The following is a 140,623-nucleotide window of genomic DNA, read 5'->3' as shown; positions in this document are numbered from 1 at the left end:
TTAAGTTCTATTTGTGCATATTAGCAATGGGCAATGAACAGCAATATTAAATACAATTTATAAGCACTCAAAAACAATAACAACACCACCAACAACCCAGCAAATACTTAGGTGTAAATCTAACAAAGCCTGTATAGGATGAGTATACTGAACACTACAAAATATCGAGGAAAGAAATCAAAGATCTGAATAAATGGAGAGACTTACCATGTTCATGGATTGGAAGACTCCACATAGTAAAGGTGTCAATTCTCCCCAAGTTGATATATAAGTTTCACATTCAAAGTTCCTTTCAAAATCCTGGAGAGATTTCTATAGAGATAGACAAGATTGTTCTACAATTTCTATGGAAGGCAAAGGAGCCAGAAGAGCTAAAACATTTTTGAAAAAGAATAACAAAATGGGAGGAATCACTCTACCCTACTTCAGGACTTATTATACAGGTATAATACTCAAGATTGTGTGGTTCTGGCAGAAGGAGAGACACATAGGATAACATAAGAGAATAGAGAACCCAGAAAGAACCCACCCAAATATAGCAAACTGATTTTGACAAATATGTCAAAGAAATCATTAAAGGATTGTCTTTTCAACAAACTGTGGTTGAGTAATTGTACATCTACGGGCAAAAATAAATAAATAAATACCCCAACCTAACCTCGCATTTATTTAAAAAGTAACTCAAAATGGATCTTAGATTTAATGTAAAACATAAAACTATGACACTTTTAGAAAATAACACGAAAGAAAATCTTTCAAACCTATGACTTGTGAAGAGTTCCCAGACATGACACCAAAGCATAATCCATAAAATGAAATATTGAAAGGCTGGGCTTCGTCCAAGGGGGGGAAAAAAAAACTTTGACACTGTAAAAAACTCTCTTATGAGGATGAAAAATCAAGCTACAGACTGGGAGAAAATTTGCAAACCACATATCTGATAAAACTCGTATCTCCAGTATATAAAGTTCTCTCGAAACTCACCATTGAAGAAATCCAGTTAGAAAATGGGCAAAGACAGGAGGAAACAGTTCACTGAAGAAGATATACAGATAGCAAACAAGCACATGAGAAGATATCCAACCTCACTAGCCATTAGGGAAATACAAATTAAGACCACGAGGAAATATCCCCATTCCTCCTGCAAGCCAGGATTCAGAGAGGCTGGATCACTCACATACTGCCGGTGAGAACGGAAATGTTGCGGCCATCCTGGAAAAGAGTGTGCTCATTTCTTTAAAAACTAAACATGCAACTACCATATGATAAAGCAATGGAAATACTTGGCATTTATCCCAGAGATATAAGAACTTAGGTCCACACAAAAACCTGTACGCGATTGTTAACAGCGGTCTTATTGGTAGTAGCCCCAAGGTGGAAAACAACCAAAATGGCGGGCTTAATGGGTGAACCGGTTAAACTGTGGTACATCCGCCCCCTGGGGTGCTACTTACCAATTACAATTGTGTGTATCCACAACAGCTTGGATATGGATCTCAAGGGCGCTATGCTGAAGGGGAACTAAGGTCAAAACACGGTATGTTCTATGATGGTATTTGTATAACATTTTTGAAATGAAAAACTTGTAGAGACAGAAAAGGAATTCGTGGTTGCCAGGGGTTAGGTTAAGGGGAAAGGGGGGAACGGAGGGGGCTCCGTGTGATTATCAAGGAGTAGCCTTTTTGTAGTTTGTGGGGATGGAACAATTCTGTATCTTGACTGTGATGGTGATCGCATGTATCCACACATACAGTGAAAATGACATAAAAACGTTACATAATCCAAAAATGACCGTGGCGTTGCCCCAGAATCGGATCCTTGTTATTTATATTATACTACGTGTATGGACGACGTAAACATTGGAGAAACTGAGTGAAGGGTCTTTGGGACTTCTCGGTACTTACTATTCACAACCTGGGAATCTATCATTATCTTGAAATAAGGCTTTTTAACCTTTGAGAAAGAATAAGAGCTTTGGAATTGGGTAGACCTCACTGTGTCTTTAATCACCTTCCTTTTCCCCCTAAGTTGTGGCCCAAACTTGGCCGCCTTCTTCCCATTCGATGCGCCGGAAAGAGTTGCCCGCATTCTGCCTCCACGTCCCACCCCGCTCACTCTTCTCCCCTCCCCCGCCCCGCCACTCTACACTTCACTGGCAACTTCCTCGTTGCAAAATGGGACTGAAACTTCTCGGTACTTGCTGCACCCCAAAGGTGCAGGAAGAGAAAAGAAGAAGCAAGCCAGAGAGAGCCGTCTATACTGCAAATCTGACTGTTTCTCTCCAAATGAAAATCTCTTTGGTGGCTCCACACCATCTTTGACAAAAGTCATCCTTCTGTCCTCCGAAGGTCTCTGATACACCTGCTATGCATCAGACAGCGTTCTAGGCCCAGGGGCTAGCCTATTCAGTAGCTTTTACTTGGCGAGGAAAAAGCACAGTCCGCATCTTCACGGGGCTCCCGTTCTACTCGATGCTGGCGTGGGAGACAGAGAAGAAACAGAAGAAAAATGAAGCAGGGTAGGTGGCCAGAGGTTAGGACTGAAGCGCGCTTGCAGAACAGCGAAGACTCTAATGGGGCTGGAGCAGGGCGGGGCGGTGGGGTGGAGGGTGTGGAGGAGGGATGGGCTCAGAAAGGTGGTGGGGCCAGATGGTAGGACCTCGTAAAGGCTATAGGGCCAGCCCTAGGAAGCTTCTCATGACCCGCCCCTTCTGCCACACTCTCCACCCTCCTCCCTGTAGTCACCTCGAACACCTGTTCCCCTCTCAGCCTGGCCAAGCCCTACTTATTCAAAGACCCGTCTGGACGCGCACTCTTCTGGAAGGCTGTCCCTGACCCCCCAGGCTACATGGGGCACTCCTTCCCCTGCTTTCTTGGTTTCTGCAGCTGGGCCTTAGCTCTTATCTCTACGACTGGGAATTTTCTCTCTAGGCTGGTCACTCTTGGGTGCCCAGGCTCTGGTGCAGCGATGGCTAAGACCAGACACAGAGATGTTTGAACGAGTGACCGCCTGGGCCCTCTGGCCTCTCCCCGAGCAGAGAGGCAGAAGCCCCCGCGTGCTCCTCTTTGGCTCTGAGCAACGGCCCAGTCGGAACCCATCCTGTGTCCCTGGCTCCTGGTTCAGGCTTCGGGGAGCAGGGTGTGGCCCAAGGCAGGAGAGGCCTCTGGGTACTGGTGCGATGATATTTTTTGTCGAATAAATTTAAGAGGAGGAACTGAAGGTACTGAGTTAATAGATTAGGTGCTTCTTCCCAGTTTTCTGTTCTCACCAGCGTGCGACCTTGTTCTGACTCGGTGAATCATCCGAGATTGGATTCTTCATTTACTTCAGCGAGAACATTCGGATGAAGCGTGGGGTTGGATGGCTCTCCTCCTGCAGAGCTGGGGGAGGGGGTGGGGACCCACGCTCTCTCTGTAGAGAGTGTCTTTCTCGAACTGCACTTTGGATCTGAAAATTGTTTTCTTTTTTTCATTTAAACTTTATTTTTTTTTAAATTTACATCCAGATTAGTTAGCATCTAGTGCAACAATGATTTCGGGAGTAGATTCCTTAGGGCCCCTTCCCCATGTAGCCCATCCCCCCTCCCACAACCCCTCCAGTAACCCTGTTTGTTCGCCATATTTAAGAGTCTCTTCTGTTTCGTCCCCCTCCCTGTTTTTATATTATTTTTGCTTCCCTTTCCCTTATGTTCATCTGTTTGGTCTCTTTTTTTAAAATTTTTTTTTTTTCAACTTTTATTTATTTTTGGGACAGAGAGAGCCAGAGCATGAACGGGGGAGGGGCAGAGAGAGAGGGAGACACAGAATCGGAAACAGGCTCCAGGCTCTGAGCCATCAGCCCAGAGCCCGACGCGGGGCTCGAACTCACGGACCGCGAGATCGTGACCTGGCTGAAGTCGGACGCTTAACTGACTGCGCCACCCAGGCGCCCCATGTTTGGTCTCTTAAAGTCTTCAAATGAGTTATGTCATAGGATATTTGTCTTTCTCATCCCTTTTGTCCCCACAACTTCATTTCTAGACATGATCCTGAAGAGCTGGTCAGAAATATTTGCACAAGAATATTCAGCACAGAGGGCGCCCCGGGGTGGGGGGTGGGGGGCTCGCTCGGTTGAGCATCTGGCTCTTGATTTCGGCTCAGGTCATGGTCTCAGACCGTGGGATCAAGTCCCGTCACGGGCTCTGCATTGACAGCGAGGAGCCTGCTTGGGATTCAGTCTCTCTCCCTCGCTCTCTGCCTCTCGCCCACTTGTGCGTATGCACGTACTCTCTCTCTCTGCTCCTCCCTGACTCACACACATGCACATGTGCTCTCTCTCTCTCTCTCAAAATAAATAAACTTTAAAAAAAAAAAAAACCTCTTAAGGGGCGCCTGGGTGGCGCAGTCGGTTAAGCGTCCGACTTCAGCCAGGTCACGATCTTGCGGTCCGTGAGTTCGAGCCCCACGTCGGGCTCTGGGCTGATGGCTCAGAGCCCGGAGCCTGTTTCCGATTCTGTGTCTCCCTCTCTCTCTGCCCCTCGCCCATTCATGCTCTGACTCTCTCTGTCCCAAAAATAAATAAACGTTGAAAAAAAAAAAAAAAAAAAAAAAGCAAGACTATCCAGTGTTGTACTAGCATTCGTATAGAAAAATGGGAGGTGGCCCATGCCTCACGCGCGTGCCTGGTGAAGTAAATATGGCATAGCCCTGTGACAAACTACATGCGATCCTTCGAGATTATCTTGGATAATTTGGCTACAGGGAAATAAATGCGATGCTAAGTGAGAAAAATGGAAAACTGTTTGATACAAACTGTACCCCTCCCCCTTCACAATGTCGTAAGTGGCTACAGCTGAGTTGTGAAATCTTGTTTTTATTTTTGTTGTAAATCTTTTTAAAGTCTTTTTTAAAAATTTGTTTCATGTTTATGTATTTTTGAGAGAGAGAGAGAGAGAGAGAGAGAGGGGCGGGGAGAGAGAGTGCGAGCGGGGGAGGGGCAGAGACAGAGGGAAACAGAATCCGAAGCAGGCTCCAGGCTCTGAGCTGTCGGCACAGAGCCCGATGCGGGGCTTGAACTCATAGGACGGGAGATCATGACCTGAGCCACCCAGGCACCCCTACAGTCATTTTTAAAAAGAAAATATGTATTGCTTCTCGGCCTTTTGGCTAAGATCAAGTGTGAAAGGAAATATATAGTTGCTAAAAAAGATTTACAACGGGGCGCCTGGGTGGCTCAGTCGGTTAATCGTCTGACTTCGGCTCAGGTCACGATCTCATGGTTCGAGGGTTCAAGCCCCACATCAGGCTCTGCTGACAGCTCAGAGACAGGAGCCTGCTTCGGATTCTGTGTCTCCCTCTCTGCCCCTCCCCTGCTCTCGCTCTCTCTCTCTCTCTCTCCCTCTCCCTCAAAAAATAAACATTAAAAATTATTTTTAAAAATAAACAAATAAAAATGACTACAGCACTCGTTATGAAATATTTCAAATATGAAAAAATACAGAAAAAAATTGAATGAGCAGAAATGCCTTAGGTCTCTACCTCCCACAAGAAACACTTAATTGCAGATCGATTATGGCACATAAATATGGAAAACAAAATAGAGAAACCTTGAGAACACAGAAAGATAGATGCTTTAGGGCTTCAAGATAGCGAGGGCTCTCTAATAAGACCTGTACTATTTAAATATTGCTGCCTAACAAACCAGCCCAACATTTAGGGCTGGGATTCTCTCAAAGTAACGGCTAATTTTTCATTGTTGGTGATTCTACAGGTCAGCAGTTTAGGCTAGGCTGAGCTGGGCAGTTCTTACGGTCTTTGCTGGGCTCGCTCAGGCAACCATGGCCAGCTGCCAGGTTAGCTGAGCCGGCTGTGGGCTGGGGCCACTGGGGTGACGGGGCCACATCCTTCATCATCCAGTAGGCTAGCGTGGGTTCATTTACACGGCAGCAGGCAGAGCTCCCGAAGTCCTCTGCGCTCAGAATAGCCACAGCATCGCTTCTGCCGTCTTCCCTTGGCCGAAGCAAGTACAGAGACTCCAGAAGGATAGAGATAGAACAGCACCTCCTAACAGGACGAGGTGCTACAAAGACACGTTGCAGAGGCATGAACACCTATGGCGAAGATATTGCAGCCGTTTATGCATTTAAGGAGAAAATAAAATACACACACCATAAAGGGAAAGGTTGATACAGTCGAAAACATTAACATTTAAAACTCCTGGGGCGCCTGTGTGGCTCCGTCAGTTAAGCGTCTGACTCTTGATTTTGGCTCAGGTGGTGACCTCATGGTTCATAGGACTGAGCCCTTAGTAGGCAGCTCAGAGCCTGCTTGGGATCCTCTCTCTGCCCCTGCCCTGCTCTCTCTCTCTCTCTCTCTCTCTCTCTCTCAAAATAAATAAAATAAACTTAAAAATAAAATAAAATCGGGGCACCTGGGTGGCTCAGTCATTTCAGCGGCCAACTTCAGCTCAGGTCATGATCTCACGGTTCGTGAGTTCGAGCCCCGCATCCGGCTCTGTGCTGATGCCTCAGAGCCTGGAGCCTGCTTCGGATTCTGTGTCTCCCTCTCTCTGCCCCACCCCTTGCTTGCTCTCTGTCTGTCTCTCTCTCAAAAATAAACATACATTTAAAAACTTAAAAAAATAAAATAAATTTAAAGCCCTTGAATAAAAACTGATATCTTGACTATGTATTCCTTTTATCATCTTAAAGTTAAAACAAAGATTTCAGGGGCGCCTGGGTGGCGCAGTCGGTTAGGCGTCCGACTTCAGCCAGGTCACGATCTCGCGGTCCGTGAGTTCAAGCCCCGCGTCAGGCTCTGGGCTGATGGCTCAGAGCCTGGAGCCTGTTTCCGATTCTGTGTCTCCCTCTCTCTCTGCCCCTCCCCCGTTCATGCTCTGTCTCTCTCTGTCCCAAAAATAAATAAAAACGTTAAAAAAAAAATTTAAAAAAAAAAACAAAAAAAACAAAAAAAAACAAAGATTTCAGGATGCTGTACCAGACCACATTTTTTTTTTTAAGGCATTGAAGAAACCATCTATGTAAAAAATCTGAACTTCAAATTGAGGACATGATTGGATACACATTCTCATTATGCCTGGACGCTTTCTCCTCAAAGGGCGTATTATAAGACTGAGTTGAATAGTGAAGTCCACTTTCCACATTTGAAAAAGAATTCCTTCCACGGAAAATTATCATTCTAGGGCACACCTACTATGCCGAATAAGGCATTGCCTATTTGAAATTGTGTGTCTTTACCTTAATTCTTCTCATTTCAGAACGATTATTGAACCAATCACCGGAATCCTGGGAGGAGGTTCTCTTCTGAGAGAAGCAGGACAATTGAGGGAGTTGATCTTTTGTGTCCCCGGGAGAGACAGAAGAGAAAGGAACGGAGTCCAGGAACAGACAGAGGGAGCCACGATATTTTTTCCAGAACCAGCGTTCAGAAGTCTGCCCTCGCCCTTTGGTATGACTCGGGATTCGCCCCCAGCGCCAGCCCGCTGTGGCCACTCTGAGGCCAAGTACGAACATTTTGGGGTCAGACCACGCAATGACTCATCCTCGCGGCGTGTGCCCGTCAACGGCGCAAGGAGAGGGGGAGGGGGCTTCTCAAGGACGCCAACCCACCTCTGCGGGCAGCAAGGAGCTGCTGGGTGTGTCCAAACGACTAGAAGCCAAGCTTCCAGCTAAGAAAAGCGGACCTGGTTCCTATCCCCACAGGAGAAAAAGAGAAAGGAAAAAACAAAAAAACAAAAAACAGACTAAGAGGAGCGGGCACAGAATCTTCCAGATGCCTGTTTCCTCCATCCTCCCTTCGTAATTACCCACAGCAGCAGCCGGCATCCTGGAAAGAGCCAGGTTTGGGCTCCGAGACCTACGTAAAGGGCCCTTGGGGTCGTGAGTCACCTCTGACTCTGACAGCTCGACAAAGGTGACAGCTGAGAGCAATGTGGTCTCTTTTACCCAGCCGTGCACGGCCCCTTCCCGCCAAAGTGGGGTGTGACACATATCTCCCCCCCCCCACCCTGCTCCCCGTGGCTACCTGCAAGCCCAGCTCTCCTTGAGTGGGGGAAGGGGGTGGGCAGGATGGTTCCTCGTTTGCATACATCAGGGCCCTGTTTGCATGGATCCCCGGCAGCACCGGGGCTCCAGGACAGCCGGCCCAGACCCGAGGGACCTCGAAGCCCCGTGGGGAAGACCCGGTCCCTCACCCGGACACAGAGAGCCGCTCCCAGCCCTGTCTAGGCACGGGCCACACGGTCTGGTCACTGAGGGCCAGGAAGCGGGGACCCAAGGCTGACCCGGTGGGGGGCAGGGGAGTGGGCAGAGAAGGCAGGCGGGGAGACTGGCGTGCCGGACAACCGTCCTCAGATGGGCACTGTGCGTACCAGGCCAAGGACGGCCTCCGCACCCAGTGAAGAAGCTGGTGGCCGTGGGTGTTGGGGGCAAGGAACATCCTTCCGTCCCAGTTTGCTCCACAACGGTGAGAAGAGGAAGAAAACAGTTTTATTATCGAATAAGCGTGGAAGCCGATTGCAGCGCGCCCCCACGCGAGGCTCCGTGGAGATGACACAGCCGGAAAGACGGTGTACCGTTTTTTGTGCCACCGAACAGCCACAATCCATTGTGAACACGTGCCCAAGACTAAGGGTAGCCCGTCGTCCCACAGGAGGGCCTGGCCGCGCCGTCTGCGTTCTCCACACGGTTACCCGAGTTCACCCACCGGCTCCGGGAGCCGGTTGTGCCGGTGAATTTGCCTTTGCCTCTAGGACAAGCCGGCTGTCACAGCCTGGAGCGTGGTGACAGGCACAGGCACCGTGGGACCGCAGACGTTGACGTTGACGTTTGCATTTCAAAGAGATAATGAGGACCGTTAAGCTGTTACTGAACACGCCTGGGCTTTAAAGCTGGTGAGAAGTGTACAAATAATTCACACTTGGATCCCTACCTATTCCTACGCGTGTTGTACACACGAATTCCGGCGTGTCGAAGGGACAGAGGACGAATTCACAAGCACTGGGTTTCTCCTGGGAATGCTCTACAAAAGAGAAGCCTCTCTTCCCCTTTCCGGCCACTAGACAAGTTCAGCTTTAAATTTACCTTACATGGGGGAGGGCAGGGCGCTAAGACATGGGTGGGGCCTGGGCCTCCTTCCCCAAGTTCTGGGACATTCCAAAGCCGGCTTCCTTACACATTTCCAGGAGGACATGACTGGGAAGCATGTGATGGCCTACAGCCGACACGAGGGAAATTTTTCCAGGACCTGGGAGGTGGGAACTTCCTTCCTGCCGGAGAGACACATGCCTCTGGCTTGGTTAGAGGTGACGTTTTGTTCGAGGGGCTTGCCAGATACAGTCGGTGTCATCTCTGCGAACGATGCCTGAGGTCCTCTGTGGGGTCCGGAGTCGCTGAGATGCTCTCGTGGGAACTTTGTGCACCGGACGTGCTTGGCCAGGTGTGAAACCGACTCTCATCACAGGGCCAGCCTCAGAAGGACCAGTCCATGGGCCCCTGGGGGGGGGGGAGTCTCTTTCTGCGGGCTGAGTCCCGGGGGCGGGGGGGTGCTTTCTGACATTTAAGCCATCCCACCTCTGCGTGGAGTGCAGTCATTTCCAGGAACAGAAAATGGCAGACGTTTCTAGAGCGGCTTCTGCAAACCACAGGTGTTGTCTCCCGTAGCCCAAGCCACTACCTCGAACCACGGGTGTCACGGAGACCACTGTGACCTGAGCAGGAGGAAACATTCTCTCTCGAGGACCAGGGTAGCCGCCACCCCCCCCCCCCCCGCTCCCCTGCCAGGTAATTGTGGAAATCACTCTATTGCATCCTGGAAGCCCCTTCCCCAAGAGAAATAATGCAGATTTGGCCACACAGACACGCAAAGATTCCAGGGGGGGGAGAATATGGTGCTAGGACTCCAGAAGAAAGGGGATGTGTTCAGAAGCAGCACAAAACCACCATGATGTCGTTTTCTTCCGTGTTAATTTCAGACCATGGCAAGGCCCGATTCAAACACCCCCTCCTCCCTGCAGTCTTCCTGCTTTCCCCCATCTCCCCATCCCCCCCAGCCCAGAGCCCGCGTTTGCCTTCACCCACAGCACCCTCCTATCCACCGAATGAATAAAAGACTCTGATAACCCTGAAGTTTTCTGACTTCAAGAGATGGTCATTGTAGAACATCTGGAAAAGCACAAAGAAAATTAAAATCACAAATAATCCCCCCCCCCATTCTGGATGGATATTTTCCCATTCTTCGTCCTGTGAATTTTATGTATCCTACAACGAAAAACAAATAAGAACCAGACTGAAGGTGTTGCTTTGTAAGCTGGTTTTTGTCCTCTTAACCTTACCACGTGTTCTTCTACAGTATCATCTTGTCGCTTACGGACCACAGTTTATTTGAGCAAAGCAAGTAAAAGCGTGCGCTCTGGGGGCACCTGGGTGGCCGAGCTGGTTAAGAATCCGACTTCATAGGGGCGCGTGGGTGGCGCAGTCGGTTAAGCGTCCGACTTCAGCCAGGTCACCATCTCGCGGTCCGGGAGTTCCAGCCCCGCGTCGGGCTCTGGGCTGATGGCTCGGAGCCTGGAGCCTGTTTCCGATGCTGTGTCTCCCTCTCTCTCTGCCCCTCGCCCGTTCATGCTCTGTCTCTCTCTGTCCCAAAAATAAACGTTGAAAAAAAATTTTTTTTTTAAATAAAAAAATGTGCATTTTACCAGCTTATTAACCTCTACTTTCGTAACAACATGAGAGCCTTCTCTATCAAAATCTACAAGGGCAGGCTAAGAGAGAGGTATATCTCTGGAAAACCACAGGTAGGAGACAAAGTGGTTTATTGCTGAGTTATTTATAATATTGAAAAACTGGGGAAAACATCCAGCAAGAAGGACATAAGTAAATTACGGTATAGTCAGCCAATACTACATAGTTCTCCAAAATGATGTTTGTGGATAAGTTCTGATGACATGGGACAATTTTTATGATGGGACACACAGTGAAAAAAAAAAAGGTTACAAAATCGTACGTCGCGCATGATTTGGGTGATGGAAAACAACACATGATAACATGTTAGTGTTATCAGTGAGGGAAGAGAGTGTAGGCGATGGCTGATTCTGCGCATTTGCTGGGAGCTTATTTTTATCCTTGCTATGCTGGCAGGAAGGGTTTCTGCTCTAGAACCTGCCCTTCCCCATCTGCTGCCTCGCAACCAGGGATTTCAGTAATCCTTTTCAGAATCTGTGCACTCAGCTTCCAGTCCGCAGCCTGCTGCTCGCCCCACCCCCCACTTCCATCCACACCATTTCTGGGGAAAGCCGCTTGATGAGGACAAGGGTTTTCCAGCTTTGCTTTTGACAGCTCCTTGCAAAGCAGCACATATCGTGGTGTGTGTGCTCCTTCATTGGCTTGAGAGCTGCAAGAGTACTTCTGCCTGTTCATAAAACGAAATTGAAAAACTTTGGGGTTTGGTAGGTTTGTAGGAGAGGGAGAATTTCAGATCGGTTTCAATTCCCCCCCCTCATATAATTAACATCGGGAAGCCCAGACAATCTCGTTTCTGTCTCTTAGTGAAAAGAAGCCCTTTTTATTTGGGCTTTATTCTGTTTGGTCCTCTTTGTGTGTGATAGCTGCTCACACACACGTGTACTAGCCGGAATGGGGTCTCGATCTGACCTAGAGGAGTGAAAAACTGGTATATGGGCAGGACACACACCAGCTTTCTCTTGATTATGACAGGACATGGTAGGGCAGCCTAGAGGGTCAAGCCTTTGCTCTGGGTTGGAAAGATGACCCAGTCCAGGGCAGGAGTAGCATCAATGGTTGATGCTGGTTGAAGTGGTCGCCTGGAGACCTGAGTTCTAGTTCCGTGTCACCTACTTATCAAGCGTGCAATGGGAGGAAGGGGGGGGGGGTCATAGCCTCAGTTTCTTCATCTGTAAAATAAGTCGGTTGGCTCCGATGATCCCTTGGATCTCTTTCAGGTTCTGAAACCTCACGATTCTTTCTCAAGCAAGGAAGTAAGGGAGCAGGTATGGGGTGGGAGAGGGTGTGAAGGGAAAGCATGTGAAGGCCTTATTTTGTTTAGGATGGTCTCTTAATAATGGAAATAACAATTGCCATTGGTGAGACCCGTTGGTTTCTGGGTCAGAAACAATCCCTACTCTGGGAGTTACTGTACCAAAGGAATAGTTTTTCCTGGAAAATGGACAGGGAGCTCAAACCAGAAGCGTAGACAAGGGGATCCCAGATTACGGGACACCATTGTGGTATTTTTCTATAAATATAAACTATGATTAAATATGTTAATAAGGCGTGTTCTGATTAGCTATGGCTCATGTGTAACAAACCACCCCAAATGGTGCTTTAAGCAAAACCAAACTGGAGTTGACTGGGCTAAGCAAGGTGGGTCTTGCTTTGTCTGTCATGTGGTTGCAGAAAGACAGAGGCTGGACCAAGGTCATCCTGAAGGGTTCTTCACTCAGATGTCTAGAGCCTAGGAAGACTGAAATCGCCGGGTATTCAATCTATTCATCAAGCCACGGATGGATCTATCCAGCCACCCATGGATCTATCTATCCATTTCTGGGTCTAACTATCTACCCACCTACCTACCTTCCTGCCTGAATATCTACCTATCTGTTGGTCTCTCTGTGTGGTACGTCCCCAAAAAGGCTTCAGCATAGCTAGACCTCTTATGTGGCAGCTGGAGCCCTGGAGTCAGTGTCCCAAAGAAACACTGGTAGAAGCTGCATGACCTTTTCTGATCTGGCTTCAAAGTCGCACAGCACCATTTCTGCCACATTCTGTTCACTGAAGCGGCCATAAGAGCTTGCCCAGGTTCAAGAGGAGAGGTCACAGACTCTACTCCTTACTGTGAGGAGTGTCAACGAATTACAAGCATGTTTCAAAACCACCACCAGGAGCAAGGATGAATTAATCAGTATCAACTAATATGATATCGACATTATATATTTACAAAATGAAACCTACAAATTCTGACCAGCATGTAGCGATTGTGCCAAAGGTGAGGCTGGAAAAACAATTTTTTAAAAATAAACAAAAGCTGGCCTGAAGGGCTAGGGCTTACAGCATGGTGGGGGCTGGGAGGAGGCATGGTGGGAATGGATCCTGGAGTAGGGTGGGGAGGGCCGGAGGCTGCAAGCTTCTTCCCATTCTCCAGCTTACTCTGAAGCCTGAAGGTGAATACCCCTTCCACAGCTGGAGAGCTTACAATCAACCTTTTCACTCAGAGAAGAGGAAACGCTCCCCAGTTACCCAAATTACACCACCCAGCCTGGTATACATAAATAGTAATGGGCTGCCCCAAATCACCATTCACACAGGAAAATAGAAGACCAAGACGAGTAAACAGAATAAATAAACCTAGAGGAAGAAGAACTAAGTAAAAACAAACCCCAAATTCTAATTATCCTCATGCAGAGTCGAGGTGATGCACCCACAACACAAAAAGTCTATGTATTTAAAAAAAAAAATTTTTAATGGTTATTTATTTTTGAGAGAGAGAGGGAGAGAGAGAGAGACAGCAAGCAGGGGAGGGGCAGAGACAGGGAAACACAGAATCTGAAGCAGGCTCCAGGCTCTGAACTGTCAGCACAGAACTCGAAGCGGGGCTCGAACCCACAAACTGTGAGATCATGACCCGAGCCGAAGTCAGATGCTCAACCAACTGAGCCACCCAGATGCCCCCAAAACAGTTCATTTAAAAGGAGCCCTTGGAAACAAAAAGCCTGTTTTAAATCCCTTTTGAAATGTACTTTTAAATTATTATAATAAATAATGTTTATGTTTCGTTAAATAACTTATTATAATTTGTTTTAAGCCTTTTAAATAAATTTAAATAATTTTGATTAGATACAATAATGTATTAATTATTATAACAGATATACGACATACAATTTAAAAAAACTCAAAGAGGGGCGCCTGGGTGGCGCAGTCGGTTAAGCGTCCGACTTCAGCCAGGTCACGATCTCGCGCTCCGTGAGTTCGAGCCCCGCGTCAGGCTCTGGGCTGATGGCTCAGAGCCTGGAGCCTGTTTCCGATTCTGTGTCTCCCTCTCTCTCTGCCCCTCCCCCGTTCATGCTCTGTCTCTCCCTGTCCCAAAAATAAATAAACGTTGAAAAAAAAAATTTTTTTAAAACTCAAAGAAAGACGACACCAAAAAGTCCAGAAGACCTTGCAGATTAGACAGCAAAATGACAAAAGGCAGATAATTTGAGAAAAAGAGACAGGAAGTGTCCAATGAGGTGAGCCAAAATTTATGCAATAGGGACTTCAGAGAAGGAGAAAAGTCAAAATGGAGAGGTGGAAATTATTGAGGAAATAATTGAAGAAAATCTCCCAGAGTGGAAAGAAGGCAAAGCTGTATTGTAGCTCAGAAGACCCCAGGGACTCAGCACAGCGAACAGACCGTGATCCACAGAAACAACCTCATGGAATTTCAGAGCACTGATACTAAAGAAGATCCGGACAACCAATGAAAGAGAAAGACCAAGGTTGGCATTATTCTCATCAGCACCACTCAATGCTGGAAGACAGTGGAGGAATTGCCTTCGAAGTCCAAAGAAATAATTTTGTACCTAGAATTTGATATCTTGCCAAACTATCCACCCAGAGTGGAGGAGAAGTAAAGGCTTATTAGACATGCAAGAATTCAGAGAATGAACTCCCATAAGTTCTTTGTGGAAATAAAATTACTTGATGATGTGCTACCTGAGAAAGAGGAAGACAAGAGAACTTAAAAAAAAAAAAAGGAAATTAAACCAGCCTAGAAATACAATGAAAAGAAACTCACACTTCAGTTCAGATGTGCAGTTGGCTTAGCCAAAAGTCGACATATTTTGGAGCACAGAATAAATGATACAATTAAAGAAGTGGAAGGTATTTGTGTTATTATGAAGAAGGAATATGTTTCTGTTGTCAATCAACCAAAAATCAGAAAACAGTAAGTTGTGGAAATATACATAGTATATATTTTTTATTTATAATATATAAATACACTTATACATAGTATATTATATATACATATATATTATAATAAAATATGTACACGTATATCGTGGCCCAAATACAAAAGCAACCAAATAAAAAATGATTTTGTGTAGCTGGGAGTCTAGGAAAAGAAGACCCACTTGACCTTGACATCGGTCATCCAATTGGACCTTGACCAATCCATCGTATAGATCTCAACCTAACACCCAATTCTTAGAGAATAATAGTTACAGCATCTTGGTACCTTATATACGGTTTGTTCCCTGGCTTTCCATGATCAGAATTCAATTAGTGACAAAGCACGGAAGACAAATTCACCAGAGAGAATGCCCGTGCTATAAATTTGACAAGGGGAAAGAAGTGGTATAGTCGAGAGAAGGTGGGCAGCAGAAAAGAGAGAAGTGGAAGGAAGGAAGGGGTATTAGTTTCCTGTCTTACACGGTGGGGAACCGAGAAGTACTACCTACAGTTGGCGTGTCAGTAAACAGAGACGGAGGGATATATAAAATCATAAGGTTAACCATCAGAAGCTATGAAAATACACCCCCCTCCAATGATTTGGAGGTGGGAGAAGGGAGTGATAAGTGAGTAAGTCGCTCACCTGTCACAGCTGAAAGTCTGTAGATAGTGCCTAACACTGCTAACCAAAGACCTAGACGGAGTATGTTATCTAGCAGTATCAGTCAAGGTCAATACCTGAGAAAAACCGAAACAATCGAAAGAAGGTACCAATCAGGAGGAAAGCGAGCAAAGGAGTGGGAAAGGCTTACTATTTATGGCTTTCTAGGCTGTTGGCATTTTTATTTCCAGGCACCTATATGTTAATAATTAAAAAGCAAAATAAGAAAAATACCAAAGGACTTGAAAGTAATAGATAGGCGTCGGGTCAAAAAGAGATTGTGCGGGTGATTTATTTACTTCTGTTTTCCAATTAGGTTGTAACATAGTTGTTGTTATTTCCATAATGGAAAAACTCATAAAGAAATGGTTAACACATTATTTTTTTTTTTTATCAAAAAAAAAAAAAATGGAGGAAATGGAGTTGACTAAGGGAAGAAATCCACCTGAAATATTTGCGGGGTGATTCTAAATGACCACGAAGGCCAGGCCAGCTGTGTGATCTCGCGGAAGTCACTTAACCCCTACGGACTTCGGTTTCCACCTCCGAAACATAGAGAAATTGGCTTTAGGAGTCCTCAGGTCCTGCTCAGCTCCCATAGCTTATGAGTCTCTGAATTCCTAGCAACTCTGAGGATAGCCACTGAAATTATGCGACCCAGACAACCTCGACTACAGAAAGGACTGGGTTCTACTTTCCGTCGCCGTTGAGGGGCTGAGCGACATTTCCACTTGAAATCTGCAGCTGTGAGGTGCTGCTAAGCTCAAGTTCCTCTAGCAGTATTGCGATCCTTTGCTCCAATAGAAAGTAAAGTCCGTGCGAATCTTAACTCTGCTGTTCAAATAGAAAAAAGCCAAAGGCTTCACACACTGAGGACCACAGATGTGCCTCCCCACCCAGGCCCTGCTCAAGCTCTTGAGGAAACCTGTAATCATCTGGGCTTTGGCCTCCAAGCGAGGGGTAAAGCAGCCTTTGTTTTGCGAGAAGAGCAGGAAGTGTGTTGAAAGGCATAACCACGGCAAAGTTGCCACATCAAACTGAGAGGTCTCTGAAACATGAGGAAATCACTCACCACAAGAAACCCGGAGGGAACCAAATCCCGCTGTCGCCTCTACCTGTCTCGCCAGGATGTAGACACTTTATCCCAGATGAAGTTCTACCTTTAGTAGGTTATGAACCCCAGAACAGAAATCTTGTGACAGGGTCATGTAACAAGTGATCGCCCTTTGCTTTTTGGAATGATGGTGTCTTTGAACATCTGAGGAGCCAAGACTAAAGAGCATCCACAAGTTGCCAGTAGAGAGTCCCCAATCCTGCCATACGTGCCTTACGTGGTGGGGTTGCCAGCACCACTGGGAAGCTTAGGCCCCACACCAGACCGCCAAATCAAGCTGCCTTCTACCAAAATCTCCGGGTGGTGCGTTGGGGCATTACCATTTGACAGGCGCAGGTGAACAAGGTGAGCTCGCACACCTGCCCATATCAAGGACGCACACCTGCCCATGTCAAGGACTGAGGATTTAATGACGCACACGGTCAAGCACCTGAACCTGCAGAAGCCCCTCCAAAGAAGGGGCTGTTGTGTTATACTGGTTATTACTCCGTATACAGATGAGGACACCCAGGCCCAGGTTGGCAGGACTGGAGAGAAGGCTTAGGGAAATCAGAGACCTGTCCAAGGTCAGACAGTAGTTGCAACCGGGGCTTCAAACCAGATCTCCTTGAATCAGAGACTCGTGCTTTCAACCATTACTTCCAGCTGCCCCCACTCCAGTTGGATGTTTTCAAGTGATTCATTTGAACGGCTGCATCCAGTTGGGAGCGTGTCAAGAACCATTTTCCGGAACGTCATCCTCAGGAGCTCCCTTTCCACCCCCACCCCCACCCCCCACCCCCCCCGGGAGGGACCCTTCAGAGCTCCGTACCAGAGGGTGTGGCCCTCCTCGGCAATCAAGCCTGAGTCACAGAGGAGCTAAGTGTGACAGCAGCCCCAGAAACACAGCCTAGAAACGCCTGTGTTTAGAAACAGTAGGCCGAGGCTTCCGGGAAAGATGATCTATTTTGCGATGCCTTAAGGTTTCAGAATGACTGTGGGCCCCTTCACCTACCTCCTCTGAGCTAATGCCATCATCTGTCCTCTGAAACCCTTGGGTCTGGAGACAGAGGAGGTTGGGGTGCAGGTATTTGCAGCTGACGAGAACCTTGCTTTTCAAGAATTTGAGCCCCAGGACAATGCTGGTCAGGGCTCCCCAAACCCCTCGTGGTACGATGTGGGGAAATGGGGGTTTTCTAGAAAGTCATGCATGCTCTTCCTGGAAGCAGGGAAGGGAGATGTGGGAGAACACACTGGTGAGCTTCCCAGAAGCCTCATTTTCTTGGTGACCCTGCACCAGAATCATCTTCTCTATCCGCAAGGACGAGATTCAGCTACAAACAACAGGATAAACGATAATAATAGTGGCTTCAACCAGTGCTTCCCAAACCACCGTGTGCACAACATGACACCTGTGGACCTCGTTAAGAGACAGATTCTAATTCGAAAGGTCCGGGGCGGGCCCTGAGGTTCAGTGTTCCTAGCAAGCTCCTGAAGGATGCCCACGCGGCTGGTCCACAAAGCACACTGAGTAGTGAGGGCTTCCACAGGGCAGAAGTTCATTCCTCCCTTAGGTACCAAAAACCTGGAGGTTGATTCCCCAGCTATGTGGGACCCATAGTGGCATCAGAGAGTCTGACTCTGACCTCTCTGTTCCTCCCTCTTCAGGGGTGGCTTCTATCCATAAGATCGCCTTGTGATCCAAGATGGCTGCCGGCGATGAAGGATCCGCGCTCCAAGAAGCAGGAGAGAGAAAAAGAGTGGTTCTTCCAGCCAAGCCAGCTTCTCCAAAATATTTTTCTTGCAGGCCATTGCTGCTTGGCCACCCCCGAGCTGCAGAGAGGCTAAAATTGGGTTTCTTTTCCTAAGAAAGGAGACAACGGGTGGCTGGTGGGCAATTAGAATGTCGGCTCCATCTCTCCAGCCACTCATCACCATTGTGAAACCCTAATGCAGAGAAGCATGACCTTGATAGCCTCTTTTTTTCCAGCGGTTATTCTGAGGAGGAAGAGGTCGGGCTCCACTGTGCATCGTCTGGGTGGCTGGTGAGCCATGGCGAGAATACATTTTAAAAAGTTCTGACTGCAGGGAAAGAAGGAGGAAGACTCGGGCAGAGTCGATGGGATTCTTATACAGTGCTGGAATCTGGAATCTGGTCTATGGTCTGGAATCTGACTACAGTCATGCGTCTGAGGCATGAGATCTATCTTGTTCCCCAAAAAGTGGGCCTCCTCCCGGGGCCCTGACAGCCTCCTCAGGTGCCCGGAACGGATTTCCTCGCCGCGATGTTTTAGCTACAATATTTCATCCTCTCTCGCTGCTCACCGCAGTGCATGCTCCAGCCCCAGCTTCACCCCTGGCTCACGCCCCTGGCACCTGGCCTCACCCGTTCCTGGGTCCCTTCTCTTGCTCTGAAGAGAACCTGCCCGGTGCCTTAATCTGCCAGAATCACCAGATGTGGCCGCTGACAATTCCTTGATGCTTTGGGTATTTTTCTTCACGCCCGATGTCCCCTCTAACTGAAATTACGTGGCCTATAGCCCCACCCACCCACCGAGGGAAAGCAGTTCTGGGGTGATGCTTACTTAGACAGGGGTGCCCACCGAGGGGACCGGGAGTGGACACCCCACCATAAACTGCTTAGTGGCTCGTGACGCGACCTGACGCAAGGGGAACCGACCAAACCAAGGTGAGAGCATTTGCTATGCCAATCAGAGTCTCTCACCAGGGGATCCGACGTGGAGTCACGGGACAGAAAGAGGCGCACCCGTGGCCTCTTATTAACGACGCCACCGACTCCTGTTGCCGACGTCCCCAGCTGCCAGCGCCACGGGGCCGGCGTTTTGGGATGTCCAACCTGATGGTGTCCCATCCCGCTGGCCATCTGGGAACTCCGGCTTGAAGGCGATACCACTTTTCTAAACGTAACCGTGGCTCAGCTGCCGAAACCAAATCCCAACGACACGGCTGAAATAAAGGCAGGTCTAAGGGGCGCCTGGGTGGCGCAGTCGGTTGAGCGTCCGACTTCAGCTCAGGTCACGATCTCGCGGCCCGTGAGTTCGAGCCCCGCGTCAGGCTCTGGGCTGATGGCTCAGAGCCTGGAGCCTGTTTCCGATTCTGTGTCTCCCTCTCTCTCTGCCCCTCCCCCGTTCATGCTCTGTCTCTCTCTGTCCCAAAATAAATAAACGCTGAAAAAAAAAAAACCTTTAAAAAAAAATAAATGCAGGTCTAAGCTGGCGTGGCGGCTCCAGTCCGCAAAGGTGTCCGGGGCCCAGGCTCTTTCTGTCTTGTCGCTCTGCCCACTGTGGCCCCGTCCCCACCTGCACTGCGCTGGGGGGCTCACAGCGTTTCCACCTTCTGCCAGGCGGGAAAAGGGCAAAGGACCCGGATGACGCGCCCCTTCCTTTTAGAAGCACAGCCCGGAAGCCACACGGAGAACTTGCACTCGTATGAATCGCTGGCCCGAACGCGGTCACGTGGCCACCTGCAGGTGCAAGGAAGGCTGGGACATGTTGACCCTAGTCTAGGCAGGGAGGTGTCGGGCGAAACACCCAGGACTGTGTCCCCCGAGAGATAATGAAGAGTAGGGGGCGTCTCCAGTTTCTGCCGGTCAGACCAGCTCCCTCTGGAACACGGGGCTGGAGGGACCACAGATAATTTTCTTCCCGGGAGTGAGAGGAGAGGGAGGGTGACATGTGGAAAGATCGCAGCCGTGAGGCCACGAGAGAAGTCAAGAGCCCACGTGGGCCCCAACGTGCCTGTCACGCCAGACATCACTGTCCTCTCAGGAAACCCCCTTCTCTCAAGGGCCCTGAGGCTCTCAGGAGTCTCTCCTCTGCACGTCCAGGGTACCCAGTCCCGGTGGAGGTGAGGTGCAAAGCAATGTTTGACTAGTGGCTCCGGTCTACAGATGAGCAGACTAAAGTCTACACCCTTCACCCGCTGTCCTGGGACCCCTGGCCCTGATCGATCAAAGGGAAGATACAGCAGAATCTCTTGCTTTTAGGCTCTCGATCAGCGAGATGGAAACAAACCACCAACACGTGATGCTATCTGGCTTCCTCCGCGTGGAAAGTGCAGCCAGAGATCGAGAGGGCCCTGCCCGCCAAGCCCACAGCTCGGGGTGAGTCACCCGTGACGCGAGGCCGGGGTGTTCGCATGGGCACGGGGCACCGGACACATGGGCCTCGCTGAGCGTCCACAGTATGAGGCCTCCCTTGGAGATCCCAGTTGACTGAGCCACGGTGCACACGCTGGGGCCTGGGGACACATAGGAAAGGAGAGTAGGCCGGCGCTGAGGGGACAGGATGAGCCTCAGGTCCTGGAGGAGGACATCGTTCCCAGGAGGCAGAAATGGTGCCCGAAGAGGATGACAGTGTGATACTTTGCCTGGCCGCATAACTTTCGAAAACACGAAAGCAAAATCCCTAATCGGGACTTCCCGGATCTACCCTGTGCGTGAATTAGCCGCGGGCAAGCCCAGAGGCGAGCACCCCTTGCCAACCCCAAGAACGGACGTCTACCGGACGTGCCGGCCACGAGCCAACCGTGCTGCAGTGCTGGGGTCTCTGTTTGGGCCCAGGTGGCCCTCAGGTTAGGATGGGGACATGCGGAGCCGCCTCGGGAGGACAGGGTGGGGGACTGGTCCGTAGCGACAAGCGCCGGAAGGCCAGCAGCACGGGGCTCCCGGGAGGAGTGAAAGCAGCTGTCAAGCAGCTACTGGCTGCTGATGGAGGAAAAATTCATTAGAAACTTCAGCTCAAACCAGCGTGAGCGAAAAAGGGAATCTGTGGGCTGCACAGCCAAACCGCACGCGCACAGAGGTACAGCTGGACCCAGGGAGGACTGGATTTAGAGACTCAACGGTCGTGAGGACTTCCTCTCTCCATGCACAAAACCCCACAGACGGGGCAGTCTGGACAGCGGGCATTTGTGCCCTGCAGGTGGGCAAGCCCAAGGCCAAGGCACCTGCACACTCACTCTCGAGGAGGGTCTGCCTCCGGGCTCGCAGGCGGCCGCCTCCTCGCCCGCCCTCCCATGGGCTCTGCTCTGCCTGAGCGCTCGTGGGCGCAGAGAAGGGCAGGCCCCCGAAGGGCACTCATCCCGTCCTGGGGGGCCCCACCCTCAGGACGTCATCCAAACCTCCTTACCTCCTAATACCGTCCCCTTGGGGATCAGGACTTCAACATGTGAATTTGGTGGGGAGGACACGTTCAGGCCGTCGTGACCCAGGCCTCTGATTCGCCCCGACCGTCGGATTCATGCTCACAACGGAGCTGTCCCCGCAAGGCCGAGGTCACCGGAGCAAGGAGAAGTGCGCCAGAATCCCAGCCTCCCCTCCCAGCTCTGGGCTGAGAGAACCAGGAGGCCTCCTGCTTGGCTTTGCCAGGCCACGTGCACTTTCCTGGCCAGCCGCTTTGGCCAAAAGGACGAGGCCACTACGATTGGCCCGGGCAGATCACATGCTCATGCGGTCACATGGCCGCCAGGAAGCTGGCGTGGGGAGGAAGCCTCCTGAGCGCCATCGTAGGCACCTCGCGCGACGCATGCCTGCTGCAAAGCGACCCGGAAGCGGAAGCGGATGCCGTGGGGCTGTGCGGAGCCCTCGCTGGCAGGAGACTCCTTGGTGGCGGGGCTGGAGATAATTCAGGGCACTTACTTTGCAAGGGGTTGAAAGCTGTGCGATGGCATTTTGTCAACCAGAAATGCTGTTTGTTACTATTAGGACAGAGGCGGGATGCCCCGGTGCTGTGGTTTCGCTGCCATTTACTTTAAAATGCTTCAGCGCCAAAAGAGCGATCTGAATGTGAGTCTGTAGCCTCAGGGAGGCCAGGTGCCCCCAGGAGGGCAACTCCAGGGGGTGGTAATTAGAGTTTAACCAGAAGGCCATAGTCCAGAGGGGCTCCCACAGTGCTTCCGCTGTCTCTCTGATGGATACCAGAGGTGGCGTTAGCTGGCGTCATGAATGGAGGGATGGGTCCTCGTTGGTGAAGCACCGAGAAACCCCACGGACACGTGGGCGGGGTGTTAGAATCTACTGAGTCTTTCCTCCCTCCCACTTAGGAGTGTTGACCACCCACCGCCTGCCTATCCAGCTGCTGATTCCGGAGGATGGGGGCCAACCCGAGTCTCACCAGCTGGGTCTCCAATCCCGCTGCGAGAGGACTGTCACATTGGCTTCAGGTGAGACCTTCTAGGGTGCGCCATGTTGGTGGAGCGCCCTGAGGAACGGAGAGTTTAGACTTCATCAAGCCCGCAGGAGACGGTGGGACTGATAGGTGCCCACTCGATAGGCAGTGTATGGGGGAGGAATTCGGTCAGAGACATGTAGCGGGAGTCACCCAACATGTAGCTGGGTGAGAACGGGAGTTACTCTTGTGACGAATGGCAGCTGCTCATATTAACCAAAGGAACGTCGTGGTTGTACGTGACCAAACTGGGAGGCGGGGGTGCGCCTGGGTGGTTCAGTTGGCTTAAGGTCCGGCTCTTGATTTTGGCTCAGGTCATGATCTCACGGTTCGTGAGTTTGAGCCCTGCGTGGGGCTCCACGCCGACAGCGGGGAGCCTGCTTGGGATCTCCTCCCTCCCTCTCTCTGTCTCTGTCTCTGTCTCTCTCTTTCAAAAAAAAAAAAATAAACAACAAAACAACGGGAGGTGGGAGGTGCCCTTGCGAGCTCAGGGGCCCTTCAGTTTTCATCAGAAATATCTGGCATCCATCAAGTCTCAGGGTCCCAGCTGGGCTGGAGGCTGGGACAGGAATCCAACCCCCAAAGACACGGGAAAGGGTGTTGGGTGAAAGGCAGGGCCCATTCACACTGAGACTGGGGGATGAACAAGCTTCATGAGGGAGAGAGAAGTCCCAAGGGATGAGGCAAAGACCCTGCAGCCAGAACTGGAGCCCAGCTGGAACCAGAGCTCATAAGAGGCTCCACGGATTCAAGCCTCAGAGTCTGGACTGCAGCCTCCTGAGAGACCTGGCAGAAGGGGACACGGGGGTGATGCCACCTGTGTCACCTGCAGAAAGGAGGCGGCCTCAGAGCCTGGAAACCAAGCCTGCCAGCCTTCCGTCCATAGCTGACACCCCGGAACCACTACCAGGAAATTCGGAGAGATTAGAACTCATGACGCCTTCGTCTTTATCAAGAACATTGACTCATCACCCTCTGTTTTCACCGATCAGCACTCTCAAGGTCATTGCAAAGACTACGAAGCTGGCGTGAAAGTTGCCTCGAGAAGTTCACTACTCAAAGTGGCAGCTCAATTTTTCTGCAGAGGGAAGGAGTTTTTCCAGAACGTGAAAGAGGAAGAAGGCGGAGTGGGGCTGGGTGCTGTGGGCAAAAGGGCAGGGAAGAGGAGGGGACATGCCACGGTAGCCCAGAGGAAGATTTCCAGGGACTTGCTGGACACATACATGTGAGGTGGTGTCCCCGGTCCCTCCTCCACCTGGCAGAAATCCTCAGCAAGTTCCCCACTGCTCACAAATGCAGTTAGAACTGACCTAGGCCAGTTAAGTCGCGGGTAACCATGCGGTTCCTTTGGTTAATACCAACAGCGGTCATTATTTAAAGGAGTTGAAAGTCCCCTACTCCCCTGTAACCTTGCTCCGAGGTTACCATAAAAGCAAGTCTCAGAATGAGTTCTGCCCTGAAAGTCGACCTCTTTTTAGCAAGCAGGCAAGACTTTCAAGTGCAAGGGGATCATCTGGGGCCACAAAGGATGTAAACAGAGACCTCAAACAAAACATATCTTAGCGAGAACTGATATAAATGGATTTTCTTGTTTTGCTTTCCAAATTCCCCCATGTGACCTGACTCCCCAAGCAGAAGGGAACAAGACGGTATGATAAAACATGAGCCTCGTGCACTGTGAAAGATCTGCAGGCGCAAATACGAGACGTTGTACGGCCCCAAAGAAGCATTTCCCCCTCAGAAGCGTCTACCGCGAAGATCTACGAGGAGACTGCCTCATGAAGGCACAAAGGGAATTGTGGGAGGGACAGGCTTTATCTGCTGCAGGTGCAGGGAGGAAGTCCAGTCCAGGAGGGTAGGACTGGGTGTCTAGAATCTGCACGGGGCAACAGTCCTAAACCGGGTGAGCATCCGATACTGGGGTCCAGTCAGTCCTGTGCCATTGGGGGCAGAACTCAGCATTCAGCACAGAGGTCCCAACAGTGGTGATCCTCCAAAATCCAGGCAGATGGGTGGCAGGTAGGAAGGCAACTGGGGGTTATAGCACCGTAGCCAGTGGGGTGACATTTTGGAAGACCAGAGGACCCCGGCCCTGAGCAGGCACTGAAAATGACAGAGGCTCAAGAGTGGGTTCTGGAGGGACTGAGTCACTTCCAGGTCGAGACTGGGTTCAGAGAGTGAGAGAAAAATCCCAGTTATCGGAGACCGTCTGAACCAAGTTCAGGGCCACATACGCTGGCCATAACGGAAGCTTAAGCCCAGAGTGTTGAGCTACATCTCCTTACCTGCCCCTTCTAAGGTCGGGACTAATCCCCCCCAGCAGAAGGGTTTTACCTCGGAGGCGTTCAGCTGCAAGTAACCAGGAACCGAACTGTCAGTGGCTTTAACAATAAGGAGATTGTTGACTCACAAAATGGAAAGATGAAGACAGCAGGCTGGCGGCCGACCTCATCCGGCAACAGCAGCAACGGTTCCACTTTCCAGGAACTTTCTAGACTCTGCTTCTAGACTCTGCCTTTCTCGGGATGGTGGCTTCATTTGCGGGCTGGTAGCAAAATGGCTGCCTTGGGTGTGAACGGCACACCACCACAAGGGTGAGCTCCCTTTGAGGCTCATAAGCCTTGTGGGCAGGACAGATTCCCTGAGCAAAACCCTCCTCCCCTTAGGAAGAAAGACGAGGAACGATACCAGCCACAACCCGAGTTTGCCAAGGGCAGGATGGGGCGCAGGGGGATAGGAGACTGGGATTCCCAGTGCTGTCGCCCCTCTGCTCAGCTGCTGGATCCGGGGCGAGCCACTTCAGCTCTTCGGTCCCCAATGTTTTTCATCTGAAGATAAAGTGATTTTAAACTAGAGAATCTTTAAGACTCTCCTCAGCTCTAAATAGTCTTTGACTCCATGAAATGGGTTGTTCGTGGATTACTCTCTACAAAGCCTCCGAGTATGGGAAACGATTGTCATCCTTTGCGGAAGGTTACACTTTCTAAAGATGGCCACGGCGACTCGTCCCATCCCACAGGCCCATGGCCACTCTGCCATCGGGAAGTGGAGTCTGATTCTCATCCCCTTAAGTCTGTGCTGACCTGATGACTCGCTTGCTATCCCAGGGGACCACGGGAGCGTGTAACTACCGAACCGTGGGAGAAATTACTCTGACGGCCTTCCCAAAAGGCTATGCAGATTCCAGGTCTCTCAGAACACTAGCTGCCGAAGAATCTAGCACCGTAGAAGAAACCCCACTAGGCTGAGCCCGCCATGCTGGAGGGGCTCTGTATAGGCATTCATGCGGACCACCCGGCTGAACTTCCAGCCCGCGGCCAGCCTCACCTGCCGGCTCTGTGCATGTGCCATCTCGGCCATCCAGCCCCAGCAGACCTTCAGATGACTGAGGCCTCAGGTGACATCATACCGTGAGCTGCATGAGAGATCCCACAGGTGAAGAGTCCAGCTGAGCCTTTCGGAATTCCTAACCCCCCCCCCCCAAACCATGAGCAAAATAAAATGGTTGCTGTTCTACACCCCTGTGTTTTGAAGCAATTTATCATACAGCAGGAGTAACCAGAATATCCACGCGGAAAAGTGGGCGTCAATGAGCCGGGAAAGATGTAGGGTCGACTTTGAGCAGTGGTTCCCGATCCGTGGAGAGAACACCAATGGATGAGCCAAGCCTCCCTGTGGCGAGCGCCCATATGCGTTGGGTACATTGCCACTCAGTCCCGATTGTCTCCACGTGGCGCCCTCATACGGGACAACAAGGGGGGCTGGAGTCCTCTGAGCTACCCAGTTTCCCAGCCGGGTCCCCCTCCTGCTCCTCGTGGCGCTTCCTCTGATGGCCTCGGTCCCGCCCCCTTTTACAGCTGTTTTTAGCAGCCGCTGCCTTGACTCTTAGCAGATACATCCTCTGGTTATTGGTTTTCCTCGCAGCGGGTGTGCAAACAAAACCTCACGACGACGGCCCCGCGAGATGGGCAGGGCAGATACAACCACCGCTATTGTAGCAGCCGGCCTTCAAGGTGACCCCCGGGGGGGTCCGCACCTTCTGACCTTCACATCCTCGAACAGGGTTGCCTTGGGTAAAAAATAGGATAGTGCAGAGGTGACAGGGCTTGACTTCGGAGGCCAGAACATCCAAGATAGTGTGGCTTCGGTCCTTCTGTCTCCGATTTGCTCACTCTGGGCGGAGCCAGCTCTCCCACTCAAAACTCAAGTGGCAAGAAACCAAGGGCTCCTGCCAGCAGCCGCGTGAAAGAGCCGTCTGGAAAGCAGGTCCCCCAGGCCCAGTCAAGCCTTCAGATGACGAGAGCCCCAGTGGACATCTGGCCCACCTGCCATGAAAGGTCGGGAGCCCGGACGCCCCAGCCGAGTTGCTCCCAAATTCCTGAGCCTCAGAAACAACGTGAGATGATCAGTGCTTAAGACACTACGTTTTGAAGGAGGTTTTTTTTTTTTTTTAAGTGATAGATAATGAATAGAAACATCCGCTGAAACACAGAGCCTCAGAGATGGACAGTGACTAGCCCAGAGATGCACAGCTAGAGCTGTGGCGGAACAGGGAAGAGAGCCTTCACCGTGTGACCTACTGATCTGTGACCGGCCTCATGATTCAGCTATTCCCCACTTTGGCCCCAGAGAAGGGAGAGATGAGGTTGTAGGCATGACACAGCAAGCTGACTGAGCGGGCCTGGCCGGGCTCGGAGCCTAGACCCGCAAGGCAACTCGACTGGGAATCCAGGCGAGGGAGACTGGCTGGGACCCACTGTTCCCCCTCACGCAGGGCCCCCGTGATGAGAAACAAGCCAGCGACGGGGACATCTTCTCACCCGGGCGGACACACACACACACACACACACACACGCACACACCCACTTCACACATGCGTCCTGGACGCCAGCCCCTACCACAAATGAGACTACCATGACCTGCGATGCTGTGATTCTGCTGGGCTGTGGTGAAGAAGGTTTGCGGTGCTGGGGCTGAGCGCGGAAGGTCCCGGACTACGACTCAGGGTCAGCCTTGCCTCCCAGTGTCCCTGCTGCTGATTCATGTGTCCACTGTAGAGAAGTCACCCCAGCAAGGGGTGCTTTCGGTTCCCACGTGAATCACTGGCCGTGTGATCGCTGGTCACCCGTCCGCAGGCTGGGCTGTGGGCTCCATGAGCCTCCCGTAGTGACCAGCGTGGTGGTCATGGGTCAGCAGGTAGCCAACCTACGTGGCTGTTTTCTCATCCTTCCAGCTGGATCGGACTTATTCCAGCAAGAGCTGCGGTGGCCCCTGGGTAGGAGTAGGATCGGGCAAGTCAAGAGGGTAGGCAAGATAAAAAGATGGGGAGGGCTATGCAGTCCTGGCTCGTGTTCCTGGTCCCCAGTCAGGCTGTCAGCAGTGTGGAGGGAGCTGCCGGGTAGAGCCATAGAGCACGGACTGCGGTTCCCAGCGGGAAGCAGAAAAATGCCCAAGCCGCAGAGGGCAGCCCCTTGGCATCCCACAGAAGGGAGCTAGGGAGAGAACCTGAGGTGGTGACATATCACGATAAAGGACCTCAGCGACCCGGCAGAGGGCCCTGTGCCTGCTTCCCCATGCGGCATCCGAGGACATCCACACCGGAAAGGAAAAAATCATAGAGTCGGGATGCCTGGGTTCGACTCTAAACCCCAGATCCCATCACTTGGAGAATCTGGGAAAAGTTGTTAGTCAATCTGGGCCTCAGTTTCCTCAAGAGTAAAGTCAAGCGAATGGTTTTCAAACTGGGCTCCTTAGAGCCCTAGGGTTTCGCAGACCCACCTAGAGTCTGCCATCGGGAGGGAGCCTCTAAGCCAAGACTGTCCAGTCAAAGTGTAAAGTGGGTCACATATGCCATTTAAAATGTTTTAGCAGCCACGTTTTTAAAAATCTAAAACTCGGGGCGCCTGGGTGGCGCAGTCGGTTAAGCGTCCGACTTCAGCCAGGTCACGATCTCGCGGTCCGGGAGTTCGAGCCCCGCATCGGGCTCTGGGCTGATGGCTCAGAGCCTGGAGCCTGTTTCCGATTCTGTGTCTCCCTCTCTCTCTGCCCCTCCCCCGTTCATGCTCTGTCTCTCTCTGTCCCAAAAATAAATAAACGTTGAAAAAAAAAAAATTTAAAAAAAAAAAAAAATCTAAAACTCAGTGGGTGGTGTTAATTTTCACTCAATATATCTAAGAGATTATTTCATGTGGTCAGTTTATTACATTTGCTAATAGGATATTTTACGTTCTCTTTCTTGTACTAGATCGTCAGCGTCTAGCGTGCAATGTGCACTTAAGCACATCTCAGTTCACTCATATCCACATACCCAGCGCTCGATAGCCACGGTTGTGTACTTGGCTGGTGACGAGGGAGGCAGGGGGGCCTGTAAAGGGAGAAGGCTGCCTCCTGGTGGACAAAACAGGGGAGTGGTGTGGGGAAAACCCCCGAGAAGCCATGTGTGTTTGGGGCTTCATCCAGCCAAGGGCGTGAAGGTAGGGGATCGTGACAGCAGAGGTCGTGAATTCATCCGGCCTTTCCCGCACCACGAGATGTTCGTGACAGCTAGCCAAGGTCTCAGTTGCTCTGAAAATGCCTTTGCATTGTGAACTGTCACGCGCCTTACCTCGGTTTGAGGCTGGCCTTGTATAGGATTATGATCCAAGGGAATGGGTGGCCATTTGGGGAGAGCACACGCAAATTAGAGAAGCAGGGAGATGCGGGACTCCTGAGGAATTTGGGCGTGAGAACGAATGGCAACCCCAACACTGGGGAGAGTGGATGTGGGCTCTTCCCTCAAGGAATTTTGCTGTGAAGGAGCGGGGCATAGCAGGGGGTGGAGCACAGACCCGAGGGTGTTTTGAGTGGGGGGAGAAAATACTGGGACAACAATACAGCTGCCGAACGATTGTCATGAGAAGATCAAAGGAGTCAGAGTCATTCATTCGAGAGGCAGGAGAGCAGAGCTGGTTAGGAATCGACCCCGGAACCAGCTTTGCTGGCTCCCGGAGGGGGTGTGACTTTCAGCAGGTTACCCCGTCTCTCTGTGCCTCAGTTCCCCCGTCTATACAACGTAGATGATAACAGTCCCTGCCTCTGCGTGTGCAGCGTGATGAGTTGTGTTTGACGTGAGGATTAACATATGCCGAATGCTTAGAACAGACGTAAGGAGGGGTCATGTATTAGCTGCTATGATTATAGGAATTCCTTTAAGGGGCAGTATTTTCTGTGAGTGCTCACACAGGGGTCAGCCCCTTCCTCAGTGAGTTGAAGTTCAAGGGGAATTATGTGGCAAGTCTGAGTATCCTCTATTCAGAAGTGACAGTGTTATTTCAATAGAGGGCAGTGGCCCACAGTAAGTTCTCTAACATCTTCAACTTGTGACTGCCAAGAAAGCCAGCTTCCTGACCCGGTTGGGGACACTTGGCACCGGGGAGGTCCAGCCCCCTGTTTTACCAATATAGAAGCTTCCCTCAGGGCGCCGGGATGGCTCAGTTAGTCAAGCGTCCGACTCTTCCTCTCGGCCCAGGTCACGATCTCGCGGTTGGTGAGTTCAAGTCCCGCATGCATCGGGCTCTGCGCTCACGGCGTGGAGCCTGCTTGAGATTCTGTCTCTCCTTCTCTCTGCTCCTCCCCTGCTTGCTCGGCTTCTTTCGCTCTCTCTCTCTCTCTCTCAATAAATAAATAAACATTAAAAAAAAATTTTTTTTTTTTTGTAAGAAGCTTCCCTCCTTCCCAGGGAAGTAGCTGAACTTACCAGGATTCACAATTCTACCTTTCAACTTTGATGTTGATGATTTCAATAATCTAATTTTTTTTTTTTTTTCAAAATAATGCCTACCGTTTGTTGGGCCACTGAATGGCCACCAATGACCAACATCACGTCTAGCCCATCAATTCTGCAAGGGGAGTATCTTTTCCGCGTTATAGCTGTGCCTCCCAGTCTTGCCTAAATTACAGGACTCTCCTGAACAGTCGTTTTGCTTACCAAATCTAAGCCCCTGGGCCACCTCGATCTTGGCCACGCTTGGGAGGGAGGGGGGGCGCGACTTAAAAAAAAAAAAAAAAAAGAAAGAAAAATCCTGGTGGTCCAGATCCGCGCTCCAGGCCAATTAACCGGAAATCTCTGGCTGGGAGACCGTCAGCATCTTCAGACTCCCCTGCGGATTCAGTGTAGCCCAGATCAAAACCCACGGGCTCTGAAGACGCGATGTTGGTTCTGGACCCGAGCCGCCCTCAAAATCGTGCCTGGAGCCTTTGTGCAGTCTGCTTGGGCGCAGAGAACCCCAGTGTGCATGCGTGTAGTTGACGTGAATGACACTGTGCCACAAACACGGTCCGGATTACTTCTTTCTACTCGACATCATGTTTTTGGGCTGCAGCCGCGGAGACCCATTTCTGGCTGCTGCTTTGTGTCACTATGTGCGCACGTGTCGACACTGTATATGTGCGTCCCCTAGTGACAGACTATTTTATTTTATTTCATTTTATTTCTTTGCCATCAAACACGATGCTGCAGTGAGGGTCTCCCCAACTCCCTGCTGAGGCCTGTGCAGAGTGTCTCTGGATGAGGACCCTCCCCCCACCCCCCGGAGTGAAGCTGGGGGGTCCGAGGATATCTGCAGGCTCAACTCCACCCAGATGGTCCTCTGAGCGCTACACCCGTTCACACCCCCACCAGCCCTGCCCTGAGGGTCCTCGCCTTCTCCCTTTTCATCAGCCTTTGATACTATGAGTTTCTGATTTTCACTCGGGTAAAAAAAAAAAAAAAAACGATGTCCGTAGCTTACATCTGCGTATACTTGATTGCTGTGCAAGTCCCATATTCCCAGAGCCGTTCGGGACCTGAATTCAAAGGGCTGCACAAAGGGAAGTCTCCATCCAAGAGCCAGTAGAAATTCCTGAGCGATGACCAGGGCTCGGCCAGGTCTGTACCACGAAGTAGACACGGCCCAGGAGGAAACGGGGACTCAGAGGTCATCATGACCGACCCGTGGGTCATCTAGGCAGTTCCTGTGAGAACCGGCATCAGGATCCAGGGGTTCTGACCCCTCACCAAGGCTCCTCCTACTAGATTGGGTGGTACCTGGAGCCCATCAACAAGAGAAGTTTCCCTGCCAAGCCCGGGGTCCAGACTTTTGTGGGACAGCTGGGGGTTCTCTTTGTTTTTCTGTTTTGTTTCTTTTATTTAAAAATTTTTTTATTTGGTTTTATTTTGTTTTACTTTATTTTATTTTAATTTAATTTTATATGTTGAGAGACAGAGAGAGCATACATGTAAGCAGGGGAGAGGGGTAGAGGGAGAGAGAGGGAATCTTAAGCAGGCTCCACGCTCGGCGGGGAGCCAGACACGGGGCTCGACCCCCTGGCCCCGGGATCATGACCTGAGCCGAAATCGAGAGTGGGAAGCTCAATCTGACTCTTTGTTTCTTTAATCAGCTTCACGGAGGTGGGTAATTCACATTCGATGAAAAGTACCCCCGTGAAACGGGCACTCCCACAAGTCTACACCAGTGTGACCACCACCAGTCAAGATAGAAAACATTCCTGACACCCCCAAAAGTGCCCTTGCAATCACCCACCTTCCTAGACAAATCACCCGCCCCAGGCAGCCAGCGATTTGCTGTCAGTGTGGTTTAGATTCGTCTCTCCCAGAGTTTCTAATCTGCAGATTAGATTTATCCTTCCCCGAGTTTCCCAAGTTCCATTCAGTGCTGAATGAACTCGTGGGTGTTACTCAGCATGCCGTGTGTGAGAGCCTTCGGCGTTGTTGCACGTAATGGTAGCCCGTTCCTTTCCATCGCTGACTTCTCTCCCGTCGGATGACTATACCACAGTCTGGCGGTCCGTTCACTTGTTGATGGCCCTTCGGTGGTTTCCAGTTTGGGGCTATAGCGAATAAAGCTGCTGCAAACCGTTTTTGTCCAAGGCCTTGTGGGGAGAGCAGGGCCGGGACGGGGCAGAGGCGTCCAAGGTGCAAAACTGAAGGACAGTCCCCCCCAGCTCCAGGAAGGGGCCGGCTCAGCACCCGCCTGGACCTGAGAGTGGGCACCTCCTTAAACACCACCCCCCTGGCGTCTTGCTTGCCTCACCCTGGTCCTGGGACGGGCGAGCAGAGGTTTTCGTTGTGCGGCAGGATATTCACGGTCAACTTAGAGCCCAGGAACAGAGCCAGAGTCTGAGTTTCTCAGCGTGTGAGCTGAAAGACCCCTCGCGCGGCCTGGTTACCTGCTGAGCTCATTGGACTTGGGGATCCCTGCCCCCTCCCCGCCACCTTCCCGCATCAGGATTTCTGGGCCAAGCGCCTGGAGATCGTGTTTGGTACAACATAAGGGACACACCAGTACTCTGCAGTCGTAAACCCACGGCCGTGGGCAGTCAACAGCCGTTGAAGCTTTTAAAGCCGAGCAGTAGGGGCGCCTGGGTGGCGCAGTCGGTTAAGCGTCCGACTTCAGCCAGGTCACCATCTCGCGGTCCGGGAGTTCGAGCCCCGCGTCGGGCTCTGGGCTGATGGCTCAGAGCCTGGAGCCTCTTTCCGATTCTGTGTCTCCCTCTCTCTCTGCCCCTCCCCCGTTCATGCTCTGTCTCTCTCTCTCCCAAAAATAAATAAACGTTGAAAAAAAAAAAATTAAAAAAAATTAAAAAAAAAAAAAAAGCCGAGCAGTAGGAGGACCAAAGCTTGTTTGTTCGTTTAGGTTGGAAGTCACTGACGATTCACAGGAAGCGGTGAAAATGGCATAGAGAGAGAGCGCCTGCCCATCACTCCTTTCCTGCCGAGGGTCGCGTCCTTGGCTGCGGCGCGATATCACCGGGAACTGGACATTGATACAATGTGTGGTTCTGTTCCGTCTTATCGAGTGTGCAGATCCGGGTAACCACCACTCCCGCCGAGACTCTTCCCTGACCGCGCCAACCCCCTATCCCCTGGCAACGACCCATCCGCTTTCCGTCTCCAGGATTTTGTCATTTCAAGAATGCTATGTGAAGAGAATGGCACGGCCTGTGACCTTTTGAGATCGCAGGGCTTTTGTTTTTGTTTTTGTTTTTGTTTTTGTTTTTGTTTTTGTTTTTGTTCTACTCATCATAACCCCCCCCCCCACCGAGATGTACCCGAGGAGTTGCACACCCCAAAAGCGTGCTCCTTTTTATTTAATCAGGGGGTAGCAGCAGCCCACGACATGCCATCGAGCCATTCACCCATTGAGAGACTTTTTGGTTGTCTCTAGTTCGGGGCTCTCGAGCATTAACCTTCTGCAAATATTCACGTGTAGGTTTTTGTGAGGAGGTGAATTCTCGTTTCTCTGGGATCAACGCCCAAGAGTCTTTGCCAGTGTGTGTTCAGGGTGGCCAGACGCTGCCGAGCTCTTTGCCAGGGGGGCTGTGTCTTTTTGCTTTTCCGGCAGCGACGCAGGGGGACATCTAGTTTCTCCACATCCTCGCCGGGATCTGGTGTTGTTACTGTGTTTGATTTTCTCTCGTATAGGTATGTGGCGGTATTTCATCACCATTCATACTTCCCTCATGGCTGGCGACGTGAAATGTCTTTTGGTGCACTTGTCTGCTGTTTGTCTATCCTCTTCGGTGAAATGTCCCTTCAAGTCCTTTGCCAACTTTTAACTGAATTGTTTCTTTGTTTGTTTTACTACTGAAGGTCAAGGATCCTCTGTAATCCCGAATGCGTATATGCAGAATCCTTTGTCTCCTATGTGGTTCGCAAGTATTCTCCCCCAGTCCGTGGCTGGTCTCACAGGGTCACTTGCAGAGCAAACGTGTTTCATTTTGCTGGAGTCTGATCTATCTGTCTTAGGCTTGTGACACTTTGGTGTTATGTCTGAGAGCCCTTCACCAAGCGGTAGGTCCCCCAAATCATCTCTTATGTTTTTCTAATTTTACATATGTGAGTATGTCCATGATGCATTTTGAGTTAAGTTGTGTGAAAAGTCCAACATTCAGATCGAGGTTCTCCCTCCTTCCTTCTTTTCTTCCTATTCCTTGCCTTGCCTTCCTGTGTTAGCCATTTACTTCCTTTACTTTCCACATTGCTTTTAGAATAAGCCTGTGCATGCCTACAAAAAAAAAATCTTAAGAGATTTTGACAGAATTGCATTGTAACTACGTATCGTTTCGGAGAGAAATGACACTTTTACTGTGATGAATCTTCCACCCCGTGAACATGGGATGTCGTTCCATTTACTTAGATCTCCTTTCGATTTCGTCAACATTTTGTAATTTTCAGCATCCATGTTCTAGACACCTTTTGGTGATGCATGCACAAATATTTTCCGAGAGATTGTAAATGGTACTGTACCTTAATTTTGCTTTCCATGTGTTTATGGTTAGCATAAAGACATACAATTGCTTTTTATATGTTGATCTTTTTTTAAATTTTATTTCTTATTTTTTAAAATTTACATCCAAGTTAGTTAGCATCTAGTGCAACAATGATTTCGGGAGTAGATTCCTTAGTGCCCCTTCCCCATTTAGCCCACCCCACCTCCCACAACCCCTCCAGTAACCCTCAGTTTGTTCTCCATATTTATGAGTCTCTTCTGTTTTGTCCCCTCCCTGTTTTCATATTATTTTTGTTTCCCTTCCCTTACGTTCATCTGTTTTGTGTCTTAAAGTCCTCATATGAGTGAAGTCATATGATATTTGTCTTTCTCTGACGAATTTCACTTAGCATAATACCCTCCAGTTCCATCCACGTAGTTGCAAATGGCAAGATTTCATTCTTTTTGATTGCCGAGTAATACTCCATTGTGTGTGTGTGTGTGTGTGTGTGTGTGTGTGTGTGTGTGTATACACCATATCTTCTTTATCCATTCATCCATCGATGGACATTTGGGCTCTTTCCATACTTTGGCTATTGTCGATGGTGCTGCTGTAAACATGGGGGTGCATGTGTCCCTTCGAAACTGCACACCTGTATCCCGTGGATAAATGCCTAGTCGTGCCATTGCTGGGTCGTAGGGTAGTTCTATTTTTAGTCTTTTGAGGAACCTCCATACTGTTTTCCAGAGTGGCTGCACCAGCTTGCATTCCCATATGTGTTGATCTTATATTCAACTTTGCTAAACTCTTTCACTGGCTTAGGAATTGTTACAGTCTTGTTTTGTTTTGGGATATTCATGGTATTTTCTATGCAGATTATTATGCCACCTGCAAACAGGTACAGTTTTATTTCTTGCTTCCCATTTTGTGTGCCTTTTATTTCCTTTTCTTGCCTTACTATACTGAATAAGAGTGTTAAAAGCATGTGTCTTTGTCTTGTTCCCAGTCTTACCAGGAAACATTCAGTCTTTCACCTACTCGTGTGATGTTAGCTGCTGGTCATTGTTACACATGTTCTTTATCAAGTTAAGAAAGCTCCCCCATCCCCGGTTCTTGAGTGTTTGATCATGAATGGGTGTTGAATTTTGTCAAATGCTTTTACTGTATTAGTTGCTATGTATCTTTTGTACTATTTTTTTTGTCTCGTTTGGGTATAGGGTAATACTGACCTCACAACGTGAGTTGAGAAATGTTCTCCTCTATTTTCCTGAAGGGATTATGTAAAATTAGCACTTACTTTTCTTTGCACGTTTGGAAGAATTCCCCATCCAAATTATTTGGACCTGGAGATTTTTTTTTCAGGAGTTTTTGTAAATTGTTTTTAACGTTTTATTTATTTTTGAGAGAGCGCAAGTTGGGGAGGGGCAGAGGATCCGAAGTGGGCTCTGTGCTGACAGCAGAGAGCCCAATGCGGGGCTCGAACCCACGAACCACGAGATCATGACCTGAGCCGAAGTCGGACGCTCAACCGGCGGAGCCACCCAGGCTCCCCTCTCAGGAGTTTTAAAATTATGACTTCAGGGGCACCTGGGTGGCTCCGTCGGTTAAGCGTCCGACTTCGGCTCAGGTCATTCACGCGGTTCCTGAGTTCGAGCCCCACCTCAGGCTCTGTGCTGACAGTTCAGAGCCCGGGCCTGCTTCTGATTCTGTGTCTTTCTCTCTCCGTCCCTCCCCTACTGGTGCGCTCTCTCTCTCTCTTTCTCTCAAAAATAAACATGAAAACATTTTTAGATTAAATGATGACTTCAATTTCCTTAAAAGTCACAAGGCCATTGAGGTTAATTTATTTCATTTGGGGGGAGCTGTGGTAGCCTGTGTAATCGGTTTGCTTCATCCAAGTTGTAGAGTTGTCTATAGGATTTGACTACTCTCCTGTGATGTCTGCAAGGTCTGTAGCGACACGTCTGTTTCATTCCTGATATTAGCAATTCGTGCCTTTCTCTCTCTCGTTTTTTCTGTCAGTCTTTCTAGAGATGTATCACCTTTATCCCATCTTCTCAAAGAACAAACTCTTGTTTCGTTTTTGTGTTGTCTTTGTTTTCAATTTTATCATTCTGCTCTTTATTTTTCTTCCTGCTACTTACTTTGAGTTTATTTTTGCTTTTCTTGTTCCGGGCTCTTAAGATTGGGGCTTAGATTATTTCTGTGAGCGAGTTTCTCTTTTCTGATGCAAGCAATTGGCAATGAATTTCCCTCTCAGTGCTCCCTTTCTGACTCATTTTTATTCCATTCTGTGCGCTTTTTTTATTATTATTATTCCCCTCGAGACTTCTCTGATCTTTGGGTTATTTTAAAGTCTGCTGTTTCTTTTGCAATAACTTCCTCGGTGAAGATTTTCAGGAGCAGGAAGTTGCTTTACTATTTTTACATATTGTATTTTATTATATTCTTCGCAGCTGTTGATTTCACAGTAAGGATGTGCTGGAAGCCAAGTTCGTCTTTGTGATGCAAGGAGCCCAGAGCGTTGTCCGCTAACTTGCCTTGACACGGAAATAGAGGTGAACCCTCCCCAGCCCCCGACCCCCGCACACATGGTACACACACATGCCCGTGATCCACTGACACCCACACCGAATCAGCGGGGCTCATGTTCAAAAACAAGGCTAAGGGGCAGACGCCACGGTAAACAAGAAACAGGAAAAGGAAGGTGTTTAGGAAAAAGGTATCAAGTCAGAACTAGGTCAAACCAGAAACCCCCAGCGGAAGTATCAGAAACATTTCAGGGTCTGGGTTGACGGTAGACAAGGTGCATTTCTGGTACGTTGGTAACACCTGCCTTCAAAATCCTCCCCCCTCCTCCACTCCCCACCATCACTGCCCCTATGGTGGCGGCTCAGTCATTCGCTTTGAAAAGGAAACAAAGACGCTACGTTTGATACAACTCTGGAACAGAAATTCCAGGCACTAACAATGTATCAGAGTGAAAGAAAGCTGTGTCCTGCAAAGCAATTCATCACCGGGGACAGATAATAATGGCCTTCTGGAACGCTATGTGCTGAGGCTCATAGATACACTGTGTTTATGATGATATGCAACACATATATAAACATATAAGTAAGTCTTTACCCATCCGTCCGATAACTATTTCTGTTTCCTGTTTTTTCTGCTGTTACTTCTTACATTTCAATCTATCTGGAACCCCCTATGGTTGTAGCTTGATAACACATTGACAGATCTGGCAGTGTCTAGGGTTCCTCAGCAACCGAGCCACGAAAGAAGATCTTTGGGCTCTACACTTCAAACGCACAGGGAGGGGAGGCAACTTCACCTCCCCTTATAAGCCAAAGGCACCCAGCCAGCTTAGACCAGGGTGTCTCAACCTTGGTGCTGTTGCCACTTGGATAATTTTCTTTCCTGGGAGTCTATTCTGTTGGCCAGCGTCCCTGGCCTCTATCTGCTAGATATCAACGGCTTCCTCCCAGTTGTGATAACCCCAAATGCCCTCCCGGACATTGCAAAATTTCTCCAAATGAGAGTGACTTGTTCACACGTATGCCTCCTTATCCCCTGCTCCGGACTCTGTACCAAGCCATGATGCCTGGTGCCACAGCAGCCATTTTGCGATCATGAGGAATGGTTCTACAGAGGTGCTCAGGCTGGTACGTGAGACAGAAAGAGCCCTAGTTCTTGACGACATTGCTGAGTTACTGCAGCCACCCTAGCATCATCTTCCCCTGGGAAATTAACAGCCTGCCATTACTTAAGCCACTTTAGTTGTCACTCGCAGCCAAGAGCATCCTCTCTGCTTAAAACCTTTCACTTCTCCATTCAGGATGAATTTCCTTAGCTTCGCCTCCGTTTCCTGCCTCATCTCCCATGGCTCCTGCCAGGACACACTTTCTCTTCTTGGGCTGTAATTAGAGTCCTTTGAACCAGTCCCAGGGCTTCCTGTCTCCTGATTTCTACATTTGTGGTCCCCAGATGCCACATTCTCCCTCCTCTTCTCTCTCTGCTCACTCCTACTCACCTTTCCAGACTTAGCCTGTGTCATTACCTCCTGGACATCCTCCCTGAGTCTCCATGTGGTGGTTTTGAAATGAGGACCCCAAATTATTTAACACTCCTCCATTTGAAGGGGGCCACACATTTCCTCAAGGCAGGGATTTGGACCTTTGTGACTTTTCATTCTCTGAGCACCAAAACAGTGTGCTGGTTGACTCACCCAGGTGGAGTGTTATTCGATGACACACAAGGTGACTTTTTTAAAAAAGTTTTTGGGGCGCCTGGGTGGCTCAGTCGGTTGAGCGTCCGACTTCGGCTCAGGTCACGATCTCGCGGTCCGTGAGTTCGAGCCCCGCGTCGGGCTCTGGGCTGACGGCTCAGAGCCTGGAGCCTGCTTCCGATTCTGTGTCTCCCTCGCTCTCTGCCCCTCCCCCGTTCGTGCTCTGTCTCTCTCTGTCAAAAATAAATAAACATTAAACAAAATTTAAAAAAAAATAAAAAAGTTTTTATTTAGGTTCCAGGTAGTTAACATAACAGGGTAATACTAGTTTCCGGTGCACAGTATAGTGATTGGACACTTCCATACACGGCCTGGGGCTCATCACAAGTGCCCTCCTTAATCCCCATCCCCTGCATTCATCTCCCTTCTGGTAACCCTCAGTTTGTTTGAGCAAAGGCGAGAAAGAAAGAGAGAGAGGAGAGAGACAAGGTGACTTTTGTGGTCAGGATGCACAGTGTGTGAGATGAGCTAGCCAGAACTGAAGGCGCTGAGCGAGCCAACTCAACCCGACCAGCAGAACCTGCTCGTCTTTCAAGCCACAAACCCCAACAGCACCTCCTCTTATGCACAACCTCCCCCCACCCCCCTCCGAATCACGGGATGGTCCGGAATATGCACTACGGCATAAGCGTCCCTACACCCGGCATCCAGCCCCCTTTTCCCTGGACAACCTCCCCTCATCCCCCAGATCTCCCTTGGACATCACCTCCTCTAGGAAGCCTTCCTCGCCTCTCCAAGGCTGCTGTGTCTAGAGTCTCTCCCTCACATCACACTGAGCACACCGCCTCCGAAGGTCCTTTTCCGCGTCGGTGAGCCCGCGGGCCTCTCGAGGGCAGGGAACGGTTTGTTCCTTTTTGAACACCCAGCACCTGGAGTAATGCCAGCCGGGGCTGGCTGCGCAAATGAAGGCTCACGGCGCAATTCTGCCCGTGGTGCGGCTGAGTGTTTTTTGCTCTTGTCCTCCATGCAAACGTGTACCCGGATCTGACCGTGTTCTGAAGGTACAGCGTCTTGCCTTGCGTTTCACTTCCCCCATCCAGGTACCCGGAGTTGGCAGCTACGGGGCACTCGCCTGGCATTGTTCTGAGGGCCTCACTCATTTCCTTGATTTTTAAAAAAAAATTTTTTTTTCAATGTTTATTTATTTTTGGGACAGAGAGAGTCAGAGCATGAACGGGGGAGGGGCAGAGAGAGAGGGAGACACAGAATCGGAAACAGGCTCCAGGCTCCGAGCCGTCCGCCCAGAGCCCGACGCGGGGCTCGAACTCACGGACCGCGAGATCGTGACCTGGCTGAAGTCGGACGCTTAACCGACTGCGCCACCCAGGCGCCCCTCATTTCCTTGATTTAATCCCCGTGACAAGTCAGTGAGGCCGATGCTGTGATTACCTGTGGTGTGCATAGGGAAACCGAGGCACCGAAATTACGCGGCCCCTGTGTCCTGCGGTCTGAGTTTGAGCCCTCCAGGCGGACCCCAGAGCCCATGATATGCATCCCCACACCTGCCTTCTTCTGGCCCACCTAGCCACCTGCTACAAATGCAGAGGCCAGACTCCCCCCGAAGAGCTTGTTTCTGTAGGACCGAGGAGGGCCTCGGGGGTTGCATTCATCGTGAGCCCTACGTGGTGCAGGTTCCACACGGATCTCCCGCTCAGAAAGGATGGCCGAGCCCTGGGACCATCAGGGAGCGGCCAAGACGCTGCGGGGTCTGGAACCTGCCGTGCCCTTCTTGCTGCATCACAAACGCTGCCTGGGCTCCCCCTTCTCCAAACTCTTGTGACCTCTGCCAGGCATGCTGTCACCCCCACCCACCCGCCCACCCACGTGTGTTTGAAGAGCCATGAGGGGGTGAGAAGAGGGTAGACGTCCTGTTCAGAATGAGCTGGCAAATGCCGCGAGCACCACCAGGGACGCCCCCACGCGGCCCCTTCCAGAGGCCCTGGAGAGGCCAAGGGCCCTCCAGCTTCTTGAATGTCTGTTGAGTCCAGAAAGCTGCAGAGGCTCCATCCAGAACTATTCATGCTGTCACAGCACACCCACCAGGCTCCAGTCCCCTCGCGGCAGCCTGTGGCCGCCCCCCCCCAAGCGCCGCCCGGACAAATCCCCGGGGACTCCAGCAAGGCTTCGCTCTGCCTGGGACAGGTGTGACCGGGGAGCGAGGCGACAGCAGAACCAGGGGCGGCCCCAGCCCGCTACCTGTGTTTCCCCGACTCTCAGTGTGAAACTGTCTACCAGGTTCATGTGTGGTCGGATGGGCACAGCAGGCTTCAGAGGAAAAGGGCCTCTACCCGGGAGCCGGTGACTTCACCGTCCCCCAAGCTTGGAGGGGGCTGCATGAGGATGCGGCAGGTGGCCCGGGACAACGCGGCCGTTGGAGCTTTGCCAGAGAGCAGGCGGGGCTGCATTTGGGGGATTTCCAGGCAGTGTTGCCAATGGAAGCTAACTAGAAAAAGTACCTCTCAGCGAGCCACATCAAAGGCAAGTTTCTGGAGAGTTTGCAGGACTCCTGGTGGTGACAGTCTTCGAGGGGAACCCAAGAGTGTGGGATGGGAGAGGTGACATGGAAAATCAGGCTGGGGACTTCCCCCTAACCGATACCGTGTCCTCTGACCGTTGCTGTGTGATAAAGCCCCCCATAGAGAGAGGCCCCAAGTAAGAGCCCTTTAATTATAGCTCATAATTTTGTGGCTCAAGAGCCTGAGCAGGGCTTCTTTTCTTTTTCGAATTACTTTTTTTTTGATGTTTATTTATTTATTTCGAGAGAGGCGGGGGAGAGAGAGAATCCCCAGCAGGCTCCACGCTGTCGGCACAGAGCCCGATGCGGGGCTCAAACTCACGAACCGTGAGATCACGACCTGGGCCAAAATCCAGAGTCGGACGCTTCGCCGACTGAGACGCGGGCGCCCGGTGAGCAGGGTTTCTTTTTCACGTGGCCTCAACAGAGACCCCTTCGGTGCTGTTGGGCTGGTAGATGGGCCACTCTGAGGCAGCTTCGCTCCCATGTCTGGTCCTCAGCAGAAAAGGCTTGATCGTTGAGCTCAGTTGGAACCACCAGACGTTACACATGTAGCCTCACCAGCCTGGCGGCCGCGTGCAGTTGAGCTTTGTAAGTAACGGTTCAGGGTTCGCAACGAACGTGTTCCAAGGGACCCAGCTGGAGGCAGCAAGGCTTCTTACAACCTAAAACCCCCAGAATGTCACTTCCGGCACATTCTGTCGGTCAAGCAAGTCACCGAGACCGGCCCACGTTCAAGGAGGTGCATTAGACTTCACCTCCCGATGGAAAGAGCAGTAAAACATTTTCAGCCACATTTAATCTCCCGTCTTGCAAAAGCGTTAGGAAACACTTGCCGGGCTCACAGCGGGGATTTTTACTCCACACGTGTGTGTCGAGCTCCTCGTATGTTCCAGGCACTGTCCTAGGCCTGAGAGATGGGGACACGAACGATAGAGAGCATGGTCCCCGCCCTCATGGAGGCTAGAGCCTAGAATAAAGTCTAACATAGTTACACGGTGCCTGGCATGTGGTTAAGTGCTCAGGAATGTCGGCTCCTAGTATTATGACTAGCAAACAAGTCACCGTTGGATAAAAATGTTGCCATACGTGGGGAAATGCCTTGGGACCAGAGAAAACAATCAACAAAGCGCCTGGCATGTTCAAAAGGGTGACGTCTGAGCCCAGGAGGGGTGGTAATGAACCAGGAGGGGGGGAAGCAAGAGAGCCTTCGTGCAAATGGAAACAGTGTGTGTGGTGAGAGCAAACCTCCCCCAAGGAGGCTGGACTGGGATGGATTGCCCGAGGCTCGGAACGGGGACTCTCATGCTTGTCCCTCCAGGTCTGCCTTCTGCCGTCCACCTGCCTGGGCTTCGTCAACAGCCCCTCTTGCCCCCTTGTTGGCACCAGCGGAAGGCTCCAGCAGGAGTTTGGTGGTGTGGGATGGGAGGAGAAAGAGGCCGGTGTATTTATTCCTCCGGCTCCCTCCCTGCTGGGCAGCCGCAGGCCACATCCGGTGTCAAGCAGCCAGCCCTCTCCTAGGGCTCCGGGTCTCTCCAGGGCCTTCAGTGACACTTCCTCCTGTGCCTTCCCTCCTGCGATCTATCTGCGGCAGCTGCCCCCTATTGCTAGATCAGGAATATTTCACCCCTGCTGTTTGACTTCCTTACACCCTGCCCACACCTTTGGGGAAAGTCCTTTCCTTGAGTTGTCCTCACTCACCCCGTCGAGAGGGCCATCTGTCTCTTACCGGCATCCTGAACGCTAGCCCTATACCAGCTAGGATAGCAACCGGGGGGGACTCTCTCTCGGGAGCAGTCCCAAGACAGGGATAACCTTCCATGCAGCGGTGCGCTGGCAAATTTGAACAACCTGCCCTCCAGAGGAAAGAGCCCTGATTTGTAGCGTTTGTCAAATTCTGAGGCATAAATATATGGCCCGTGAGCTCCTGTTCTCTTGGAATTTCAAAAGCAGACACCAAGTAAGGATTAGACGTCCAAGAGGTTTATGGGAGGGGGGGGGGGACTCCTGAAAGGCTAAAGGGGGAGGGAGCAGGGGTGGGAGAGCCCTGAAGCCATGCTGCACACACTTCCACCAGAGGACACAACAGCGATCCCACTGGCCCGGAAGTTGAGGCGACCACCTGGCCGCTTTGGGATCCTCTTGCCTCTGACTCAGCAGGCAAAGAAGGGAGTCACTGTGCTGGCTGGGTGATTGGTCCTGGCCACCAAGAGGAAACCGATCGGCTACTACACATGAGAAGAAGGAATGACTGTGTCTGGAGTACAGGAGATCCCTTAGGCTGTCTCTTTCCACATATTACCATGTCCTATGATTCAAGTCAGCGGGAAACCACAACAACCCAATTCAAGCAGGAACGCTAATGGTCCAGGTTCCAGGTATGAAGGTGTGGGTCACCCCCCAGGCAAAGACCCGCGACCCCGTGAGGTGCTCACTGAGGGCAAAGGGAATATGAAACAGGGAGTGGAAGAAGGTAGTTGTAAATAACCGGCTATGACCAGGTGACAAGATACAGAAGTGAGAACTATCATTATTATGAGTATTTCTTCCCTATTTTGTTATGAATATGTTTGTATACACACGTATCGAGCACGTATTTGTGTTTTCTTCCTTCTCTTATTCTCTTTCAACCCAAGATGTATTAACGATAATTCACCGTACATCGCATTTTCAAGTGTATCAAGGAAAAGAGTGAATATCACCCAAAGACTTTGCAACCTGCGTGGGGAAAGGGTTAGCATAGACGGTTGTATCATGTCAGGTGGCAATATGACTCTATTATTATAAGTGCATGCACGTCTGCTATTATAAACACATATGTTAGTAAATGTACAATATATCTTACACATACCTCGATATTAAAAGTTGGATCAAAGGAAAAAAAAAACAACCTTGGGCGGGGAGGGGGGGTTGGCGTTGGCCATGGGTATTCAGGCCTCAGCCAAGGGGAAGTGAAAAATGGCCAAGGACCCTTTCTTCTTTTTGGTAGAAATAGGAAATGTGACCTGTAAATTCATGTTCCCTAGAAGTGACAGTGAGAATCCTTACTTCTCTTCCCTGAATCCGGAAGTCAGGGAAGGAAGATTTTCTTTCTGAAATCAACTAGCAAATTTGCCGTGTACCGGATGCGGTCCATGGCCCTGAAATCAGGGGCTATCTATACATAGCAGGACTGGGTGTCTGGGTACCCATTTCTCCTTCCAAGCAAAACGAACAGCCAGGTGCAATGCTCAAAATGCTGCTCACCGAGAGGATTTCGCTTCATCCCTGTCACTCAGGAATGCCCCAGAGAAGGATGCCACCATTTGTAGGTGGTACCTGCATGTCAAAGAACAACCAAAGAAGACCCGGGAGAACTTAGGGTTCTATACCTTCAGCTTCCTTGAGATCTTCCTGTATATCCCTATTCCAGTTTTCGGAATCCCATTCCTTCCCAACCAATGCCCTCCTTTAAGAGAAGACACCTTGTGATACCGTGGACTTGATTTACATTGTAATTCAGCCACTGGCGGGTGGAGAATTGGTTTAGTGTTCAGAAATCTTAGCCCTGTGGCTATAAGAAATAGGGTTTCTTTAAGGGCAGATAATAGATGTTTTCAGGTTATTTACGCAGAACTTGAGCCGGCAACTGGAAACCCCCGGGTTCCTCCTTTTCTTTGTCCCCTTTCTCATTATACACCTTAGTTTGGCTAAAATGTCCTAAGATATCAAATACATGAACACCCAGAACTTTACCTGTATAAGTATTTGATTAAGAGTTAGTGGGGCGCCTGGGTGGCTCAGTCGGTAGGGCGTCCGACTTCAGCTCAGGTCGTGATCTCTCTGCTTGCGAGTTCGAGCCCCGCGTCGGGCTCCGTGCTGACAGCTCGGAGCCTGGAGCCTCCTTCAGATTCTGTGTCTCCCTCTCTCTGCCCTTCCCCTGCTCACGTTCTGTCTCTTTCTCTCAAAAATAAATAAACGTTAGGGGCGCCTGGGTGACGCAGTCGGTTAAGCGTCCGACTTCAGCCAGGTCACGATCTCGCGGTCCGGGAGTTCGAGCCCCGCGTCGGGCTCTGGGCTGATGGCTCGGAGCCTGGAGCCTGTTTCAGATTCTGTGTCTCCCTCTCTCTCTGCCCCTCCCCCGTTCATGCTCTGTCTCTCTCTGTCCCAAAAATAAATAAACGTTGAAAATAAATAAATAAATAAATAAACATTAAAAAGTAAAAAAAAATTTCGTAGGAAAAGAAAAATTGGTGTGGAAAGCTCACAATGCTGGTCTGCACATGTAACAAGGGCTGTGCCTGCGGCAGCGTTTCTGACAGTGGCTGGAGGGTGAGTAGACGGGGACCGTCCACCCCAGCCCGCGGAACCAGGTACTGCATCACGGCCCCAAGCCCGACCTTGGACGGCGGTGTGGCCCACCTTAAACCAAGCCATCCCCCCCCCCCCCCCCACCGCCCTGCAACCTGAGACCTTGGAGCCACACAAGCTGGGATAGAGCCCACTCAGCTACTGTTTTCTTGCTCTTTGGCTGTGGGTGAGTGACTTAACATCTGGGCACCTCTGCTGTGCCCTCCTCGGGGCACCGATATTGTGTCCTCCTCAGGATATCGTGTCTGGAGGCACGTGACGTCCAGCCGCCCCTTATTGGGGATGTTAAACGTGATCATTTGGTCAAGGCTGTCTGATTTCTCTGCTGTGTAATTGTTATCGTTTCCTTTATAACTAATAAGTAGTCTGTGTGGAGACACTTTAGAACTATGCAAATGAGGATGCCTGGGTGGCTCAGTCGGTTGAGCATCTGACCCTTGATTTCGGCTCAGGTCGTGATCTCGCGGTTCATGAGTTCAAGCCCCATATCTGGTTCTGCACTCTCTCTCTCTCTCTCTCTCTCTCTCTCTCAAAATTAAATAAATAAACATTAAAAAAATAACATTATTTTTAAAAAAAGAACCATGCAAATATACTGCCCCTCATCAAAAATCCCCACCCCGAGAGTTAGCACCCGTTGGACGTTCTTGTCTGAACCAGCCTTCTCTGTGATGGTTGCACAGTGATTTTCCAACCCCAGTTCAGCCTCCACATTTACCTACTGGCTTTTCCCCTCAAGCAGAGCCCTACCCGCTCACCGATTTACTTATTATTGATACGGAATTGTGAATTCCTGTTTTCTTCTTTCAATGTGTCCCTTTGATTTTGATCTATGATCTGCCTGGACTCCTGTGACTCCGTTACCCGTTCAATAATAATAATATAATAAAAATAATATTTGAGGACCTATTGTACAGTGACTCCCTGTGACCCCCCATGGAGTCATGCTTTCCTGTAACCGTTGAAGCTAAGATGATTTAATTTCCTCCTGTAGATCTAACTCTGCCCTAGACTCTGGCACAACTAGAGAGACCCCAAGCTCTCCAGCCTAAGTTTCAATAAAAGCATGTTAACCTCGAAGTCCCGATTATGATGGCCCTAGCACACGCTCCCCGCTGACAGAACCTTGGCACTTGTCCATCCCGTCCCCGAAGCCTACGTCAGTTAATGATGAGGTGCCTGCAGCGGTGTCTTGTGTGGTCATCCACAGACTGTGGTGTTCTTCCCTCGTAACCCCTCCGTGAGATCCTTTGTCTCTGGGACTCCTCACTTCCATGACTGAAGATGTCCCCTGGGAATGGGCCACCCAGTGAGGCCAATGTGTATCTCTCCAAGGACTCCCGAAGCTGCAAGACCCTTGATATACACCTGCTCGTGGCTGGTCTCATGTGGATGGGCTCAGACAGAGCCATACGGTCCAATGAGGCTGTGAGACCCAGGAGATCTAGAATCAGCAGTGCCTATTACAGCAATTAGTTCCTGTCCCACTCGATGTTGATGCCTCTGGTGCTAGCTAGTCTCTGCCCTGAATCCCACTTCCCCACGCGTGGGTCCAGACCCGAACTGTGGTTACCAGGCCCCCATCTGCACGGTGCTGTACTTAAGACTGGACTTCCCCTTCTGCATGTCGAATCTGCATGAGGCTGGAACTCAGTTCCACCTTTGTCCAGCCCGACCAGTGTTTCAGTAAGGCATGACCACGGATTCTTTTTCACACCGAAATCAAACATGAGGAAATGCGAAAACCTGAGTTTCAAATTGTGTCTTCATATTTAAGGAATAAACACTTGTTGAACACTTCCGAGCCCTCTCAATCGGTACCTACCTTGGCAAAGAACAATCACACATACACACACATGCACACACACACACACACACACACACACACATTGATGTTCCCTGTATCATTGTGGTCATTTGAAAATTTGGAAGCAAATTGGGTGTCCATTTGGACACCTCTCCTGTTTCTTTGGACAGGGAAATACGTAAAGTATGACACCACAATGCAGCAGCTAAAAGGAGTAAAATAGGCTTGGAAAGATGTTCATGGCATTTTGTTTAAAGGAAAAAGGATAAATGTGATCCCATTTTTGGAGAGAAACTCAACAAAACTAAAGCTGTTTCTTTAAACATTTGATAAAATCAATAAGCTTCTAATCAGACTAAGAAAAAGATAGAGGATTCAAGTTACTAATACCAGAAATGAAAGATGAGACATCACTACAAACCCCATCAACATGAAAAGAAAACTAGGGGAATATTCGGCACAATACTGGGCCCACAAATTTGATAACCTACGGACCAATTCCTTCAAACACACAATCTGTCAAACCTCACACAAGAAGAAACGGACAACGTGAGCAGGTTTATATCTAATAAGAAACTGAATCCATAATTAATAACTTTCCAAAACAGAAATCCCCAGGCCCAGATGGGTCCATGGGTGAATTCTATCACACCTTTAGAGAAGAAATTGTATCAATTCTCTACAATCTCATTCAGAAGGTAGAAGCAGAAGGGATATTCTTAACTCATTCTGTGAAGCCAGTATTAACCTAGTATAATTGATCACGAGAATAAAAAATGTATACGTAAATTTGGTTTCATCAAAATTAAAAACTTTCGCGTGTCAAAGGACACTATCAACACATTTAAAAAGTATTCACAAAATGGGAAAAGTTATTTGCAAATCATATATCTGATAAGACTCTGGTATCCAGAATATTTAAATAATGCTTGCAACTTAATAATTAAAAGCCAAATAACCCAAATTTTAAAACCGTTCTCACATTTCTGGGATAAACGCCACTTGGTCATGATGCATTATCCTTTTAAAATGCAAAGGTTCAAGGGCACCTGGGGGGCTCAGTTGGTTAAGCGTCCGACTCTTGGTTTCGGCTCAGGTCATGATCTCACGGTTCATGAGATCGAGCCCGGAGTCAGGCTCTGTGCTGCCAGCATGGAGCCTGCTTAGGATTCTCTCTCTAAATAAATATTTTTTTAAGGCAAAGGTCCTGTTTTTTAATGTTTATTTATTTATTTTTGAGAGAGATAGAGAGAGAAAAAAAGAGAGTGCACACACAAGCAGGGGAGGGGCAGAGGGAGACGCAGACAGAGAATCCGCAGCAGGCTGCGGGCTCCGAGCTGTCAGCACACAGCCAGACACAGGGCTTAAAGCCACCAACTGCGAGATCATGACCTGAGCCGAAGTCGAATGCTCGACTGACTGAGCCACCCAGGCGCCCCCAAAAAGGCAAAAGTTCTGAATGGGTACTTCTCGACGAGACACCCACCTGACCAATAAGCTCATGAAAAGATACTTAACCTTGTTATCCATTTCGGAAACATAAATCAAAACCATAGTGAGCTGCCACGTCATACCCTATAATTAAAAAATAGAAAACTCGCCCGTGTCGGTGAAGATATGGAGAAACTGTTACCCTCACGCATTACTGGTGGGACAGTAAAGTGGTGCAGCTCTGTGGAAAACAGGCCGGCAGGTCCTCAAAAAGTTAAACATAGGAGCCAGCCTACAACCCAGCAATTCCACTCTTGGGTAGAAACCCGAGAGAGCTGAAAATATATGTCCACGCAAAAAACCTGTGCGTGACTGTTCAGAGCAACATTGTTCATCGTAGCCAAAAAGTGGAAACAACCCAAATGTCCTCCAGCTGATGGATGGGCCACGGAAATGTGGTTTATCCACACAAGGGGATAGTATTCAACCATAACATTGAATGAAGTAGTGATACATGCCACGATGTGGATGAACCTTCAAAACATTATACTAAGTGGAAGAGGTCAGTCACCAAAGGTCACATATTGTATGATTCCACTTAGACAAAACATCCAGAAGAGGCAAAACCATAAAGACAGAAAGTAGATCAGTGGTTTGCCGGGGGATGGAGGGACATGGGGAACCGGACAGACCGCTAACAAGTGTGAGGTTTCTTTTGAGGGCACTGAAAATGTCCCCGAATTGGAGAGCAATGATGGCTCATAAATATTGTGAAATATGCCAGAAACGACCGAATCCTGCCATTTAAAATGGCAAATTTTGGGGCACCTGGGTGGCGCAGTCGGTTAAGCGTCCGACTTCAGCCAGGTCACGATCTCGCGGTCCGTGAGTTCGAGCCCCGCGTCGGGCTCTGGGCTGATGGCTTGGAGCCTGTTTCCGATTCTGTGTCTCCCTCTCTCTCTGCCCCTCCCCCGTTCCTGCTCTGTCTCTCTCTGTCCCAAAAATAAATAAACGTTGAAAAAAAATTAAAAAAATAAAATAAAATAAAATAAAATGGCAAATTTTATGTTACATGAATTTCACCTCGACTTAAAATCATCATCGTCGCCATCATACGTAACTGGTACATTAATAAAATGTAATTTCGGCTAACATACAAATGCAGCTTTTGAAAAACGTACCCTTTAGGATCCCTTCCCACTCCAAAATTGCCTGACTCTATTCTCAGTGGGATCCGGGGGCTCAGGTGACTCCTGCATTGTCGACCCCACCTGCCTTTGGAGACACGCTGGGTGACCAGTGATGGGGCCAGGTTGTGACGTGAGGTCTTGGGTGGGGATAGGGAGGTTGGGGGTGGGTCAAGGGGGAAGCCAGGAGGTGGGAGAGGAGGGATTAGTCAAGGCTCCCTGTCTCCCTCTGACACAGCGTACTACAGTTTTCTCCGACCTTCCTCTAGCTTCTGGCTGTTTCAGTTTCTTGGAGCACAACGTGCAAGAGGGAAGCATCATTTCTGCCTCAAGACACACAGGAGGTGTACATATAGGTGAGTTCCTTTATGTGTGTAACTTGTGTTTGCCTCTAATGTTAATAGCTTGTACCATGGGTTCTTCAACTCCCTGTGGGCATCGGAACCAACTGGAGAGCTGGTAAATATGGAGAGGCCCCAACCCTCATGGGGATTCCCCCAAATCTGCATCGCTAAGGTCAAGCATTGTTATTCTTAGTGGTTGGATAATTTAAATCTGGGTTTCTCGATCCAAGTTATATGGCGGACAGGAAAAGCTACATTTGCTCTCTTGGAGCTGAGGTGGGCAAGCAGAGACAGGGAGGGAGAGCAGTGACAGGCAAAAGGGAACCGGGCTCCTAGAAAGGAACTCGGAGAGTTACTTGGTGCCATTCTCCCTTGTGTCCCCAAGACCTCCCAAGCCCAGCCCAGAAGCTTTTGAGTAAATGAATGAATAACCAACAGAAGAGTGGAATCGCTTTTACAGACGTCCAATACCCCTTTAATTTCTGATTTGGTGAGAGTTGGCATCATGAGTGGGTATTGAGCTTTGTCAAATACTTTTCTGCGTTGATCAAACAGTGTCATGCGGCCTTTGTCTTTATTCTGTGAATGCAAAAAGGATTTAAATTGCTTGATTCTTCAGACATTAAGCGATTCTCATATTTCTGGGGTAAACACCGCTTGATCACGACGTATCCTCCTTTTAAATTATGTTGCCGATTTGATGTGCTAATACTTGGATAAAGATTTTTGTGTCTGCGTTCATGAGGGATATGGGTCTGTGGTTTTCTTTATTGTGCTGGTTTTGTCTGGTTTTGGTATCAGGGTGACGGTGGCCTCATGAAACGATCTGAGCAATATTCCATCCCGTATCTCAGATCGTTTGTCTAAGATTGGCGTTACCTCTTCCTTAAATGTTTGACAGAACGTATGAGAAAAAAATCATGTAGTTCTGGAGTTTTCTTTGTGGGAAGGTTTTTTTTTTTTTTAATAGCTAATTAAATTTGTCTCACAAAGGTAGGACTTTTCGGATTTGCCATGTCACTTCATGCCAGCTTTGGTAGGTTGAATTTTTAAAGAAATGTGTCCATTTTATGTAAGTTGTTGAATCTGGCATAAAATTGATCGTAATGGTTCTTTGTCGTTTATTCTTTTTGGTTTTTTTTTTCTTTGTTAGTCATTTAAAGTTGGTAAGATCTATCTGTACAGCAATAATCTGCAGCCATAACCATTCTTTCAAATCTGCTATTCAGAATTTGTGTCCCCTTTCTTTCTGCTCTCAATGTAGCTAGAATTTTATTATATTTCAAAAAAAAATTTTTCAAGCAACCACTTTTGGTTTTGCACATGTTCTCTCTTCTGATTCTCTATTTCTTCTTTTATCTTTATTTCTTTTCTTCTATTTTCTTTGGGTTTTAATTTGCCCTTTTTTTTCTGCCCAGCTTCTGAATCATTGATTTCGGAGCCTTAATTTTAGACCTCTTTCCTTTCTACCCTAAGCATTGAAAGGTACAAATTTGTCTCTAAGTATGCTTCAGTTGTGTGCCATGAGTTTTAACATGTGCCATTTATTCTTAGTATTCAGTTCCAAATATTTCACAGTTTGCCTGGGAATTCTTCTTTGACTCAGACTCTTTAGAAGCATATTGCTTTAGGGGGCACCTGGGTGGCTCCGTCCTTTAAGCGTCTGACTTCAGCTCAGGTCATGATCTCACGGTTCATGAGTTTGAGCCGCACGTCCGTCAGCCTCTGTGCTGACAGCTCAAAGCCTGGAGCCTGCTTCGGATCCTGTGTCTCCCTCTCTCTCTCTCTTCCCTCCCCCTGCCCCGTCTCCTTATCTCAAAAATAAATAAAAACATTAAAACAGTTAAAAAAAAAAAAAAGAAGTATGTTGTTTTCCTTCCAAATTATTCTGGCTCTTCCAGATATCTTATGGTTATTGGTTTCTACTTCCTTTTGGTTCTTTCATAGATTTTTTTTTTCTCCTTCTCTGCTGGGATTTACCTGTCCGTTCATTAGGGATATATTTCCCTGTAGTCTGGGGCACAGTGAAAAGTGTTGCATTCCCATGCATATCTGTAGATTCTAATATCTGGGGCATCTCAGGGTCAGTTTCTTATCTTTTTTTTATACATCTATTTTCTTTTGGGGAGAGCGCAAGCAGGGGAGGGACACAGAGAGGGGGACAGAGGATCCGAAGCGGGCTCTACACTGACAGCAGCGAGCCCGATGTGGGGCTTGAACCCACGAACCGCGAGATCATGACCTGAGCTGAAGTCAGATGCTTAACCGACTGAGCCACCGAGGCGCCACGTTTTTGAGGAGGGGCCACGTTCTGCTTTTTCTCCCTGTGCTGCACAGGTGGTATTGTAGCCTCATCATCGTGGACGTTACGCTGTGCAGACCGGACTCTGTTTCCTTCTTCTGAAAAGTTTTGATTGTTTTATATGTTGTTGGTTTCCGCACATAATCAACGTGGCCGGCTCACATTCTAAACTCGGCCTCCCCTGACGTGGGCAGTGAGTCCACCTCAGTTCGGCGCCTCCGGTTTTCCCAGGGGACAGTCCTGGTTCAGAGGTCAGCTAGAGAGTGAGGACAGCCTCTCTGTGATGTCCCCTCGCCTCCTCTCCAGTGGCTGTGGTTGTCCTAAACTCAGCCCTCTGGTTTTTCAAGACCAAAAAATGGTGACTTTGCTACTGGAATTTGAACTGCCCCTCATGACCGGGTCCTGCCCCGAGGCCAAAGCCCTAAAAGCGGGACTCCCACCATTCTCCTTTTTCAGATGCCCAGTCCCTTCCAATGTTTGCCATGTTTTGGTAGCTCAGCAGTGCCCACAGGAAGGTTTCTGGGTTCGGGTCTCATTTTTGTTCCAGGGTTTGTAGATAGTTCACTGGAGCTTAGTCAGCCTTTACTGAGAAGTGAAACCCACTCAGTGTTCTCTTCACCATAGTAAATAATTCAGTACTTGGTAACCTGGCAGAACAGGAACTGGAAAGTTCTCTTACCAGCCCACTCAAGCTGCACTACTCAGGACCACAGATCAGGAAAAGACTAGGTGAGGCGGGAGATACCGACGTTGAGCACTTTGGTCACTGGCTTCCTGTCATCCCAGACCAGCCCGAGGACTTCTTTTATTCTGGACAGTGGAGCAGAAAACGTGAACTCCACTACAAGGAGAGACGTGTGACTATTCTGCTTCGGTGATTCCACACAAATCATCAGCGCAGGAAGCCACCCCATCTCTCCGGTGCTTTCTTCGGTGGTCACAAGAGATGTGACAACACCGAGAGTGTGTAAAGCCACTTGGTTTTTTTTTTTTTTTTTTAATATATTTTTTTTCAACGTTTATTTATTTTTGGGACAGAGAGAGACAGAGCATGAACGGGGGAGGGGCAGAGAGAGAGGGAGACACAGAATCGGAAACAGGCTCCAGGCTCTGAGCCATCAGCCCAGAGCCCGACGCGGGGCTCGAACTCACGGACCGCGAGATGGTGACCTGGCTGAAGTCGGACGCTTAACCGACTGTGCCAACCAGGCGCCCTTAAAGCCACTTGTTTTTACTAAATTAAAAGAGGGACAAGGTACCTACCTCCTTTGTCAGGAGAAGCCATTTCATTTTGAGAAATTTCCAACCATGCAGCTGGGGCGCTGATGTTAAGAAGATGGGTCGGCCTCCACTGGGTCTGGGTCAGGGGAAGACAAGAGCCAAGCAGCAGACTTGGGGATCACCTATACGACGTAAGGGGTGCGTACAAGGCTCCTGTCCCAAACTACCTGCACGTCCACTAGTCACACGACAGGAGGTCCCAGACTTTTGTACGATTTCTGATGTCATTCCGAACTACAAGCCTCTTGCAGACAGAGACTATTTATTAGTCGTGTTTCCACCCAAGAGTCCAGCATCTGTCACAGGGCCTGCCCCACGTCACAGGTCATCAGGTACTGTTGTATTGAATCAGATGTAAGCTCCTACTTTCTAAATGTCAAAAAATGAAAAGACCCGGACAGAATGAAAAGCTAAAAAGCACAGTGGGTTGGGGCGCCTGGGTGGCTCTGTGGGTTACGCTTCCAACTCTTGATTTCGGTCCAGGTCATGATCTCACCATTTGTGAGAGTGAGCCCCGCATCGGGCTCTGCACTGACAGGGTGAAGCCTGCTTGGGATTCTCTCTCTCCCTCTCTCTCTCTCAAAATAAATAACCTTTATTTTTCTACTTTTAGTGTTTATTTATTTGTCAGAGAGTGCAAGCTGGGAAGGGGCAGAGAGAAGGGGGGACACAGGATCCGAAGCGGGCTCTGAGCTGTCAGCACGGAGACTGACGTGGGGCTCAAACTCACAACCCACGAGATCGTGACCTGAGCTGACGTCAGACAATCAACCCACTGAGTCACCCAGGCCCCCCTAAATAAATAAACTTTGAAGCAAAGGCGAGAAAGAAAAGGCCCAACTGGTTGACAAGACTAAGGAGTGCTCTTAAAATCCGTAAGAAAACAGTATTAAAAATAGGACACGTTGGAGACCCCCTTTGTTATTCCTCCCGCCCCTAACTAGGTAAGTGAGACACTCGGGCTACCTTTCCAATTCTCCTTCTCCAAATACAAGGCAGGAGAGCCTAGGTCTGGCTCCCGGCTTGGCCCTCCTTCCTGCTCCCTGGCTCTATTAACACTGGGAAGGCCATTTCACCAGTCGGAGCCTCAGTGTCCTCTGACGGCCTTGCAGACAGTCACGGCAGGGAGGGAGCAGACGAGTAGCCTGTGCCAGCGTGGTGCCTGGCACCTAGTAGGTGACGAGGGGGCCCCTACGTGGTGCAGGCAGCCGCTTCGCCCAGTCTCCCGTCTTCCTCCCCAAAGCTTCACTCACGTCTTTCAACGAGAGTTCTGGCTCTTCCGTCACGTTCCCTTTCCTCTCCTCGGCCTTCTAGTCTCCCCGTTTCCAAAACCTCACTAGCGCCGAGGATTGAATCAATGTGACTCCGTGCGGGTTTCTTAGCGACTTCCCTCCTACCGGATACTTAGGTTGCTTCGGCTTGCTTGCCTCTGTAGGAAGTTCTGTAAACCAGACTCCCGCGTGAGGCGGCTTTCTGCTCTGAGAGTTAATCCTCCGCGTCAACCAGCCTGACGCCATCTTGGACAAATCCACCATGGTGACCACTCTGTGACCTGGAGCCTTCTTGAGCACAGTCCCCCCCCAAGCCCCCCCCACACCACCACCACCACCATTCTTTCTTTTTTGTCCAGCCACGGGCATGATAAAGAACCCCGTAAGTATACACTTGGGGCATAGCGGCCTTGACCTGCTCTGGAGACAAGACTATGACACACAGCTATTCTCAAACATTTCCTCCTGAGAGTCTCCCAGGATGTACTCCCCAGCCTCTAGGGCTATAAGATCGGGTCTTACGGGAGGCGGGGTGCAGAGATCTACTCAACTCACAGCCATCCAAGACAGACTTCTGTCCATAAGATCCTTTACTAAACCATTTCTTGGCAAATTGGACCAGTCAGCTTTTTTTTTTTTTTTTTTTTTTTTTTTTTTTTTTTTTTGCCTCATGGCTCCTTTGGTCCTCAGAGGTCACTCTGCATATACTTTCTTCCACAGAACATCTGTGTTAGTGACGATTTGGTCTCCCAGAGTCTCAGTGTTCATCGGAGTCTTGAGATTATTTCCTACCTGAGTTCCCATGGGAGATGTTTGCTCCTTTCTTTTTGGACCTGTTCCAAGAGACAGCAAGCTTCCTGAAACAATCCTGCCGTCAGGATTTATGGAAGGAAGGAGAGGAGGGGGAAGAAAGAAAGAAAGAAGAAAGAAAGAAAGAAAGAAAGAAAGAAAGAAAGAAAGAAAGAAGAAAGAAAGAAAGAAAGAAAGAAAAAGAAAGAAAGAAAAGAAAGAAAGAAAGAAAGAAAGAAAGAAAGAAAGAAAGAAAGAAAGAGGGAGAGAGGGAGAGAGGGAGGGAGGGAGGAAGGGATAGGGGGAGAGACAGAGTGAGGAACGCAGGCAGGCAGAGTCAATGCTCACTTAGACACTTGGTAAATAGACGAAGGAACAATGTGGGGATCCTTAGCCCTGTTTTATAGATGAGGACCTTAGGGTCAGGAAGGTTAGATAGCTGGCCCAGAAATACAGTAATGGGGCCCAAGTTTGACCTCAGTTCTTTGAATCTGGTTCCGCTGCTCTTTCTCATACACCTACTGGGAGACCGGTCTAGCTTAGTGCTACTCCAATGCCAGGCTTCAAGAGAAAGTGGGTTTGTGACAGAGTAAATGAACATGAATGAATGCACCACTTCCCCCATCAAGAGAGCCTGGCTAAAAAAAAAATGCCCACCAAACTATACAGTTTGCTTAGTGGCTTCATGTTTCGGCAAAAGTTCTTAGTCTCATTACAAATAGTTCACGATGGGCGGCTGGACCATGGACCACACTTTTTCTTTTTTATGTTTTATTTATTTTTGAGAGAGAGAGAGAGAGAGACAGAGCATGAGGGGGGGAGGAGCAGAGAGAGAGGGAGATGCAGAATCCGAAGCAGGCTCCAGGCTCTGAGCTGTCAGCACAGAGCCCGACGCGGGGCTCGAACTCATGGACCGTGAGATCATGACCTGAGCTGAAGTCAGATGCTCAACTGACTGAGCCACCCAGGCGCCCCTGGACCACACTTTTTTATAACGTGGGTCCTATCGATCCTCGCCTAACCATGTGGCTTGAAACTCCTCATCTCTTTCATTTCAGATGCTCTCCATGTCTAGATGGAGCCCTCAGGCATCCCAGAGTCCACCACTCCTTTTGACTATGACGATCAGAGCTTTCTGTGTGAGAGCAAGAACTTCGCCTTTGCCACCCTCAGCACCACCATCCTGTACTTCCTGGTGTTTCTCCTCAGCCTGGTGGGCAACAGCCTGGTGTTGTGGGTCCTGGTGAAGTTCGAGAGCCTGGAGTCCCTCACCAACGTCTTTATCCTCAACCTGTGCCTCTCAGACGTGGCCTTCTCCTTCTTGTTGCCGGTGTGGATCCTGGGGTACCACTGGGGCTGGGTGCTGGGGGACTTCCTCTGCAAGCTCCTCAACATGATCTTCTCCATCAGCCTCTACAGCAGCATCTTCTTCTTGACCATCATGACCGTCCACCGCTACGTGTCGGTGGTGAGGCCCCTCTCGTCCATGCGCGTCCACACGCTCCAGTGCCGCGTGCTGGTGACCGCGGCCGTGTGGGCGACCAGCATCCTGTCCTCAATCATCGATGCCATCTTCCACAAGGTGTTTCCTTCGGGCTGCAACTATTCGGAAGTCAGATGGTTCATAGCCTCGGTCTACCAGCACAACATCATCTTCCTGCTCTCCGTCGGGATCATCCTGTTCTGCTACGTGGAGATTCTCAGGACCCTGTTCCGCTCGCGGTCCAAACGGCACCACCGGACGGTCCGGCTCATCTTCACCATCGTGGTGGTGTACTTCCTCAGCTGGGCTCCCTACAACCTGATCCTGTTTCTACAGACACTGCTGAAACTCGGGGTCATCCAGAGCTGCGAGTTCATCCAGCAGCTGGATTACGCCTTGCTCATCTGCCGCAACGTCGCCTTCTCCCACTGCTGCTTCAACCCGGTGCTCTACGTCTTTGTCGGGGTCAAGTTCCGCAGGCATCTCAAAAGTCTGCTCCGGCACTTCTGGCTCTGCCGGCAGCAGGCGTCCAGCATCCCCCCTCACACCCTGGGCCCCTTCAACTATGAGGGCGCCTCCTTCTTTTGAAAGGGAGTTCGGTGGTGCAGGAAGGAGCACCGTGGAGGGCACCGTGGGGAATGCCAAGGCCATGGGGCTGGGGGCCAAAGCAGTACCTTTCCACCAGCAGGTCCCACTTGTCGCCCCTTCTGCAGAAAGTGGCTCCCAGCTGGAAATGTTATACTGCCGTCCACAAAAACAAGCCTTGAATTCTGACTTCATCACTCTTGCCTTTATTAATTCATTCGCTTAGACATCGCTTCGTTCAGAAGGCTCTGAGACTTGAAGGAGTCCCAGAAAGGAGGATCTTCCAAGACTTCCTGAGGGTCCGAGACTCAGTCCTTTCCAGCAGGTGCTACTGGCCTAATTCTTAAAACTGGACCTTCAGTCTTCCCCAGCCAAGTAAAACGCCCCCAAGCCTGGCCACCCAAGTGCAAATACGTCATGGAACCTGTAGCCGGAGGTGAAGAGGAGAAGGCTTCACATGCTCTCTAAGCTCCAGCCGAGGGCGGTTATTGGTAGCTACTTTATTCAACAAGCATATATTCCGTGCTTCCCGTGTGCAAAGTCCCACTCTGGGGACTGTGGAAGACTCTGGAATTCAAGGAGTTACAGCCGAATGTACCTAACTGGGGTGCACGTCAGAATCACCTGGGGAGCTTTTCCAAAGGCCCCGCTCCGGAACTAAATCAGGTTTACAGATCGGGACCAGGTTTGTTGTATGGAAAGGTTAGAAGGTGGCTTTCATGTACGTCCTTGGGATGTGAAGCTATGGGACAGTGTAGGAGGCAGGCATGTGTGCTGCTAACCAAAAAGCAAGGTCAAGTGACAGCCATTGCCACAGAGACGAATAAGCGTGGTGCTCAGAGAGTGTAGACTAGGGAAGAAAGGTTAATATCGGTAAACTAGCCTCCTGGGGCAAGAGGCACGTGCCCCCCAGGCGTGGCCCCCCAAAATACATACGTTGGAAGAATAGTGACACCTGTCATTCTTTGCTCCCACTCATACACAGTGATGGAACACCAGGGCCCATGCCTAGCAGGTCGGAAGAGCAGGTTCCTGCCCGCAGGAAGTTTGGGAAAGTTCCTTGGTGCCAACTTGCAGGGGCCCGGAAAGACTTCCTGAGGTGTTGGGGCTCTATCTGCAAGAGATGAGGAGCCGCTGAGGGTCCCGAAGCACCCCGGTGTCCATTCAGAGCACACTGGGTGGGGAAAGAGATGCTGAGGAAGCGAGGTCATCTGCGGGTGGAACCATGGACACGCAGCCACCGTGGGCAAGAACAACTCTGAGGGAATGGGGGAAAGGCAGAGTCAGCAGGACTGGGCCGTGGGGGTGGAGGAAGGGGAAGCGCAAGACTCAAAGATGACTCAGGTTTGGAATGGGCGTGGCCAGGGAAGGCGGGTGCCACCCACCAGGCAGGTGGAGAACATTCCTGGTGACAGTGATGAATCTGAAGGGTCAGCTCAATATGCACCCTGAGAGCAGGAGGTGTTGCAGGAACCTTCACCCTGGGTGCCTTGGCCAAGGTGGGTGTTTACTTATCTGGACCTTTGGAGCTGGGCTCTTGGCATTCGGAGGGAGGCAGTGGTATCTCGTCATCTTTATATCCTCCAAGTAAATGCTTCATGCAGAAGGTGGCACTTACTCCATTCGTTCCTTCCCCCAAAGAATCACGGGCCAAATATGCAGGGGCCGGCTCATGTGAAAGAAGCTGGAGCTATGATATGCAACACGTCTCCCATCCAGTTGCGGGTTTTCAGCAGCCAGATTGCACTCTGACTATGCTTACTTTAGGATGTGCTCACGTTGGCCCTGCAGACGGTCTCACCCGGCAGTCACCGAGGACTGAGCAGAGCCAACCCCTCCAAAACCAGCCGGCACAGCCGTCCGGTCAGGCAGGGGCCAGCCCGTCTCACCAGCAGCCCGCCTCTGCACAGTTGTCAAACGCATTGAGTCTGGGACCCTCATGAAGGGATAAAGCTCTCATGGACTTGCCAGCCAATAGGTGGGGACATCACTCACCACGGACAGAAGAAACAGCAAAAGGAAAGAGGCAATGAGGTAGTCGTGGCTCAGAGTTAAGCCTTCAGGCTTCTGATCGGGGTAGTCGTCCAGCACCCCCTTCAAACTAGTATTATTAAAGTTTTGTTTGACTTTTTTTTTTTTTAATTTTTTTTTTTAACATTTATTTATTTTTGAGACAGAGAGAGACAGAGCATGAACGGGGGAGGGGCAGAGAGAGAGGGAGACACAGAATCGGAAACAGGCTCCAGGCTCCGAGCCATCAGCCCAGAGCCCGACGCGGAGCTCGAACTCACGGACCGCGAGATCGTGACCTGAGCTGAAGTCGGACGCTTAACCGACGGCGCCACCCAGGCGCCCCGGTTTGACTTTTATTCAGAGGGCAGGCTGAGCCCTGGGAGGAGAGGGGGAGACGATTCCAGCTCGCAACCCCCCAAACCAACGCAGTGCGGTCTTAACGCCACTCTTCCTGGAAGGCAGGTTGGGAGGGGGGTCGTCACTACAGAGGCTCGCCTCGTTTGCTCCTCACCCATCCCATCCCTTCACCTCCAAAGATGTTCATCTAAGCATTTCTTCCGACACATTCAGCCGTACCCCTGAGGGCACTTCACTGAACGCAGTCGTGTCCATGTCCTTACATTTCTCGTGATGTTTCGTCATCTCCAAGGGTAGAGAGTAGAGCATCTTCTCTTAATTTAGTTCCTTGGGAAACTGAGGCAAGAGGCGCAGAGAAACAGAGACGTGATGGGAAGACGCCCTATCAGAAAAGGAGCCTATGGGCAACACTGCTGAAAAAAATCAGCCAGAGCACTGCACACTAGTGGCCACCTTGACCACACACTCTGTTGGCCACAACCTCCTTCTGTCCCCTCCCTCCGCCCACTGAACCACAGCTGCACTCTTGTGGGCCTGTCCCACGAGAGTCAATAAAAATTGCCCTGGACACAGGGCTGCGGACCTTCTGCTGCTCCGGGAACACAAAAAATCCACGGTAGTTCCCAGGGAAGATGTCTTCACAGCATTCCCACCACCCCGCTCTCTTGGACAAAACCCGGAAGGGAGGAGCCTTGCTGGTCTCTGAATAGGAACTCCAAGCCCAGGGCAGCCCCAGACCTCAGATGACCCCAGCCAGAATGGAAGTTCCTCAAGGGCAGAAGCCACGTGTGGCCGATCTAGAACCTCCCTCAACGCCCGGCAATGTTTGTGGTTGGTTGAGTAAGTGAATAGGAGAGCATCTTTCTGGCTTTTTCCTACTTCTGTTTTTTCTTTCCACACTTGCTTACATTATGCCTTCTGGTCAACACCAGGCACTGCCCAATGGCGTCCCATGACTCTTCCCTATGGCCCATCAGCCCACACATCGCCTGGTTTGCTGAACTCCTGACAGCTTTCATTTGTAAAGCCTCCCTGTGACGGGACAAAGAGGCCCATGAGTCTGGAAAAACCAGGAGAACAGATCCCAAAGTAGATTGTCTGAGAAGGCCCTTGGGATGTGAGCCTTGGACCCAAACCCCAAATCTAAGGTCCTTTACTGAATCACTGTGACCACGGGCCTCCCAGACTCTCCGCGTCCTCATCTGTAAAGCTGTATAAATGCCAAAAGCACAAAGACAGACTCTATTCACACAATGAAGATACACATGAGATCATGTGTGTAAAAGTACTTGCTCTGCCAGTGATTCAGCCCCAAATAGGATTTACGACTGTAATCATCTCAGAAAGACAGGAAGCGTCATTGAATCATATGCACAAATAAAAGAGTAGTGTGTATGGACTCATCCCTGGCTGTGTTCCCCTCATCTCGACCTCGGTCTTTATATAAGATTCCTAAAAGTCCTCTGCTTGTGGGGGATCTGGGTTAGGATTCAGGGTGAAGGGAGGGATACAGGAAGAGGATGGGGCATAGAGCGTGGAACAAGCCTTGTGTGGGTCAGGATGGTGGGAAATTTGCTCCATTTAGGCCTTAGGCAAAATTATCCAGGAGGCCAATGTGTCCCGAGTGCTCTGTGGCTCTCGAGTTTTCTGTCCCTGTCTCTCCCCTGGGCTGTCTTCAAGTCCAAGGTTTTTCTCCCCGCCCCCCCCCCCCCCCCCCCCCATTTCATGACCCACTGTGTTGGAACAAGGACTTTTCAGAGATCAGCCCTCCAATCAGAAGGAATGCTATGCTTCCTCCCGGGAGTTTGGGGCATCCTGAAAACTTGGTGGGAGATACTTTGCAGGTTTGGGGGAAGTTTGGGAAGGGGAAGAAGGATTATCCTGAACTATGCTCTCCACTTTGGGGCCGGCCTGGATTTTAGGTGTGGGTGGTTGTAACCGCCCCCGCACCCCACCCCGCCCCCGCCCTGCTACACACACACTCCCAGCTCCTCCACAAGAGAAAGTGTGGCCTGCAGGATGTTCCTGGCCACGTGTGTACAGGCCTGCTCTGTGTGAAGGCAGAGGGAAGCCCATGTTAGGGGGCGTACGATTGCAAAGAAGGATTAGCACCACTCTCAAGTTGGTCAGCCTCTGGCCATTCTTATTTGGAGAAAGATTTCTGTAGGATTACTCTAGTCCCAAGGAATTGGTGGTCCTTTCTCTTTTTTTTTTTTTTCAACGTTTATTTATTTTTTGGGGGACAGAGAGAGACAGAGCATGAACGGGGGAGGGGCAGAGAGAGAGGGAGACACAGAATCGGAAACAGGCTCCAGGCTCCGAGCCGTCAGCCCAGAGCCCGACGCGGGGCTCGAACTCACGGACCGCGAGATCGTGACCTGGCTGAAGTCGGACGCTTAACTGACTATGCCACCCAGGCGCCCCGGTGGTCCTTTTTCCAGATGACTTAACCTTGACTCAGAGAAAAGTATATGACTCGATTGTCCACACAACTGGGAATGCACGCCTTAAACACGTCACCTTAAACGTGTCATTAAAACTATTATTCCAAAGCACCTTGCAATGAACTATGGGAGTTTGGGGAAGGAAGTACCCACTTGTATCTGTCCCCCCACTTTGGTTACAATTGGTGCAACAATCTGCCTCTGGTTTTTTTCCAAAAATAAGGATAATGTGAGTTAAAACAACAACAACAACAACACTGAACATTACTAATTTTTCAAAGCATCTTGTTTATTTAATTTTTTTCAATGTTTATTTATTTTTGAGACATAGACACAGTGTGAGCAGGGGAGGGGCAGAGAGGAGAGGGAGACACAGAATCCGAAGCAGGCTCCAGGCTCTGAGCTGTCAGCACAGAGCCCGACGTGGGGCTCGAACCCGCAAGTCATGAGATCATGACCTGAGCCGAAGTCGGACGCTTAACCAACTGAGCCACCCAGGGGCCCCTCAAAGCATCTTGTGTGTTTAAAAGTTAGAGGAAACCCACAAATATTGGCCTCAATAGGAAATCACATCCCCCGTTCTGACTGGATCCTTAGCAAGCCACTTCCTCTCCTTATCTATTCAACTCAACTGGAGAGGCTTAAACTCTAAGATCCCTCCCTGTGATTAAAAAATGAAGTCTATGAGTCTATAATTTCATGAGTTGCATTTCCATGACGTTCTTTAGGGGATACAAATCTGTAGCTTCGTGCACGTTATCGGTTGAACTGTGTCCTCCTCCTACTCCCCAAGAAACTCTTGTGTTCGTGTCCTAATTCCCGGTACCTCTGAATGTGACCTTGTCTGGAAAGAGGGTCACTGCGTATGTAATTAGTTAAAATGAGGTCACAGGGGTGAGGGCAGGCCTGTAATCCAATATGACCGGCGTCCCTCTAAAAACGGGAAATTTGGACAGAGACCCAGACCAAGGGAGAATGCCAGGTGAAGGCTGGACTTAGGCTATCACAAGTCAAGAACACCAGAGATTGCCAGCAACCACCAGAAGTTAAGAGAAAGGCATGGGATGGGTGTTCCCTCACAGCCACAGAAGGAGCCAACACTGCAGACAGCCTGATCGTAGACTTCTAGCCTGGAGACCTGTTTAAGCCACCTAGCTGGTGGGACTTTGTTATGGCAGCATAAGCAGACCAACACGGGGCGCCATTTCAGTGGGTGTGAAGGGAATCCTAGGGCATCTCAGAGCCCCTCATGGGCTTTTAGTGTCTACCTGGACCACACAGAACACGACTCCTGACTGAAGACACCCACAGGAGACTGGAAACTGACTTTTACTGAGATCTGCTCTGTGCCAGGCCCATATATGTGCACATCTCACAGCCACCCTGTGACATTTCTGTTTCCCACTTAGACCAAGGAGGGCATCAGAGCTCAGAGAGGTCCACTCTAACATTCATAGCCCCGAACACGTGGGATCGCTGCCTGAGGCAAGAGGTCATAGCTCCAAGGAGCGCAGTGGGCCACAGCTCAGAGGACACAGGGTGATGCACCTGAGCACAAGGTGGCACAGCCCTGAGGACGTGAGCTCACAGTCCTGATCAAGTAGGGGCATGGCTGCAAGCCTGTAAGGTCATGACCCCAGGGACATGGGGGCAAGGCTTCTAGCACATGGGGTCATGACCCATTCACTGGGGCCATAGCTCTCAACATGCGGGGTCACAGCCCCAGTCACGTGGGGTCACAGTCCTGAGGACGTGAGCTCACAGTCCTGAGAAAGTGGCACTAAAATCCGACATTAAAATCTCTCCCACCCTCAGTATGTCACAAAACCATTCAGACTGTGGTTGGCACAACGATTTTCCCTTTGCCATCGTCCCCCTGTTCCCTCTTCCTTTCATAGTTTTTAACAGGAAGAATGGAAATCACTTCCCCACACCCCCCACGGATTGACTGTTCCATCCATCTCATCACTGATTTGTCTGTCCCTCATTAATCTATAAAAGATGGCTGATGACATGCCATACCCCAACCTTAAGTAGGAAATCTATTTCCTTTCCCGTATTATCCCACCCAGCCAATGGCTGGGGCCGTGGCGCTTGGCTGGACACCAGTAGCTAAGTCCTGCGAGGTAAAACGGTGTTTCTCGATGAAATGGTGGGAGCTAGGGCAGAGGAACGGATGCTGCAGCCAGAACTAAGGAATGGCAGAGCCCAGGCTTCCGTCACAGGCTAAGTACCCCGGGTGCGGTTGCTCTCCTGCTTTGGATCCATAGTAGACATCATGAATGAATGCACTCTCTTGAGTCCGGCCTCAGAATGCCTTGCAACTTAGAAACAGAGAATAGAACTTACAAATAGAAATCGGGCCGAGAGTGGGGCAGAAGTCAGGAGTGGCAGTTCATTCATTAACACATAGTTTTTGAGCACTGAGTTCAAATAGGTCCCTGGGTTTAGAAGTGAGGGGGATCCGGGAAGCCCAACGACACATGCTTTTTCATTTAGCCCGCCCAACCTACCAAAAGTATTATCTTTTCAACATGCAATCAGTATAAAAGTAGTAAGAAGCTACTTCACGGTATTGTTTTCATACGAAGTCTCTGGAAGTCAGGTGTATTTTGCACTTACAGCCCGTGTACTGTTCAGCTCAAACTAGCCACACTGCAAGTTCTCAAAAGCCACACGGTGACGGCGCTGCTTTCAAGGTGCCACACCGATGACTCGGGGACGTACCGAGCCTGCGGGGACTGAGAGGCTTAGCCCAGGGCGGGTGGCACCGCGGCGCCAGGAGACGCAGACCTGAGCGCGCGCCGCGAGCCGGGAGTCCTAGTCCACGCCCCTCTGCCGTGGGGTCCGACGGGACTTGTAGGCGTTGGCCTGCGGAGCGTGCCGGGAGTTGTAGTCCGCGCCCGCCTGCGGCGGCTCTGCGTATCATGGCGGGCTGCGCCGCGCTACCGCACTCTTCCGCTGGGCCCCAGAAAGTTTCGCTTCTGCCAAACAGTGGACCCACGAGCGCGTAAGTGCCGCGGGGGGCCGGCCGGACCTCGGGGGCGCCTGGGCCGCTGTCGGCCTCGGAGCGGAGAACTTCCCTCCCGACGCGGCTTGTCACCTGTTGCCCTCACCGTCCCCGCCCATCCCGGGTCTCCCCCAGACCCGGTCCGAGCCCTTGCCCTTGGCCAGAGGGCCGGGGAGGCACCTCTCGGTCCGCTGCTGAAACTGACCCTGGAACCCTGGCTGCCTCTGGTGGTCCGTTGGAAAGACAGATCCCCAAACACCGGTTCCAGGACCCCCGAAAAGGAGCCCACCATATAGGAGTCTCAGAACAGCCCTTGGATCATTTAGGCACAGGAGGACAGGTCGTGGAGTTTCTGCCAGGATTGTCCGAGAGGCCACTGACTATAAGAAGCGAAGTTCCGGGCTCAGCCGGGCGGGGATAGCCCAGACCTTGTTTCTCCCTCCCTCCCGTAAGGAGTTAAAACAACATCCCGGGCCATCTTCGGGCCACGGCCCGTTCTCTTTACCTTATGTTCAGGTGCAGGGGCTCAAAATAGTCCCCCCCCCGCCCCCCACCCCGTGATCTTTCCTGAAACACCGTGGATTTGGGATTGTCTGTGGTGTGGCTGCTTGGGACTTGCGCTAAAGAGTCCATGCTATTCGGAACCTCGGCTGGGGGATGTTCTAGGGGGAGGCCTGGATTTTATTTTTGTGTAAGGAAAGCGTGTGTGTGTGTGTGTGTGTGTGTGTGTGTGGTTGACACATTAACCACACGTCTCCCTGTTCTGTGCACATGTATCTTCTGATGCCCCTTGTCACTCTTCACAACTCCCACTGGCTGCCCCCTCCAGAAAAAAAAAAAGAGCATTTACTGAAGCTGCTTGTGTTGGCCACAGCCTCTACTCCTCTGCTTGTCTTTACCACGGCAGTTTCCTTTCCCACAGAGAAATGGGTCAGGGGCTCTTTGAGGGCAGAGGATCAGGCTGTAATCAGCTCACTGCCCTCCTGCCCCTGCAAGCCTTGTGGTCTCTGTAGCAAGCTTTACTCCCCTGCCATCTGCCTAATGCGGCTTCCCCTGCGTGTTGGTGCTAATAAAGAGCGGTCTCGCTGAGGTTTTCTGCTTTTAGTGGCTCCCACCTTCCAAAGTGTGCCCATATCAAGTGGGCTCCACTGGACTTTCCCTTCTGTGACAGCTGCTGTTCATAAATTACTGAATTCCCTGTACCAGTTGTGGACCATTGTTCTCATCACCCTGGAAGCCAAAGTTAATGGTCTCAGTGATGGGACTCGGCCTTCTTTGATTAAAGGGATCTGAGAAGCCTCTTTGCTTTAGGAAACAGGTTTTCTGCTTCTCTTACAAGTGTTCATCTCTGGGTTGTGCTTCCTTTCGTTTTTAAGTTGTTTTTGGTATTTTATTAGGAAAATAGTGAAGCATAATCATTGAAAGGATTGTATAGTGAACATTGGCTCGCCTGTTAGAATCTACAACTAATAGTTTACTTCAGTTAGTTTTGTAGTTGTTTTAATGTCAGTCCTCTGGCTGTTCCTTGGATGGTCTTTGCTCCGTGTGGCTGGTTTTGGGGCAAAAGCAGAAGATCAAGAGCCACACTTTAAACCACACTAGTCCTTGGGGGGCAGGAAGACACTTCCCGGCCCCCCCAGATGTTTGTGATGAGAGAAACTACCCAAAAGAGACAAGATCAGAACGTCTGGTGACTTTGACCTGTGCTGGTCACCGAGGCTGTGGGCTGCTGCCTCCAGAATGCATAGTAGGCACTCAAGAAATGGCAGTCCCTCCCTTCCCTGGAGGGGAGAGGTTTGGCTGATGGGTAACCTGTGTTTTCTGGTGATTCCAAGGACAACTTGGGTGACTCCAGACTGGAATGTCCTTAAACACGAGGCAGAGGAAACGTGTTGTCTAGCCGTGGTCTCATGGTGAAAATCACTGACAGGAGCTCAGTGTCTGGGGCCACATTCCCTGGAGCAGCCTCAGGACACACAGCAGGTGAGGGTCAAAAACTGGTGCCTTGTGACCAGCCAGAGGCCTCCCGTGAGCAGAGATGAGGGGGGTCCAGCTGGTCAGCATCTGCTCACCTGGGCCTCAAAGTCATTGTGTTGCTCCAGAGATAAGCCAGACTCTCTATTTGTGATCTCATTGTCAGTTTGGGGATCTTTGCTTGTTTTTGTTTTTAAAGCTCTTGATTGGTAGAAGGGCCTCCGAGCAACTAAATGGATCAGTAGTGTGGGTACTGAAATGTTTCCTTGGGTCTATATTATCCTCTTGCTGCTTGTAGACATATTGTTTGGCACCGTAATGTCCCTGTAATAAGAGCTTCAGCCTCAGAGCACGTGGGCTCATGGCTTTTATGAGATGAGGGTGGTTGAGCGGAACTCCGTGGGGCAGGGGGGGCATTTCCCCCTTTTCCACATGTTGCAGCCGGTCAGCCTGATGGTTTTCGTGACCACCAATGGTCTTCCACATTCACAAAGGCCTTTGTGGCATTTGAAAGACACTGAGCGCCTGTTTCTAGTTTGGCCCGATCCTGTTTCCAGGGATGAGGACGTGTACATCAGTGTGGTTCTGAGGGGATCTGTGGTGTGGTTATAGTACGTCACCCTGCGGCTGTTCTGGGCCCCACGGGCAGGTCTGGCTAACCACCTCAGGAGCCTGGGGTACTGCATCCTTGGCCTGGGGCAGAAAACCGAGCCTGTGGGATCCAGAAGAAAAACCTGAGCTGAAAAAGCAACCCAAGCAAGCTGTTGGTCTGCAGGGGGATAGGCCAGGAGGAGAATCCCCGTAGGAGGACCGGGGTGGGCTGGACAGCTGAACCAGACGTGGTGGTTTCACAAGGAGCCAGAAGGAATTTCCTCAAGCTGAACCTGCGGCCCCTTGGGCTTCTTCCAGGGCCGTCTGCAGCCTTGGTCAAGAGCAGGGAGGGGGCACTCGAGAGCCTCAACCAAAGTTAGCCACTGGGAACGTCTGCTCTTCTCCTCCCCTGCCTCCTCCTTGAGGAAGGTAAAGGGTAACCTCCCCACACTGCACACGGGGGAAAAAAAGCCCAAACAAACAAACAAACAAAACAGGAAAAAGTAAAAAACCACAAACGCCACACACAAGGTAGGAAAAGGTCAAATAACTTCCCCAGGACAGACAGATTTGCTAAAATTGCCTGAAAAGAGTTTGGTGAGCTAAACATAGCACAGTATCACCAACTGGGGAATGATCTTTATCGCATAATCCGTGGCACGTTAGGGAATGGAAATCTCACATTGACTAGTCCGATTCCAGAATCTGAATAGGGTCCAAATTGGCAAGCCTCCATTACAATTGGTAAAAGAGAAGCCGGTTTTCTTGCCCAGCGCCAAGCCCCAGCCTCAGAGCCATCCTGGGTCTTGCTTGCCCTTCCTGTCTGCCAGCATAGCCCCACCCCCGAGCCCGTGTGCACCCCGGATGTTCCCCTTGTCATCCAAACACGGCTGTGCTCAGACCCATCCATACTAGAGAACACTCTACCCTGGGAGTGTTCTGGTTGACGGTTCCAGATCAAAGTCCCAGGGATGCAGAGAGGAGAGGGCCTTGTGTGGGCTGGGTGAGTCGGAGAGGTGGCTGTAACGGCCGTGGCAATCCTTGACCAGATAGAGTGAAGGAGGCTTCTGGATAAGGCTGCCTCAGGCCGGAGCTGTGGGGCACGCTTTATCCAGCCAGTCCCTAAATTATATTATTCCCTTTCTTCTCCGGATAGTAATGCTGTAATATTTCCACAGTAATGACGGTATAATGTCTATAATTACAAATTACACAAGTAATTTATGTCCAGTAAAGGAGACTTGAGAAATCAGAGAAATCGAATGTTTTGAAAATTTGCCCACGTTTTCCCGCCATGGAAGGATAATTCTCATCATTTACATGTTGGTGCCTTTCTACACCTAAAGTTTAGTTAGATCTGCGGAGTAAGAGACCACGGGTCCGGTTTTGTCTAACTGGTTCATTCATTCCCCAAGTAAGGTATTGAGGGCTCTCTAGGGGTCAGGACTGCACTCTGTGCTGGGGAGATGGTGAGTAGCAGTGGAGCTTACAGACTCATGGAGAAAACAGATTAAACGAGAAATGACCGTACGGGCGAATGGCCACAAACGTGGAAGAAAGGTAGTGGTGGCTTAGGATCCCGAGCAGCGTTGAACCTGGGGTCTCACGTGTTCTGTTCATCGAAGAACTTCTCAGGCCTCCAGTGACCTCTTTTTGGTCTATAAGCTTAGGAGGAGCTTTGCCCCTCTGGACGGGGGTTCCTGGAAGGCCAGTGCCCACTGGCCTTGTTCACGGCTGCGGCCCCCGCTCCTGGGTCAGGCCCACCTCTTACCAGTGGTGCCCAACAAACCGCCCGGCAGGCAGTTTGTTAACACGTACGGGTTACAGTTGGCTTCTTCAAGGCTGTGTTTATTGGCTACAGCATATTCTGGCAGAGATTCCGTTCATGATTCGTCATTGGGTGTGCTCGCCCCCTTGATACTCTGGTCAGGATTGTCCCCGCCCTGAGCATAGGATCTTGGAGCTCTGTGACGTTCTCCATGTGCACGGGGTTAGTGCTGTTCGGGGCAGGAATACATAGATGCCCCAGATGGTGTCTCATGTTCGTGCAGCTGTTCCAGAGGCTGCCCAGAGCTTCCCACGTGCTGTCACCACCTCCCGGGCATTTCCTCTGGGCTCTCCGGTGACAAGGCCTCCGCCCTGCCGCCCCAGGTATGGGGGTGTGGCTCCTGCCAGAGCGGCCTGCCTTCCACCTTCCTGAAAGAGATGGTTCGGTTTCCCCAGGCCCAGAGGCAACACCTCACACCCACGGGTCTCTCCGCCCTGCCTTCGTGGGCCAGTGGACGGGAACGGGGGGGGGGGGGGGGGGGGACCAGTTTTGTGTGTGTCCCGGAGGCATGACCAAGAAACCCAGGATGGTTGGCGTTGGTGGGAGCGCGAGGGCCAAGAGAAAGTTCAAACAGTGATGGGCAACTCTCAAGTCCCCCTTCCCTTTAAGAAAGGAGAGTGCAAGCGAGAAGGAGTGTTTGGGGAAGGTGACCCAGGCCTGCAGTTGGTCAACATTTTAATTAGGTCTGTGGGGTTGGGCCGCCTCGTGAGGCTTTGTTCACGAGTGCTGTGACGGCACCCTCTCGAAGCTCTGCTGAGGGCAGCCTGCTCCCCGACCCTTTTGTGTGGAGCCAGCAGGACCGCCGGGCCTTCGAAGCCCCAGGTACCAGCCAAGTGCCCTCCTTTCCAGGGGTGGCAACTACATAGATGCTAGTGGCTGTGCTCAACCAGACCGAGGCGATGGACTTTTCCAGAAAGGCTTTGTGCTTTCAGCCCATCTGAACCGTCCTTGCCAACGTGCTTTCCTGGTCAGGGTGGAATTCACAACTGGCATGCTCCACCTCCTCTGGGAGCGGGGGCCCCTATCTGGGTCCCTTCTCAGCTAGCGGGTGAGGAGCAAGCACAGAACGTTCTGAAGACCAGGCAGGGTTGTCTTCCACGCCCCAAGCCTGCTCCCCCTCGGATCCTTCTTTCCTAATGTGACTAGTCAGTTTGCTGTAATTGCTCCTGCCAGAGCCAGTTTCTGGGCAATGTTAAGAGTATTAGTCATTTGCACCATAGTGTAAATAAGTTTACGTGAGCCGTTTGGTGTCTTTCTTTCTTAATCTGGGACTAGACTTCTGTCTCTATTGTTACGGCATCTGGGCAGACATAGGAGGAGTTTGGAGGCCGGGGAAGAGTTTTACCTCTAATATAATACCTAAGCCATGACTAGGAACTCAGGCAATAGTCCCGGGTGCATTTAGTCCCTTTTCCACTTTACCAGAATATTGGATGCTTGCAGACATGCTGGATAAGCGTAAACATACTTTTGAGCTGTTGGCACGAGATTTCAATGTTCCCCCAAATTTTATAAAATGAATTTCTCTGGCATTTGAAAGAGCTTGCCAGAGACAAGCGAGGGAGGTTTTTACAAGCCATGCAGCAAGGGCCCTGGGTTCATGGAGGCGTGGGATACGCTCTTTGGGGCCCTCGCGAGGTGTGGGAGTCCTGGAGTCGTTCCCCTGGTGCTGAAGCGGCCAAGGCCGAGGCAGTGCAGACCGAAGCTCTCCGTGTCTCCTGAGTTAGGAGAGCAGCTGGCTGATGGCCTGTCAGGATCCTGCTGCTTCAGGCCATCTCTGTGATACCACAAGAAACAGATAGTCAGTGGTTGTCCCAGGTTCCAGGCACACAGCTTCTGGAACCCTAGGAATTTCCTGAGTGATGGGAGTGTCTTTTGTTTTGTGCGCCTCTTTTCAGCCACGCCTGAGTTTATGCTAATAGGGTGACCCTCCTCAGCCCCTGGGATGGCTTCAGGGTGGAGGCTGGTTGCCTGAAGAGGCAACCATGTGATTAGAGGGTTGGAACTTTCAGCCCCACCCCAGACCTCAGGGGAGTGGGCTGAAGGAGTTAATCACCCAAGTCTGCGGAATGAGGCCTCCATTAAACCCCAAAGTGAGGGGGTTCTGCGAGGTGCTGCTGGGTGGGGAGCCCTGAGTGCATAGAAGCTTTGCAAACCTCAAACCAGCCCCCCCCCCCCCCCCCCCCCACAACTCTGCACCTCTCGTCTCTTCCGCCTGGCTGTTCCCAGATTGTATCTTTGAAGATAAACCAGTCATCTCAATGTTTTTCCAAATCCTGAGAGCTGTTCTAGCAAATTATGGAACCTAAGGAGGGGATCGTGGGAATCCCCAATTCAGAGCCGGTTGGTCAGAAGTACGGGTAGCAGCCTGGGACTTGGGACCAGCGTCTGACAGCCAGGGCCGTCTAGTGGACAGAGCCTTTGACCTGTGGGGTCTGCACTGACTCTAGGTCATCAGTGTCAGAACTGAACCGAACTGGAGAACCCCCAGTCAGTGTCAGAACTGGTTATTGGTGTGGAAAAAAAGCCACATGACCGTGGTGTGGAGAGAGTGCCGCATTCTGTGTCTTCCGGTGGTTAATAATGACCTCAGACCAGGGAAGAGGGAGGGCAGACTGCTAAGAGCCGTCACCCCAAAGTTCAGGAAAAGAGCATTCCTATAGGAACCATGATCTTCCAAGGAAGCTCTGATTAACTGCCTGAAACCCTGTGAGGTGGGGGCACCTGGGGGGCTCAGTCGGTTGAACATCTGACTTCAGCTCAGGTGGTGATCGCATGGTCCGTGGGTTCGAGCCCCGCGTCGGGCTCTGTGCTGACAGCTCAGAGCCTGGAGTCTGCTTCGGATTCTGTGTGTCCCTCTCTCTCTGCCCCTGCCCCACTGATACGGTGTCTCTCTCTGTCTCAAAAATAAATAAATGTTAAGAAAAACAAAAGAAACCCCTGTGAGGCGGGACCCCCATCCGCGGTGGGGAAGCCCACCGCGACCTGCAGGTCCAGCAGCCGGTTCTCTTGGGGCACATTACCTGGGTGGTGACTCAGGCTTTCCGGAAAAGCAGCTTGTGTAATCAGCAGCTGGGCACAGCTCACCCCGTGACCCGGGAACTTGGCATCAGCTGAGCGCGCTCCGAGGGTCAGGCGGAGGCGGCCTCGCCCGGCCGTGCGGACACAGGGCCGTCTCCCCAGAGTCCCCGCACGTCTCGAAGGAGCACGTTTCTGGCTGTCGAGGCTCGTGACGGCAGGCCTCAGAGACAGCTGGTCCCCAGTGTCCGGGTGTCCACCCGGCCGGAGCCTGTCCTGCGAGGTGCTGCTGGGTGGGGAGCCCTGAGGGCGTAGAAGCTTCGCAAACCTCAAACCAGCCCACCAACCCCGCCCCCCAACTCTGCGCCTCTCGTCTCTTCCGCCTGGTTGTTCCCAGATTGTTTCTTTGAAGATAAACCAGTCATCTTAATGTTTTTCCAAATCTTGACAGCTGTTCTAGCAAATTATGGAGCCTAACTCAGAATCTGCCCTCTTCCACGAGTCGGGTCTCGGCCTGGTCTGAAGCGTGACACAGGCCCAGGGCCTTTGAGGACTTGGGTGTCTGTCATTTTCCTCTGAGCGTCTTTCTCCCAGGAACGACAAGGCTGTCCGTTGACAACAGCCAAATGAGAGGAATTTCGGGAGAGAAGCAGCCTCCATGCTCGCTGTCCCCCTTCCCCCCCCATCCCGGTGCCCTTTCCTCCTTGGGTCTCTTCAAAAGACCTCAACCTTATTTTTCAGGCCTGGCACGCCTCGGTTGCCCCCGCCTCTCACCCTCTCCCTCCCCCAAGTGGAATTAATTTTCCCTTCCTGAGGCCCCACGGCATCTTCCTAAATTCGTCACAGTGCGGCCTTTTTTGTTGAGATACAATCTGCAGTCTGTGAGTTTTGACAAATGTATGTTTGTCAGATACTTACGGTCATGTAACCACCACCACGGGCAAGACACGGAACAGAACTGCCGCCCCCCCCCCCCAATTTCTGCCGACTCTTGTAGTCATGCCCCCCCTTCACCGCCACCCCCTCCCGCCCAGGCCCTGGAAGCCACCGCTGTGACCTCTCCCCCACGTTTTGCCTTTGCGAGAATATCATGCAAATGGAATCATAAAGGACGTAGCCTTTTCCGCCTGGCTGTTTTCGCTCAGCAGGAAGCATCTGTTGTACGTGTCCATGGCCCAACCCTTTCATCGCTGAGTACCCGTCGCTTTTTATTCCTATCTCTGCATGGAGCTCTTCTGCCGTGTCCAGATAGCGGGATATTTTTCTGTCTGTCTGCTTGGTGCACAGGCGAGCTCCTCCAGGGCTAGACCGTGCCTCGCGTGCGTCCGTGTCCCCAGCCTGCGCATGGAAGGAACTTGACACAGCATGGTGTCGGGGCAGCTGTGCATTGACAGTGCGGACCCTGGACTCTCTCTACCTCTCCGGGAGGGGCAGCGTGCCCACTGAGGCATCGGACCCCCTGCAGAAGCCCGGCTGAGCCTGGGTTCTGGCTCTCCGCAGGGCCCTGGCTGGCCCCTGCTCAGGCTCGGTGCTCAGCAGGTGCCCCGGAGAGCCGCCTAGGGATGGGCAGGCTGCCTTCTCGAAACCCACTCCCACCCTTGGTTTAGTGTCTGTGGCAGGCAGGGGGTATCTAATACCTCTTAAGGGGCTTTGGAGGGCTCTCTGTGGGCCCCCTGCCTCTCTTGGGCTCCGTGTCAGGAATCGCTGGGAGTGTGGTTTTGGTGTGTGCCTGTCTCATTCCTCCGAGGCCAGAGAAGCCCTCTTTGGGCCTTGTTTGCACTGAGTCCCAGCTGTGCCAGCTTGTTAGTTAAAAATAGGCCAAGGCATATCCGCCCTGTGACAGGCCCTTCTTGCTTCAGGCTCATGCTGGAATGCTTATGTAAATATTTGGAGGAACTTGAAACCTGGGACTGTTTCTATTCCAGAGTCATATTGCCTGGACTCTTGGAGCGGGAAGGGGAATAGGGCTGTGGGAAAGGGAGGGCCAGCACGTGTGAGAAACACTCAGGGTGGCGGCTCATTATTTGGGAGACGCTGGAGTTCAGGGTGGTTCCTAGAAGCCAGTGGAAGGGGTTGGCCATTTGTAGTAGGGACGATGCTGAGCTATAGATCCACAGGGTTTGAATCAGACTGACCAGGGCCCAGACCACGATTCACTCCTTATCGGCCCACGGCCTTAGGCGAGTTTTATGTGGCTTCTCCAACTGGTGTTCTCTACCCCACTAAGGCGGTTGTGGGGTGAAAATGATCACGCGTGTAAAGCCCCTATCAGGACCCAGCGCATAGCACACAGTAGGCCCTCACTCAGTGGTGGCTGCTCTGGCTTCCTCTAGTCTCACCACCTGCTTTTGCCAACAAGCATGACACAACCTGGTGGTGGATGTCTACGAATTGGAGATGCTCAATTCTTTTTTTTTAAATTGTTTTTTAATGTTTATTTATTTTTGAGAGAGAGAGAGAGAGAGAGAGTGGCCGCGTGCATGTGTGAGCAAGCTGGGGAGGAGCAGAGAGAGAGGGAGACACGGAATCTGAAGCAGGCTCCAGGCTCTGAGCCGTCAGCACAGAACCCAACGCGGGACTCAAACTCACAAACCTCGAGATCGTGACCTGAGCCGAAGTCTATGCTTAACTGACTGAGCCACTCAGGCGCCCCTAGAGACGTCCATTTCTGACGTTCCTGCTGTAGAAGGGACACTGGAACGTCCCCGTGCATACCCACACTTGTCTCCAGTGGCACTCGTGTGTTCTCACCTCTGCTGGTCTTCAGCCACTACCGTGTCCTTAAATCACTTTAGCAGCTGCCCGAGCAGGGCTGGTAACTCAGGACTCACCAGCTGCAAGAGGACTATAACCAAGCTTAAAATAGAGCTGTGTCCCTTGACTGGACCGAGGGTTGCCCGGGCCCCCGATGCAGGCCAGGCGGCATCTACACAGCCAGGCCGAGCTGGGTTCTGGGCAGCTGGAGCTGCTGAGCCTCCACGAGCGAGAGCGAGCTGCTTCCCCCACAAGGCAAGCCTGGCTTTCTTTGGTCCCGAAGCCCCAGGGGTCCTCAGCCTCTCGCCTCCACCGCCACCGGCCGGATGTTACTAACTGTTGGTCAGAGGAAGCCAGCCTGGGGAGGACAGGGGGCCGGGCGTGGGGGAGACAGGGGTCTGGTGGTGGCCGGCACCATCAGCTTAGCAGGCCGTCTGAATGTGGGTTGGGCTGGGTCTGGCCTCCCCAGAGTGACGGGAGCCCCTGGGAGGCATTTCTCAAGGTCGAAGGAGGGTGAGGCAGTCGCGCCTAAGAGGGGAGAAGAGGAGAGACGCTCAGTGAATCATGCTGTTTGGTTGAACCTATCGCCTTTTAAGCCCCAACCCAGGTCATTGTGTCTGAATAGAAGTGTGTCAGAAGCCAGCCAGGGAATGCCCACCGGGCAAGGCCCACACAGAAAGGTCAAGCCCTTTCCGCTGAGGGAAGACACCCAGATGGGGCGACTTTGGGCCCCGGGGCATGCCCCTCTCGTCCTGTCTTCATGTTGTGTCTGTCACTGAGCCCTCCACGGCCTCCCTCTCCCTCTCCAGGTGTCACCATGGAGTCTGACCTCTGCTGAGCCGACCCAGGCGGGAGGCGCACAGCCGAGAGAGGCGGCCCGCAGCCAGTGGCCATGGCCTCCCCCATGGCAGAGAGCCAGCTGCAGAGAATCATCCGCGATTTGCAAGGTACCGTTGGGGAGGGGACACGCCAGGCTTGGCGGTGGGGGAGCTGGGCTGTGCTCCTGCCGCCCTCTCATCCTCATCACACGGGGAGTAACTGGAGCCCTCGGGACACGTCGCGTGGAGGTGTTTGGGGCTTGGGTGTCCACCCTGTGTCAGGCGGGGGGCGGCTGACCTGGGCCTCCTCTCAGGGCCCTGGGAAGCCAGTTTGTCAACAAAATCCAATACCGTTTTCTTTCTTCTTCTTTTTTTAAAAAAAAAAAAAAATTTTTTTTTAATGTTTGTTTATTTCTGAGACAGAGACAGAGCATGAGCGGGGGAGGGGCGGAGAGAAAAGGAGACACAGAATCGGAAGCCGGCTCCAGGCTCCGAGCTGTCGGCACAGAGCCCGACACGGGGCTCGAACCCACAGACCGTGAGATCGTGACCTGAGCCGAAGTCGGTCGCTCGACTTTGGGACCCAGGGGTCTTTATTGGGAGGGAAGAGAGGACCCCCGCTAGAGCCTCTGGTCCGGGGAGGGGGCCAGACATTGGCACTTGTTCACGTACCCTTTCCCACCCTTGTCCCGACTGTCCCGGTCATCTCTGGCATCCCAAGGCCATCTGACCCGCCCGCTGAGCACTTGGAAACACCACTTTCTCAAGACCCTTCCCTTGCATCTGTTGGTAACTGTCTTCATCGGCACACGACAGATCTTCAGCATCTAGCCTGGGAGTGGAACGTCCCCAGGCGAGGGGTCCTTGGGCAGTGCGCAGCCTTCGTGCCTGCACAGGGCAGCCCACTCGTCCTCCTGGGGACAGCACTGACGAGGGCTTTGGGGTCAGCTCCTGGCTCTGCCTTTTAACCCTGGAAGATGTGGGATGAGTCCCGACACCTTTCCGAGGTCCCGTTGCTTTCTTCGTGCGCGAGGTCAGCTCGACGGTAACACCCACTTCTCAAGATTGTTGGCAGACACAGATGTATAATTCACATAAAACTAAGATTATCCCTAAGTAATGCATTTGGATTATCAGAGATTAGAGCGGCAAACTTTGTATTTCATACCCAAGCCTCCTTCTTTCAAAATTTCAGGAGTTCCCAGATCAGGTTGTGAGAGTTAACCCAGGCTGAGTGGTGGAGAGGGGAAAGGCTTGTGCCTTCCCTGGTCCCCGGCCCTCCCCCGGCTCTCGAAGCCAGCCGCGGCCAACACTTCTAGAGGGTGCCACTGGACGGCAGTCACTTGTGAGAATTAGTCCCAAGAGCCTGTCTTTGCCCTTTGCTGACCTCTGCCTGAGGGGTCGGTAGCGATTGCATTTTCGCGGCTCGGGCTCAGCTTCAGTGCCGGGCCGGCCTGCTTTCCAGCCGTGGTGCCTGGGAGCTCCTATTCCTTACGAAGAAGGAAGGTCGCAGGGGAAGGTCGTTTTGTCCAGCGGGCCCCAGCCATCTAGCTGGGGGCGCTTTGCCCAGTGTCTACACCAAACACAGCTTCTCCCAGTCTCTCTGTCCCACAGCAGAGGCCGTAAATGAGAGTCAAGGTGGTTTTCCTTTCTTTGTGCACAGGGAGGTCAGTTCTCTCAGAAGTGGAGAGGCGAGCCCCGGAGTCAGAAAGCCCTTGAGAAGACCAGGGTTCTCATTCCAGTTCTGCTGTTCACCGCCCTTGGTCTTTGGCGAGTGCTCTGACTTCCCCAGGGGCTCCTTATCCGCCAACAGGGATGATGATATCAGCCTTCATCGGTCTTTTTTTTTTTTTTTATATTAAAAAAAAATGTTTGTGTATTTTGAGAGAGAGAGAGAGAAAGGGAAAGAACAGGAGTGGGGAGGGACAGAGAGTGAGAGAGAAAGGGAATCCCGAGCAGGCTCCGTGCTGTCAGCACAGAGCCCGACGTGAGGCTCAATCTCACGGACCGTGAGATCATGACCGGAGCCGAAATCAAGAGTCAGACGCTTCACCGGTGGAACCACCCAGGCGCCCCATCAGCCTTCATCATTCTTAAGTTTTTTTGTTTTTGTTTTTGTTTTTGCACATTTTAACAGTTTGGAAATTGGGATCATTTTAAGACCAGTCGCGTGTTGGATTTGTCAAAACGAAACAACCCTGCCCCTCAGTGCCGTATTCAGTGAGAAGGCCGTGCAAAGACCTGGCCCCTGAGGGGCCCTCAGCTCCCAGAAGCAGGTGTCGTTGTCGGGCTTGGGATTACTCTCTTATTTGCACATTCTGGGGCTTCTTGAAGCCGGGACTTACCCTGTACTGAGCAGCAGGGTTATGGGGAAGAACGACAAGGAACGTGGCCGGAATGAAGGGCAAAGCTTTCTGGAAGTCACCGGCAGGGGTCTGCTGAGTGACCCGTGCACATAGCAAACGTGTGTTGCATGCATATTACGGGCCTACATGGTAGAGGCCTACAGGGATGGCCGAGAAATGTGCCCCATCAGGGAGCTGTTCTAGAATACCTCCCTGGGGGCTCTCGGGCCACCTGGACGCCTTCAGGCCCGGCATTACATCCATCCAGCGTTTCATATCGCTTTTTGTTTCCAAGGGGCTCTGCCATCATCGACCACTTGCTTCTCGCGCGTCCTGGGGTTATTCTGTTTCTCCCTCTGAGGTCAGTTACGCGTTCCTGTCTGTTGTCTTAAAGATGCCGTGACAGAGCTAAGCAAAGAATTTAAGGAAGCAGGGGAGCCCATCACGGATGACAGCACCAGCTTACACAAGTTTTCTTATAAACTCGAGTATCTCCTTCAAGTAAGTGACTCCCGTACCATGTTGATTTCTGCTCTGTTCTGTTTCTCTCTTGCGTGACTCATCAGCCTTCAGGATGTGGGTCAGACAGCTCTGTGGAGCCATCAAGCCCTGCTGGTTAGACTGAAAGTTCGTGCAGTCCCCGGCGAGAGCTTGAGCCTCCCAAGTGCAAGCCTCTGAAAAGTCAGAATGTTGCCCCTTAGGATGATTGTAGGAATCAAGAACATTCTTTAGAGATTTAGGTCATCTTAAGGCAGGTCATGAGGTCACTGGAGAGCAGGGATCTTCACTTTGGGGCAGTCACAGACCCCTTTGAGAGTCTAGTTAAAAGCTGTGGAATCTGTCCCCAGGCAGACGTGCATTGCATGCACACCCAGTCACACGTTCTCCACACTGAAGATGATCCAGAAGCCCCCGTTTTAGATCCTTGTTGCTCAAAGTGTGGCCCACAGACCAGCAGCAGCAGCATCACCTGGGGGCAGGTTAGAAATGTATTCTCAGTTCTCTCCCTGACCTGCTGAATCGGGATCTCTGAGGTCAACCCGGGAAGTTTTGTTTGAACTTGCTCACAGTGTGATGCTTCTGTCCGCTTGGTTCAAGAAACGCAGATCTACAGGGGCGCATGGGTGGCTCAGTTGGTTAAGCGTCCAACTTTGGCCCAGGTTAAGATGTCAGAATTTGTGAGTTCAAGCCCTGCGTCGGGCTCTGTGCTGACAGCTTGGAGCCTGGAGGCTGCTTCAGATACTGTGTCTCCCCCTCTCTCTGCCCCTCCCCCCCCCCCCATGCGCTGTCTCTCTCTCAAAAATAAACAAAACATTAAAAGAGAAAAAAAACACACAACCACACAGATCTAGAGAACTCTGCAGATGTGGAAAGCCACAGGCAATCACAGGAGGCAGGAAGGAAGTGGACCAAAATGTTAACGGAAGTTCTCCGAGGGACAGGGCATTGGGCATTATAGTTTTTTTCTTTTTTTTAGTTTTATCCAGATTTTCTACCGATTTATCTGTCTTACTTCCATAACCAGAAAAACTACTACAAAATGCTATGTTATAGAAAGACGCACCTTTGTCATTCCGAACACCCTAAGTTTGCAACGTCACATCCCACCAGAGCCTGTGTAAGGGATGAGAGCCTGCTGGGGCCTGGGGAGAGAGGCCCCAGCGTGCTAGAAGATTTTAGCTTTCGCCTGCCTTTTCAACTGGTTCTGGTTCACGTTGGGAAATGATTTACGGACCTTCTTTGTTTTCAGTTAGGTTTTAGTTTGGGATTTGAAATGACTCAGAGCCAGCATTAATTTGAACTTAACTGCACGCATATTAAAACAGTGTTGGAACTTGAGTAGCTGGGATGAGATGTCACCAACCCATTTCCCTGCGTTGAGACCAAGTTGACCCTCATGTGTTGTGGCCCTGAAGACTTTCCACTTGTATTTCTTCATCCTGTGTTACTAAGCCCCCTTCGGTGGTCTTCCTCCCCACAAGGTGCACAGAGGGGTTACCTTTTTTTTGGGGGGGGGGCGGTTGTTATTCCTAAATCTCACCAGTTGTGTGAACTTGAGCCGGCCACCTAACCTCTCCTAGCCTCTGTTTCCTCATCCGTAAATTGGGGATTAAAACACCCTCCTTTGCCAATGAAGGGCCTTGCCCAGCCCCGGGTAACTAAGAAGGTTTTGCTGTTCTTTATCGTTCAAATGGTGGGATGAACAGCAGCGGGCGTGGCCCTCCTCTCTCTGTCCCTTCCTCTACGCAGTTCGATCAGAAGGAGAAGGCCACCCTTCTGGGCAACAGGAAGGACTACTGGGATTACTTCTGTGCCTGCCTGGCCAAGGTGAAAGGAGCCAATGACGGGATCCGATTCGTCAAGTCGATTCCGGAGGTAAGCGCGTGGCTGAGGATCCCACATCTCTCTCTCCCCCCGCCTGAAGCATCTCTCACCTGGACCCCCGCAGCAGACGGCCCCGTGAGGACGTGGGGGTGGGGGGTGGACGGCTGGTAAAGAAGTAAGGAAATTGGTGCCCGGTGCGGGCTCCGGGAAGCCACCCAAGCGAGCGCTTACCAAGCCCGGGGGTGGCTCGGTCCTGACCCTGTTCCCTAGACCCCAAGTGGTCTGCCTGCTTGGAGGCTGTTCGCGGGACCATGAGGGAGGAGGGGTTGCACGCAGCACGGGACGCCTCCGCCTTTTAAAAAAACATTAGTTCCTTAGATAAAATTCTTAGAGTTTACTAGGTGCTTTCCCTATCATTTGCCCAGGAAACTTGTTTTTGTAATGAAGAGAGTGATGTGAGACCTCAGGAGACGTTTCTTAAAATGCTGGTTATGCTAAGTAGCTTCCTGCGTTCTGTTCTGAACCCCTGGAGAGCAGAAAGCCAGGGCTTTGCTGTGTTAGAGAACTCTGGAACAGCACATTCTCCCTCTCCCTCTCCCCCCTCTCTCCCTCCCTCTCCCCCCTCCCTCCCTCCCTCTCCCCCCTCTCTCCCTCCCTCTCCCCCCTCCCTCCCTCCCTCTCCCCCCTCCCTCCCTCCCTCCCTCTCCCCCCTCTCTCCCTCCCCCTCTCTGTCTTCTCTCTCTGCCTCCATCCCTCTCTCTTCTCTCTCTCCCCCTCTTCTCTCTCTCCCCCTCTTCTCTCTTTCCCCCTCCCTCCCCTCCCTCCCTCCCTGCCCCTCTCTCTTTCTCTCCCCTCTGTCTCTTTCCCCCTCTCTCCCCCCTCCCTCTCTCCTCCCTTTCTCTATTCCTCACTCTCTCTTCCCCCCTCTCTCTCTCCGTCCCCCTCTCTCCCCTGTCTCTCCCTCTCTCTCTGTCTTCAGCCTAGTCCCCCTGGGAGTGAAGAACTTTGCAGATTCAGGAGCAACTAAACCCCTAGATGTGGGGCGGGAGGCCTAAAGGGTTTTACCTTTCAGCTTCCTTTTCAGTGCCTCCTTAGTACAGTTCAAGTCCCGGTAAAGCCGGCAGCTGTGCCCCCTGGTGGCCCTCCCGGGGGCTCTGAGGTAGCCCTCAGAGGGTGCTCTGAGATCCCTTCCCGCCGCCTGCCAGCTGGAGCCCGAGGGGTTTCTTCTTACAGAGAATGACAGCGTTAGATACGTTAGATACGTTGACACTGAGGGTCGAGCGTTTTCCACCCTCTGACATCTGAGAAAAGGAGGAAAGACCTTGGGTGTCAGGCGTCTGTTCCTTGGATTGCCATAACGTCCATGCGGCGCCACGGTCTTGAGCATTTTAATGCATCACCCACCCAGAGAGGGTCTCATTGCCTTCTCTCCGAAAGTCTGGAAGAAGTTCTCGGTGTCGCTGTCCGGTCTTCCACTCCTCAGAGCACCGGAGGCCTTTGACTTTACGGCTTCAGACAGCTGAAGTCTGCAAATAAGTTTAGCTTCGTCCTCACGGCCCAGGGTTACAAAATGCTGAAATCTGCCTCTTGCATAGCACACAGACCTTTAGATGATCCAAGGCCAGGGAAGCTGACTTCTCAAGCAAAAAAGCGTTCCCTGCTTGCACGGACATTGTCGGTTTCCTGGAGGCTGTGTAGACCGGGCTCCCCGCAGGCACCCTTGGTGGGGATTCCCGGGAATGGCACCAGGCCACAGGGCTGCCGGGTGCTCGGGGTAACCGTACCGATGGAGTGTTGCCCAAAGCCGACAAGCCAGAAGGTAAAAGTTAATGGGTAAGGAGCATAGCTGGGCCCACCTCAGGCCCCCTCGGGGTGGGAATCAGCCATTTAGGCTAAACTCCCCCAAGCTGTAATCAGCCACTTCCAGGGGTTCCGAATAAGCTCAACCTGGCCTACGCGTCTTTCCCCGAGACGGACAGGCTCCCTTCTGGGGTGCAGCGCGCCGTTGGGCTGTCAGCACAGTGGCCTGGCGGGAAACCGAATCTGCTCTGGAGTCCCTTGCGGACTTCCTGCCCTCTCCAGCTGTGGTAGAGCTTCTCGAAACAGTGCAGCGAAGTTTAGACTAGGTGCTAAGCATTTAAGGCGTTAGGTAAGGAAAATGAACCCATGACCCCAGGACACTAAAAAATAAAAAAAGCTGTGCACTGTTTTCACTCGCAGTACAAAGGATGTTGCAAGATACGTCTTAAAATAAATCACTCCACATATATGTAACATATATAATCAATTTGGGGGGCGCCCGGGTGGCTCAGTCGGTGAAGCATCCGACTTCGGCTCAGGTCATGATCTCACGGTTCGTGGGTTCGAGGCCCCCATCGGGCTCTGTGCTGACAGCTCGGAGCCTGGAGCCCGCTTCGGATTCTGTGTCTTCCCTCTCTCTCTGCTCCTCCCCCACTAACGCTCTCTCTCTCTCTCTCTCTCTCTCTCTCTCTCTCTCTCTTAAAATAAGAGGCTCACAGCCTCTCCTGTTCTTGACGCTTCACACCTTTTTATTTTTTTAAGGCTACTTCATATTGTGGTATCGTTTGCTTGAGTCAGCAATCCAAAAACCCCCAGCTCTGAGCTGCAGGGGTGCCGCATACTGGAATGTTTACCTCATCGATTCGAAAAGGCCGTACTTGAGGCTGGACCACAGATTTCCTGTCTCAAGCCCGTGCCACGATTGGCGTCCTGATGGCATGGGGTGTCAGGACCGTCTTTTGGTTGGAGCGGGGCTGCCCCTGTCCCCCGCCACCAGGCTAAACATTTCTCACCTCTGACGGGGTGAGGAGCGTATGGGGTCTCTACTTACCCCGCTCAGACCCCCGAGCCTGACAGGGCAGGGTACACATGGCAGCTTGAGGGGGGCCCTGAATTCCTTCCGCTCACGTGGAGCTGCTGGGGGCGAAACATCGGGAATGAGTCCCGTTACGCAAACCGGCCGCCTGTGCCCACAACTGGCAGAGCCCTGCTTTGGCCGCCTCACAGCAGAGTCTCTGGCCGGCACACCCACCTCCCTCCCAATAAGCTTCCGGAAACCTCTCGAGAAGCCACGTTCGGGCACCGTGGGGTGAGGTTTCCAAGGCGGGCCCGTAGCTGGACCCTTCCGTGCTGTCCATTTCAGACTCCCTGAAACGGAGCCACACGCGATGCTTTTCTTTGTTACCCCAGTGTGACCGGGCTGCCTCAAGAGAGCCCAGCTGTCTCTTACCCCCTGGGTACCTTCTGACCAAGTGCAGAGCTGGCCCATCTTAAATCCGACCGGGACGGCGTCGACATGTCCCGATTTTACTGATGGTTTCGTGAGAACACCGAGTGGGCCATCACACATCCATCCGAACTTCTTATGAGTCCCCCCTACGCACCCCTGCCTTTCCCCTCCTCCCTCTTCCCCTCCCACGGGGGCTCCAGCCGGCCTCCTGGCCTCTTCCCCTGCACCTCAAAACTAAGCCGGACATGAGGCCAACCGGGATGGCCCCTTCCTCGAGCTCGCTTCATATTGGTGTGAGGGGCCCCTCTCCTACCTGCCACATTTTCTCCCAAGTGTCCCCAGTGAGCTCCCACGGTGTCCCGTCTGCCGCCAAACCCAGAGCTCCGGGTGGAGCCGGGGCGGGAGAATGACACGTGCGTCCTGAAAGCCGTGTCCCAGAGCCTCCCGCGAACGCGTCTTCCTTGCCGTGTTCCCCGGAGTCTGCGGGTCCTTCTCCCCCGAAGGACGCCACGGGGCCTGGCTGCTTCAGGCCTCGCCCTCCGGGCGACTGGAGGTCAGGCTCCCGGCTCCTCATGGCCATGTGCTCTCCTCGTTTCCAGCTCCGGACATCTCTGGGAAGAGGAAGGGCGTTCGTTCGCTACTCCCTGGTACACCAGCGGTTGGCAGATACCTTACAGCAGTGCTTCATGAACACCAAAGTGACCAGGTAAACGCACGGCCGCGCTGGGCTTCACGCCGCGAGCTGAGGTCCCCTCGTTCGGGACAGTGAGCCCACGGCAGACGCGCCTGCCGGGGTGGCCCCCCGGCCCTCCCACCCACGCGGTCCTCTCCCACCTGCCCGACAGCAGCACCGCCTGGTCCCAGGTGAGGACCTGAAGCCCCGAGAGGCCGAGGGCCTTTCTCCGGGCCGCACTGACGCTGAGTCCTGACGCAAGAGCCCGGATGCGGATCTCTGAGCTCGTAAGGCCGGGGCGTTTGCCCCCACGGCTGGCGTGTCCTTGGGGCTGACCCTGATGAACACACGGGCCCCGCTGGCCACCCTGAACCACCGGGCCGCAGCCTTGGCCTCTCGGCAGAATCAGCTGTGGGATTTTTAACCCCACCGAGCCCGGGGCCTCGCCCGAGACCCCGAGTCGACACCTGCTGGCTGTGTCTAGGCTCTCTGGACGTTGAAGTAGGTGGCCAGGTCGAGAGCCCGGGGTTGTCCAGGGGGTCGGACTTTGTGGCGGTGGTGCTGAAGCCTGGGCCGCGGGGGAGGGAGGGAGGGGACTGAGCGTGTCACCGGCCTGTGGAAAGAGGAGCTACAGGTCCGGCACCTATCAGCAGAACCTGCCGATTTCCCAGCAGCCTTTTCCAGCCCCCCCTCCCTAGGGAGGGTTCTTCCACTCAATCAAAGAAATCACTTGTGGATTAAAAAAAAAAAGATTGGGGAAAATACTGTGTTTCATTTGTCGTCTTTAAGATTGATTTGCATAAAGATGTATGTCTCATGCATGTGACGGGCTTTGTGAATTCAGGTGCATTAAGAATCTTCTCACGTTTGGTTTGAAGATTATTTTGTTCCAGGTGTTTGGTGAGAACTGTCACAAGCAGCTTGGCTTCCAATGTGTCCCATTTCACAGGCGTCTTTGCACTGATCAGCGTGGCCTTTTTATTTATTTACTTTAAACTTTTTAGTGTGTGTTTATTTTTGAGAGGGATAGATTGAGAGCACAAGCAGGGAAGAGGCAGAGAGAAGGAAAGACAGAATCCCCAAGCAGGCTCCGCACCGTCAGCGCACAGCCCGACGCGGGGTTCGAACTCACCGCAAGATCATGACCCGAGCCAAGATCAAGACTCGACCGCTTAGCCCGCTAAGCCACCCAGGCGGCCCTCAGTGTGGCCTTTTTAAATTAAAAAAAAAAAAAAAATTTTTTTTTTTTTAATGTTTACCTATTATTGAGAGAGAGAGACAGACAGACAGACACAAAGTGTGAGCAGGGGAGGGGCAGAGGGAGAGGGAGACACAGAATCCGAAACAGGCTCCAGGCTCCGAGCTGTCAGCACAGAGCCCAAGGTGGGGCTCGAACTCACAAGCTGTGAGATCATGACCCGAGCCGAAGTCAGATGCTTAACCGACTGAGCCACCCAGGAGCCCCACAGTGTGGCCTTTTTTAAATTCTTCTTGCTCCACGCGAAGCGAAACAACCAGCACCTCCAAGTGAGGATATTTTGTTTCTTGGCTTTAACATTGGCGTCTGGACAGAAATTAGCCGTGAGCTCACCGTTCTGTTGTTGATTTCTCTAGAAGGAATAGAAGATGAGGTTACATTTCAAAAAAGAAGAGTTCTTTCCCCAACAGCTGTCCCTTTCCGGGCAAATAATTGAGATTTAAGTTTTCTCATATCCTTTTTGGGAAAATAGATAGGATGTAAACAGTAAGTGAATATGCATCTAGTTCATTCCAGCAATTTCCTTGAAGAGCAAGCTCATTCGAAAGAAAATCAAATTGGTGTGTGTGCGTGTCTGTCTGTCTGTCTGTCTGAGTTTAACTCATTAGTCACCGGAGTTAGAATTTGTTAAGGCAGAGCCGTATCAGGTTCAGTCTTTCCTTATCCTTTATTGCTCTTGTGATCAGTCCCTATCTGTGCTTCCCTGCAGTGACTGGTATTATGCACGGAGCCCCTTTCTGAAACCGAAGCTGAGCTCCGACATCGTGGGCCAGCTCTACGAGCTGACTGAGGTTCAGTTTGACCTGGCATCCAGGGGCTACGATTTGGACGCCGCCTGGCCGACGTTTGCCAGGTACTTGGACGAATCGCTTGGTTGAAAAGACAGGGAAAAGAGATGCTTGAAGTTCTCAAGATTGCCCCCAGCGTCCTGCCAGCAGTTGGGTCGCTCGGTAAATTACGTAAATAAAGGTTTGGCAGCTCTCTCAGGCCCTCCTGATCGTACAGACGTTGTCGTGTCTGTGATCGACGATGATAACATCGGAAGGCTCCAACCTGAAACTCTCCCCATCAGCCAGGTGGCAAATGAGTCAGTGGAGACACATATGCAAAACCTGAGGTTTCTTCAGTGTGTTAAGGAACTCGGGGGCGGCCTGCGGGGAGCCGGTAGGTTTTTTCCTGGTTGTGTCCTTGCAGAGTTGAAGGCCGCAGGAGAGGGAGGTACAGCCCACCCATGCACGGGTTGCTGGAAAAGCTGCAGGATTTTCACTTCTTACCAGTGTGGCACTCCCGTGCCACTCCAGGAGGGAGATGGGAGGGGACAGGCTCAGATGACAGGGGGGCCTGCCCAAGGTCACCCGGCAGGGCTGAGGTGCCAGACTCGAGCTCACCTCCACTCCAGCGTTCTTTGTTTTGCTTTCTGTTGATACAGATTTTCTTTTAATGTAAATTTTTATATTTTACATTAGGAGTATTTTCTGTGGAGAGAAAAGTACTGGACATGACGATGCCCATGGGCCAGGCTCCGAGATCAAATAGCTAACCGTTTGCCCGTATTTGCTGCACGTGTCCTTTTTAAAACTTTGTAATTTTGCAATCAATTCATAATTACCAGCAGAGTTGCCCCCGAAACGCCACAGAGCGTTCATCTGGCTGTTACCTCGATTTCCCTAATTACCAGTGTTTTACTACAACTGTTTCTGTCATTCTTTCTCTTTATCGGTACATGTTGGTGTATTTCCTAGGCCATTTGAGAGTAAGTTACAGAGTCGATTCCCCTCTCTCTATTCCTAGGTACCTCATGGTGTATTTCCTAAAGTCAAGGGCACCCTCTTATGTATAACCTCAGGGTAGTTATTAAGATTGGGAAATGAATATTGATACAATGCTACTGATTTATAGGCCAGATTTTAGGAAGTATCCCAATAATGTCTTTTATAAACCAAAAGCCAGCCCAGAAACACATGCTGCAATTAATGCCAGGTCTCTCTGATCTCTTTGAACTTGGAACAGTTTCCCTGTCTTTGTCTTTGATAGTGTAGACATTTTGGAAAAGCGCAAGCCAATTATTTTGTAAAATGTTCCTTCGTTTGTGTTTGCCTAGGCTATTCCTCATTGCGAGGTTCAGGGTAAGTATTTCCAGAGGGAGTACCCCAGATGTTGTGTCCTCCTCAGCATATCGTCTGGAGACACACGATGTTGATTTGTTTCATTACCAGGGTGGTTAACCGTGACTATTAAGTCATCTGGTGTTTTCCAAGATCTCCCTAAAGTTACTGTATCTCCCTTTGTAATCAGTGTGTTTCTTTTTATGTTCTTTTTAATGTTTATTTATTTTTGAGAGAGACAGAGCGTGAGCGGGGGAAGGGGCGGAGAGAGAGAGGGAGACACGGAATCCCAAGCAGGCTCCAGGCTCTGAGCTGTCAGGACAGAGCCTGACAGGGGGCTCAGAATCTCGAACTGTGAGATCGTGACCTGGGCCGAAGTCGGACGCTTCACCAGACTGAGCCACCCAGGCGCCCCAAGTAATCGGTGTGTTTCTTAGGGGAAGGTATTTTACGATGAGGTTGTTACCCCATTTTTTGTGTGTCTAAATCTGCCACCTGTTAGTTTCAGCATCCGTTGGCAATTCTTGCCTGAGTCCGCCATGATTGCCAAAGTGATTTTTCTGACCCATTCCTCCTTCCACATTAGTAGCTAGCAGCCCTATTGTAAGAAAGATCTTTTCCTTCTTCCTCGTTCATGTATCGATTGATTGATAGCAGTGTTGACTCGTGGGTTATTTTATTCAGCGGGTTATAGTCTGTCACTGTAATCTTTCATTTTGAAACTTAAATTATTCCGTATTTGCCCAGTGGGAGCCCCATCAAGCTGGGATTTGGGGGGTTTGGGGTTGTTTTTGGTTTTGGGGGGGTATTTTGTTGTTGTTGTTGTTGTTGTCATGTCTGATACCATCTTTGTAGGAAATAAAATCTTCCGGCTCCAAATAAAGGCCCAGCCACCGTCACGCTTTTCTCTTCAGTTGCTGCCTAGAAGTGATCACAGCCCTGTAGTTGATGCAGGTCATTCCCAAGTGTTCTTGTGTTTCACTGTGGGTGTCTCCGTAGGTATCGTATAGATGTATGGTTTTGTTTTGTGTTTATTTTTAAATTTGGCGCACACTGAGCCGTGAGACAGCCATCCTTTTGCAGCCTGCTTTTTTTCCCATTCCGCGTGGTTTTAGACACATGGAGTTCTGTAGCTGTAGAGTGGGGTCGACAGGCCACAGCCCACACGGCTTCCCGCACTCATCTCCGTGTTGTCCACGGCTGCTCTCCTGCCACAGTGGCGGAGTCGAGTTGTTGTGACGGAGACCATAAGGCTTGCAAGTGGGAAATGCGTTCTAGCTGGTCCTTCACTAAAAAAGAGATCGCTTGAGCCACGGTATAGAGTATTCTCTTGTGCAACTAAGCCAGTCTGTTTATTTATTTATTTTTTTTAAGTTTATTCTGAGAGGGAGAGCGCGTGCACGAGCGGGGAAGGGGCAGAGAGAGAGGAGGGGGAGAACCCCAAGCGGGCTCTGCACTGTCAGCGCAGAGCCCGACGCGGGGATTAAACCCACCAGCCGTGAGATCATGACCTGAGCCGAGATCGAGAGTTGGACGCTTAACCGACTGCACCACCTGGGCGCCCCGCAACTGAACCAGTTTATCTGCTTCCCTAGGGATACAGACTTAGGCTAGTTGTACTTTTATGACCACTGCAAGGCTGCCTCCAAGCACCACATCACCTTTATTTCTCAGATTGATTGCCACTTTTCCCTCGCGAGCAGACTATGACAGGAACAAAGATGTAAGGAAAATTTAAAGCAAAAATTGGGAAGTAATATGTTCATTTCGTTCTTTCTGGGCAGCGGGTAGAGAGGCCTTACATTGAAACTCAGCGGTGGAGTGCATCCGCTGTAGCCCCACGTAAATCTGCCCCTTGGCAGAAGCTGATGGGTTTTGCCTTGTTACGCTCTATCTGGGAGGGCACTGCCCCCTCCCACCACTGGGTGCCTTGTGATAACCAAGGCCCCCGGGTGCACGTATGCGCGTGTGTATTTCCTGCTCTGACCCAGGTCTGTCTGCTCTGTGGCCCCACAGGAGGACGCTGGCCGCTGGCTCCTCTGCCTACCTGTGGAGACCCCCCAGCCGAAGCTCCAGCATGAGCAGCTTGGTGAGCAACTACCTGCAGGTAATGCCAGAAAGGCTGGGGACTTCCTCCCTACCGTGTCAGCCAGCGTATGTCCTTGCTGCTTACAATGGGGGAGGGGGGCTGTTCTCAGACACCTTTTGTTCCAGCCAGAGCAACGTAAACCCTCAGTTATACCCTCTGCTTCCTACAGTCCAGGTTTTTATAACCCAAGAGAATTTAGGCCTTTTAGAGGTTAGATTTTGTTAGAAGCTTTTAAGGTATCTTCTTCTTTTTTTTTTTTTTTTTTTAATATTTATTTATTTTTGAAAGAGCATGAGCTGGGGAGGGGCAGAGAGAGAGGGAGACAGAATCCGAAGCAGGCTCCAGGCTCCAGGCTCCGAGCTGTCAGCACAGAGCCCGACGTAGGGCTTGAACCCACGAACTGTGTGACATGATAACCTGAGCCGAAGTCGGACGCTTAACCGGCTGAGCCACCCAAGGTGCCCCAAAGCAGTTTGGCACTTGGGTTAAAAGCAGCTGACTGTCCCCCATGAGTTGTGTGACCCTGGGCAGACCACTCACCCTCTTGAAACCTCAGCTGTCTCATCTAGAAAATGGGGGCATGAAAGTCATCGTAGCTCACGAGGTGATGTCACAGACTGAGTGACGGAGTGCACGCACAGTGCTTCCGGGCTTGACATAGACCAGTGAGTGCTCAGTCGGTGTTCGTGGGCAGGGTTAATTTTGTTAACTGTGTTAGAAAGTGAATGTATCATAGCTGCATGTAGTTCTATAGGAAAGAGCAGTGCAGTTAAAAACAAGATGTGAAAATAGGAAAAGCATTAAGACTGGCGAATAAATGGAGCTTTAACTCTGTTTTGTGGTTGAATCACAAAAGGAGTTGTAGGTCTGGAGCAGTGGTGGACAATAGTTTGAATGTAACTTAACGAATCTAAGCACCAGTGTCCATTACGCTCCCAAAGCTACAGGAGGCTGGATGGGACACGCGGGTTCCGAGGCCCTGGGCGGAGCTCACGTGTGTGGGTTGTGCCTTTAGGATGCGCCCTGACCTCCTGCAGCTCGTGCTTCCAGCCCTTTGGCTAGCTCGATAGACCAGCCTTACGCCCCGTGATTGCTGTATTTTGGTTTTTGTTCTCATTAAACTCGAGCGCTTTCCCCGGGAGCCGCGTAGCTTCCGTGCCGAAGCCACTTGTGTCCTCTTTCTCCTCCCCAGACTCAGGAGACGGCCTCCAGCTTTGACCTGAGCAGCCCCTTACACAACGAGGCGCTGGAGGGCTTCGACGAGATGCGCCTGGAGCTGGACCAGCTGGAGGTGCGGGAGAAGCAGCTGCAGGAGCAGGTGCACCAGCTGGACACAGAGAACCAGGAGCTGAGGGCGACCGTCAGCCTGCAGGGGGAGCAGCTGCAGACGGAGAGGGAGAGGGGCCGCGCCGCGGCTGAGGACAACGCCCGCCTCACTCGCCTGGTGGCCGAGCTCCAGAAGCAGTGGGAGGTCACCCAGGCCGCACAGAGCGCCGTGAAGGAGCTTCAGGAGTGCCTGCGGGCCCTGGAGCGGGGGGCGGCGGAGGAGGAGGATTCCCACTCGGCCCTGCGGCGGCTGGAGTCCGTGCTGCAGCCCCTGGCCCGGGAGCTCGAGGCCGCGTGGGGCTCGCCGGACAGGAAGAGCCCGCGGTCGGCAGAGCAGGAGGCAGATTCGGTGCCTGCTCCAGTGCCGGACACGCCGGGGCGGCGGAAGCCCCTCCCCGGGGACCCGGCGCCGGAGACCCAGGAGCTGGGGGAGAAGCTTCGGGCCCTGGAGAGAGAGCACGCCAAGGTCCAGGAGCTCAGCAGGCAGCAGAGCGCCCAGCTGGGGCAGCTGGCCGAGGAGCTACGGCTGAAGGAGGAGGCCCGGGCCGGCCTGGAGCACCGGCTGGAGGAGCTGGCCGGGAAGGGGCAGGAGGCCACCCGGCTGCGGCGACAGCTACACGAGGCCCTCGCCCACCTGAGCTCCCTGGAGGAGGAGCTGGCAGAGGTGAGGCAGGAGGAGCGGCAGCGGCGACAGGAGAAGGAGCTGCTGGAGCAGGAGGCCGGGGCGCTGGCGCGGCAGCTGCGGGTCCTGGAGGCCCAGCTGGCGCAGCTGAGCCAGCACGTGGGTGACCTGGAGGAGCAGAGGCAGCAGCTCGCCCGGGACAGAGACCACCTGAGCCAGAAGGTGGGGGCGCTGGAGCGGCTGGCCGAGCAGCCGGGGGCCCCGGGCGCCACCCCGCGGCAGGCCTCCAGGGGGCCGGAGGAGGGGCAGCGCAGCCCACAGGAGGGCCAGACAGGTGGCCCCGAGACGCCAGGGAGCGGACGGGAGGAGAGGCTCCAGCAGGCCGACGGGGAGCTGAAGAAGGAGCTGCAGAAAGCACTGGAACGCAACCAGCTCCTCGAGGGCAAGCTGCAGGCCCTGCAGGCCGACTACCAGGCGCTGCAGCAGCGGGAGGCGGCCATCCGGAGCTCCCTGGCCTCCCTGGAGTCTGAGCAGGCCAGCATCCGGCACATGGGAGACCAGATGGAGGCGAGCCTCCTGGCCGTGAGGAAGGCCAAGGAGACCATGAGGGCCCACGCGGCGGAGAAGGAGGCCGCCCTGCGGAGCAAGGAGGCCGAGTGCCAGCAGCTGCAGGAGGCGGTGGGGCAGTGCCGGCAGCGGGCAGAGGCCCAGGAAAGGGAGCTCAAGGCCCTTGAGAGCCAGTGCCAGCGGCAGACCCAGCTGATCGAGACCCTCCGCGCAGAGAAAGGCCAGCAGGGGCTCGGCCCCCCCGAAGGCACCGCCCCCCGGGAGCCGGGGGCCCAGCTGGCCCCGAGTCAGGCAGAGCCAGAGGCCCGGCAGGGGGAGGCGGGGGTGCCAGACCTTCAGGCCGAGCTCCAGGCAGCCCTGGGTGACCGGGAGAAGGCCCAGAGCCAGCTGAGCGTGGCCGAGGCCGCTCTGAGGGAGCACAGGGCCCTCGTGCAGCAGCTGCAGGAACAGAACGAGGCCCTCAAGAAGGCCCGCGGTCGGGAGCCGCCGCAGGGCTCGGGGCACGAAGGGGCGCTGCGGGAGGACAGGGCCGAGGAGGAGCAGTCCCAGGCAGGACACGGCTCCCGGGAAGCCCCGCTGGGACAGGCCGAGCCGCGGGAGCAGCTGCCCGGGGCCAGCGCAGACACAGCCGAGCCCCACGGCCACCGCTGCACTCGGCTCGCGGAGAAACAGCAGGCGGAGGAGGCCCTGGCCCGCGCCGTCCAGGAGCTCCGTGACGCCAGAGAGGCGGCCTCGAGGGAGCGGGAGGGCCTGGAGCACCGGGTGGCTGGGCTGCAGCGAGAGAAGGACGCCTTGCAGGAGAGGCTGAAGGTGGCCGAGGAGGCGGCCCGCTCCTTGCCCGGCCTGCAGGCCCAGCTGGCCCAGGCCGAGCAGCGGGCGCAGAGCCTCGAGGAGGCCGCACACGAGGAGCTCAGCGCTCTCAAGTTCCAGCTGAGCACCGAGATCATGGACCACCAGAGCAGACTAAAGGTAGTCCCGGCCTCGACCCCCCCTGTGGCGGGGCCCAACGGGCCCACGAGAGGATAGGACGCGTCTGCAGCCATGTGGCACGCGACGGCCTAAGAATGTACCTACCGGGCAGCCGGCAGACATGGCTGGGTCGCAGCACCCTTCCCCCCCCTCACGGATGCTTTAGGGCATGTGTCCAGAGCAACGCCCTAGCCCAGAAGTCTAAACCCAAGGTGGTTGCAGACAGGTTTGGCTCATACGGAGTGGCTTTTTAAAATTAGTAGCTAGAATTTAAAGAGCAAGGTGTTTACAAATTCAGTCTGGGGGCTTCCTTTGAAATCTCAGAAGATCTCAGAGACTGTGCCCTCCTTGCCACCTGGCAGCAGTCACCAGGAGCTGGGTGGTGGCTGCCCCCTTTCAAGGACACACGCACCCTTTGGTGTTTTCCTTACACTCATTTAGGTACTTGCCCAGCCCCTCTGGGCCTGTGAGTTTGAGACCCTTGCCCTAGCCTCTAGAACCTACTGCAGCCACCAGCACTTCCCGCCTGCGAGCCCTGTCCCTGGGTTTTCTGGCCCTTCACGTGCCATCCTGATGACAGGCGCCGCGGTAAGAAACTGGCTCAGTTAGTTTGTCACAAAGCCCTTGGGATAGACAGCGGGCTCCCATGTGCCTTCGGGACTGCACAGAGAAAAAGGGTTAAGAGTGGCTACGACCCAGGACACGAGCAGGATGGCCGTGGGGTTTGGGCTTCCAAACTTGCTCGTTTGCACCGAGGTCTGTGCTCACTCCCAGACACAGATGTGCCTCCCGCGCTGTGTCACCCATCCTGTGCTGCTCCGTGTGGCTCATGGGGCACTTTTCTCCTTGCAGAAATTAAACTCTAAGTTTGAGGACCAAACTCAGTTTCTTAGTAAGCTCGAAAGGATGTTGTCACCAGTGAAGCCCAAAGCTTACTGAGTTTGGTGCAGAAGAGAGGGGTAGCTTTTTACCCATTCGGGGGAATGGGGCTGAGGGGGGTCTCCGTATGTCAGGACCCCACTTGGACGACCCCTCTCTCATCATCTCCAGGCTGCCAGTGAAGACTGCGGGAGCCTCAGGGCCCAGCTTGAGGAGCGAGGCCGGCAGCTGCAGGCCGCCGAGGAGGCTGTGGAGAGGCTGAAGGTAGGCCCCGGGGAGTGTGCTGACCAGCGGCCCGGGAGCCTGGGGTGCCCACCTCTGCCCGGTCGTTCCCACCCCAGTGTGTGCGCCTGTCAGGGAGCAGGGCCCGGCATGCTTTCCACTGGACCCGTTAGGAGGGCCGCCCGCAAGGCTCCCAGTTCCCGAGCCGGAGCTCCCGTCCGTTCGGCCCTGTAGGCATCCTGGGTGTGCACCGCAGCCTTCTACCTCCTGGACCCCTGGCTGGGGCCGCCAGCTGTGGTTTCCAGCCAGCCCTATGGAAAGGAAACAGACTGTGCTCCTCAGCCGTCTCTGCAGGCGTCTCTTGAGCCGGTGGTTCTGAACCCAGGGGGAGCCCTGCCCCCAGCCACCCCTCCGAGATTCGGATTCCTGCGGCCCCCCCCCCCCCCAACCGCCCCAACGCCTTGCAAGTAATACTCGGGGGCTAGAATTACAGACAGGAGTGTGTCACGCCCCGCCAGCGCAGATCAAAGGTTCTTGGCCTCTTGAACGTAAAACCCCCTCCAGTTAAAAGAGACCCAACCAGATGGGGCGGAGAGCCAGGTCCCTTCCCGGCCTGCCGCGAGAGCTCTTGTTAAGACACTCTTGCTAAGCGTCTTCTCCCCGATGTCCTGTGCCAGGCCACCCGGGCAGAGCTGGGAGAGAAGCTGAACTGCACCGGCAAGCGTCTCGCAGAGTGCCAGGCCGCCCTGCGGAAGAAGGACGAGGAGGGGGCCGTCCTGCGCGAGAGCTTGGACAGGTTAGTTACACGGTCCGCCCGCACGGCCAGCGGTGGGGACTTCGGGGAAGGAGGGCTTTGGTGCAGTCACGTAGAAGCGCGGCCCCTCGCATCGGGTGAAAGAAGACCTTTTCCAAGAAAAGCCACAGGCGCGGAAGGGGCTTTGCCAGAAGCGTACCCCGGAGGGCCGGCGGCTGGCCTCGCACAGCCTACAGGCGGTGGCAGAGCCTTTCTCCTCGTGCCTTTTTCTGAGCTCCGGCAGGTGCTTTGGAAGAACTGACACGAAGTAAAAGTTGGGATATGATAACATAACGCTGACGGCAAACACTTAAATAACGCCCCAAACGGGGCAGGCACCGCTTAAACACTTTGCATCTCTTTGTCCCCCATATCCTCCCAACAGTCCTTTGAGGACGGAGTGATGTCTTATCCCATTTTATAGACGAGGAAAGTGAGGCTCAGAGGAGCTCAGTCACTTTCCCAGCGTCCGACAGCACGTAGGTGATGGCGACAGGAGCGCAGGCCAGACCGTTTGGCTCGAGTCTGTTTCCCTGACAACTGCCCACCAAAGTACTCGGACAGATAGCTCTGCGTCTGGTCTCGTGTTAGGGTACTGGCGTGTGTGTGTGTGTGTGTGTGTGTGTGTGTGTGTGTGTGCGTGTGTGTGTGTGTGCGCGCGCGTGCGTGCTTCCCCACTACGAGCTGTGACTCGAGCTCTTCCTCGTTTCTTTTGTGAAATGAGAGTCTGTGGGTTGGGGAAGCCTTCCGGGCACCTGCCGAGGGTGAGTGAGTGTGCCCGGCACCAGGCCGGCTTGTCTTCCTGCAGACTCTTGCCGCTGCGTCTGTGTCTGTCCATGGTGCTGCCACCCTCCATCATGACTGTTCTAACCTTGGAGGGTGGCCCTACTGGTTCAGCCCCGAGGCCGCCGCGAGCCTCCTCACTTTCAGGCAATGGGGGGGGGGGGGAGGGGCTGGGGTTGGGCATCATTTGGTGATGAGGCCAAGCCAGTCCTGCCGGGGATGCTGGGTCCCAGTTACCTGGCTGCCCCCAGCGAAGACTGGCACCCCGCATTGTCCCGAGGCTTTCCGTTCTCTGCCCGTCCCTCATCGCCTCCCACCGCCCGGCTTCTGAGGTGGGCCCAGGCCCAGCGTGAGATCTAGAGCACGCTGGGTGTTCAGTAACCCGGATGTACATCTCTTCCCATCTGACTCCTCCAGAGTTCAGACCCCGTAGGGCTCCTGCTGCCCAGTTGTGTTCACGCGGCGATAAAAGTAGCAAGGACCTCCTAAGTTGGTGGCATTTAAAAAAAATGCTGTAACAATGCTTGTTTGTAAGATCTCAGAGTAGTTTTAGCTGCTCGATGTCGCATAATCCGCCTGCCCAGGATTGGATTTTACTTTACTCATCGGGTGGGTGGGTGTCTGTGTGTGTGTGTGTGTGCGCACGTGTGTGTGTGCACACATGTGCACACCCACGGGGTCATTTTGGTGGACAGTGTCTAGTAAACCACTTCCCGACAGCTTTATACTGGGCGTGGGAAGACTGGATTAGATAGAGATTAATTAGTCTCCGCAGAGCCCTCTGTCTCGTGGAGCTTCTGTGAACGCCTTGCCGGGCCTGGGGGTTTGTAGCACATCCCTGGGAAACCACTGCCCTCGGGGCCAGGTGAGCCGCAGGTGGGGCGGGCAGGGCCAGGAGGACCGTGATTTGGCACCGTGGAGACGAGGGGACAGAGCTCCTGAGGCCTCCGGGCCGTCGGGTCAGCACCTGGCATTGCCCATCGAGTGCCCACTGTGTGCCCAGCACCCGCCCCGTGCACAGAGCCCCAAAGACACCTGGGAGACGGGTCCTCGTCCGCGTGGTCACCTCCAGGGAGCTACTCCTGTGTTCTTTCTGTCCCGACTCTGTTTTCCTCTTGCAAACCCCCCCAGCCCCAGCCCATGAACCATACCCATGGGGCTTCTCTCATAACCTCAGCGCGGCCTGAAAACCAATTGGGTGGAGTTAACTCAGCTGAGGTGTTCCCAGCAGCCTGAGGTCACCTGCCCTCCCCGAATGTCCATTGTATTGGCTGCGGGGGCTCGTGTGCGTGAAGAGTCTGGATACGCGAGGGGGGTTTTGAAGGTCAGGGGGGTACGTAACCTGCGAGCGGGTGGTACCAAGGGGCGCCCCCACCGTGAGGGGGAAAGGCTTGGAGGATGGCGGGAGCCCTCGTTAGAGGGCTGGGTTAGCCCAGAGGCCTGGGGGAAGCCGGAAGTAGGGGCCACTCGGTAAACTCCCCACCCCTCCACCAGGACCCAGAAGGAACTCGAAAAGGCCACGACAAAAATCCAGGAGTATTACAACAGACTCTGCCAGGAGGTGACGAACCGGGAGAAGAATGACCAGAAGATGCTCGCGGACCTGGATGACCTGAATAGAACCAAGCAGTACCTGGAGGAGAGGCTGATCGAGCTGCTCAGGTGAGAGCGTGGGGCGAGCAGCTGTCTGCCCCTCCCTCCCCCGCCCCGAGCTGGGTTTCTCTGTAAAGAACGGTGGCTGTTCTTGAAAGGTCTGTTCGCGGGAAGGGGGCCCGTGTCCATCTGTGCTGTGTTGTTAAGGCCTCCCACACGGACAGGGGCTGCTTGGGCCCTCGGCAGCCTCATACGAGCGGATTTCACCGTTCCCACCAGGGCTCGGCTGAGTCTGTGTTGTCACCCTGCCGGGGAATCATTTTTCAAATCTCTGTGTGATTTGAGTGACGAGAGTGACGGCAAGTGCCGTCTCGTATCCTGAGGAATCTGTCCATCCCCTTGCCCCTCTTTCACGAGCCCTTTTCCCCTTCTCCGTCCCACCTTTCCCCAGTGCCAGGCCTCCCAAACTCCTACACCTGCAGGTGGCATCGCAAGTGTGGGCCCCGGAGGACACACAGTGCTCTGCTCCTGCCGCTTGGTGCCGCACAGGCATCGGGCCCGGCTTGCCACATCGCCTCCCCTCTGAAGAGAAGGTGCAAGCCCGGACTTCCACGTGAAACTGGCCTGACTTTTCAAGTTGGCGAGAGTGGTTCAAAACCGTTTTTTTTTCTTGTTTATATTTTTCTGTTTTTTTTTTTTAAGTTTATTTACTTATGTTGAGAGACAGAAAGGGAGAGACCGCACGAGCTGGGGAGGGGCAGAGAGAGGGAGAGAGAGTCTCAAGCAGGCTCCACGCTATGAGCGCAGAGCCCGACATGGGGCCTGATCCCACGAACCACGAGATCATGACCTGAGCCGAAACCAAGAGTCAGAAGACGCTCAACCAACTGGGACACCCAGGCGCCCCTAAACTCTTAACTTTCTCATATGGAAATTTGCGGATGTACAACAACAGACCAGCACAGTGCACCCCAAGTACCTGCCCCCCGCTTCAGCGTCCTTCACCTCGCGGCCAGTCTTGTTTCATCCAGAGACCCGCCGTGTCCCTCACTTCCCCAGATTATTTTGATGCAGATTCCAGATATATTATTTCATCTCCAAATGTTTCAGTACGTGCTTCTCTTAAGACAAGGACTCTCCATTTTGTGCCACCACGGTGTCATCGCCGTGCTTAAAAATTAACCGTGGTTCCCAATATCATTAAGCGTATAGTCAGTTTCGTATTTTTCCTATTTTTTTTTCCTTATGTTTTTTTCTAATGAGGATCTGGATCCATACGTTGCATGGCGAGATGTTAGATCTCTCTTACTTAGTCTGTGATTTGGCCACTGTGTCTCTAACTTTTTTTTTTCTTCGCAATTTACTTTTGAGGAAGCTAGGTCTTTCGTCCGTTAGAGTTTCCCACAGCCTGGATTTTGCCAGTTGTGTCTCCATGGCACCATGTGACATGTTCTCCCAATCTTTGTTATTTCTTGTGAATTGTTAGCCGAAACCAGAGCCATGATTGTCCACCCTACATGCACATTACAGTCACTAGGGGAGCTGTTAAAGTGATACCCACGTCCAGACCCTACCCAGTCCAACCAAACTGGAATTTCTGGAAGCAGGGCCCAGGGATCAGTGAGCCAGAGTGGAGAACCACTGCTCTACTAGAGGCTGGCTCAGACCCAGATTCAAAATGTTCTCAAGAACGCCTCATAGAATTGGTTTATAGTTTGGGTCTTTCCTTCAGGAGCCCACGTAAGATCTGATTAGCCCATTCTTTGCGATGTTCGCAGCCTAAAAGCACTGCCTAAATCTGCCAATGCGTTTGGGGTTGCAAAATGGTGACACTAAATTCCACCTGATCTGGAAGTGTAAAACCTCTGCCCACGTATCATCGATTTGCAGATTTGGGACTCAGGGCACTCAAGACCTGTGAGCTCAGACATGTTCTTGAGGCGTGTGATGGAGAAGCCCGAGTCCTGACTGCGTTCCCGCATTTTAGGGAGTGGGTCCCTGGCCTCCTGGGGACAGAAGGGATGGGATGTGGACCCGCGGGGAGGGTGATGCCGGTCCAGGGCATGAGTCTTCCTGCTTCCTGACTACATCAGGCACCTGAAGAACCTGTCAGTTGCATTCCCTGGCTTTTGTATTTAAGGGGAGAGTCTGTGGCCTTGGAGTCCATGTTTGGTGGTGGCATCAGTTTGTCACCGGACCTCGGTGGCTCTAGTGTTACTCTTTGGGACTGAGGTGCTGTCGGGGCTGCCTTGACCTTGGGATGGTGGCCGGGGTTCCATCTAGGAAAGAACGAAACCTTCCCAGGTCAGAAGCTGTAATAGCAGCAACACGGAAACCTCTGTGCGCGTCTGCCCTGTGTGTCAGGCATGTTCTGACACCTGCCAGACCTTTCTGGAAAGCCTCCCTGTGCTTCCGGTCTTGCTTCCCGGAGCACATAGCGTCTCCCTGAGGAGTAAGGGAAAGTAACATCCCATCAGGCTTTCCGGCGAGGACGCCTTTCATCTTCTCCAGCGATTACTTGTTACTTGAGGAGACCATAAACACATAAGGGTTTCTGAATACATGTACGATTCGTGTGGGCAGTACATTCGAGGTCCTTGGGCTCGGAGCACGCCGTGTGTCCTATAATTATGACAGCCTGTTACACCTTAAACTCCAGGTGACTGTGTACAGCGTCGTTTAGATCCCTGAGCAGTGTGTGACCCGTGCGGGTGCTGGCAGCTCTTTGCGGCCACCGGCACCCCGTACATGCATCACAGTCCCCTCTGCCCGCACACACGTGCCTTCAGCTGAGTCTGGGACCGATGCAGGGGACAGACCAGTGTTTCCAAGTGGAGTGAATCTTCCTTCCACGTCTTGGGAAATTTGCAGTCGGTCTTCGGACGTGATTCCGGGATCACCCTGCTGTTGTCATGGATTCCTCTCTGATTCCGATGTGGCTCTGTCCCAGGGACAAGGATGCTCTCTGGCAAAAGTCAGACGCCCTGGAGTTCCAGCAGAAGCTCAGCGCTGAGGAGAGGTGGCTCGGGGACGCGGAGGCCAGCCACTGTCACGACTGCAAGCGGGAGTTCAGCTGGATGGTGCGGAGGCACCACTGCAGGTCAGCGGGGCGGGGCGCAGGCGCCGCTGTGTGTCTGGGAGGCGCACGTGGCCATCCGGTCTTCGGGGAGCCGGGCACGGGTCCTGGCGGGCCGCGCAGGGATCCCTGAAGGGGGCGGAGGTCGGGTGCAGGGGTGCGGGCAGAGTCAAGGGGACCCACCCGGCTGTGGAGCAGCCAGAGAGCAGCAGCCGTCGGCCTCCCTCAGGCTGCGGGGACCGGAGGGAAAGCGGCGTTCCTGGAGCCCAGGGAGAGTGGGGGCTGAGTCTTTGCTGGGAGAACACAGATGGCAAAGACCCTCCTAGGGCCCGAGGAAGGGTAAGCAGATTTATTCCTATAAATCTCAGTGGGGGCCAAGGCAGATAGAAAGTCATCAGCACGGCCCCGGGTGGGTCTGTGGCCCCTCAGAGCCTCTGAACCCCCACGTCAGTGTGTCCCAGAAGGTGGGCTCAGCCACGTACCCTGTCCCCTGCCTCCCGGCACCTGGGGAAATAAAACGTCGCCGCCCAGTGGGCTTGTCAGGACGGCTTCAGCCGGCATCTCACCAAACTGACCGCGAGGCCGCGATCCTGAGTGGGGGCGGAGCCCCGCCCGAGGAGCCGCGCGGCCTCCGGAGCCCGGTTCCGGTGCCGGGCGGACCGCGAGGCCCGTGCTTGTTTCACCCCAGGATCTGTGGCCGCGTCTTCTGTTACTACTGCTGCAACAACTACGTCCTGACCAAGCACGGCGGCAAGAAGGAGCGCTGCTGCAGGGCCTGCTTCCGCAAGTTCAGTGACGGCCCCGGCTCCCCCGACAGCGCCAGCTCGGGCACCAGCCAGGGAGAGCCCAGCCCTGCGCTGTCGCCGGCCCCAGGCCGCGCCGGGCCCCAGGCCGCCGCCGGAGGCCAAGGTCAGGCTCCCGCCCCTGCCCTCCCCGCCCCCGGGTGCTTAGGTGCCACCCCCCCCCCCCGTCCCCCCGCCCCCCCCCCCCCCCCCCCCCCCCCCCCCCCCCCCCCCCCCCCGTGGCTGGTCAGCTTGATTCAGTGTTTTCCGGACCCGGGCGTTAAAGGGGCGCCAAAAATGTATTGCGCCAATTTGAGACTTTCCGTTTTTCTGTAGTTAGGATAGAAAGAGAATTGAAAGGTGAATAACTTTCTCCCGATACGATTCAGCGTTATTTAACGCGAGATCCGTGTACTTCGTCACTCGGTGCGCTACCAGTGGGACGTCCCCCACACCGTGGAAAATACTGCCTCCGGAGCCTCAGCCCCAAGAACCCCGCCCTCCCAGCGGAGCAGCCACGGGCCCGGAGCTGCGTGGAAACGACCACATCCTTCACCTTCTCCCTGTGGCTCGCGCCACGGCAGGCCGAGGAGGACGCGTTCTCCCGCGCCCTCTCGCTGCGCTCGGGGAGAGGAAGTGGGATCCGGTTCCCGCTGGCCCTGCTCCCAGCACAGCCCCGCCGGGCGGGCCAGGCTGCCCTCTCGGCACTGCCCTGGGGATACAGACTAGCAGCGAGGCAGGCCTGACGCGGCAGGGGCAGGAGCGAGGCTGGGCCCAGCCCAGGCAGCACCGTCTCCTGCGGCTGGTCCCTCTGGGCTCCTCCTTGGCCTCTGCCTGGGCGCAGGTCAGCCAGCCTTCCGAGATCCCGTGAGTTCCCCGCTTGTTTAACTGGACCATCAAGGAGGTTGGCAGGCCCCGTTCTGTATATTGGGTACGAAGAACCGCGTCGAGTTGGCAGGGTGCACTGTGAACACAGCCTTCCTCAAACAGTATCTTCCTCAAACGCGTTTTTCATTCTTTTTTATCAAGTTTTGGGAGTCCTGGATAGATTCTGGGTAGAACTTATTTAATAGATCTGTTTCACAGATACCTTTTCCCAACTAGAAACCCGTCTTTTCACCTTCTTTGAAAGAGCGGAAACGTTTTCCAAACACGGAAGGTTGGAATTCTCATGAAGTCCAATCCATCAATTTTTTTTTGCCTTACGGATCAATTTTTTTCTTATCTTTTGGGATCATGTCTATCTTTGCTTACCCTAAGGACACAAAGATCTCCTGGTTTGTTTGTTTTTCCTCGAAATTTCACGGTTTTAGGTCTGTGATCCATTCTGAATTGATTTTGGTGTATGCTACAAGCCACATGTAGAGATTCATTTTTTTGCATATGGCTGTCCAGTGTTCCCACCGCCATTGGTTAACAAGTCCGTTCTCACAGAACTGCCTTTGCCCCATTTTCTAAAATCAGTTGCTCTTATGTATGTGGGTCTGTATCCGGACTTTCTGACCCATCCCACGTATCCATGTGCCTTCTCTCTCACCAATACCGCACTGTGGAGATCACCATGGTGTTCTAATGAGTCTTCAAATCAGGTAGAGCGGGTCGCCTCTAGTTTTGTTCTTTATCAGAGTGTTGGCTATTCTAGGTGTTTTGCATATCCATGTAAATTTTATTTTATTTCTTTTTAACTTAAACTCCAGTTAGCTGACTAGACGTATAGGTTAGCATTGGTTTCAGGAGTAGAATTTAGTGATTCATCAGTTACATATAGTGCTCATCCCAACAGGTGCCCTCCTTAATGCCCACCACATCCCGCCCCCCCACCTCCCCTCCAGCAACCCTCAGTCTTTCTCTGTATATAAGAGTCTCTTATGGTCTGCCTCCCTCTGTGTTTTTATTTTTCCTAAGTTCATCTCTTTTGTTTCTTAATTCCACGGATGAGTGAAATCGTATGATACTTGTCTTTCACTGACTGACCGACTTTGCTTAGCATAACGCACTCGAGTTCCTCCGTGTTGTTGCAGATGGCAAGATTTCATTCTTTTCGATCGCCGAGTAATACCCCGTCGTATGTGTGTATACACACACGTACACACACACGCATCTTCCCTATCCATTCATCAGTCGATGGACACTTGGGCTCTTCCCGTAATGTGGCCGTTGTTGGTGGCACCGCTATAAACATTGGGGTAGATGTGCTCCTTCAAGTCGGCACTCCTATAACCTTTGGATAAATGCCCAGTTGTGTAATTGCCGAGTCATAGGGTAGTTCTGTTTTCAGTTTCTTGAGGAACCTCCATCCTGTTCTGCAGAGCGGCTGCACCAGCTTGCGTTCCCACCAACAGTGCAAGAGGCTTCCCCTTTCTCTGCATCCTCACCAACAGCTGTCGTTTCCTGAGTTAATTTTAGCCATTCTGACAGGTGTGAGGTGGCATCTGTCTCATTGTGATTCTGATTTGTATTTTCCTGATGGTGAGTGACGTTGAGCATGTTTCCATGTGTCTGTCAAGCTATCTGGATGTCTTCTCTGGCAAAGTGTTTCTTCGTGCCTTCTGGCCGTTTCTTCACTGGATTATTTGCTTTTTGGGTGTTGAGTTTGACAAGTTCTTTATAGGTTTTGGAGACTCCCCCTTTAGGAGATATGTCGCTTGCAGATATCTTCTCCCATTCATTCCATCGGTTGCCTCGTTTTGTTGATTGTTTCCCTCACTGGAGAGAAGCTTTTTATCTTGGTGAGGTCTCAATAGTTCATTTTTTGCTTTTGTTTTCCTTGCCCCTGGAGACCCGTCTAGTAAGAAGTTGCTGAGGCCGAGGTCAAAGAGGTTGCTGTCTGTTTTGTCCTGTGGGATTTTGATGGTTTCCTGTACCCGTGTAAATTTTAGAATTTAGTTTGTCAGCTTCTACGAGAAATCCTGCTGAAATTTTGACTGACGTGTGCTTTCTAGATCACGTCGAAGAGAATCGACATGTTAACAAAATTGAGTCTTCCAATAAGTGAACATGTATAGCTCTCCACTTGTTTAAGTCTCCTTTGATTTCTCTCCGTTGAATCTCCCTCGTTTGGGGCACCTGGTGCTCATTGTCCCTTCCTTTCTCATCCTCCTTCCTTCCCTCTACCAGCCTCAGAAGGCAGATTCAGAAGTGTGACTGGGTCTATGGAAGGAAACCAGGCTCTGGTCTCCTTCTTCAGCCTGTGTCTCAAGCCCCACGTCCTGCTCTTCCTAGAGCACGGCCTGTCCCGCTAGCCCTGTGGTGGAGCCGGCTGGAAACTTGGAGCTCTCGTGAACTGTTCTTGCTCAACAGTCCAGGAATCTCCCCTGCCCTGACTCACAGGCAGGTGTTCCAGTGATGACAGAGGGTGGCACTGTGCCAGAGTCCCGAGGTCACTTGTTTTGATTTCTGACATTTCCTGTCTCCTTGTCTGTCTGCATTTCTTTCTGTCTTTCCTTTTTTTCTATCTTCCCTTCTGTCTGCCTTTCTTTCGCCTCAGGCCTGCCGTCACATTTTCCATGCTGCATGCAGGAGCGTGCGTGTGGGTAGGTGGCCGGCACAGGAATGTCCATACGGCGTCCCTCCTACTGAGTGGCCTGCAAAGTCAGACACAAGTCCCCCAGTCAGAAGCACAGCGGTCACTGCCACCTCGGGCAGAGGGAGGGTCTTTCCCATCCCCCAGTGGATGGAGATGGAAACACAGGATCCAGATAGAATCTTGGTTTCAAAGGAGGCATAAATAAGTCGTGTCTGTGTCTTCGGGAGCAAGGACTCAGCAGCAGAGAAGTGTGTTTACTTTTCTGTTAGGTTCTTTCCTGATGAGGTTTTGACAGGTTTTTTGTTTGTTTGTTTCTGGATAAGAGGCCTCAGAGAATATGTAAGGGCTTGAATCTCTTTAAGACCCGACTGAGGAGCTTCAGAGAAATCTCTTAATTCATGTGTTCAGCTTCCCTGTAGGCCCCACCGCTTTCTGGAATGTCTCAGCAGCCATTTCTCTCCCATCCAGACAGAGTAGCTGTGGGTTGAGCGGGCACTTAGAGCGTGTCCCGGTGGCGCATCCCGCACAGTTACAGCCCCTCACCTCCCGGCGTCCCCCCCCCCCCCCCCCGTCCTGTGCGTAACTGCGTGTGTCTCTTCTCTCCCCACCCGCCTCTGTGGCCCAGGTGTAGACGCGGACTGCAGGCCGCCGGACGATGCCGCGTTTGACATCATCACCGATGAGGAGCTGTGTCAGATTCAGGAGTCGGGCTCCTCGCCTGAGACACCCACCGAAACTGACTCCCTCGACCCTAACATGCCCGAACAGTGAGTAGACCTCACCTTTACTTCCTGTGTGCTCACTGGGTGTCGGGCCCTTGTGCCCCCTGATTAAAGGACCAGGAAAGTGAGACTTCGGAAGCAGGATTGGCTGTCTTCGCTTAAGGGAAGGCGCCTCAGAACAGTGCTCGGGACAGTTCTGGAGCCTGGAAGTTCCAGGTCAGGGTCCTGGGCTTGCGGACGGCCACCCACCCGCTGCCTCTTCACCCGGTTGCCCCGCCGTGCACGTGTGCCCCTCGTGTCTCTCTGTGTCCTGCTGGTCCGTTGGTACTTACTCTCCACCAGTCTTCTCGCTTTTCCAGGCCAGCTCTTTTCCAACCAGGTTTGCGAGGAGAGTTTTGCAAAGGCCAATTTTTAAATAATATGAGGTAACCTCACGAAGTGCCACCGTGTTTCAGTGTCGAGAGTTTATGCCAAGGGGACCCACAGGAAAAGGTCAGGCCCCCCACCCCCCACGGCAGCCCTGCTCGGCGTCTCTCAGCCCCTGGTATCGGGCTTAAATGCGGTTTCTGCAGCAAAGCACAGACTGCTCCAAAGCCAAGAAAGAATTTACATGGCCCCCCCCTGGGTCCAGGCATTTCTCGGCCCACTTTCCCTCCAGTTAGGGAGTTTCGTGATGCACCTGGCCAATACCCACATTCACATCTCTGCCCCTCTCTTCCTGCCCAGGACTCAGAGGAGGGCTAGGATTAATCAGCCAGGATTTCTGCCGTGCAGGAGATGTATTGAATCCTCACGGAGCACTCAGTGCCAGAAATTTTAGGCTTACGTGTATCCCTCCGCACTCCCCTGTTCTCTGACTGGAGGGTGACCAAACGCTCGTGTTGTAGCCTCGTGGAGAGAGCCCACAGGATCACCCAGCCCATCAGCCCCTGTGCAGTGCTGCTTCCGCGGCTTTGGGCCTTGCCTTTCCCTTCCTGGAACCCCCGCCTCCTGAAGTGCCCCTGACCCCACAGCCTGCAGTGTTCTCCCAAGGGCACTGAGCCACGGAGCCGCCATCACCTGGCAACTGTACTCCCCGCCAGGTGGGTAGGTGGTGAGGTGAGCAGGACTGGGGCCTCCAGACCTGGGAGGACGGCCTTTGGCTGTCGCCTGCAGGAGAGAGTGACCCCCTGCAGCTCCCTCTTTCCCTCGCCCCTCACCTTCCCCTTTGCCAGTAAGAACAGAAACAGGAGGCGCTCTGACCGCTGACAAATACCTGTGTTTCGGTCCCGGGAAATCAGGAAGTGTCCCAGGGAAAGGAAACCACCAGTGCGCTGGCCCGCGGCCCCTAGGGTGGATCTGGGCCTGGCAGTCGGGAGCCTGCGGTCCCTGCGGCCTCCGCTACTCAGCTAAGGGCCTGCACCCTCACACGCCATCTCTGTGCATCAGAGAAGACCCAAGTGTCTCTGGTAGCTTTGCCGTACGTTCTTTTTCTTCCTAAGACCGATCAGAAACGCCAGGACCCTGAAAAAGTGCGGGCGGTAAGCCTGGATTTGCGTAAGCCTCCCTGATGGGAAACTTCGAGAAAGAAATCAGCAAGTCCAAAGTAAGAAGTGATCCGGAAGGGATTGAACACCGGGTGTGTCCAAATCCACAGAGGAAGGAAGGCTGCTTGGAAGCCATGTTGTCGAAAGCCACTCTGCCGGGCACCTTCCTGCGCCGGCCGCCTCTGTGCGTGGCCTCGCTCGGTCCCCGCCCAGCCCTTCGAGGCTTAGGGATTACGGTCATCATTTTACAGGTAAAGCTGCTGAAGCCTCGGGAGGCCAGATAAGCCACTCCAGGGCACGGGGTTGTAAGTGTCAGCACTAGGCTTTGAGCCCAGAACCCCTCCCTCCGTCCACAGGCTTGAGGTTCATTCCGAAGAGTTCATTTCTCTTCTCAGGGCCCCACTTCCCCATGTACACATCAGAAGCCTGTGCTCTGCCTCTCGCCCTGCAACGTATACACATTCTGCGGGCAATGAAGTTGTCTGCCTCGCCCTTCCTGGCAGTGAGGGGACAGGCAGAGGTCCCCACACCCCTGAGCAGCCTCCCACTGGCCCCCACCGATGAGAAACAGAAGCACAACCCCTTCCCTGGGGAGAAAAGATGGCGTTCTTCAGAGCCCTCCAGACGGGCCTATCCGCACCCGCTCCCCACACTCAGCCGAGCTCCCGCTCGGCCTTCTCCAGGGACCAGGTGTTCTTCTGTGCTCGGCACCGAGGGGGCAGGCGGAGATGGAGAGAAAGCTCTCATCAGCCCGTCGCAGGGCTGGGCCTTGGGTCTCTCGGCCTCCGCTCTGCTTCCACCCCGGCCTGGAATCCCCTTCTGGTCACGAGACGAACGGGCCATACGGCCGTGAAGAGCTTGATCTCCAGAATCCGACACCTGGTCGGAGCGTAAGCTGCCACCTCCAGGTTCCGTGGACTGGGGTACCGCAGCCTCCCGAACTGGGTGCCCTCCCCTAGGAGAGGTGGGGACCGTCCCCCTCTGGGACCGGCAGGAAGATTCGATGAGAAGGGTGTGTGTAAAGGGCCGAGCCTGGTGCCTGGCGCCTGGGAGGCCTCCCGTGGAGGCGCCTCATTTCTGTGATGTCCCGCGTGCGTTGTGATGCCAGGCGCTGAGCCGGGCCCGTCTCCTGCTTGCGCCTGGTACCCCAGTATTTCTCCAAGGAAAACCTCTCCCAGTGCCCAGTGACACTGAGCTAAAGTCGTCGAGACGGTCCCTGACCCTCGGGGCACCTTTGCCAGTAATCGCTTTGTAACTAACTGGTACTTCCCGGTCAGAGTGCTTTGCTGGGGGGCTGGGGTCGGTGGATCACTGGCCGGGAGATGGGACGCCTGCATCTCAGACACAAACGAGAACAGGGTACGGTAGTGACCGTGAAGGCAAAAAGCCACCTTGTGCTCGGCTTAGCCCAGCGTTCTCCCCCCGCCCTTTGTGAGGAGGACGGAGCTGGCGGGTACCTTGAGCGCATCCGCTGCGGGAAACCTCTGTTGGCCAACACTTGGGGGCAGAGAAAGAGGCTGTTCACCGGAGTCCTAGCCCTGGCTGTGCCGGGTGAGCTTTGGCGGGTCTTAATCTCTCTGAACTAGTTTCCTCACCTGAAGCATGGGGACGAGCGCGCCGGGCCTCGCGCGGCTGGGTGTTGGGAGTCCCCACGGACAGTGGAGGACCGGGCGCATGAAAGAGGCACCGCCTGGGGGGCCCCTTAGGGGAGGAGGTCAGAGCGACCACTCCCTCCACTCCTGGACCCCGCCAGCAGGGGAGGCTTCAGCCGTTCTCTCCCGCAGCACCAATCCCTCCGTCCGGAATGCTCACTGAGATCACCCGGGCTTCTGGCTCCCGGGCGGCCCCTGGAATCGGGGTCACCCCATGTTCACCACCCGTGCGGCCACGCGGGACCGCTAACGGCCCTGAAGTGACGGGGACATGGCGAGGGAGTAGCTTGCCCGCGGACCCCAAGGCCGCGCTCGAGGCAGCCTGTGCCCACCCTTCTACAGCCCCACTCCCACCTATGCCCCATCGTGTGCTGCTGCGTGTGTGAGCACAGTCAGGGGAGGAGCAGAGCAGGACCGAGGCCGGGAACTTGCACCCCGTGGGGCTGTTGTGTGGACAGAACGAAGTCACGTCGTCAAAGGCCTCCGCTCCCGACGCGGGCTGTGCCGGCCTCTGTTGCCAGCACTGCCCTGTACCCAGGGGAGGGCTGGGAAGAGTCCCGACTCTCAGGCGTAGCAGATGAGAGTCCAGAGGGGTATAGGGCCAGTGAGTGAGAACACACAAAAGGTAAAGGAAGATTCTGCTGCTGTGCCATTCCTGGGTTTTCCTAAGCCTTAGAAGGTCACACGCAGCCTTTTTGCGAGGAGCCTGGAGAGAGGGCGTATAACCCAGGCCTGGGGAGGGGCGGGGTGCGGCCTGACCGGTGCCTGGTCTGGTTTGCCTCAGCCCGGCAGGCGCCTGGTTGGGGAGAGCCCAGCGGCCCCGTTGCCTCGGCCAGGCAGCCCCCAGCTTGGCCCCCACGGTGCGCCATCCGGGCCTCACGGGCACTCCTGGACGGAGGGCCGCCCTCAGCCGGTGGTGCGGATGGTGAACTGGGCCCTAGGAGGCCGAGCACCTCATCCCGGGACGCACAGGGCCGGAGCCCTGCTCTGCCAGTCACGCCACACGGCTGCGGGGCCCCCGGTTACGGCTTCTTCACGTCCTCCTTTCCAGGCAGGGCCTCCGTCTCTCGTTCTGGGGAAGTGAGGGGCCGGGGGCCCCTCCATCAGAAGTGCTAACCCTTGAGATGAACGCACAAAGGAGGGGGGGGGGCATGTGAAACTCCCACTTTGAAGCCAGTTTGTACTTTTTATTTTTTTTCCTGTTGCTTTTTTTTTTTTTGTATTTGAAGCCAATTTAAAGAAGATAAAAGTCAGGCTTGTCACCATAGGAAGGGCAGAGTTTGCCGTGCAAGGAAGCCTTCGCTCAGTCCCCAGGGCCTGTGTCCCATGAGGCTGCCGCCCTCCAGGGTGCATTTAGGCACGGGTGTGAGACGGTACGGGGGTCACGTGGGCCTGCGAGGCCCGGCCTGTGCGCAGCTGGACCAGGGTGCGTGTGACACGCCAGGCGCCCTTCCCGCGCCCTGCCAACCTGCACGGGACAGACCTGCGGCCTCCGTGTGTCACTAGGTCTTGAGCTGTCACTGCCGTCTTTGGGGCCCTCCCACCCCCGAGTGCCCCCTGTGCTAACGGTTCTGTATGCACTGTCCCAAGTCCCCCCCCAACACTCCCCAGCCCCCAGAGGTGGGGGCTGTTATGGCCCGTGTCTCACCAAAACAAAAGAGATTAAGAGATTGCCAGCTGGTCATGCTCACCAGTGAGCACCGGAGCTAGGGCTCCACACCAGCCCCGTAGCCCCACCGCTCAGCCGGGTCGGACCCACCGCCCTGCCTGTGTGCTCGCTCGCTCTCTCACCATAGGTGATTGGTCCTCTCCAGTTTGGTGAGTGGTTTTGCGAAGCATGAGCCAGAAAGGCAACTTTAAGCCGATAGAGCCGACGGCTACAAGGATCTAATCTAAAAACCACACACAAGCGTCTGCCATTTAGAACTGCTTCATCGTGTGACCATGTTACAGAGGTGACACAAGCGTACCTCACATTTTGGGCAGGAGGTTGAAAGCCACGGTGAAAGCATTATCACTGGTGTGTTCCATTTCCTTGATCGGGCCGCGCCCTCAAAGTTCACAATTTTAACTGCTTTCCCAATGCTCTGAGCCCACAAGTAATCACCTCTGGTATGTGCCAAGCATACGGCAAAGTAAAGTGTGCCTGGGGATAAACATAGCTTGGAGACTTTAAAAGGGTTTTATTTCGTAGCCACGAAAGACATATGCCATTTGATATGCGTGTGTTTGTATCCTACATACACTGATACATGATTTATCTGCGTGCGAGCATGTCGGGCATTGGACAGCTTAGTTTTTAAATGAGCAAACCCACCCAAGAATCCGATTCAGAACTGCTGCTTAGATCCATGATGGTCGTAAACTCTGCTTTGCACGTTCTCCTAGCATCCTGTGGACCGCTGGGACCCTCAGCTGAGTAATTCGTTTGGGCCGTTCATGTCCCCTGGTGTTCCTCCTTCCGAGATGAACCGAAGAGAACATAATCATCTCTCTATATAAAGGCGAAACCCGAAGGTGAGGCAGAACCTGATCTCATTTCTGTCAGGTACCTGGCGATTGAGGTCTGAGCCAGATGGACGAGCCCTCGTTCTCATGGCTGCTCTCGTCTCCCCGCTTCCCAGTGGCCAGAAGAACCTTCTGTACCGGAGAGCCTGGAGTGTCACCTGCCCTCAGCAGCTTTGTGGCCATGCTCCCCCTTCAGCACCCGGTCCCAGCCCCCACGGAGGAGGGCCTAAGGTCTCAAGGGTCGCACTTCATTCCCTCGGAGCCAGCATTCTTGGGGATAGAGGAAGGAAAGCCCTTCCGGGTTTTAGAGCCCTTCCCCCAACCCTGAGCTTTAGGCCTGAGGGTTTGAGAAGAGAGCAGATTGCGTTCATGCCCGAGAAGCAGGCTCCCACACCGGCTGCCGCATGCCTTCTCCGTGAGAATGCGTAAGTCCTAAACAAAGCTTTCCTCGTGGCGTCCAGAGCGCACAGCCATGCTCCTATAAGCTCCTGGGCGGCTCTCCAAGCCCGGCCGAGGCCTACAGCTGGAACATGCTGGTGGCCTCCACGTGATGAGAGGCAGAACAGGTCTTGGAGGCATCGTCGGAAGACTTCCATTGACCTGAGACCCCCAGGTAAGGGAGGCAGCCAAGGTCTTTCACGAGTTTCCAGAAGTTCCTCCGAAACTTCAAGCCAACAAAGGCATAGAGCACGGGGTTAAGGCAGGCCCGCAGGTAGGCGATGGCCTCCGTCACGATGATGGCATAGTGGAAGCTGGTCATGGTGTAGTGCTCCCAGTTCGTGCTGCGGATTAGCTTCACGAGGTTGAAGGGCGTCTGGGTCAGCAGGAACGCAGCCACCACCAGGAAGATGACCTTCAGAGACTTGTGCTTCTTGAAGCCCCGGGCGCGAAGCAGAGTCTTGATTATGACCGAGTAGCAGACAATCATGGCGACCAGGGGCAGGAAGAACCCCAGTGTCATCTGGGTGGCGAGAACCACAGTGGAAATCTCCTCGTCGTGATAACCACAGACGAGCTTGTCGAGATAGAGGACGTGGCCGTAGATTATCTGCGGCAGCGAAAGCAGCAGGGAGGCCCCCCAGATGAACAGACAGATGGCCTTGCCCCAGGCCATCCGCCTCGCCTGCTGGTTGTAGGCCTTGGTGGCCCGAGCCACCGCGACGAAGCGGTCAATGGTGACGCAGGCGAGGATGAGCATGGATGTGTAGAAGTTCAAGGTGTAGATGCCCAGCAGGGTCTTGCACAGGACGTCGCCGAAGACCCACTCGTGGATGCTCGCGTAGGCCCAGAAGGGCAGGGTGCAGACGAACACCAGGTCGGCCAAGGGCAGGTTCACCAGGAACACGTCCGTCAGGCTCTTCAGCTTCTGGTAGAAGACGTAGATGACCAGCACCAGCGCGTTCCCCGCCAGGCCACAGATGAACACCCCCAGGTACATGCAGGGCAGAAAGACCTTGCGGAACTCCAGGAAGCGTTCGTGCCCCCGGCTGCCGTCGCTGGAGGTGTTGAAGAAGCCGGGGTCCACGTAGTCGTCCTCAGCCATGGCGTGCGTTCTGATGAACACCTGGGAGGCAGACACAGGAACTCCAGTCAGGGCCGAGGGGGACACCTCCTGTCCTCCCACAGTCCTGTTGCCCCACTTTTAGGGGGCGCGTAGTCATCTCCTGAACCCACCTGAGTTCTGGTCAGTGGCAGCACATTCCAGTACCCTGGAGACAGCCAGAGCTGAGGGGCGATTGCCTGGGCGGGATGAGGGACCCTGAATGGGCCCTAAGATTCTAAGGCTGTCACCCGCCTCACAGACAACACATACCTGACCCCCATGCACAGTCCATAAAATCCTGTGCCAGCTGGCCTTGAAGGCAAAGGTCACCATGTGGTGGAGTGTGGGCATTGCCCTCCTGGAAGTGCAGAACTTTCTTTTTTTTTAACCTATTTTCATTTAATATTTATTTTTGAGAGAGAGCGCACGTGCACCAGCTGGGGAGGGGCAGAGAGAGAGAGGGAGACACAGAATCTGAAGCAGGCTGCGGGCTCCGAGCTGTCAGCACAGAGCCCGACGCGGGGCTTGAACTCACAAACCGCGAGATCGTGACCTGAGCCGAAGTCGGAAGCTTAACCGACTGAGCCACCCAGGCGCCCCAAGAACTGCTCTCTCATGGTCAGGCCTGCCTTCGTCCGCCCATCCTGGGCCTCATTTTCTGTTGAATGAGAGCCCTGAGCTGCTAACTGCGGAAGCTAAGCCAAGTAGCCCCCCTCCCCGGGGGCTCCACCATTGAGGAGACTTCTGCAGACCAGCAGGGGCTCGCGGGCTGACCCTCTCCCACCAGGGTAGACGGTCCGTTCTGTCTTTTCTTGCCCTTAGCTGCCTAGATTTAGGAGGTGGGGAGACAGGCCTGGGAAGCCCCGGCTGCCCAGCACTGTGGCTGAACTGGTCACGGCCGGGGAAGCGGGCAGCTGCCCCCCCAGCCCAGCCCCAGCCCAGCCGGCCCCTCACCGCCCGTCACACGACCCTCCTCCACCGGAGCCTGGTTTCCTGAAGACTTCTTGATCCCCAGGACCCTCTTAAACGGAGCATCTCCCCAGAAGGGAACATCACTTTAGCTTTCGAGACTAGCAGTTTATGCCCAAGGGGTCTCCTTGAACAAATGGAAGGCCCGCCAGCGGGGGGCCAGCCTTGCAGTGAGGCAGGCAGCGGCCACCACAGCCGCCTTTCTTGCCCGGGGCTCCCGGCCTTTCAGGGCCGTCACTTCCTTCTGCCCTGTGACCCTGCCGAGGAGCAGGGACAGGACGCAAGGGTGATGTACTCGGGCATGAGAGCAGAGGCGGCTACGGCAGCACCGGCCCTGGGGAGCCAGGTCACTGACCTGCAGAGAGCCGGCACGCAGCGGCTCATTTCCGGTGACCCAGGGCCATACCTCGCTAGCACCTCAAGAAGGCGTTTCGAGAAGAACAGGCATTTGGTGTAGCAAAGGCAGAATGTCAGCCAGCCGGACAAGGGCATGTACAAGGAGAGATCACGTCTTCCTTTCTGATTGACTTGAGGACTCCTTGTCCTGACTGGAGACGGTATCAGCCCTGCCGGTCCTCCTGGGAACAGAGTGCCCTTTCTCTGCAAGGAGGAAGCTCGCCTTGGGGTAAGACGCCTCTGTGAAAAGCCCCTGCCACTCAACCACAAGATGTGAGATCAGTAAGGGTGGCGGGCCAGCCGTAATAACGCTACCCTGCCAGCCGTTCGGACTCCTGGGTTAAGTAGGTCAGATGATGTGTGTGTGTTCCTGCTTCACGCGGGGACAGAAACATCTTTTTCAGCTCTTAGCATGTGCACAGGCGGCTCTGCTCTCCTTAAGAGTAACATCACATCTCCATTATTGCCTGCCTCCCTCTTGCCTTTTTGCAAGAAAATCCTCCTGGCGCTGGCGTTACACGTTTCCTCAATGGGCCCGTGCAAACTCGCTTGTGATAATTGGCAAACTTGGGTGCTGTGCCGACGGACTGGAAACCGCCCAGCTCTGTGCAGATTGAGTAGCTGAGAATGAGTTTCCCTTCCAGAAAGGTTAAGATCATTCATTTCTTTGCCTTGAGTAGCCAAAGCCCTGTGTTGATCTATGCAACTTTTTTTTTGAAGTAATACAGTATTCAGCTTTGGAAGCAGTGTAAATGTCTGATACTGAACAAATCAGCAAGTTACAATTCAGACAATAGAATATAGCTCAAACTATGTTTAGGTTTAGGAAGTGCTTTTAGTGAGTCGGGAGAAAGCAGTACGCTTAAATGTCTCACAACAGAGTAAGTCTGCACAATTAGCATTGGCTGTTAAGTATTCCAATGAATGGATGTCCAAAAGGATGTAAAATTGGTCATGATTCTGAACTTTATTTGATCATAAACCCCTTTGAGAATCTCCTAAAAGCCACAGACCTTTTCCTCAGATGTGCATATATCTTAAGTAGGCTCCACATCCAACGTGGGGCTTGAACTAACAACCCCGAGATGGAGAGTCGCACGCTCCACGACTGAACCAGCCAGACACCCCAGTTTTGACTATATGTTCTAAAACATTAAAAAAAAAAAAAAAAGCCCAGAATTGATCAGCAGCTTGCGTCTGGCTGTGGAGTCGGGGCTGACTTCTTTCCCTTCCCCCTAAGTCTCTCCTTTTCTGAAGTCTCTGCAGTGGTATATTGACTTACCTTGAGAAAAGAAACTAGACAGCAGCCAGTGTTGTAAATTATAATGAAGAAGAAACGAAAATGGAGACGGAGAGATTATTCCGTGAACAGATGTGGACAGTGGCCAGCCTGTCCTAGTCTCCCGGGGAGGGTACCCCCAGTGCCGTCAGCTTACGAGCACGGACTGTGTGCCCCGAACCCCGCTAAGTCATTTCCACAATTCTCTAGTCGTGGGGCAAAGGCAGAATTCAGACCGAGAGCGGTCGGGCTCTAAAGTCCGGGCATTTACACGGTACTGCACCGCGGGCAGGGATCAGAGGACCCCAGCAAACCGGGGTTAGCACCTGCCTTTTAACTCTAAAGAAGACGGATGACTCACCAGTGGAGAGGCGCTGTCGATGTGTTGCAGAGATGAACGTTCACAGCACAAGGTCTGCCTCTACCTGTCTGTGATGTGGTGCGTGTTTCCGTTGAATATCTTCTGAGAGCCCTTGGTTGGTGATCATAAGAGACCCGGCCCTACCCCTGCCTCGTACATCAGAATCCACATGACCTGCCTGCACGCGCGTAATTTGGGAGATCAGAGATAGGGAGCAGCGGCTCCGATGCGCTACCCTCCCTGCCGCCTGGCTGTGGACGCAGTCATCTGTCAGGACCTGAGAGGGTTTCTGTTTATAAACCGAAGGGGAGCAGTAAGTAGGTCTGGCCCAGGCAGCCCAGTGACGATGGTGGCATTTGTACTGTAAGATTACTTCACTCGCTAGTCCTGTCCCTTTGGAACCGTTTGGGTCTGGACCACTGCAAAGTGCGTGCCGTGGCCTGGGTTCTGGATATGCTTGATAGCCACTGACCCCCACTCAAAAAAACGGCAGCCCTGCAAAGTCAGTGCTGACCCCATTTTATAGATGGAAACACTGAGGACCCCAGCCAAAATAACAGCCTGGCGTGTACACAGCTAAAAACTGGCGCTTCCAGGATACAAACCCAGGTCTCTGGAGGTGTGGACTCCATTTCCGCTTTCCCAGCAGCAGACTCGCGCTGAGCCACCAGGCCTCCCTCCCCTGACCCTGCACCGCGTTCAGCCCGGTCCCCACCGTGGCCGGTGCACGTCTGCTGGTCACACGGGCTCCTGTGGCTCTTCCTAAGGGCAGGGTGTCAGGCACTGGGAGCAGGGGCCAGGCACGGCCTAGGACCTAGGGACTAGCACTCAGCTCCACTAGGAGCCAGGCTCCGCGCTGGGTGCGTCTCACCTAGCCGTCCAGCCCTCATCCTTCACAGATGAGTAAGCAGAAGGGTCGAGAGAGGAGCTCGCTTGCCCGTGACACTCCTGTCCCCCGGAGCCGCCAGGTCACGAGGGTCCGTGTGAGCGTGGAGCTATCTGGGGGGTTCCCAGCAGAAGCTTGGGAGACCGCCAGTGGATGTTGAAGGCCTTTTGAACGAACTAGTTAAAACGCTCCCTCCGCACTGGTACACACGAACGAGATGTTCCCCTGAGGGCAGGAGCCGGGAGGCTATGCGGGGTGTCTGCCTCTGGGCGGATGGTGGGGGGAACACAGGCCAGTGGACGGTGAACGAGCTGAACCAAACACCGCAGGCGAGCGGGGCCAAAGCACCCCTCCTCTGAAAGAGGACTTTTACGACAGACATCCCTTCAGAGTGAGCCAGCCTTTCATCTTGGAACCTTCGGAGCTCGGAGAGAGGAGCTTTTTTCCCCGGGGACAGGCCAGCTGTGTCGTTTGGGACCAGTCCACAGAACAGAGAACAGCCTGAGCCTTGTCAAGCACCCTCAACGCGGCCATGCCCTGCTGTCTCGGACGTGCAAGCATCTGCACCCCGTGGGAAGAGACGGGGCTCACCCCGGTGCCCCCCACCGCCGTGCGCACGCTTGCTGGGGGGGCAGGTATTTGAGGGGGCACGTCGTCACCCTTCACTAGGGGAAAGCTCTCCAGCGAAAGACGTGCAACTGAGCTGGAGGAGGGAGCCGCTCACAGCGTCGGAGGCGGGGCGGGGTGGGGGGGCGGCACAGAACCTTATTTCAACCACTTTACAAAGCGCCCGCTTGCAACTTCTTGTCTGCCGATTTGGAGTGCTCTTTGTTTTGAAGGCCTTCCTTTTCTCTGAAACCAAGCTCTAAGCATTCTTACGGGCAGACACCCAGGCATAGGTCCTAGACTTCCCCCTGGAATACTGAAACGTTTTCTAAGCAGAACTGGGGGAAGGACAGACGGAAAGCAGCGGCCGCGCCTGCTGCGGATCTGTCCTGGAAGTCAGCGCCGACCTGCTCGCTTTTCCCGGGCACCTGACGTTCCCAACCCAGAGCCCGGGGGGAGTGTCCATCCCAGGACCCCGGAGTGAGGCGGTCACTGCTGCTGGCAGAAATCTAGCTCCAAAGCCCTGGCGGATGACGGGGGCCGTGGAGGATGAATTCGGACCGAAAGCCTCAGAGAACTAGCCCGAGCAGTGAGCTGGGAGCGGCGTGCCCGGTGATGCCTGGCTCTTGGTTCTGAGGTTAGGCATGCGGCTTTGGGTGTCGCGGTCGGACCGCGGTTACTAAGTAATTAGAAACCAAAATACCAAGTGTTCTTCATCGCTTGGTACTTGGGTAAAAAAGGAAGCCACTGACTAAAAGGAAAACTACCGGGAATTTACTTTGAATAGTAAAATGTGGAAATGCCCCCGGGTCCCACACTGCGGTTCCCCGCGCAGCTCAGCCCTGTGCTGCAAGCCGGTGCTGTTCACGAGCATTGTCTGCGAGGACGGACGTGTCCTGCGTCCGCGCTGCCCCCACACAGTGGCCGTGGGGCACCTGAAGTGTGGCCACTGCAACCAAGGAGCCAAATTGTTGGCGTCTTAAAATTTTTGATGAGTTTGAGTTCAAATGACCCCTTGAGGCTGGTGGCGGCTGAACTGGGCAGCACGTCGTAAGCAGAGAGCCGTCTCCTGACCACAGATAGAAGCTGGCCTGGGGACTGTGGACCCTGGGTAATCGGGCACAGTGAAAAGGGCTGCTTAGCGAGGCTAGGAAGGATGTCAGCAAGAGACTTAGGCCACGGGGGGCTTTTCAGGCACCCTTGCCTTCCTCAGCCAGTCCCAACAGCCAGAGGACCTGCTTCCCCAGGCAGCTTGCAGGATTCAAATTATACAGTAATTAAATGAAAAGGCAGGCATTTTGATTTGTGAGCGGAAACTATTGTAGAGAACCAAGCCGGGGGGACCTCACCTGTGACCCTTCACCCAAGCAGGCATGGACCCCTGGACTGCATTGCCAGGGATTTCCTCACCGTCCGCTGGTCCCCTTTATTCTTAACTTGGTTCTAAAGTAGAACCTTGGTCATGTCCTCTGTTGGGGACATTTGGGACAGAAACCAGCTTACCCAGGGCACGCAATCTAGACATTTATTGAGCATAGACTGGCGGGGCAGGACCCCCAAGGGACGCCAAGGTGACCAGCCCCAGAGGGTGGAGCAAGTTGACAAACAGGTGTGCGTGCCTCGAGCCAAGTTCGGCTCTCCCGACCACAGGCTCTGGATGGAAACTCAGCGGGAGAGGGTGACACGTCGTCAGCGGTCACCATAGCTAGCAGTGGGCTCCTGTGGCCAGAGCAAGGAGAGGAGGAAGGGCCTGTGGGTAGTGAACTTGTCTCCTCTGAGGAAAACACCGCAGTGGCAACAGAAGGAAATTGTTCTGGGAGGAGTTAGGGTGCCCCCTAGTGGCCTTGCTTTTGTTCCCCGGCATTCGCAAGCTTGTTTGTAATCCTCCGATTTAATTTTAAATTTTGTTTTAATCCTGATCTAGAAAAGTCGCTTTTCTACCGCATCCCACAGTAAGAGACACGTTTTACAGGACCACCCAAGGGCTTGCGTGCATGCACAGAAAGGCAAAGCAAGAGCCTCGTGAAACAGTACTAACCCTTACCACGTGCGGTATACTGTTGCATTGGTACTTTTTAAAAATTTTTTTTAATGTTTATTTTTGAGGAAGAGAGAGACAGAGAGCACGAGTGGGGGAGGGGCAGAGAGAGAGGGAGACACAGAATCCGAAGCAGGGTCCAGACTCCAAGCTGTCAGCACAGAGCCCGAGGTGGGGCTCAAACCCACGAACCGTGAGATCACGACCTGAGCTGAAGTCAGACGCTCAACCGACTGAGCCACCCAGGCGCCCCATATTGGTACTTTCCGTTCACGTTCTTCCAACGTTGGTCATAACTTACTAAATTGATTCACGACCCACTAAACGGGTCTCGAGCCACAGTTTGAAAAGCCCTTGAGAAGAAACCTCTATGCCCCTAATCGTTACCCTCGAGAGGGCATCACCCGCCCATGCCTGCCTTGCTCAGCTCCCTCACGCAGGGTCTCAGCCTGGGCCGCCAGGGGCTGGGGACCTACCCTGGGAAGCATGTACCCACGGGTCATCAGGGCTTGTCATGGTCGGAGATGGGGAGCTGGAGGAAGAGGAATGACAGGTTAGGACATCTTTTATCCTCGATGCTGGAAAACCAAGAGAACCAACTACAACGTTGGAGTTTATTCCATCCCTGCTTACTTGTTTCTCTCACACGGTGTCTGCACTTTGGACAAGGATGAAAGCAAATGGCCTGAGCGGCCTCGGGCCCTTTCTGCTCCTCAGGAGCCCCGTGTCCGTGGGCGTCAAGTGGGGGTTGTATAGTCAGTCCCTTGAACACCCTCTTGCACTGACTGACCTTCTGTGATTCTGGATCTGGAAGCCAGTGGCTGCCAGAGCAACGGAAGGAGGCGGGCAGGGAGGAGGTCAGACTGGGACAGCGAGGGACCAGGCTTGCCCTCAGTAGCAGCAGGCGTGTTCTCGCTGTGCCTTCCCTGGCAAGAGTGGAGAAGGCCAGGGAGGGTCCTTTGAAACACCTTGCCTCCTCAAGCCAGCGCCGCCTGGAGCCCATCTGGTTCCGCCCCCTTCGCCCACGTGGAGAAGGGACAACAGACCTCGGAGGAGGGAAGGGCACCAGAGTCACAGCCATAAAGCCAAGGCTGGAACCACCTCGGAGTGACGACCCCACCCGGAGCCACACGGCCTCTCCTGCCTCTCCTGCCTCTGGAGTGCCCACTTGCTCAGGGCCACGCTCCGCCCCTGCAGGGCAGGGTGTCTGAAGACGGGCTGTGCCACTTACGGCCGGCCGACGGGGACTGTGTGCGGACAGCCCCAGCCGGGCAGCTGGGTGCTAGTGGGTGCCTGGTTATCTAGGCAGCTCCCTGTGCTGGCCCCGCCACCACCCACTCGCGGCAGTGCCTGACAGCCGTCTCACCCTCCAGCAGCCGACAGAGCTAAATGCCAGAGGGGCTGCTGAGCCCGGTGGCAAGTGGGCGTGACGTCTTGAAGCTCCGTCTCGTGCCGGAGGCTTCCCAGGAGGCCAGAGGCCTCTCCCTGGGCAGCACTGGCTCTCCCCCCGGACAGAGGGGCCTTGTAAGTCAGCAGTGGGCGCCCTGCGAACCCAGCATCTGCCACACCATGCGTGACCCGGTCTCCAGCCCTCCGGGACCTGTCCTCGGTTCTTCCCTTTGTCAGCATTTCTCCGCCCTCTTCTGAACTTCCACGCGAGCAGTTTGCACCCCTACGTCTGTCGCTTAGCGGGCGGCGAGCGCACCGCGTGGTTCCCGCAGACGGCAGCGGCCGCCCCGTGTGCGCCGGGCCTACTTCCAAAGGGCCCTCAGCCCAGGGAGAGAGAGGACCCAGAGAAGAGAAGGAAGGCCTGGGGTGACCAGGGCCATGGTAGACGGGGTGCAGGGAGGAGTGGGAAGGAGGGCTCGCGGGTGGGAGCAGGCTGCACCTGCCTGTGTATCTGCCCCCGGGGAAGCTGCCTGTCGCATCCCCCACACTGTGCACACCGCGCAGTCCGTGCAGGTGCACCACCACGTGTGCCGACGCCGCGGCCCCATAGGCGAGTGACAGCCGGGACAGGCTTCGCGGAGACCTGCTGGGTGTCGTCTGCTCTAAACCACCCCTTTCTGCCCCCACACGGAGAGCCCCTGGCTGCTCAGGGGGACCTTCAGGTAGACCGTCTGCAGCCGCTCCCCACGGGCACATCTTGCATCCCGACCTGTCTGTGTCGGTGCCTCTCCCTGTGGAAGGATGAATGTCCCGCCCCCGTGGTCGTGGTCGTGGGCTTGGCCGTGGGACTCGCCTGGCAGTGAAATGTCAGCAGCGGCGGGTGGAGAATCCCCTGCAGGCAGAGGTGATGTCTGCCGCCTCCAGGCAGAAGCTCTGGGCCTCAGCCGCTATGCTCTCTTGAATTCCTGGTGTCCCAGGGACGGTATCAGGTCAGGTCCTGAGCTCAGCTGAGCACGAGGATCCCCAGGCATGGCTGAGGGCCGCCCGCCGTGCCGCCCAGACTGTGCCGTCGGCCGGGCACACCGGTTTTCCAGCACAAATCACGGCTGCGCTCCGGGTGGAGCCACGAACTTGGTGCCCAGGTGGGTGTGAAGGTGGTGGACGGAGGGCTGTCTGAGCACGTGGTCCGGATGCTTGCTGCCAGCCACTGACCTTGCACGTGCCACTGTGTATGCTGAGACCCCCCCCACTTCTTCCAGCAGGATGCTTCCAGCTGTGTGTGTGTGTGTGTGTGTGTGTGTGTGTGTGCGCGCGCGCATGAGTCTGCCTCAGACGGAGAGCGTTTGCGGGACGCGGCCCGTGCCCGAGTCAGTATCCTGTGCGGTGCCCACCCCACCACGGACCGGGGCTGACCTCTCCAGGCACTTCAGCAGTAGGCGGGGTGGGGTGGGGTGCGATGGGGCAGGACTGAGTTCACTCAAGTTCCTTCAGGGCCTCAGAGGTCGAGTGAGTGTCCCCCGGGGCCAGGCTGGTGAGAACCCAAGGGTACCTGTTGGCGGTGGGAGGGGGGCGGTTTGGGGCGCACTGACCTCACCCCAGAGACCTCTGGGGAGAGCCCTCCGGGCAGTTGAGAAGGGGGTTATTGTGACATTTGGGGAAGAAGCTGTGCCAGGTGGGAGATCTTCCTTATTGACACCTGCCCACGGGGCAAATGGCTCTTCTTTTCTGGACCTAAGTTCTCTCTAAGCAGAACCGCGCACTCAAGCTGGTTGGGTCTGACGCCCCACTCGGCCATTGGCTGAGTGGACACTGGGGCCTGGCAGGGTGAGCAGGGAGCTAGAGTCGGGGCGTGGGGCTCGGGCCCGCGTCTCGGGAGCTGCCTGTGCCTCTGTGGCCCCGTCAGTGAGGAGGAGGCCTGCAGTCTGCACTCCCAGAGCAGGGGGTTCAGGAAGGGCTTAAAATGTCCCACCATCAGGGCGCCTGGGTAGCTCAGTCGGTTAAACATCTGACTCTTGGTTTCGGCTCAGGTCATATCTCACAGTTCCTTAGTTTGAGCCCCGAGTCAGGCTCTGTGCTGGCAGGGCAGAGCCTGCATGGGTTTCTCGCTCTCTGCCCCTCCCCCGCGCTTGCTCACTCTCTCGCAAAATAAATACACATAAAAAACTTAAAAAAAAAAATCAAATGTCCCACGATCAAATAAATGCAGGAACGCTAGCTTTAAATCCAGGAGATGACTTTGCTGCAGGGTTCCTAGAACCTCGAACTTACTGTGTAAATATGCGGGGATTCTCTGCCCTCCGCCCCTGGCCCCAGCGTCCCACAGGGCACTGTGTGGAAAGCACAGTGTGTCTTCATTGGCAGCTGGCACCCACCACCCCACCGCCGGCTCTCAGTGCAGCCGATAGTGGGCTGTGAGGGAAAGAGGCGATGTGGATGTGGCTTAGGTCCACTCTCTGCCCATGGCCGTGCCCCTCGGCTCCCTCCTGGCCCGCACCGTTCCCCGGGTGTCTATCCTTGTTACCCCCGAGATGGGCCAGAGCAGGCTTGGCTGTCATGGGTCCCCAGGCGGGACCCACGGTGCTGCCCACTGCTCCGCTGGCTGGCGCGGGGTCGGACCGTGGTCCTTTGTGTTGCGGGCGGCCCCTCCCTATGCCCACCAGAACCCCAGCAGGGAAACCACTGAGGCCTCGTGGTCTTCTCCCCATCCTGCCCGCGTGGCCCCAGCCCCTCGCCCCTACCTGGAGAGCCTGCCACAGCCCCTGTCGTGGCCTCTGTGACTGAAGGATCCCAGGCATTCTGAGCTTGGCCACGTGACTCCAAGGCTGTGGGACCCCCAGGTGCCGATGGCTAAAATGGCTGTGTTCTCGTGTGTGACGTTTCAGGGACGCCGTGTCAAACTCGCTAACCCCTGAGGACACCGAAGACATGCTGTTGGGGCAGGATGCTGAGGTCTGCTTGCTGAAGTCTGGAGAATTGATGTGAGTGACTGAGCCCCGAGCAGGGGCTTCCCAGGGGGCCTGGGGGACAGGAGCACCACAGGGGGAGCCCCGGCCTCCAGTGCCAGAGCCGGGGGCACCCCACAGGCTGACTCGGCACCCATGTTGGCTTTCAGTCTGTGCTTTTATTTATTTATGTTTTTAACTTTTTGTAATGTTTGTTTCTGAGAGAGTGAGCAGGGGAGGGACAGAGGGAGAGGGAGACACAGAATCCGAAGCAGGCTCCGAGCTGTCAGCGCAGAGCCCGACGTGGGGCTTGAACTCAGGAACTGTGAGATCACGACCTGAGCCAAAGTCGGAAGCTTAACCGACTGAGCCACCCAGGTGCTCCAGTCTGTCCTTTTTTCTTAAGGGACAATTTGTGGACAGTAAACTTCCCCCTTTATGTGGACAGTGCTTGACTTTGACAAATAATACGCTGTAGTCAATCATCCCGCCAGGCTCCATGCCGGGCGCGGCCAGTGGCTTCTGTGATCTCGGGGGCCTCCGATCCCACCCGGCTCCGTGACCCGGTTCTGCCGAAGAGGGAACGTAGGTCCAGAAAGGAACAGTGATTCAGCCCCGTGTGACCACAGTGAAGACGGGGAGCGGTTCCCTCCCCGTCGGAAGTTTCCCCGTGTCCCCTTAGCGTCATCCCGTTCTCACACCCATGGCCCTGTGTTCTTCTTTTTTGAAAATAACTTTTTTGTTTTCTCACTGTAAGAGCAATACGTTTTCACTGTAGAAAAACAGGAAAATAGAGACAAGGAAACCACTTCGGGGGATAGCCTTCCAGTTTTTTTAAATACATAGGTACCTCATTTTTCAACACAAACGGATATTCTACATCTCATTTTATAGTCTTGTAAAACCCCACACTGCGTGAGTATTTTCGTGTATCCTATTCTTCTGTGTCGCGTCCAGCGGCTGCATAAGTCGCTGCATTGAGTCCCGTACTCATGGACTCACTCACACGTATTTATTCAGCACCTACTAGGTGCCGGGTATGTTCTAGGTCCTCGGAGTACATCACTGAGCAAAACAGAGCCCCCCTGTTGAGCTTATATTCCAGCAGGGGTTGACAGACATTAAACAGGAATACACAAGTAAATTACATAGTGTGTCACAGGGTGGCGCTGGCCGTGGAACAGAAACAAAGTAGGGTGTTTATTTATTTTTGAGAGAGACAGTGCAAGTGGAGGAAGGGCAGAGAGAAAGGGAGACAGGATCCCAAGCAGGCCCCACGCGGTCAGCACAGTGCCTGTCATGGGCTCGAACTCACGGAACCACGAGACCATGACCTGAGGCTCAGCCAAGAGTCAGGCGCTTAACCGACTAAGCCACCCAGGTGCCCCACATTCTGGGTTTTTTAATCCTTGATTCCTCTTCTCATTAGCATAGCTTGGGGGGGGGTGGTATTTCCATCCGTCTCCACACCTCTGAAGGCAGATAGAACTCTCAGCCCCGTGACTTACTTGCTGTGCAGTCTTGGGCGAGTTACCTAACCTCTCTGAGCTTCAGTTTCCACCGCCGCATCTCGAAGGGGACAGTAACATATTTTCGCCACGGAAGGCAGTTTGGTGGAGTGGACAGGTAATGGCTTCCTATCAGACCTGTGTGGGCCTGGACCAAGTCTCTTCATCTGTGTGATTCTTGGCTTCCTCATGTGCAAGGGGGGGCACCCTGCTTCCTCACGTGGCCGTGGTGATAGCACATGAAGCCTGGGAGCAGAGGGCCCCGCCCGTAGTGGCCGCCACCTCCTCGCTTCACAGTCGAGGGGATGCGACTCGCCCTCGAGGCCACACCGCCCCTGAGGTGGCAGCTCAGCACTGGAGGCCCTGTCCTCGCATCTCGTGCTCACATGCTGGCTCCCGACTTGCACGGCCCAGGAGGGGGCGCCACCGAGTTGGAAAACAGGCAGCCTCAGGGAGCAGTCCCCCTCCGCCAAGTTCATCCTCTGATGTATGCCTCACACCCGTCAGCGGGCAGGCCTGGTTGTCCTCGTTTGCAGATGAGGAAACTGAGGCTCAGGAGGAGGGAAGGGAAGCAAAGCAGGTACCGGAACCCGGGTCCCTCTGGCTCCACACTCTGGGCCCCGCACAGGACCCTGGGAACAGAGGAGCTCACTGTCACTAAACCCTTAAACTTACGGAAGCGGCTGTTGTCCAGCTGGCGAGCGTTAGGACCGGGGACACGGTCCCCGAGAAGCCTGCGTCCCCGAGGCCATCACCCTGCCCCACCGCCCCTGCCGTATAAAGAATCTGGGACGGCTGCGTTTAAGAAAATCAGGGTGCCCCCTTGCGGTCTTACAGCAGGCCCCAGATTTCCAGAGGGCGGGAAGTTTCTAAGGACGTGCGTGCTTCCTGCTGGTGCTAATGACATGAAGGGCGGCAGGGAGTTGGAGAGGGGACCTGTGCCGGGCAGCAGGGCCGCTCCGGGAAAGCTGCAGAAAGCCGAGGCCTCCGCACCCGCTTCCCGTTCGCGGCGCGCGGATCGCCTCAGGCCGTTCTCCTCTCCGACAGGCTCGCAGGGACTGTCACCTGCGCGCTTTACACGCGTCCCCGGTGCCTCGACGCACACTGCGCATCCAGGTTTCTCGCACAGTTAAGCGTGTTGGTCAAGGCCTTGTCCTCCCCAGAGCCTCCAGGGCTTCCGGCCACCTCTGAGCCGCAGACGAGCTGGCCAGGGGACTCGGGCACTTTGCCCGTTTGATCAGGGCCCTCCCCGCCCTTGGGTTTTAGGATAAAGTTACCGCTGACGGTGGAAGAGATCGCCAACTTCGGGGAGAGCAACAGGGAGCTGTTCGTGAGGTCCAGTACCTACAGCGTCATCCCCATCACCGTGGCTGAGGCGGGCCTCACCATCAGCTGGGTCTTCTCCTCCGACCCCAAGAGCATCTCCTTCAGCGTGGTCTTCCAGGAGGCCGAGGACACACCGCTGGACCAGTGTAAGGTAAGGCCGGCCCTCCGCCAGCAGGGTGCTTGGGCAGACCTTCCCCGGTGCGGGGCCGTGGCCGTCCAGCCTTCTGCTGGGCAGGCCTCCCCTGGAGTGTTTGGGCCTCGGCCGTGAGAGGGACGTGGAGAGAAAGCAGGTGGGCGGGCCCTCCGGGCTGCGTCCCACGGGGCAGGCAACGCTCCTGTCCTTGGCCGGCTTGGGAAAGAAAAGACCTTGGAGGCTCCAGAGCACTGTCCTCAGGCGTCTGAAGGCTGCTCCTGTGTCAGACATCTCCGGTCTGACCTTGGGACAGGTCAGTGGGTGAAATTGCGAAGAATACAGACACGTGACCGGTTTAAGGATCCTTTTTTAGCCCGGCTGTGCAGAGCAAGAGGAGGGCACCGTGGAGGAGGTTAGGGGGCATTGGGCCCCAGAGACCTTGCCAGAGACACCTGGCCATTGTGTCCCTTGGGTGGTGGGTGGGGCTTGAAATCTCAGTGGCAGATGCAAGCTCATAAAGTCCTAAGACATTCTCAGCGTGGCATGCTGATGATGGCCTGGGCCACGGGTCTCAGTGTTGTCTGCACGTTAGAAACACCCACGCCTGAGGCCACCGCCACATCACTCGGTCAGAATCCAGGCAGCGGGTAGCAGAGTGTGGACACACGGGCATCCCCAGGTGCGTCCGGTGAGCCTGGCTCCAGGGGCTTGGGAGCCAGAATAGAAAGGATGGGTGGGATCCAGAGCCCGGGACAGGAGGTTGAACAGGACTCCGTGGGTGGCTGACTGACTCGGCAGAGGGGAGAGGAGCTGGTTTGGGCGGAAATTCCTGTCCCGTTTGACACACTGTGGGTGGGAGGACCGGTGAGGACGGCCAGGCTGGCCTAGAGCTCAGAGCGGCCCTTAGCGGCTATACCGTGCGGAAACTTCCAGGTGCCAGCCATGGCGAGAAGAAGGGTGGGGGAGAGCAGTTCGAAATCGCCTGAAAGGAGCCTCCTGTGACGTCTGTGTGACAAAATCCCTGAGTCCCCCCCACCCTCCGCCTGTGGGGCGCTGGCTGTGGGGGACCCTCGGCGAGAGGCGGGGTGCGGGCCCGAGCTGAAGGAGAGCAGGCTCGCCCGTGCGCCCCGTGCCTGTCTGGCTCGCTGTCGTGTCCCCTGCCCTGTTGGTACCGGCTCGTGGCAGAGACGACTCTGTCATTCCCGCCCTCTCCAAATTCACTCCTACGACTTAATTCCAGCCTCCTTGAGTTGGCCTCGTTCTGTGGAGCCTCTCATTCACGCTCTGCACCCCCTTTCCCTTCGGGGGGCCCCTGGCCGTGCCTCGTTCCGAGCTCGAGCTCGGAGCCCTTACTCCCTGGGGTTCCGAGGCTGCCCCCAGGCGGTCCTGGGGCTTGCAGTTCGGGAGCGGGCACGGACTCCGCCCTGCAGCTGGCGTGCAGGGCTCACGTTGGCAGATGAGGTCACTAAGAGGCAGAGTGGCTTGCCGGGGCCAGCGCCACGCTCAGCAGGAACTTGCCTCCGGTAGCCGGGCCGTTCGCCCCCACAGCCCCAAGACCTACCAGGGACCAGCAGCACGTCGTCCCGCATCAGACACCGGTGGCTGTTTGTGGCAGGGACAGAGGAAGGGACTCAATCGGGTGTCCAGGCCTTTGCTGTTCCACCTGTCCACGCATGGCCGAGCTGTGGGCCTCTCCCCTTGTTCAGTCGCTCACCCGCCAAACCCTCACGGCCCTGGGAGATCTGTGTGGTTCTTGCGGGCTTGGGGACCCGGAGGAAGCTTCCTCATCTCTGGCGTCCAGGTGACCTCCAGGGGTCAGGACTACCCGTGTGTTTCTCAGAGTGGACGCCAGGGGGCAGAAGGAGCCCGTACACGGGGCAAGCCAGAAGGGCTTTCGGGCGCTGTCTGCCTTCAGGAGCCCAGCATCCCCAGCCTGCCGTGGGGCTGCTGTTATTTCTCCCCGAGGTCCCCTGAACAGACATCAGCCTGGGAACCTGTTTCCAGGTGCATGTCCTCAGCGGCCGTCTAAGGGACTCCCCCTAGGATCCCCTGACCAACCTGGGCCTTACAGGAAACCCCGGGGTCCAGAGCAAATTGCAGCACCCAGAAGTGTGATTATGGAGGTGCAGACATGAGGGACTCGGGGTCTGCTCACAGCCACTTCCTGAGTTTCTGCTGAACCCCGGGCTCTGTCACGCCTATCAGAGCTAGAGAGAGAGAAGGGACAACGTGAGATCTGCCCTTCAGGAGAGAGACCCTAGTGAACAGACAACCGTGACTCCAGGTAGAGTGTCATGGTGGGGACGGGCGGGCACCTGGGGCGCAGCGATCAGGGGAGGAGGCCTTGGGCCACACCAGGAGACGTGCCCTGGTGGAGGGAGCCACACAGCACAAGGCCAGGCCCATCTCTGACAGCCCGCAGCAGACACTGCCCCCTCCCCGGGCCCCCTCCTCTCCAGAGTGTTTCCACGGGGACAAGGTCGTTCCTCAGCACTGAGATCAAAGGCTGTGAATTTGGGAAGACGCTTGACCAGAGAAACAGTAAATCAAGGACTTGAGGCTGCCTGTGTGCCGACCGCTGTCTTAAAGCCTGGGGACAGAACAGGAAACGGGACCCAGGCCCTGCCCTCTCTCTGGGTGGGGACCCATGTTTGGCCAGAGAAACTCAACAGCCTGTCTGGGGTCACAGAGACTCAGGGGAGGGACCAGCACCGGCAGCAAGGATGCTTGACATTGTATTTTTTAGACAGCTTTACTGAGATACAGTTCATATACCAAATAATCGACCCATTAAAATACAGCGTATTACAGCTTATGTAACCATTGCCACTCTAATCATCCCCAAAAGAAACATCATGGCCAGTCACTCCCAAACCTCCGCCCCCCAGCAACCACCACCGTGGCCTCTTGTGGCCTCTTGTGACTCACTTCTTCCATGTAGCATAGAACCCTCACTTTGCACGGGAGCCCCAGGCCACAGGAACCCGTCCAAATATAAATGAAACCAACTCGTGCTGTCTCGCAGACACGTGGTGTAAATCAGGGCACAGCCACCCAGGCACTGGCGCTGGTGGGAGGCACCCCCAGAGCTTGCACAGCGGAGACCTGCCTCGGGTTTATTCCAGAGACCACTCCCCGCCCCCCCCCCATCATCTTCCTATCACTACAGCTGCATGATGCTTGGCCAGAGAAAATCTCATAGATTTTGCCCCCGGTGGGAAAACAGGAATCAAGACGCGTGAAAAGTCTACAGAACAGAAACTTCTAATGCCCAACGAGCTCTCGGTGGTTGCTTTGCAATCAAGGCCGTAAATGCTGAGGTTGAGGTGTGGGGCGCCCAGTGGCCCCTGTGTCAACAGCAAGCCTTCCTGTCCAGCGGCTCCTTCCTGCCTGTGCTTGCTGGAATGTCCAGGCTCAGAATTGGTAGGTTACCGGCCACAGAAGCAGACCCAACCTCTCAACCTCTCAGAATTCTCAGTGCCCGATGGAAATAAGAATGTGAGAGACCGTTAATGGAACCTGAGGAGACCATGTGCAGGAGTGGCTGCCCCAGAGCCTACACACAGTAGGTCCTCGTTCATCTTGATCCCACCCAGGCCTGTCTTGGGCTCTACCTACTGCCTCTCCACCAGCAGCTCCCAGCCAGAGCAAAGGTACTGTGGCATCTGGAACGTGCCGTGCACAATTCTCTCCCATGCTTTTGGGATCTCCCACTTGATTTTTTTATTTCTCTTCGGCCCACAGGTTATTTAAAAGTGTGATAATTAGTTTATAAATATTTTGGTATTTTCTTTTTTTTTTTTTAATTGTTTAATGTTTATTTCTGAGAGAAAGAGAGACAGAGAGAGAGCATGAGCAGGGAAGGGGCAGAGACAGGTGGAGACACAGAATCTGAAACAGGCTCCAGGCTCCGAGCTGTCAGCACAAAGCCCGATGCGGGGCTTGAACGCACGAGCCGTGAGATCATGACCTGAGCTGAAGTCGGGGGTTTAACCGACTGAGCCACCCAGGCGCCCCAACATTTTGGTATTTTCTAGAGATCTATTCACTTTTTTTTTTTAATTTCTTTTTTAACATTTAGTTTTGGGAGACAGAGAGATAGAGCATGAGCAGGGGAGGGGCAGAGAGAGGGAGACACAGAATCCGAAGCAGGGTCCAGACTCCGAGCTGTCAGCACGGAGCCCGACGCGGGGCTTGAACTCATGAACTGCGAAATCATGACCTGAGCTGAAGTCGGCCGCTTAACCGACGGAGCCACACAGGTGCCCCGGAGATCTATTCACTTCTAATTTAAGTCCATTGCAGGCAGAAAACCAACTTTGTATAACTTGAATCCTTTTAAATATGAGTGTTGCTTTTTTTTTTTTTTAATGGCCTAGAAGATGGCCTACTGTGTATTATCCCAAGCGCACTTGAAAAAGATGGTTTGTTCTGCCATGGTCAGGTGGAGTGCCCCATAAGCGGCGGTTGGATTGAGTTAGTTGATGCTGTTCTTTGAGTCTTCATTTCCCTACTGAGCTCCTGTCTTTTATTCCATCCATGATTGAAATATACAACCATAACTGTGAATTCACCTATTTCGCCTTGCAATTCTACCACTTTTTGCTTCGTGGGTTTGTTTTTTTAATTTTTTTTAACATTTATTTATTTTTGAGACAGAGAGAGACAGAGCATGAACAGGGGAGGGGCAGAGAGAGAGAGGGAGACACAGAACTGGAAGCAGGCTCCAGGCTCTGAGCCATCAGCCCAGAGCCCAACGCAGGGCTCGAACTCACGGACCGTGAGATCGTGACCTGAGCTGAAGTCGGACGCTTAACCGACTAAGCCACCCAGGCGCCCCTGCTTCGTGGGTTTTGAAGCTCAGTCATTAGGGGCATCGGTGTCAGGACTGGCCCGTCCTCTTGATGCACTAACATCTTTATCATTAGGAAATTATCCCTGGCCACATCCCTTGATATAAAATGTGTTTCGTCTGATGTTAAGGCAGTCAATTCACCCTTCTTTTGACTCATGCTACCACAATACATCTTTTTACAGCCCTTGATTTTCAACCTATTTGTATCTTTACCTTTAAATCGTCTTTTCTTATAGGCATGATGGGGTTGGGTCAACCTGCTAATCTTTGCCTTTTAATTGGGATGTTTAGACTATTTACATTTAGTGGGCTTATTGATCAGGTAAGGTTTGAGTCTGTCATCGTCCTCTCTGTTTTCCACTTGTCCCATCTGGCTGTTGCTCCCTTCTCTCCAAGTGGAGACCTGGGGCAATTGTGGGGCTCACCTGACCCCAGGTCAGCCCTCGGTCCAATCGGAGCCAGCCAGACTTATGGACTTCACCTCGAATAAGTCCCAGCTTCCTGAATCCATAAAATGAGTGGTCCTCCACATGTGGAACACTCTGGCACTGGCCATGGTCAGAGAGGCTGGGGCCACTCCTTTGGGGCGCTGACTAGTTCACGATGCCGCGTGAAACTCATGCTCACAGCCTCTTCCCTAACACAGGTTATCAACAAATGCAGGGCATGTGGAAGACCCCTCCCCGCTCCTGGGGCTGACCACAGCCCCAGCCTTGCTCCACTGCGACCTCAGACAGGGCGCCTAGCCTCCCTGGGCCTAGTTCCCTTCCCAGAATAAAGGCTCTGCCCAGAAGACCTTTAGGCCCTCTCGGCTTCCCTGACACTTTTTCTGATCTGCTCTTCCTCCCAGGTCCTCATCCCCACGACCCGATGCAGCTCCCACAAGGAGAACATCCAAGGCCAGCTCAAGGTCCGCACACCAGGCATCTACATGCTCATCTTCGACAACACCTTTTCCAGGTAGGGATGCTCGCTCGTTAACATCCAGAACAACTCACCTGCCTCCTGGCCCCAAGAACAGAGGTGGACATTTAAAAGAGACTATTTAATTATTGGTAACTTATTATTAATAGTTTGTTTTGTTTTGTTTTTTACCTTAGACCCCTATACGGTGGTGGTTTAGGGTCTGTTATAGATTTTATAAAACACGGGATAGTACTTACAGAGTCTTAGCTCATGTCAGGTGGTTCTCAGCCCTCCGCCCTTATTGACTCACTTACTCCCGACAACACCCCCATGTCGGAGCGACCACCGTTCTCCTCACCGTGCTGCTAGGGGACTGAGGACCAGATGCGTAACAGAGTGACACTCAAGGTCACACAGCTGGCGGTGGGCCTGCCTCCAGGTCCAGAGGGCCTGCCTCCAGGCTCTGGACTCAACCGTATGCCCCCCTGCTTCTTGCGAGTGTCCAAGCTCCCACTGCCCAGCCCAGAGAAGGGGCTCAGTAGAAACAGTGGATGGTTGGATGGATGGTTGGACGGACGGACGGACGGACAAGCAAGAGGGAAATGAATGGCAGGACTAGAGCTTTGAGGAGGAGCCCCTGGGCCTTCTCAGCATGGCAGCGGGAGCAGCGTGTGCCTTCTCTGGGAAGCACTACATCAAAGCACCAGATATGGGTCAGCAGTGAAGGGCTGGAGGGCAGGACGTTGGGAATGTAGGGACACGAGCTGGAGGGGCAGCCGAGGAAGGAAGTGGAGGAGAAGAGCACATTGGTTGGGCGTGTGCCATGCGCCAGGGCCCCACATCCCGGAGACAGGAGACGGGGGTGGTTAAGGTTGCTGGCACCCATCCCTTTTGTGTCTTCTGGCTTCGGCATAAGCCCTTGTCGGGGCCACCTTTTTTAGGAGACCTGCCTGACCGGCACCAGCCACATCCTCTGTGAGTGGGGCCCTGAGCTAGTGGCCACATCCCCCCACGGGGCACCCTTCCCAGCCCACTTGGCTTTTAGCAGAATGACTAGATAGCATATTCTAGAAGAGAGCCGTACCACCCCTCACCACCTTCAGGCCCTGAACTCCAGGGCTTGTGGCCAAGGGCGTCCACACACGAGAGGCTAAGAGCATGAACTTCCCCCCCTGCCCCCCTCCTTCCCCTCTCCTGCCCCTCCCCTGCCCCATGAACACACACGCACCTTGAATTAGCAGGACTCAGGGGCACAGGCTCAGCATTTCCAGAGAACGGCCTCCGGAGCTCCAAGTGACCGTGAGCCCCAGCCCCCTGCAGGGCAGCGGGATGGGGCAGCGGTCAGGCGAGTGGGTGCGGGTCCGCCAGGCGCGGGCCCTGCCCTTCCCTCTGTGGGCCTTAGCTGAGCCCCGTCTCCTGTGCGCTGGCCGTGAGCACAGATGCCACCTCATGAGGATTCCCTGCGGGTTGTGGGCGCGGCGGAGGAGAGGCGCACTGAGGGCGGAACGCAGTCCTGTGCCCCAGGCAGGCTCCTAGTTACCGCTAGAGGTGGCCGTGCTGCTGTGACAAACCCTGGCCTTATGGCCTTGCAGAGAGCTCTGAACCGTGGACGGCAGAACACGCTCAGGTGGCCGGGGGGGCTGAAACCCATGCTCCCCCAGAGACCTCTTCTCAGTGTCTGCTCTCTCCACCCACCCCCTCCCCGTGCAGCCCCCCGCCACCCCCAACGGCTGCAGAGCAGCAACCCTGCGGCTTTTCTGCACCCACGCCCCAGGGCAGTCGGTGCTGACGTCCCAGGACCCCCCCGGACCCTTTGCCCGGGGAGAACTCTGCCGGACAAACGGGGTGAGGGGCCCAGGCCTCCCCGCGGGGCCCCTCCCCACCCAGCCAGGTCACCGCAGCCCCCCGCGGAGGCCCCAGCGGCAGCCGCTGCCCTCGGGCTTCTGCGTCTGAGTGACACCCTCCTTTTCCACTTCTGTTTCCTCAGGTTTGTCTCCAAGAAAGTGTTTTATCGCTTGACGGTTGACAGGCCTGTGATCTACGATGGAAGTGATTTCCCGTAGCCTCAAGCACCTGGATTCTAGTAGTTTCACTTTATCCACAGGAAACACTACTCTTGCTCACCTGTCACATAAAGCACTAAAAAAAAAAAAAAAAGGCAGCGGCTCCAAAGCTGACGGGCCACCCCTCAGAGCTGCTCTGTCTGGAGCACCTTGTACTCAGAACTCCGCACCGTCACTCTCAGCCTCCATGGCTTTTAAGGGCTCAAGCACCGTTTCCCGAGATTAGGGACCCGACTATCCGCACACCCAAAGGGACACTCACTCTGCCAAAGGTTTAAACCCTCAGGAGACCATCGACCTCTCCCGGAGCCACAGCTGGCTCCAGGCCGCCCCCGTGGAGAGTTGCACAGGCCAGAGGCCATGATCCCAACTTGTGCCCGGGGAGAGAAAGGCCCCACTCTGCCCAGCAGGGGCCAGGCGTCCTGGGCGACCATGAGCCGGGATGTCCCGGCCAGATCCTGTTGAGTCCTCAGGCCGTGAGGCCCTTGGTCCTCCCAGGAAAAGGAGGCCACGGGGCCATCCTGAGAGTCAGGGCGCCTGGGGGGCCCCTCCGGCGACTCCCTCCAGCCTCTTCCCGTCATGCCTCTGTCCCTTCCTGCCCCAGTAAATTTGGGGCTGCTTCAAACTCAACAGTTTTGGAGGGGCCTCGAGCTCCACTTTCTTCCTGGCTCTTCTGTCTGCAAAGTCCTGTCCTCGCGCAAAGCCCTTCACTCAGGCAGGCCCCTCAGCCACCCCCCTGAGGACGCGCACTGCGGCGCTGTCTCTGCACGGGCGGCTGAAGCCCCGAAGCCGACTAACCCTGACAGCCTGACCGACAGGCAGCATCGCGCCTTGGCCCTTAGGACGCACTGTTCAGCTGATGGGCTCTTTGTATAAATAAGAGCTTCTGCCCCACCTTCAGACGTGTTTAGTAACGATCATCATCAGGGTAAGAACCACTTTCAAATCCCGGGGCCTTCTTAACAAAAGTCTTTGGTAACCCAAGCGTAACAGGCATCACTCACGAATCTGCTTTGACTTCACTCCCCGGCCCCCACTTGCCACCCGCCTGCTCCCCAGCACCCCGTTTGCCCACTTCCCGTGGCTCAGCCTACACTTGACCCCCAGGAGCCATCTCCCCTCGGGGCCGAGGAATCCTGTGTCCTTTTCCTGGAAGGACATAGCCTTCCCACTGTCCGCGGCCCTCCTCTTCTCCCGCCGTACAGAGCTCACCTTCGATGGCCTCTTTGTGTCTGGTTCACAGAGGCCAGAGCCTGAAGTCGGGGCTCAGACACTTCCACAGGTGAGCGGGGCATCTGAGCGGCCCCCTTCGGACAGGTCAGGGACCCCAGGCCACGTCCAGCACAGACCCGTCAGCTACCAGCCAGCAGAGAGGACTCGTGGGGCGGGGGGGGGGGGGGGGGGGGCGGGAGTAACCTCCACGATAGACTTGGAGCTGTCGCTTAACTGGGGACGTGGCTGCTTGCAGTCAGGTTGGGCAGGGCAAGGGGGTTGGTGAACAGAACCTTCCGGAGACATCAACCCAGAGAAAAGCCGAGCCTCTCGTGCTCTTTCCTTGGAGCGGCCGCCCACGGCAGAAAGCCACCGGGGTCTCTAGCATCTCCCAGTGGCCCAGGCCTTGACCGTGCTCAGCACCAAGGCAAGATGCGGCCGGGCTCCCAGAGACTCTCCCGAACCCCACGCTTGCCCTCCCCGGTGTGCCACACGGCCTGAGGATGGTTCCAGAGTGGCTGCTCATAATAACAAAACCCACAAAAGAGAAGCCAGAGCGGTCCGGAGTCTTGTTCTGAGCGCTTTCCCAGGATGCCATGCCGACTGGCCAGCTGATGGTGCCCCCACCATCCTGTGCAGCTAGTAGCTCCTGTGTTTCCTGAGAAAGGCCTGGAACATTCCACCCAAGCCCCCTCGTGAACCTCTGTCAGTCAGCCCGGCAGGGGCCCAACAACACGCTTAGCGCGCCCGGCTCCTGCGAAGCCAGCCCAGAGCCGCTGCTCCAGGAGCACAGGGGCCCCTGGTGGCATGCAGTGCCCCCGCTCCGGAACGCTGACCCTGACCGCAGTTGTTCGGAGGGTCGCCCGATCCCCCGGCGGTCACGTCCTGGCTCCATATCCTATTTATTGTTTGTGCCGGACAGACTCTTCTCCCTCGTTACTTTGCAGCGTGAGCTCGAGTTTGCTGTGCGTTAACGCAACTAGAGAGAACACGTTGGCCTGTTTCAGTGTGGCTTGTACGAATAACTTTATTCTCATTTTAAACAGGTTCTCGACTTTTCTGAGGTTTGGGGGTGGGGGGAGTTTTCCAAAACCGCAGATGACAATGCAGAACAACCATTGAAGGTGGTAGCCCCAGCCAGGAGACTGAATGACACTAGAAATCATCAGGAGGAGACCTCCCTGGGACCCCAGATCACTATGCAAAACAAAACGAAACGCAACAAGAACCCAGAAGCCCCCGGATGGCCGGCTCTCTGAATAACAGTCACTCACCCTGTAGTACTCCTGCCAGCTGCCTGGTCCACCTCTGGCTCAGAAGCCACTTCCCCACCAACCTTCCCCAAGGACACAGCCTCTAAGGCACGCCCACCCATAGCAAGGAAGGGTGTCGGGATAAAGCGTGGCCTCTGCAGAGCCCTTGTGGCTGGATCCCGCTGGACTCCCGGTCACCTGGATCACGAGCAGGCAAAGAAATTCCCAAGAAGGAATCTGGAACTGAAACACCCCACCAGGCTTGAAAAGTAGAAAGGGAAGAAGCCACACGCTGCACCTGAAGAAGGAAGGGAATGGTTTTCCTAAAAGCTTCCAGTTATCCCCTCGCCTAGGGTCTATCTTTAAATTTCGGGAGACATCGCTGATACACAGGCTTCCTTAGAACCTTAGGATGAGTGTTATCCAGAGATGCCCCTGCCTCTGGGGGCTGCACAGCGATGCCCAGGCCTTGGCTGGGCAGCTTCCGAATCAGAATTGCACTTTAATTGACTAACCCTCCATTCTCGAGGCCTTACGGGATAGTGGGTCTGGGGACCCGTTGCGTTCTTACCTGCCAAAGAACTACCCAGAAGCACATCAAATTGCCAACACCCCACCTGCACGGCGGGGGGGGGGGGTGGGAGTGAGAAACTTTTGTACCCCAAACATACTTCTTTATAGCATCTGCGGCACTGTTTGGAACGGGTTTCTTTTTAACCTCAGGATTTAAATAAAGCAAACACTATGACACAGGGAGTAGCGTCGTCTTTCTTTGCACCGGGACCTGAGGCGAGTGATGAAGTTACCCAGACCGGAACGGGGGTGTGGAGTCACCCTGCTGGGACATAGAGCATCGGCTTGTACCCGGCTTTTTAGAAGGGCTCGAGCCACCAGATGCTCCGACGGGTTTGTCGTGTGGCCTGGCATCTGGGTACTCCCACCCCCGCCTACCGTGAGGTCGGCGTTCAGGCCTGCTGGAGTCAAGGCGCCCTTCCAACCCGGCTGCTCTGCGCCAGATGAGCAGAGAACCCAATGGTGACCTACCAGGATGGTGTGGGGGAGGATGCCCTAAAACCATGCTCAGTTAGCCTGTGGTACAAAGCTGGGCAAAACCACAGGGCCAGGGCAGCTGGCGGAGGAAGGAGTCACATTCCCACCATAACTTAACGCCTACTCCTGCTGAATCAGCAGAGACCTGACACAGACCCAGAAGGGGCGGGACCCCATCACCCCTGGACTGGTCAGATGGAGCACACTCACCCCACACCCCGCATCTGAGGATCACAGCCCCCCTTCCCTCCCTCTCCCTTCCTCCTCCAACCCTCCCCTGGCGCCCAGATTCTCATGTGGCCTCTTCTCTGATCAGTTACACAGGAATAAGTTCTATTTTCTGTAACTGTAACCATGTTCTCCCTTGAGGGCAGGCACCGTGTTTCCTTCATCTCCTTCCTTTCTCTCAGCCCCACAGCGTCGAGCACCATGCCAGACACAGAAGCGCTCAGCAGTTACCGAGTCAATGAGGCCACCAGCCGGTCCCCATGCTTGGTCAGCTCTGAAGCCATCGCCAATCCCATTGGCCAACTTGGCCAGGGACAGGAGCCCCTGTAGCCCCCATGGCACAGAAGGGCAAAGGACAAGCCTCCAGGAGGGGGTGTGGGGAGAATGGAGGTGAGCTGGTCTCCCTATCCTGCCCCCCCCACCCCCTCTTGTGTTAGCGATGCCCTCAAGTCAAGCCTCTTGCTGTCCCGTGAGCAGGTTGAAGGAATGGAAGATTGGTTTATCCAAATGCCCAAAACAATGC

The 140,623-nt window shown here is 53.5% G+C and overlaps 3 protein-coding genes across 5 annotated transcripts; 2 read left to right on the top strand and 1 right to left on the bottom strand.

Moving 5' to 3' along the window:
* The first annotated feature begins 50,937 nt into the window (after positions 1-50,937).
* On the top strand, positions 50,938-60,884 carry XCR1 (X-C motif chemokine receptor 1). Its single transcript, XM_043587226.1, has 2 exons — positions 50,938-51,060; positions 57,750-60,884. The coding sequence occupies exon 2, from the start codon at positions 57,767-57,769 to the stop codon at positions 58,760-58,762; it is 996 nt and encodes a 331-aa protein (XP_043443161.1). The 5' UTR covers positions 50,938-51,060; positions 57,750-57,766; the 3' UTR covers positions 58,763-60,884.
* Positions 60,885-66,454: 5,570 nt separating this feature from the next.
* FYCO1 (FYVE and coiled-coil domain autophagy adaptor 1) lies at positions 66,455-139,570 on the top strand. Of its 3 annotated transcripts, none has more exons than XM_043587222.1 (18): positions 66,455-66,583; positions 77,558-77,695; positions 80,306-80,412; positions 82,162-82,287; positions 86,086-86,192; positions 88,127-88,270; positions 91,539-91,629; positions 92,804-95,095; positions 96,146-96,238; positions 96,874-96,992; positions 99,267-99,434; positions 102,316-102,465; positions 103,130-103,350; positions 107,375-107,516; positions 125,507-125,602; positions 128,341-128,551; positions 134,239-134,348; positions 136,282-139,570. In XM_043587222.1, the coding sequence occupies exons 2-18, from the start codon at positions 77,641-77,643 to the stop codon at positions 136,355-136,357; spliced, it is 4,308 nt and encodes a 1,435-aa protein (XP_043443157.1). In that variant the 5' UTR covers positions 66,455-66,583; positions 77,558-77,640; the 3' UTR covers positions 136,358-139,570. The 3 variants fall into 3 exon arrangements, with proteins under 3 accessions (XP_043443157.1, XP_043443159.1, XP_043443158.1); XM_043587223.1 differs by lacking the exon at positions 66,455-66,583 and adding an exon at positions 76,875-77,003; XM_043587224.1 differs by lacking the exon at positions 96,146-96,238 and having other exon boundaries at positions 92,804-94,936.
* CXCR6 (C-X-C motif chemokine receptor 6) lies at positions 112,813-117,230 on the bottom strand. The gene has a single exon (XM_043587225.1). The coding sequence runs from the start codon at positions 114,698-114,700 to the stop codon at positions 113,675-113,677; it is 1,026 nt and encodes a 341-aa protein (XP_043443160.1). The 5' UTR covers positions 114,701-117,230; the 3' UTR covers positions 112,813-113,674.
* Positions 139,571-140,623: the final 1,053 nt, after the last annotated feature.

The sequence above is a fragment of the Prionailurus bengalensis genome, chromosome A2 (assembly GCF_016509475.1).
Source record: "Prionailurus bengalensis isolate Pbe53 chromosome A2, Fcat_Pben_1.1_paternal_pri, whole genome shotgun sequence".
In the NCBI taxonomy this organism is placed as follows: domain Eukaryota; kingdom Metazoa; phylum Chordata; class Mammalia; order Carnivora; family Felidae; genus Prionailurus; species Prionailurus bengalensis.
The sequence above is the reverse complement of the archived record's forward strand: the minus strand, read 5'-3'. Positions and strand labels throughout refer to the sequence as shown.

Excerpts from the sequence above, each read along its gene's own strand:
- XCR1 (XM_043587226.1), top strand. The coding sequence starts at position 57,767 with ATGGAGCCCTCAGGCATCCCAGAGTCCACCACTCCTTTTGACTATGAC.
- FYCO1 (XM_043587222.1), top strand. The coding sequence starts at position 77,641 with ATGGCCTCCCCCATGGCAGAGAGCCAGCTGCAGAGAATCATCCGCGAT. Across the intron at positions 80,413-82,161 it reads AACTCGAGTATCTCCTTCAA|TTCGATCAGAAGGAGAAGGC; the intron begins GTAAGTGACTCC and ends TCCTCTACGCAG. Across the intron at positions 82,288-86,085 it reads TCGTCAAGTCGATTCCGGAG|CTCCGGACATCTCTGGGAAG; the intron begins GTAAGCGCGTGG and ends CCTCGTTTCCAG.
- CXCR6 (XM_043587225.1), bottom strand. The coding sequence starts at position 114,700 with ATGGCTGAGGACGACTACGTGGACCCCGGCTTCTTCAACACCTCCAGC.